This window comes from Vitis riparia, chromosome 2, assembly GCF_004353265.1.
Source record: "Vitis riparia cultivar Riparia Gloire de Montpellier isolate 1030 chromosome 2, EGFV_Vit.rip_1.0, whole genome shotgun sequence".
Lineage (NCBI taxonomy): Eukaryota > Viridiplantae > Streptophyta > Magnoliopsida > Vitales > Vitaceae > Vitis > Vitis riparia.
In genome coordinates this window covers 7,407,697-7,551,875 of record NC_048432.1, presented here as the reverse complement: position 1 = coordinate 7,551,875, position 144,179 = coordinate 7,407,697, and the positions used below count along the sequence as shown (strand labels likewise).

Sequence of the window (144,179 nt, the reverse complement as noted above, 5' to 3'; positions counted from 1 at the left end):
GTCACTCAGAAGTCCATTAGAGGGAGCATTGTCGCGGATCATCTAGCCTCTTTACCGGTTTCCGATGGTAGGGCCATTGATGATGACTTCCCAGACGAGGATGTTACTGCTGTGACTAGTCTGTCAGGTTGGCGCATGTACTTTGATGGTGCAGCCAACCATTCTGGATATGGGATAGGCGTCCTGTTGATATCCCCTCATGGTGATCACATTCCCAGATCTGTTCGTTTGGCATTCTCGGATAGACATCCTGCCACGAACAACATTGTTGAGTATGAGGCTTGTATCTTGGGATTAGAGACAGCCCTCGAGCTCGGGATTAGACAGATGGAGGTGTTTGGTGACTCCAATCTGGTATTGAGACAGATTCAGGGCGAGTGGAAGACTAGAGATGTGAAGCTTAGGCCTTATCACGCGTATTTGGAGCTACTGGTCGGGAGATTTGATGATTTGAGATATACCCATCTGCCTAGAGCGCAGAACCAGTTTGCTGATGCCTTAGCTACTCTAGCTTCCATGATTGCCGTACCTACTGATGCCACTGTTGGCCCATTGTTGATCGAGTCGAGATCTGCTCCTGCGTACTGTTGTTTGATTGATGATATGGAGATAGATGATGGTTTGCCTTGGTACCACGACATATATCACTTTTTGAGACTCGGCATATATCCTGAGGCCGCCACGGCCAAGGATAGGAGAGCATTGAGACAGTTGGCCACCCGATTCGTGATTTGTGGCGAGACGCTATATAGACGATCACCTGATGGGATGCTGCTATTATGTTTGGACCGGGCCTCTGCCGATAGAGTGATGCGAGAGGTTCATGCGGGAGTCTGCGGACCACATATGGGAGGACATATGTTGGCCCGTAAGATCATGAGGACTGGCTATTTCTGGTTGACTATGGAGACGGATTGCTGCCAGTTTGTTCAGAGGTGTCCTGAGTGTCAGATACACGGAGACCTCATTCACGTGCCACCTTCAGAGTTGCACGCACTTACTTCGCCATGGCCATTTTCTGTATGGGGTATTGACATCATCGGGAAGATTTCGCCGAAATCTTCCAGTGGTCATGAGTTCATCCTGGTCGCCATCGATTACTTCACCAAGTGGGTGGAGGCTGCTTCGTATGCGAGATTGACATCATCTGGGGTTGCCAGTTTCATCAGATCACATATTATTTGTCGTTATGGAGTCCCTCATGAGTTGATTTCGGACAGAGGGGTACATTTCAGGGCAGAGGTTGACACCTTGGTGCAGAGATATAGCATCCGACATCATAGGTCGTCTGCGTATAGGCCGCAGACGAACGGGGCAGTAGAGGCCGCGAATAAGAATATCAAGAGGATATTACGGAGGATGATTGAGACTTCTCGAGATTGGTCAGAGAAGCTCCCATTTGCATTGTGGGCTTATCGGACTTCTTTTCGCACCTCTACAGGCGCCACACCCTACTCATTGGTATATGGCATGGAGGCGGTGCTACCCGTTGAGATTGAAGTGGGTTCGTTGAGGGTAGCACTAGAGCAGCAGATTCCCGAGACAGATTGGGCTCAGGCTCGATTTGATCAGCTCAATCTCCTAGATGAGAGGAGATTGAGAGCAGCAGACCATGTTCGTGCATATCAGAGGAAGATGGCCCGCGCTTTCAAAAAGCGGGTCAAGCCCAGACCGTACATGTAGGTGACTTAGTCTTGAAAGTCATCAGGGGATTGATCAGAGATCCTAGAGGGAAGTTCAGACCCAACTGGAGCGGACCTTATTTCATCAGGGAGTTGACCCCAGAGGGCGCTGCATGGCTGATGGATTTAGACGGAAACCGATTCTCAGAGCCAACCAATGTGGATCAGCTAAAGAGGTACTATGTTTGAGACCATGGTCGCAGGATGGGTGGCCATCATTTCGGTTAGCCATTACCTTGTTATTCCTCTGTGATACATAGTCCGTTGCCAGCCCATTGAGCCTCACATGCGTATTATAGCCTTTCTTTCTTATCGCCTTGCTCACATTTTCACACCGGGACAGGGGCCCTTTAATGTATGCATGCATTGTTTGGGAGTTTCATGAGCCTTGGACCTAGGGCATGTTTTTTCTCATCATCTTTTCCTATCATTGCACCTGTGCATTTTCATCTCATCTTATTGGTTGTGTTATTCATCTCTTCTTTCCTATCCTATCTACTATTTGTTCGTCTCATATTCTCTCCACCCTGAGTGGTGAGCCTCTTCAGTTCATCACATGGAGGATAGTCACATCATTTCCACCATCTATCTCGCGGACACTGGTTTAGAGATCCTTAGTTTGAGAAGGTCATCTTGTCAGAGAGAGTTTGTTTGTTACCTTATCACTTGGGAGTGTGTCATTTGTTATTGATATTATCTTTGGGGTTCATTTGTTCATGTTCAGGGTATGTGTGTTGTATATATGCAAAAAAAAAAAAAAAAAAAAAAAAAAAAAAAAAGACGAAAAAAAAAAAAAAACGTAGGTGTATTATTTTTTATCATTGAGTATGTATGTTGATGTCTGGGGGTCATTTTTATCGAGTATGGTCGTTATTGGGAGTTCGTATGTGAGCTCTCTGATCCCATGTTATTTGTATTGCTTCGTCATATTTATTTGTGAGAGAGATGAGTGACCTTCCCCTAAGGACTCCGAGTCATTGTCCTTTCCATCATTACATTCATTGTTGATGTGACTTCACTTCATGTTTGATCTGAGTCGATCACCACCTTTCTTCACATATTCATTGTTTCGCTGTCGTTTTTATCGTTGCTTGTGATTCATCTCGTTCCCTTCACATCTTATTCCCTCCTTACAGTGACCCATCTTAGGTTCGATGCTCACTTCGCATCATCATTACACACATCACTATCAGTTCATTTTGCTTCATTTGTCTCCTTATCGATATCATATTTACGTTAGGCATCCTCAAGTCCATGGCTCATGGGGTTCACTATACATGTTGCATTTCATATATGAGGGCATGAGTTTTGATCATTGGGTATTTGAGCCTAGTTTCCTTTCATTTCTATCACCCTATCACCTTGGCCTACGTTACGTCCCGTGTCTTAAGACCACCCTGAGGCCATGGGATCAGATGTCGTCTTCGGCAGCCTCTACTTGGACAGGTGATTGAGATCTGGTTGATATTTAGATATCGTCATGCTTCTTCTTCTGGGAGTCACCTCTTTGATGTGCAGGTCTGATTCAGTTGTGTTCAGATTACCGGGATCGCGAGTTTGACGATGATTGATTTGGTGTCACCTGATTTTTGACCTATCATACCTCTGGTGCCACACTGGGGCATATCCCATTTCATTTGGAGGTTTATGGATCCTCACAGACTTGCACGATCATTATCACTTACTGGATGCTCACTGAGACGTGGACATGATCGTTACCTTACGGAGCCCCTGAGATCCACCAGCCAGGTCCGCACTTCTCGACACTTGGATGCCGTCATGCCTCTCCATCCGGGAGGTACATCTTGGATATGTGTGCATGATTCAGTTATGGATTCGGACGACCATTGTTACATGTTCGATGACAGATGATTTCGTGTCGCTCGATTTCTGACCCGTCGTGCATCCGATGCCCATACTGGGGCATATTTTCCGTTTCGGATGAGATTTACGGACTTTCATGGAGGTCACATGTGCGACGATGGATGATTTCATGACATTTGTTTTTCGGACCTGTCGCGCACCTGATGCCATACTGGGGCATATTGCCCTCATTTAGCCCTGGGGGCGATCGTTCTCTCACATATCCGTTACACTTTCCATCACTCGGTCGAGATATATTGTATTCGCCTCACTGACCATTATTTCTGGGCTTTTCAGCGATATGAGATCTCAGTAGAGCGTCGTTCGAGACTCGTAGAGTCCCGTTCAGCCATTCTCCATGGATTGAGATTTGCAGCAGCATGCCACACTGGGGCATACCCCTTTCCTTGAGTTCATCGGATCTTTTGCAGATTCTCTTACTGCTCGATCTACTTCTTGATCTTCATGAGTCGTCACACTGGGGCATACCCCCTTTAGCGCTTTTTCACTGGGTCATACACCTTTCTCTTTGGGTTTGCCGTGTCTCGTGTCGATTTCACGATTGTCATGCCCATTTACTGATCTTTATGAGTTATCACCTAGGGCATCCCCCTACTGTCATTTTGTTTAGGCTTCCAGAGCCATCACTATCATCTTGTTTAGGCTTCCAGAGCCATTACTGTCATCTTGTTTAGGCTTCCAGAGCCATTTCTGTCGTCTTGTTTAGGCTTTCAGAGCCATTTCTGTCATTTTGTTTAGGCTTCCAGAGCCATTTCCGTCATCTTGTTTAGGCTTCCAGAGCCATTTCCGTCATCTTGTTTAGGCTTCGAGAGCCATTTCTGTCGTCTTGTTTAGGCTTCCAGAGCCATTACTGCCATCTTGTTTAGGCTTTCAGAGCCATTACCGTCATTTGTCTAGGCTTCCAGAGCCATTTCCGTCATCTTGTTTAGGCTTCCAGAGCCGTTATTGTCGTCTTGTTTAGGCTTCCAGAGCCGTTACTGTCATCTGGTTTAGGCTTCCAGAGCCATTTCTGTCGCCTTGTTTAGGCTTCCAGGGCTGTTTCTGTCGTCTTGTTTAGGCTTCCAGAGCTGTCATTTCTTTTAGTTTAGTGTTTGAAGTTAGCTTTTTGATTTGGCTTCCAGAGCTATTATTTTCTCGGTTTCGGCGTTCGGAGCCATCATCACTTTTTAGTTTCAGCGTTCAGAGCCATCACTATTTTCAGTTTCGGCGTTCAGAGCCATCATTGCCTCTTAGTTTCGGCATTCAGAGCCATCGATATTTCCAGTCTTGACATTCGGAGCCATCATCACTCTTCAGTTTCGGCATTCAGAGCCATCACTATTCTCAGTTTTGGCATTCAGGGCCATCATCATTCCTCTTGTTGGAGTTCAAAGCCATCACTATTTTCAGTCTGGCGTTCAGAGCCATTGTTCATTTTCCATTTGGCGTTCAGATCCACAAGTTTCATTTCGGCTTTCAGAGCCATTGTTCATCTCATATTTGGCGTTCAGAGCCATGGGCCCATGATGGCATCCAGATCTATCCCCATTTCCCTCTATTTTGACGTTCGGAGCCGTTCTTCATACCCATTCCTGTACTTTGAGTCACCATCTTTCTGTGTTTTTGTCGTTCAGAGTCACTTCTCTTTAGCTGTACCATTCGAGGTCGTGTATTCACATTCACTGGCATTGCACATTCTGATCTTCATGGCTTTACACTTATCCTCATTTTCCTCACCTGGTTACCTTGTGCTTATCGCCTATTCGTCATTGTTCCTCCAGATTTTCCTCCTCATTGCTCATGATACGATCCTTTGAGTCCACAATACGTATTTCTGTCATGTTAGTGAGCACCCTACACTCGTCATTTTCATATAGTTCACTTAGGATAGTCTCCTTCTAGCGCATTCTTTCCCGTGCTTCAAAGTGGTTCGACCGTTACTCATTATTGATATGGTTTTTCGAGTCACTTTTGGAGATGTCTTGGAGGGAGACTGGGTCTTCGGTGTGGCTTCAGAGACACTTTTGAAACATTCGTTTTCTTTTAGGATTAAAGTCTCTGTGTTTGTCTCTTGGCTTGAGTGAGTTCATGTCTCACTGGTGTCCCTATGGGGGTCTCCTTGGTTCTTCGGTAGAGTTCACTTTATTCCACTCACTATTCACACTTTCTTTTCATTCCAGTATTCATGTTCCTTGCACTCGTGAACTCTATCGAAGAGGGGCATATTTGTAGACCCCCCCCGGAGGAGCAGAAGGCTTTTTGGGGATTTTCTTGGTGGCTTTCGGCAGGCTCTCGAGTGGGCTGCTCTCGGGCAGCTAGATGGGATGGGAAGGTAGCCGCCAGATGGGATGTGTGACAGATGGAGGGAGGCTTGCTGAGCAAGCGAAAAAAACAAAAAAAAGAAGGAAGAAAAAAGAGGAGAAAGAAAAAAGAGGAGAAGGAAAAAAGGGAAAATCTGGGGGACTGCACGGAGGGGAACGTGGAGGAGTTCTGGAAGAGGAGATCTTGGGGGAAAAAGGAAACCAGAGAGAAGGAGTTTCCTGGTGCGCGGTGAGTTCCCATTTTTGAATGCCTACTTCACCATTTTGATGATATATTTCATTGTTTGCTGTGGACTTCGAGGGCCACAGGTTTGGTTTTTGGGGTGAACCCGTTTGTATGTACACTATGCTCTGTTCCCGCTTTCCTTTCCTTCTTTGCGTTTCATGGATCCTTCACGTCCAAATACTCCCCCCCGCGCACCACTTCTCTCTCTACACCGCAGCCATGCCCATTCTCCCTCATTACTGCATGGCTGCCACCTTTCATACTCGTCTCCTCAGGCTCGCTCGTTTAGCTGGATCCATAGCGGCCGCACCTCCTGGACGTCGCCGAGCCGCCGCCGCTCGCTCCGGCCACGCGCGCCCGCACCAGCCGCCGCAGCAGCAGCGTCGAAGACGCCGCCGCAGCAGCAGCGTCGAAGACGCCGCCGCAGCAGCACCTCCTCGTCGCGTCGCCACGTCGCTGCCACCCGTGGCAGCACCTCCTCCTCGCGCCACCGAAGCCCGGGGGCTGTCCACTTGGCCTGGAGGATCCACAACCCCGAACACCGCCGTTGCTGCCGCCGCGTGGAGGTGACGGAGATGTTGCAGCCGCGGGGGGAGGGGGAATATGCAAGGAAGAAGATGAAGATGAGGACCTTGGGCTTGGATTGGGGCACTAGGCCCAAGTTTGGGGTGGTCTGGGCTTGGGATAAGGCAAGGCCCAATTTTATGTTGCTTGGTTTTTGGATTTGGGCTTGGGCTTAGGCTTGAGGGCTTGGGATCACTATTATTATTATTATTATTATTATTAAGTCTTATCCTATTGTTATTATTATTATTATTAACCATTATCCTATTATTACTATCACTATTATTATCATTATTATTGCTATTAATTCAACTTTCCAAATTTTGTTACCATTATTATTTCAAAACCTATTTAATTATTATTATTATTACTACTATTATTATTATTATTTCAAAGTATTATTATATTATTATTATTATTATTTCAAAATCTCACTATCATTATTTCTTGATTAATTCAACTTTCAAAATATTGTTATTATTATTATTATCGACTCAACTTTTAAAAATTTTACTATTATTATTGTTATCAATTTAACTTTTAAAATATTATGATTGTCATTATTATTATTTATTCAATTAAAATATTATTACTATTATTCTTATTGTTGTTATTAACCCGAACTCTCAAAATCTTATTATTGTTAAGATATTATTATTATTATTATTATTATTAACAGATATTATTATTATTATTATTATTATTAACAGATATTATTATTATTATTATTATTAACAGATATTATTATTATTATTATTATATTAACAGATATTATTATTATTATTATTATTAACAGATATTATTATTATTACTATTATTATTAGCGGACATCATCAATATTAATTATTATTATTGCTATTATTATTATCAATTAGTATTATTATTGCCATTATTATTATTATTATTATCATTGTTAATTCAACTTTTTCAGATTCCATTATTATTGTTATTACCATGGTCATTATTATTATTAATTCAATTTTTCGAAACTTATTATTGTTATTATTATTATTATTATTATTATCATTATTATTATTTCTATTATTATTGTTATTATCGTGATTGTCATTATTAGCATTATTATTATCATTATCATTTAAAATCTATATTCTCGTAGTTTAACCTCCTAAAGTTCATCTCTTATTATTATTATTTCAAACTCCCAAAATCTTATTATTATCATTAATTCAAATTTTCAAAATCTTATTATTATTAATTCAATCTTTCAAAATCTTATTATTGTTATCATTTTTATTAATTCAAACTTTCAAAGCCTTATCATTATTATTGTTATTAATCCAAACTTTCAAAATTCCATTATTATCAATTGTTATTATTATTACTATTATTATTGTTATTATCATTTTTATTATTTCAAACTCTCCAAATCTTATTATTATTATTATTATTAATTCACACCTTCAAAATATTATTGTTATTATTATTAATCCAACCTTTTAAAATCTCATCATTAATCTTATTATTATTTATTATTATTAATTCCCCTTTCGAAATCTTATTCTTATTTTTATCATTAATCCAACCTTTTAAAATCTCATCATTAATCTTAGTATTATTTATTATTATTAATTCCCCTTTCAAAATCTCATTCTTATTTTTATTAATCCAACATTTTAAAATCTTATCATCAATCTTAGTATTATTTATTATTATTAATTCCCCTTTCAAAATCTCATTCTTATTTTTATTAATCCAACCTTTAAAATCTTATCATTAATCTTATTATTATTATCATTATTATTATTAATTCCCCTTTAAAAATCTTATTCTTATTCTTATTAATCCAACCTTTTAAAATCTTATCATTAACATATTATTATTATTATTATTATTATTAATTCCACTTTCAAAATCTTATTATTATTATTATTATTATCGTTATTATTAATTCAAACCCTCAAAACCTTATTGTTATTATTATTAATTTAACTTTTAAAATCTCATTATTATTATTGTTATCATTAATTCGACTTTCAAAATCTTGTTATCATTATTATTATTATTATTATTTCAAAACCTTATTGTTATTGTAATTATCCTTATTATTATTATCGTCATTGTTATCACCTTAGCCCCTTATAATTCCAAAGCCTTCTTTAATCCCTTTCGTTTATCCATATTATTATTATCATTTATTATTATTATCATTATTATTATTATTATTATTATTAAAAATCTATATTCTCGCAGTTCAATTTCCCGAAGTTCATTCCTTGTTATTATTATTATTACAAATTCAATTCTCAAAATCCATACCCTCGTAGTTTAATTCCCTAAAGTTCATTTTTTTATTTTATTTTCTCTGGCAAATTTTATTTTAATTATCGAAGCTCTAATCTTTTAAATTTAATTCCCAAAAATCCAATTTTCCCATAAGCTCCAAAAATCCAATTTTCACTTGAATAGTTTTAATTCCATTTCGATTCCTAAATAATCTTCTGTTCTTCTTGATTTTACATAGGCAATAGTGAATTCTTCTTAATCCCAAAACATGGGATTTGTGAGACTGGCTCATGAATGAAAAATTGGGCTTTGGTGGGGCCCTAGGTTTGATCCTTGTTGATCGTAAATCGTCGTGCTTAATGTATTTTGCTCGAGTTCCGTTTGTACCCCGATATGCATGAGCTATATTTTGTATTCATTAATTTTGCACTAATCCCGTTTCTTGATAGCGCATTGTGGCTCGTGGCCCAGGTACGCATACACTCTCATTCTGATATTTCACTATACATGTTCCGATTCGCATATGTGCATGATCATTCAGGATATTCATTGATTTCCTCATCAATTGCCATGATCGCTTCATTTTATTAGTAGAGACCCGACTTTAGGGACTTAGAGGGGTGCTACGGTCTTTACCATACCTTCCCGATAAGTAACCTGACCCCCGAACCCGATCCGGTTTTTCACAGACCACCTTTTCCGAAACAAGGAGTCACACTTAGGGTTTTTCTTTCTTATTTTGTTTACCCTTTTAAAAATAAAACAAAAATAAGTGGCGACTCCAAGTCATTTTCAAATAATCAATAAAAATCAATTTTTCTAAAATAAAAAGCGAGTTTCGCTATCGAGTGGAAAACGCATTGAGCCGAAATGCGGGGTCCACAATAATATTTGTAATATTATTTATTCATTTTTATATAAATGTATTAATATTTTTAATTTATTAAACAAAATATATACATTATTTAAATATGAAAAGAAAATGGTAAAAATTGTATTTAAATATTAAACATATTAAAAATGAAAAAAAAATGTATTATGTAATTATATATATATATTTTATATTATTTTTTAAAAGAACCTATATAGTTGTTCCTTGTTAAATTTCAGTGTAACGGTGGTTGTAGAAGAGTCGATAATACCCTATTAGGAAACCTAGAGGTCTATGGTTCAAGCTCTACTACTAGTAATAAAAAAAAAAAGTTGAGTTTTTCCTTAAATTTCTTGATCCCACATCGGAACTGAGAGGAAGCATAAATAGGTTTATAAACCTCTTCCCATCCCTTGCAAGGAAATTGGTTGTTGGGTCGGCCCATAGGGCTTATTATATAATAGGCCATTTTGCCAAGAAGACTCCTCATAGGAGTGGACACTGGCCAAGGGAAATGTGGGCTTGCTAAAAGGAAAATGAGGTGGTGGAGTTGACTCGTTCGGTTCTTAAAGAACCGTCCAACTCGCCCGGGTCACCGATCCAACCGTCGGTTTAATCAGTTCGAGACCGATTCAATTGGTAGACAGTCAAAAAAAGGGTACCGAACCAGAAAGCCCTCTAGGCAGCGGTCTGACTGATCAGACCAGCCTGTCCGATATGATTTTAAAAACAATGCTCATAAGTGTTAAGGTTAGCGATTTTGCAAAATTTATTTCAATAGAAAATGCTCAAAGATGACACCTTTATAAGCACCATTGTTAATAAAGAGAAATGATGGCTCTTCTTCAAAGCATTGATCAAACATGGTCCTTTTTAAAAGTATTGTTGTTGATTGACACATACAATGACAGGTTAGAAGATGACGTTTTAAGAAAGCATTATCTTTTACCTTTCATGACACTTAAAAGGCGTCATTATTTCCCATTTTTCTTATAGTGTTAATGTTTCCGCTCGAGTACCTTGACAACATGATTTATGAAGGTTGGATTGACTCTAGGTTCACTTTTTATGTATAAGGGTGTTTTGGTAATTAAACAAAATTGCATAAGAGATAATTAATAAGGTCTCTGAATTGCACTAATTGATTAATTAAATGCCCTAGTTAATTAATCAATTAAAATCTATTTCGGGCTAGATTAAGTAATCCAAGCCTTTGGTGGGCTTAAATCACTTAAACCCAATTAGGGAACCTATAAATACCCCTTAAACCAAATAGTTATCTTCCACCTCTAAAGAAGAGAAAAAAGCCATGGTCTCTACCCTCCCATACCTCCTCACTGATTACGTGCCAAGATCAAGTTAGAGTCATTGGATGAATGATCTTTGGTTTACGAGGCTTCCTGTGACTATAGATCTTTTATCATAAAAAATGAATTGATTTGGGGACGCCCAAATTAGAGGTAAAGTTTTCTATCACATAAATCTAGTTCCTAGGATTGATAAAAATGTTTTTTTTTTTTTTTTTTTTTTGCTTCTATTGCATAAAATCTAGAGAACTAGGGTAGATTGCATGTACCTATATGATCCAGGTCTTGAAAACGGAGTAATCCAGGGTCCCATCAATTGGTATCGAAGCCCTAGGATAGGTTTTTGTTAGTTGGATCTACTCTAAGGTGTATTAACTTTGTTTTGTAGGGTTGTTTGTTTCATCACATGGCCTTAGGGATGAATGCTTGTGGTTTTTATTTTCAATATAATGGTTGTAACTATGATTTGTTTTTGCTTTCACTTAGATTAGGTTGTGGCTCTAGTAAGATGTTCGAGATTTTCTCTCCCTTGAATAACCAATTTGATCAATTAAGACCATTGTAGGCAATTTTTGCCATTCAACTTGTAGGTTGTAATTTGGAGAGAAGCGTTCTCTCCTCCCTTATAATATGACCAGATGTACAACTTTGATACCATGTAAACATAGGTTAGACAATAAATGAAATAGTTTTCTTAATTTATTGGAATAAACAACCGATATATTTATAGAGAAAAACATCACAACAAGATAAAATTTAAATTAAAGTGAATCTCGAGAAAATAGGGAAAAAAACTAGACAAAATATAGGCTAAACTAAATTCCTAGAAAATAGGAACCAAAATTCAAAAAGGTTAAAGGGCCTATTTAGGAACAATTTTTTAAAACAGTTTTTTATTTTTTAGAACAAAAAATATAAAAAACACTTTGAACAATAAAAAATTGTCTTCCATTAAAAAATAGAATGTTTTTAAAGAACATCTTTTAATTATTTTTTATTATTTTCACTTGTTTTCTAAAGATTGTTTTAAGAATTAATTATACAAACATTTAAAATGATTAAAAATAAAACACTAAATATAAAAATTATTTTTAAAATATATTTAAAAATATTAAAAGCGATTAAAAATATTTTAAGTTTTCAAACAGACTTTTGTCCTACAAAAATCAGACAACAATTTTCAAAAACTAATTTTCAGAATTGTTTTCGAAAACAATTACCAACACAACCCCTAAAGCTTCCTAATCACCTACAATACCTATATTTTGAATTTTAAAAACAAAATATTAATAAAACTAAAACATAACAAACTTAATCCTAAACAATATTCTTTACAATCATTAAGCAAATGGACATGAAATGATATTGAGTAATATTAGAAAATAATAGACTACAACTAGGTCAAAACGAGTCTATTGCTTCTCTTTTGCAAATAATTATATTTTTATGAATTTTTTCGCTGAGCAAACATATTCCAAATTAAGTAGAATTTGGGCTTTTCATTATGAATCTAGTAATCTTTAAAACAACTCAAAATCTAAAAACCGATTCAATTAATACCAAAAGTTCTTAAATTAAATCTCATTTAAAAGACTTTGACTTTGTCGATAAAAGGTAATAAATATGTGCATGTAATGAAAAAAAAATGACTTGTTTAATTTATTTATTTTTTTGAAAAAGTGAATGGTGTTCGTTTCTTAATTCATTTAAGTAAAATATTATTAATTATTACTATTTTTTATTTAGAAAATATAATTATGCATTTATTAAGATGTTAATATCCATATTTTACACTATCTACTAAAATAGTATTATTTTATTTTAACAAAAAAGATATAATTTATTATTTTGTTATATAACTAGTAATAATATTTTTATAAAAAATATTTACTTTTTAATTAAAAATTATTTTTCATTTTTTTATAAGACTTATGAAGTATTTGGTAAAATTTAATACTTATTACTTAATGACTTAAGTTAATTTTAAGTTAAATTATACTTAAGTTGTTGACTTAAAACTTATTACTTAATTCTTAAAGTATCAATGTTGTTTGATAAAATTAAATTGCAAATTCTTCTAAATCATCAAATTAACATATTTATCATCGTAAATTATCATTAGAGTAAAGAAGATTTAGTAACAATGAAGTCATCAAGTAGTAAAGAAGATTATGGAGGTAATTAGGGAAAATGAGGATAAAAATGTAAAATGAAAATATAGACTTAAAAAATAAGTTTATTATATTTACTTATTATTTAAAACTATTTTTAACTTTGCTTATTTTATTAAACATACTTAATTTACTTCAAGACTTAAATTAAGTTATTAAGTCATTTTAAGTTATTAAGTTGATTTATCAAACACTTAATTAGTTTTTATTTAATAATGGTATAAATTGATTTTTTTTACAAGATCAACATAAATAGAAAACTTATTTTTAAAAGTACTTTAAATTTATTCCAAATAATGTTTTCATTTTTTTGTTTCTTAAAAATTATTTTTAAGAATACCTTGCTAAATAGTCTTATTTTGACAAAATTTAAAAAAAAATTAATTCTTGAAGTTAGAAAATAAATTTTAAAAACAAGTTTCAGGTCTGGAATAAATCGCAAATATGTGAAAAATAAAATAAAATAAAATAAAATGAGATTAGCAGCTTGGAAACACCTGGTACTTACAGCTAGACACCATGCAAGTTCAAAGGAACTTTTGATTGGAAAGCGATGGCATGAGTGTAAATTGAGATGATCTGAATGGCAAAGATTAAAGATGGATAGAAGTGTGGGGCCCATATGTCGGTAATCTCTCCATGCAACCTGTCCACCCAAACTAACCTACCGACCCCTTCACTCTTTCAACCTTCAACAACCCATTGCCTTTTTAACTTTTTATTTTTCGAAAACTTTACCCATAGTTTTTATTTTATTTTAAATCATATCATTAAATTATTTTATCAAATATATTTAATAAATTAAATTAAATTATTAATTTATTTTAAATTATTAAATTGATTTACTAAACACTCACTTAAATAATTTAATTAAAAAAAAACATGTATAATATTTGGGCAAACAAATGAAATCCATCCATCCATCAAAGGCTGTAATTCACCCTTCTCTAGATTGTTTTATAACATATAAGATATTCAATTTTCCCTTTCAATCTTTTTAGTTAGTTTCACATTACAAGATATTCAATTTTCTGTTTGGATCTTACATTTTTTGAGAAGCAATTTGAAGACATTAAATTTTTTTTAAAATTATTAGATATTAAAGTTTAGTAAATTTATGAAAATATTATTAGAATCTGAATGACAACAAGCATCCCGGACTTCGATCCATCATGTTAAAAGATTTTCGAAAAATCACCTCATTTCTTATTTTATTCAAAAACCATCTTTAATTTTCAAATTTGCAATCATTCCATTAATAAAATAATTTGAAATTCTCAAGGAAAGAGAAAATGTTAAAAAAAAAAAAATTCTCATTTTCATCGGAAAATGTAGGAAAAGTTTGAGAAAAATATACCTTGGAATCATTTAATTTTCTTTCCCACATTTTTTCTTAAAAGTGAAAAAGTTTAACATGATTCACTAACACGACACGAACCCAACATGCTTTTTAAGAGTTTGGATTGAGTATAAATAGATTTGGATCAAATTCAAGTCAACCTACATGATGTGTTTAATAAATAGGTAATTTTTGGATCAACTTGAATAACATGAATTTGACCCGAATCGATTCATTTAATAATATCACTATTAACTTAATCATATCTTTAAATTATTTAACTCATATTTGACTCGTTTTAAATATGTTTTTTAAGTAAATATGTCAATTAAGTCATAAACATGTTTGATTAAAATGTTAATCATAGATACATACAAGACCTAATTTAATCTAATTATTAAATAAGATAATTTGATTATTAAATAATTTACACAATATGTTATTTAATAATTAAATAGTATTTGGGTTTTTGTTCTTGACATGATTATTATTCGTATTAGGTTTAGGTTGACCTATATAATATAATACCTAGGCTTTGACAAGAAACAAATACGAACCACCAACATAAATTATTTCCTCTACTTATTCTCGGGATAGAAAAATTTTATAATTTCCCTTTTAAACCTTTTTTTTCTTTTTATTTTCTTTCCTTCCAACTTTTTGAAAACCAATGATAACCTAAGGAAAATAAGGGGCAAAATGTTTAAAAAAAAACAATTCATTCCATTTTCATTTAAAGAGGGTCAGAAAAGTTTAGAAGTGCATTCCTCAAAAAGTTATTTCCTTTTCCCATCATTTTTCGGGTCCTAGAAAGATCTATGACAAGCAAAATAACAATAATAATATTTTTTCATATTTGGAATCTTTGGATAACATGGAAAAGGGTAAGAAAAAAATATGCTAAGGGAAAATGAATAAAAATACTAGAAGATTTTCTCCTTATTTTCTTAAGAAATGTCATTAATTGTTAGGGGAAAATGGCTTCTTATGGACAACCACAAAGGAAGACTTTATGACTCTTAAGTTATGTTTGGTTCTTGAAAAATTTGAGGGAAAATGCAAGAGAAAGAAAATATAAAGGAAAAATAAAAGAAAAGAAAAAGTGAAGAAAAATAAAAAATAGATTAAAAGTCGAAACTACACATGATCTTAAATTTTCTATAAAAAAAAATTAATACAAAAGCAGTTCTTTTATGATAAATGTTGTAACATAGAATTGTGACCAAACACTAAGAGTCAATATATAATTTCAGACCATTCTTACCATTTCACTTTGAGATTTTCACATCAATTCAGACTGTGAACAAAGACAATGACAAACAAAATATCAGAGCATGCAGAAATTAAAAAAAAAAAGTAAAAATAAAAATAAACCAGTTAATCTTCACAATATCATACATCCAAAGATCTATCAGATTTAGACAACAGCTACTTTGGAGATGCATATAACACTCGTATTTTAGTTAGCATGAACGACAAGGCAAGAAATCTAAGTTGGTGGCCAAAATCAATATCTCATATGCCTAAAGAGTGAGGGCTAGTTATTGTAATATATGTGGTTTGTTTATTCTAGTACATGCATGTTTTATCCAATGCAGTTTTTGGGTAATTACTATAATATTCAGTTTCCAAGTTGTACGGAATTTCACCTGGACACTCATCTCTGATGCAGTCATGTTGGGGCGGTTGGTAATAATGTTGAAAGCCAGTTTTTTTAGGCGCCAAACTTGATCCTTTCTAGGAGGCAAGTCAGTTGTGTGCTTTCCTCTTCTTCTGTTGTCTTCAAGTAACAGGAAATATATGCGTATTAGGTTTGAATTTTTCACCTGAAAGCTGCATTTGAACCTCTCCAGAACATATGAACTGGCAAGTAATGGCAGAAATGTTCATAGCAGTGTTAGTGGAGTACTGGGTTTATCTTCTGGAGAAATGGCTTCCTCGGCTTGAATTCTACAACAACACCTAGACATACACCTGCTTAAATTGAGTTAGAAAACTACAAGCCAACCAAATTAAATGTATTGAGAAAGAAAGCCTGAAGCAGAGGTAAATGGTGAGAGCTGGGTTTAGATTCTTTAGAACCATAATACTTCAATCTGGGATATTCCTGTTGGGAAAATTTTGTGATTTTCCTATTTTACCATCAATGAAATCAGCAGTATTATTTTGTAAATCAAATTTATAGAACAAAATGTATTTAATCAAATATATGTAAAGACAACATTTTAGGATCTGTGAACAAAGTAATTATAAATAAAGTGCACACAAAATTTAAGGATAATAGTAATTTCAAAATCTAAAATTGTATTAAAGTTGGAAGAGTTGACCCGGAATGGAGAGGCACATGATACATGTTATCCGAAAGCCGCTATCACCTCCCAACATGCGAGTTCTAATGGTTGATAGAAACTCCAAGATACAACCCATCAAGCTCGCAACTGCTTATTTCCACTGTGTACATCTACACAGGAGGACATCCAAACTAGTCCAAGATCTCGATGCCCAAAAACAATGTTATAGAAATAAGAAAAAGAATAGTAGAATCTATATAGTACTAGGAAAGAGAATGCAATCTCCCCCTTTTCTCCAAAAGGTGGGAAACTCTCTTATAGGATTGTTTTGCTCACTGTTATGTGCCTTCAGGGTCAAACCAAAATAAATCTCATAAAATTCAATTTACAAAGGTTCACAATGGTCAAATATAGTAAAATACAATAATCACTATGGCTTTAAATTCTTGAAGGTAATTTTGAATCTTTTGAAAAAAATTTCGAAGTTTCCAAATTGTTCACAACACAAATTTAAATCAGAGATCCAAAGCACAAGGTCAGGTCACAGACCAAAAGTAGGTATAATAAATCTCATACCTGGAAAAACTTAACTAATTAATTTATGGCCATGGCCTCTTACCATGATCAGATGCTTGGACAAAAGTTGTAGCTCTAAAGAAACTATCAAAAGCAGAAAGTGACTCATAATGTTGCAAAAGTATGTCATTCAACAGCAACTTTGATTTCCCAAGAAACAAACGAAATCATGCCAATAATGGAATTCAAGAAACTGCTAACTTGGATTCCAATATTGGTTTAACCAGTCATCCCATCCATGCTTATGCATGTGACTTTCATACTGACATCATAGCCATTGATTTCATCCTCAAATTTTAGTTTTGGATTTTAGAGTTAAATTTCCATTTAATTATCTGAAGGAGACTGCAACTATATTCGCACAACCATTTTTTTTCCCTTTTTTGGTTTCATAAATTTTATTAGGGATTAGAGTTTCCTAAACTTTTTCTAATAAGATTTTCACCTTCTTAGGTATTTTCCTCTTAATATTTTGATCAATGCTATGCACGTGCATAGCATTGATCAAAATATTTAGATTCAAAGATATTTGAATCTAACAAAAGCTTTATACATCCCAAGGTTTAGTGAGCATTTTATTTTGGTCAGAATCCTTTTCTAAAATTTAATATTCATTTCTCCATACCACAGAAAAGTTACATCCCATGTAATCCTCAAATTTGTAAAGATATATAATAAATAGCACGGAGGTTTTTACAGTAGTTTTCTTCTAAGAGTATCATAACATGAATTCCAAGCAGCTTCTCAATTATGAAAAATGTGCAATGAATAAATAAGTTGCTTCAGAAATATTTTACACAGACATGCTCAAAATTCAATTGACTGGTAATCAGTAACTTAGAATACCTCCTGCTTACAGCTCACTCAGTAGGAGAGAGAGGTCCCCAAAATCCTCGGTGATGTCCTGTGTAATCATGCTGAAACACCTGAGAGGTATGCCCAGTCTCTGTTTTTTCTTAATTATGCTCTCTACAAAGTTGCATTAAGAAAACACGCTAGTGTGTGTCAAGCACTCATTGTTCTTTAAATGGCTCATGATCTCATCAAGCAACTTGTAAATCTCTTTAATATTTGGGTGTGATTTATCCCCTTTCTGGAATTCATGAATCACACCATCAAGTTCAATTGAACTACACCCAGGAGTCTTCTCCAAATTTCTCTCTTTCATCACCTTTCTCAACTTCAATGCATCCCTCCATCTGTTTGCAGAGGAATATATGTTTGACATAAGTACATAAGCACCATCCTTTCTAGGTTCAATCGTCTCAATTTTTTTCATTACACTTTCCCCAAGCTCAACTTTTCCATGGATTTTACAAGCTCCGAGTAACGCCCCCAAAACAAAAGCATCTGGTTCAATTGGCATGTTTCTGATAAATTCCTCTGCCTCATTTATTAATCCAGCACGGCCCAAAAGGTCAACCATGCAACCATAGTGCTCCAATTGAGGTCTTAGGTTGTAGATTGTTGACATGTCTTCAAAATATTTTCGGCCTTCCTCCACAAGTCCTACATGACTACATGCGGTGAGGACACCAACAAAAGTCACCTCATCTGGCTCTATGCCCATTTTAGGCATCTCTGAGAAGAGATCCAATGCTTTCCCCCTTGCCCATGCATAGCTAACCCCACAATCATGGCAGTGTACGAATAAACATCTTTACAGTTCATGGCTTGAAATACCCAACAGGCTTGATCTATGCTTCCACACTTTGCATACATATCCACTAGAGCATTCCCGATAAACCCATCTGCTCTGATCTGATTTCTATCTAGATATGCATGGACCCACTTCCCCAACTCAAGTACTCCAAGATTGGCACAAGAGTTGAGAACAGCAACTAAAGTGACATCATCTGGCTTGACACCCAGCCTTTGCATTTTCCGAAACATGTATAAGGATTCCTTAAACTCCCCCTTCTGAGCTAGCCCTGATATCATAGAATTCCAAGAAACCACATTTTTTACCGGCATCTCTTGAAATACCTTACGAGCAAAATTAGCATCCCCACACTTCAAGTACATATCAACCAAAGCATTCCCAACGAAAACATCCAAATTCACATTACTATTACGAATAATATACCTATGTAACTTCCTCCCCAATCTCAAATCACCCAATCTAGCACAAGCGGAAAGTACAATCACCAGAGTCATTCCATCAGCCTGTAAATTCTCCCCACACATCTCAAAGAACAGCCCAACCCCTTCCCTCGCAAAACCCATTTTCACATACCCCTGAATCATCGTTGTCCAGGAAACCAAGTCCCGTTGAGGACTTGTATCGAACACCTTCCGGGCACTCCGAATAACATCACAAACTGCATACATCCTCATCAGTGTGTTACTCACATACACATCTGAAGCCAAACCCATCTTAATTGCCTGCCCGTGAACCTCCTCACCCTCTCTCACCGCCCGAGACTCCGCACACGCCTTGAGAACAAAAGGGATGGTGTAATTATCAGGAACAATGCCTTTACTAAGCATTTGTTTGTACACCACCAAACCTTCATTGAGCCATTATTGGAAGTAGCCAAACCCCTGATAATGGCATTGTAAAGAGGAAGATTTGGGGTGCGCAGTTGGGCCAAAAGTGAAAGTGCGTATCTGGGGTCTATAGGCAAAGACTGAGCGCATAAAGCAGAGAGTCTGGTGGAAATGGTGAGTTGGGCATCGGGAGAAGGCATTGTTTTGATGATAGAAGCATGGATTTGCTTGAGCCCTTGAATGGATTTGCAGGTTTGGAGTGTGGAAAGAAATGATAATTTTTGTGGGTTGAAGTCATGTGGGGGTGTGGAAGCAAGAGAAGATGATGAAGAAGATAGGGCCATTGGAACGAAAGATGGGCAGTTAGTCGTTAATACCTTAGGGAACATAGGGGTCTGTTTGTCAGTGCGATATAAGCAAAATCATATGTTTTTAAAAACAAAATTATTTTTAAAAATTATCACTTTTATTAAACTGTTTTTTTTTTTAAAAAAAAAAAAGAGTAAAAAAACTTGAATAATTGATAAGTTGTTGTCTGAAACTAACCGGGAAAATTATGCTTTAATGTTAAATGGGTTTGAAAATTAGCCCAACATCTTCCTATCACTCATAGTTGATGGGAAGGATAAGAAACAATAAAGGACAAAAATATCTATTTAAACCATCATATCATATATTATAAACTTTGTTGATTGTGCATATGTGACTATGATTTGGAGGCTCTAACAAAAATCAGAAAATTATGCCACAATCATTATAACAAATGTATTTAACTTTGAAATAAGTAATATAAAAAAAATAAAAGCACATTAATTTCCTATTTCTTCTTCACCACTTATTACAGTTTCTTTACTAAATTATTTTAGGTTGGGTGCAAAAAGAAGTCCAAAAAGGTAATTTAAACTAAGAATTTTTAAGAAATGATAGTTTTTAAATAATTTTTTGTCTTCTTTTCAATTGATTTTCCATGGAAAATATTTTTTTTTAATACTTTTAAATGTCAAACCATTGGAAAATAGTTCACATATCTATATGGACATAGTTTATGCATGTGCATAAATTTTGCATCATTATACAAGGCTGTTATGCTAATTGTATAAGGATAAAATACTAACTGTACAATGAGTGTACAAGGCTGCTTTTTGTGTTGGATTTCAATCGATTCTAAACCATTTTTTTATTACACTAACCCTACAAAAGCAAATGTACTAACTATACAAGGGTTGTGTAAGGTTACCCTTTGTGGAGGATTTTAATCGATCTTTTGAATGAATGTTTTTTTTCTTATCATCCAAAGATTGCACACTCTCATGCCACAAATTCCTCCATTACACACTCATCTTGTGTGCTTGATTTAACTTACATATGACAATTCAAATATTGACCCCACTAATGATGTTTAGGGAAAATTTTTGTTTTTACATTTTTCATCATTTTCTGAATTAGACCATTGAAAACATGATTCACACATCCTATATGGACATAAAATTTATGCATGTATATAAAATTTGTACCACTATATAAGAGTGTTATACTAACTTTATAAGGCAAATGTATTTATGTAGACCCCCATTTAGGTCATTTTTTTGCTGCAGCTGATTTTGTCACGTGGAAGAGCCTTGGCTAGCCACGTGTTGACTCCTGAGGGCCTGCTAGGGAATCATGGTAGTGACTTGAGAGAACCTATGAGGGTGCGACACCTATTAAGAAGGTTCTAGAAGGAGAATCTGCTGGCCGTTAGAGGAGAGAGGCTGCCAGCTGCATGGCGGTAGTGGAGGCTTGCAGCTGCAGGGAAGGTGGGTGTCGTCTGATCGTGGAGGATCCTTTTAGCTGGCAGCGTTTCTGTTAGGAAAAAAAAAAAAGGGGGGCGGCGTTTTTGGGTTACGGAGCAGAGGTTGAGAGAGAGCTAGAGAGGGAGGGCTTTTCATGCTGGCCGGGGAGAGATTTACAGAGGGATATTTTCTTTAGGGAGTGAGAGGTGATCCGGGAGGCTGCCGTTAGAGAGATTTGAGAGGAAAGTGAAGGAAGAGATTTTTCTAGGGAGGATTCCTGGAGCTTAGGCGGCGACTGAGGGAAAAACAGAGCATGTTCCTGGAGAGTGGGTGCTGATTTTGCAGTGAGCAGGCTGCTAGAGAAGAGATTCTCTGTCTTGGTAGGCATTTTTTGCTTGAAGGACTCAGGTATAAACTCTGCAATCTTTTCATTTCTCCCCATTCACTGTTTTTCCTCAGATTGCTATTATTTTCTTTGACATTATGCTGTTTGGGGGTGGATATTGGAGGCCATCGGTTTGTTTGTTAAGAGATAATCCTGCCTTTATGTTTGTCATTATTGATTTTAACTTGCTTTGCCTCCATTTGTGATGATGAGATGCTCAAGATTCATGCCTGTGTCTATATTTGATGTGGTTTACTCACCTGCTCGGAAGATCCATGGATGATTCATGAAGTGGATTTTCTGAGATTTTCTTTATTTTACTTGTTTCTTCTATGCTCTGTTTCTCCATCTTCCTCTGTTTTCTGGTACTCATCCTTGGCATGCACCTGGTTTCTCATCCCGGCCTGAAGAAGCTATGAGAGGGCTCTCAGTGAGTTTTCTTAGTTCATTCAGACTCAAGATGATCTGGTTGTTAAGAATCTCCAACTTCTGGTTCGTTTGATGGCATTTGAACAATCAGTAGGGTTGACGTGATCGTTGTGGTATGGAAGAGTAGTTTGATGATAAGAGATGTAAGTTCTGTGGAAGAGATATCACTCGTCTGAGACAGGGAAATATATACCAAGCAGGGAAGGTATCTAATGGATGCAACAAAGAGAGAGTAAACTGTGGGGATGTTTCTCTCAAAGCAGAGAGGTGATTTCAGTGAAGGTTATCCATAATAGGTAAACTGGCCAAGAACTTCCGACTGAATTGAGCCACTCTTGGTGCTGGTGCTTATATTCTCTTGGCGCTGGTGGAGAGCCAACAGCAGCGGCAGCAGCGGCGGCGACTCAGAATCAGAAAACTTTGTTGCAGAGGGTTGAAACTGGCATCGCTAATGTGGTTGATCACTTCACTTTCCTAGTTAACGTTGCTCGGATGAATGAACCGCCAGTCAGAAATTCATAGGAGGCTTTCATGATGGATACAACGTGCACCAGGAATGGCTCCAGTGGAAGATAGAACTGACAGGTTCATGGAAATTATTGATGAGATCAGGCATGACGTCCACAGGTTGCCCAACTCAATGATTTACATGCTGATTCCTGGTCTTTTCAGCAACCTGGACCAGCTATCTTTATTGCTCACTGCCTCTATGTCTTGCCTCTTTTTAGTTCATATCCTGAAGGCTTCAACCACTTGGTAATATCTGGTCTCCGACGTTTTCTAAAAACTGGATCATTCCAAGAAGACTTACCAGAAGCAAGAAACGTGGCTGCACAGATATTTCTTCCAAATGCAGTCTTTGCTGCTGCCGGTCTTGGTGCTTCTTATTCCTCCATGGCCGCGTTTACTGCGACACTTGCCGCGCTGGATTCGAGACCTCCACAACCACTTACACCGCCGGTACAAGAGTTAGAATCCCATGCAAGGCAGAAAATATATGTTTACAGTTAAGAATTCTGGGCCAAGATCATCATTTCCAGTTCCTAAGTCTTCTCGGGCAGATTCTGGTAGATTTCAGAGGAAACCTCGATGTATCCAGCGCACTGAATTTCGAGTACGTGAAAATCCTGATAGGAGGCAATCATCAGGCATGGTTTCATCTAACCACTCTGGCTTAGATGATAAGTCAAATATCCGTGGAAGGGATAGCAGGAAGTGCAGCGGGAGCAGTCGCCGGTGCTGCTGCAGTCGGAGCGGGCTTCCAAGAGGCTTGGTCGTAAGGTCCGTAGCCCGAGCATGTACCCGGTTGGGACCTAAAGTCAGTGGGTTTCCAGCTATGGATTCCAAATGGTCAACACGCCACCTCTCAGTGTGACTTGGATGAACCTGGAAAGCGGATTCAGTACCATACAGGAGACTTTGTTGCTGGTTGTCTTGATGCTAGACCATGCATTATTTAGGACGTCTAGTTACCTCGGTTTACGCGCAGATCATCCTTGCTTCCTTTAGATTGGAATCATCAGCGCCTTATTTTGTATCTGATCCACCTAATGCGCCTCCAATTGGTTCTCTATTCCTGTTTGACTGAAAAGCCTTTCGGTATTTTCTCAAGGATGGTCATCACTACAAGGTTTGAGGGTTAGAAGAGTGATGTTCTACATCGCAGCTAATGAGGGGAACATTAATGAGATTTTCCAGTGACAAGGTTATTGGACGCTTAACGAACAGCTAGTACCTATTGTTCTCGTGCATTACAAAAATGGCAAAAGAGACATGTGAAACCCAATTCTTTTGTTTGTCAAGTGTATATTCAGCATCACAGATTGGAACCATTCAAGGTAGTCTAGCTCCTTGCTTCCAATAAGAGCATGTTCCTACGGTTACAGGCCAGATATCATATGCATCAAGTCCAGGTGCTATTGCTTGGAGACGTACTGAAGTTTGTGTCTTTGATGAACCAGCTATGGGGAATGGCACCTACCCGAGTCCCACTTTTGCCCCATGCATGCCATATTTCTTTTTAACACCACGTGTCTTCATGCCCTTTCTTTTCATACCCACAAACCATCTCTCTACACTCATATCTAACCCATTTCCCGTCACCAGTTATACCCATTAAATCTTTCACGTCCCAACTCATATTTCCACCATGCCCATACTCATTAGATGCCCATCATAATCCTATTCACATTCACCCCTCTCACACATCCACTCGTCTTACCCATCTTCCTCCATCCAGTGTTATTCACTACATGCAGCAGTGTATATTTAATTATTTGAGATGTGATAAGGAGGATCACTACTTTCTTTTGACGGGAAGTCCACTCACTGCCCCGGAGAGCCGTGAATACACTGGTGAAATTATGTTTGAAACCTTCAATGTTCCTGGTCTTTATATTGCAGTGCAGCCACCATCACCTCCGGGTTCATCCCTCACAGAGCATCTTGATTATTCTTCTAATAATTTTACCTTGGAGCAGTTATGTTCATCTTCTTGGCAAGTTATGCATTGGCAGTATGGTTTGGTGTAAAGTTGACACTGGAAAAAGGATATACTGGGGGTACGGTTTCGAATGCCATTATTGCCGTATTGATTGGTTCCACGTCTCTAGGGTAGGCATCTCCTTACATGAGTGCATTTGCTATTGGTCAGGCCGCTGCATTCAAGATGTTTGAGACGATACATAGGAAGCTGGAGATGGATGTTTGTGGCATCAAAGGGAAGATATTGGAAGATATTCAAGAAAAGATATAGTTCAGATATGGATACATGGAGATTCAGTTCAAGGGTGGCACAGATAGTTTACGTCAAGTTTGGGAGAAACTACATCGCGGTCATCTCCAACCTCCAAGGCAAGCATAGCGTGGTGCTTATATAGACTTTTCTGGGCATTTTCAGCAAGTTCAAAGGCGCCGTTATAAAGAACGAACGCTGCCGACGACACAACCAGATTGGACACTTTCCATAGCGACAAAATTGGAGTTCTCATGCTGAATCATCCCACTGATTGATTGAAATCTTGTTGAGATTTTTTAGCCAAAGATGTGGACAAAGACAGCCATCTTGCTTACGGTCAGAATATCAAAGTTGGAAAATTGAAGCGCCCGTTGATATAGTCACCCTTAGCACGCTCGTTGATCCAAAAGATGATGAAACAGCTTCATAAAAGCATGATCAGATTCTGGCCAGCAGTTAAGGACACGTACAGGAAATTGATTTCTGATGGAGGGGTCATCTCAAGCATCTTGGTAATGTATTTGCTGCACCACATGTCCTGCTGAAAAGATGCTTCAGTCAAATGGTCAGAATTCCATCATAATTGCTGGGGATATCAATATGTCTCTTTAGGCTTGAGACTCTTTTTGATGAGGATGCACAGATTGTAAAGAATGCGGGGATTGCTAGCTTTGCTTCAATGAGGAATTTTTGCTCTCCTCAGCATTCGAGTAATAAAGATTTGAAGGACTCCACAGGGATCTCTTTTAGAAGATGTATGCAGCCTGTAGAGAAGTGTTCAAAGGATGTTCGGGAATTATTTCGATAAGTTGGTGGTGCAGTACATGGATGGCCAGCCCATATAGCAAGATCATGTGATTCATTTGAAGATGAGTTGTGGACAGAGCAAACATAGTGGCATTCCAGATTGCATTCTTACTTGGTTTTCCCTCATCACCTTTTCATTTGTATGTCAATGCATGGCTACCTTTGAGGAATGTGCTATCTCCTATTCCCCTCTTTGAATTTTTAAATAATTGCCCCAAATCCTATTTTGTAAATATTCTCTCAAATTCAGTTTTTCAAATAATCTCAACTCCTCTTATTTTATAATAAAATTTGGCAGCCTTTTTCTTTCTGGCAAGCCATTTTCAAATTTTCTTTGATTTTTAAAATGTTTTAAAATAAGCATGGATTTAATTCCGTAATTTCGAATAATGGAATTTATGGGATTAATTCACGCAAAATAAAACGGGCTTTGGTGGGGGCCCCACATAGGGGATTTTATAATTGATTGACTGATTGATTATCATACATGATTGATTTATCCTACTCTCTGACATGCATGCTATTATTCCTTAATTGTTTACTAACCCTATCTCTTGATAGCGCATGGTGGCTCGTTGGTCAGGTACGCACCTATTCTCACTCTGGTCACTTTATATACATGTATTAATTCCCATATGTGCATGATCAATTCGAGTATTCGTTGATTTCTTTATTAGATGCCAAGAGTGCTTCATTTTATTAGTAGAGACCCAACTTTAGGGACTTAGAGGGGTGCTACGGTCTTTACCGTACCTTCCCGATAAGTAACCTGACCCCCGAACCCGATCCGGTTTTTCGTAGATCACCTTTTCCAAATAAGGAGTCATATTTAGGGTTTTTCTTTCTTATTTTGTTTACCCTTTTAAAAATAAAACAAAAATAAGTGGCGACTCCAAGTCATTTTTCTTAATCAATAGAAAAACCATTTTTCAAATAAAATAAAAATCAAGCTCGTCATCGAGTGGGAAACGCATGAGCGGAAATGCGGGGTCCACAATTTACTTTATAGGGAGTATATGGAACTTTCCTTTATGGAGGATTTCAATCAATTTTGAACAACTCCCTTTTTTTTCCTTGTCATCCAAAAATTGCATACTCTTATGCCACACATTTCTCTATCACATACCCATCTCATGCACTTCATTAACTATCACATGACTATTAGAATACTTACCCCACAAATGACTTTTAGGGAAAAATTTTAAACCAAACCACTGGAAACATTGTTCACACACATATGTAGACACATAATTTATACATGTGTATAAAATTTGCAGCACTATATAAGGGTATTACACTAAATGTTCAAGGGAAATGTACTAATTGTACAAGAGGTGTATAAGACTGTTATTTTATAAAGGATTTTAATAAATTTTGAACCACTTTTTTTTTTCTTGTTACCCAAAGCTTGCACACTCTTATGTCACACACTCCTCTATCACACACCCATCTCATGTACTTTATTTCACTCACACATGACAATTCAAATATTTATCCTACTAATGATATTTGGGGGGAAATTTTGATTTTTAAGTCTTCCACCATTTTCTCAACCAAAGCATTGAAAACATGGTTTATACACCTATGTGGACATAATTTATGCATGAGTATGAAATTTGCCCCATTTTGTAAGGTTGGTACACTAACTATATAAGACAAATGTACTAATGTACAAGGGGAGTACAAGGTTACCCTTTGTGAAGGATTTGAAGTGATTAAGAAAAACTCCCTTACTTATTTCCCTTGGCTAAGGATGAGGGACATCCTCACACATATTTCTTGATCACACACACTCATCCCATGAACTTTATTACACTCACACATGACAATTTGAACACTTACCCTATTAATGATGGTTAAAGAAAACAATTGGATTCAATTTTTCACCTTTTCTAAACCAAAACAATGGAAACATAATTAACCCACCTATGAGCACACATTTAGTAGGAGGTGTATTGAATTTTTCCCATTATACAAGGATGTTACACTAACTGTACAAGGCAAATACATTAACTGTACAAGAAAAATGCACTAACTATACAAGAAGTGTACAAGGTTGTCCTTTGTGAAGGATTTCAAGTGAGTCTGAAAAATGCCCTTGCTTATTTCCCTTACTTAAAGACAAGGAACTTCCCTCACATAGATTGTTTCATCCCACACTCATCTTATGCACTTTATTACACTTGCACATGGTAATTTGAACACTTAACTCACCAATGATCATTATGGAACAAAATTTGTATTCAAATCTGTTGGTGCATTTTATTTGGGTAGTTTTAGCAATGTTTTTTGTTGACACATTTACATCCCATATGAAGGTGGATTAACCATAATATTTAGGTACCAACTTTTCTGGAAAATAAATTGATGGAAATCCATAGCATAATCGTAACACATTGAACATATATCTAATACAACTTTTGAATGACAAACTTGACCACGATTGTCATAACACATCCAAGTAGAAATTGATCAAGGAAATTTGTTGTATGGCCTCTAGTTGTCCTTATTACTTTTTCATCATCGGGTTGCCCAATAAATTGATTAACTACTTCATCTATAGATGATTGACTTGGTATTTCAAGTCTTTTCCACTAAGGCTCGTAGAAAACTCACGCCAATACAACCTCCTGATGGGTTTTGTATGATTTATAAACGTTGTCCTAGTAACCAACAACTTGAGCTTGACATTTAGGCTAAGATGGGTACACATTTGGCTTCCCCTTCCAACATAGAACTTGCCTTTATTTCCCATCTTCGGCTTCGCATAAGCACAACTGCAATTGTATTTGTTAATAATGATGAAAACAAAGCAATATTTGTACACGACTCTTTCTTCCATATTTGATAAAAACATTGACAGGTAAATTTAAATGAAAATATCAATTACCGACTTCTTTGCATAAAAATATCTAAACTAGAAGCTTGATCTACATTGCAAATTGAGTTTGTTTAGATGGTGCATAGAATGAGGCAATGGTGTGGAATGGTTATATCATATATAAGCTTTCAAGATTATCCCAAGGGCCTACTTGTAATGCAAAAAATTATAATGATGATTCCACTCTTTGAATGAAGATATGTGTGGCTCATAAAGGTGTAATCGCGAAGTCAAATTTCTAATATATAATCTTACTACATGAGTCGTTGCTTTCAGTCAATTATAAAATATGTTTTTATTTTTTTCATACCAAAGTCTATTTCAACTCATTTATGTCTTCTTATTGTACTCTCTTGCAAGATATTCAAAACGAATGTATTCAATTCCCCATCACATGCAATATGTGAATCTTATCAAAGTTGGTAATAAGATATAAAAAAAAATGTCACAACTACATATAACACTAATCAAATCTTGTTCATAAATTAGGGAGAAAAACAAAGTTTATTATTATTTCGAAGCCATTTGTTTAATTAATTGCCACATTAATCCCAAAATTTGGACTAAAATATTAGATAGGTAACCCTAAGGGTGAGTCTTAAGTGGTCATTCAAATGCATTTGAGATTGAAGAACTTATTTCATATTGCCATTGTTCAACATTATTGAGAACCTTGGATTACTTCGTTCCTAAGCCTTGATCTTGTAGGATGTATGATCCTATCCTTAGGGTTCTCTAGATCTAACACATCAGAAAATAATGATTTCAAAAACCATTTAAGAATAAAGATCTAGAGATTGACAAATTCATACCTGGATTTGGATGTTCCCAATCAAATCTGTGTGGTAAAAAAGAAGCCTATAGTCTAGAGGTCTCGTACACCCAAAGTTTTTCTCCCAATGACCCTAACCATGACCTTGGCACTCTAAAGAGTGGGCTTTAGAAGGGAGGAAGCTTTAACTCTTTCTCTCTCTAAAGGTGAAAGACAACTAACTAGAAACCCTAACCCCTAAGGGGGGTATTTAGAGGGTTCCCTTACTAGGCTTAAGTCATCTAAACCCATATGGGCTTGGGCCACTTAATCTAATCCAAAACAGGTCCTAATTAATTAATAAAACAATACAGGCCCATCAATTAATCAACTAACCCAATCTAGAGACCTTTCCAATCTAATAAATATTCTCATGGAAACTTCATAATAATTTATTTCATTAAATACTATAAAAAATATAACTTTTTAGTAATTCCTTAATGGATAAAATATTCTCTATAAAACACTTCCAAAAATGTTTATTTCTTTAAAAATAATTAAACACTCTATTTTGGAAAGTATTTTCAAAATATTTTATATTTCCATTAAATTACTAAAACTTCCAAGGCTATTTTGATAACCCTTCTTATCATAAATTCTCTATCATAAGATTTTTCAAATATGTTATTTACCTTTTAAATTAGGACTCCTATGCTGAAAGAATTGCTCTTACTCCTTCTCTTTGAGCCATCCATTTATGGAATATGGTCTTTTTCTTTTTCTTTTTCTAGGGCTCGGTTTTGAACTCTTATTTTCCACCCATAAAATTTTCTTAGCTGCCAAACAGAGAGAAGAGAGGAAAATTTTGTTATTCCTGTTTGGTATCATAATGAACTTTAATATGAGCGTATGACTAAGGTGGTGTTTGTTTTTTTTACTTAATTCTAAATAGAACTTTAATGTTTAATAGTGTTAAGTATTAGGTTGTTTGTTTTTGTAGTATTTTATTTCTAAAAAAAACTAATATGTTATTTTTTTTATCTAGAAAAAGCTATGTAGTTTTTTTTTTATTTAGTAAAAAGTTTATAATAAGTCATGAAAAAATAGAAAAACAAACAATTTAAATTCTAAAAACAAATTACTTTTAATAAAAAGCCAAAAAACAAACACCACCTAAATCTAAACACTTAAACTTAAGGTACAAAGGAATGAAATATTTCATTTATGTAGCCACATGGTCACTTTTGATTTGGTGTCACTTTTTGGTGCCTTAGAAAAAATGGCCAAGGCCACAATGGGCAATTGGGAACAGAGGAGAAGTGCTACCACTGTACAGGCAAATACTAGGGATTTTTATTCCTTGTGCTTTTTACCAATAAGTTTCTTTCCTGCCAAGCAAGAGTAGGCAAAAATGGTGAACAAGCATAAAATAGTTTACATTTATTTTAGTGGGTATATATATATATATATATATTCTCCTTTTGTTTTCCCACTCATGTTTGGTTGCTGAGAAACTAAAGTAGAGGAGAAAATTTTTCCATGAACTTTGCATTCCAAAAAACTAAAAATAGTTAGATTTATATCCATGGCTATTATTTTGGTCGTGGCTGTTTGTTATAATTTAGTGCCAGTCGTAGAAAGAATGAGCATCTCTAGTCTCTACCTTAACGCCCTGTTTGCTGTCTGAAATAAGTTTTATTTCAGGAAACTGTTTTCATCTTTTAGGATGAGTACCTTCATTTTGCATCATCCCTAATACATTTTTTTACATTAAGTCAAATAGTATCTTTTTAATTCCAAAGCCCAAAAGATCATTCAAATTTGTATAAGTACTTGAATGGGAACTCTTTCTTGTAGGATTTGGATGTTTCTTCCTTCCTATGTATTTTAACAAAAGAATTTTCTCACCTACCAAAGGGAGGAGAGAAAATTGGTCAAAGGTTTTGATATGGGCAATTGCCGAGGACATGCTAGGAAAAGAACAATAGTGCTCTCTCTTCACAAGCAAAACACCGGGGACACAATATTTTTTTTCTTTCTTTTTTATAATTCCTTGTGTGCTTTTAACAATAAAATTTTCTCACCTACCAAACAGAGGAAAGAAAAAATGGCAAAGCGGGGGCTGATATGGGCCACAGCGGAGGACCTAGCTAGGAACCGAGGAAAAATGTCATCACTGTACAACATTGCCAATCTAATCGATACTGCTCACTACTCTCTCTCCCTCTTGAGGAATGGCCAAATCCCCAAATACATCCAATGAATCAAGTGTAATGTTGTTGCTGCATTTGCAATAAAATCTTAATGTGATTGAATTTGGTCGAGAAAATCTTTGGGAATAGGTTGGGGAGTACGGAAAATGATCAACCAAAGAGCCATCCTCCTGCCCGATTCTGCAGATTTCAGCTTAACCTCGAGGGAGTATTTGCTTTCAACATAGTCAGTTTCAAAATTTTAGAATCGAAAAAAGGGAAAATGGAGGTGGGGTTTGATTCCAAATTCACACAAGTTGAAATAAATAACAAAACCCAAACCTAAACATCAGAGATATGGGTCTTGAGAGAAGCATATGCATAGGGTTCCTCTCTTATGATTTCTAAGCTTTCCGCTCAAAAAAATATTGACAAAGGTAATGATACAGTCGCAGGAAAAAATATGAAGGGAAGTAATGATCCGGGTCAGTTGCTCGAGGAAGGAGGTGGTGATGATTTGGATTCGAGATTTGGATCAATTGCAGACGACAATTCCACATGAGAAACACGGACAGCACTAAGGAGTCTTTCTGGCAACTCCTCTGCTGTATTTGCCTGCCGTATCAAGCAAAACGTTACAAAAATATCTGGAAAGTTTTAAAAAAGGAAAATACTTTTTCATCAACAAAATTCCTTTTCCCAACTCAAGTATGAAAAACACTTAAAAATACCTCAAATCTATTCTTTAAAAACCAATTTGTTTTCTAAATAAATTCTCGAAAAATTGTTTTCCAAGGTGCCATAAGTTGTGGGGGAATACATTTCCCCCTAACTTTCATCCTTACTTTTTTTTTTCTTTTTTCTTTTTTTTGAAAGGAAAATAGGGTGAAAATTCCCCTTCGTTTCCTTAACACTTCTGTTCTTCACCATTTTCATGGCATACTAATTTTCTTAACATTTTTTTCCTTATTACTTTTCAAGGACCAAACATAAGCTCATGGTTATACCTGTACAAGAAAGGCCATGTCAACTACTAGCGTAGTAATTACACCACAAACAAGGCCCAAGACTCCATTGGCGACAGTGGAAGAACCAATGTCAACATCAATCTGCAATAACAAGATCAGATCATGGTTGCTATGTTATAGATGAAACATCATAGAATCAAAACAACCCAGGAATGTTCATACTTCTAAGTACTTGGGACCACGGATATAAGTACAATCAACAGCCTTTCCCAGTAGACAAGGGGTGCTTCCAACGCTCTGGCGAACGATCCAAGAGCCCTGCGTGAGTTTTAGTTTGAGGGTCAGGACTGCAACACTGAAAATGTTAAGAACACATTGAGAAATACCAATGCTGCACAGATGAAATAATACTGGTTCAAAGTGAAGATGTTTTCCATGGATTCATATCATGTATATATCTCATTTCTACTTTTTGAAGTTTCCCATTCAGGGCTTCTTACTATTTGCATGCTTTGCAGCACAACCTCCGAAATTTTTGCAAATTATAACAATTTCACATTTCTATTTGACTTACACACCAACAAAATAAACCAAGTTTTGAACTCCAAGGAAAAATATTGAACTCCCTGCTTTTGCAGAGATGTGTGAATATAAGTTCAACATAGCAATGTTAGAACTGCTGATGGGCAGCTCAAAAAAGCAGTGCTTCAGGGTCCACATGTGAAGACTATTCATGATCATGCCTATTATTAGCCGCACTTTACACCAATTCTGGCTCCTGCAGATGAAGATCTCATGATGTTTCCCCTTTCTAAGTTTACTTGTCATGAAGTTACTAGATTTGGGTAACAACCATACCATCAATCGAATTATGCAGTTAAGGATGATGTTATAAAAATTCCTTTAATATCTTACAAATTTTCAAGAACTCGTACTGTTTCCATGGTTAAGCCATAGCATTGTGCATAAACATCTTCGGTTTCTATCAAACAAGTAGGCTTGCAGTGTTATTCCTTGTACAGACGGGCACTGATAAGGGACAAAGCTGTGTACCAGAGAACGTTAGCTTGTGTACAAATGAATATCCTAGGTGTTTCCAGGGACACGCAATTAAGAGCTTTGAAACTTCTGAAAGTAGCCCTGGAGGTGGGTGGAAGGGAAATATTTCTCTCCTTTCAACTTACAGATGTCCTTCCTTTTATTTTTCTTGGCTTGGTTGAGGGTGAGAAGACAGGCAGGGGCTTCCTTTCCTCTTTTCCATTTCAGTTGGCCTTGAGTGCACGAGGCCCGATTCATTTAAATGGGCCAAATTAAGGTTGATGTTGGAGCATAATATACATTGTGGGCTCAAGTCCCAACAGCTTAAGCTTTTAGGAAAGTTGGTAACTCAACATGGCATCAGAATGTTGGTTAACTAGAAATCTCAGGTTCAAGTCCTCCCCTCATCTATTTATCCATCTAAAGCTTATTCTTAAGCTTTTATGATTGATATCATCAATCCTTAACCTAACCTAAGCTTTCATGATCAACGCCATTAATCCTCAACCTAACCTAACCTCAAACAGCTACAGACCATTGCAAGCCTTGTTCTAACGTCCACTAACAAAGAAGACTATGACCTAATTAACCTTGAACTGATCTAATTGCTTGCAACCCTTGGTGTAAATCTGCACCGCCTTCACAGCATTAATCCAAGCAAGAACTAGACCATAGAAATAACTTCAATATGATTTTATCCACTGGTATCAGAAAGTGCAGACTTTGTTTCTTCCCCCCAAGACATCTAACAACCCTTGGATTTCCTGTAATGTTTTTTTCCATTTGTCAAACTTATCCTAATTCTTAAGATTAGCTTGTAACATGCCTGCATGCAGACACAAAAGGATAGGTAAATAGATAGATGGCACACACCCATGCACATGCATTATCAACAATCTATTTCTCATTTTCTGATGAACAGAGGCAAACATATGTACTTAGAGCCAAACATGCAAGCACATGGATACATGCATGTATATAAATACACATGGGTAACTTATATTAACCTCCCTTGACATTTGACCTAATTGCTTTAACATCTCTATTTTCTGAAATAACTAACTTCTGCTTTTAGGTTTTGTCCCACATCCTCATTAACAAAGACACATAAACAAAGTTTTCCTATTTTAGTGAGTGCAAATTCTTCCCCTTCTTCACTTTGCTTCTCCTTCTGCCCAAATCCCTAATCCAAATGAGTAAACCTTAACCTATCTTCTTGTTTACTAACAATGTCTTTTTTCCTAAAAATTAATGGACTTTCTCTCAAACAACAACAAAACAAAACAAAACAAAAACAAAAAAATAAAATAAATAAATAAATAAAAATGAAATCAAAATTAAAAGACAAAATAAAATAAAATTGCAACACCATGGTAGCCATGGCTTCTTACAAAGGAAAAAACTGTCCCATAACCATGCTCAAAGTTGCGTGGCCAGGAAAAAATAAAAATGAAAATTAAAAAAAAGAAAAGAACTTTATCTTTGTATTTCTTTCCCTAAATTATTCTTGGGATTCTTGTCAAAATTTGTGCCAACATTTTATTCCTGTCTTTTCAATGACTGGTCCCCAATCAATTCCCAAATTTTTTATATTTTTTTTTTGTGATTTGAATCATTCTCAAAGCTTGAATTTTCTGTAGATGCTTGCTTGCATACCTCAATCTGTGCAAGGAATGCAAGGATCATTTTGCACAGGCCTACCTGAATATGTTGTAGGCATCCATGGCTGTAAGCACCCGCACAGTCATACCTCCATGCCTGTGCCACACAGCCATGTATGAAAGCAGCACCAATTTTTATTTCATTATTTTTGAAAATTAAAAAAAAATGTACTAGAATCTTGGAATTTAGCTTAGTGAAGGGTATTGGGAATTTCAAGATAATTTTTTTAAATTAAAATTTGGATTAATTATGTTTTATTCTTATCAATTTGATCAATTCTTTATAATTAATCCAAGAAAAAGGAAAGCTAAAGAGGCAAAATATTTCTCCCAATGATGATGACCAAATCAACATACCTCGATAGGGAAGGAATTGAATGTCTTAAAAACAAGGTTAAGTCAGTACTATGACACAGAAATTTGAGCATTGCTCTCAGCATGTGGAAAAGGGGAGAGAGAGAGAGAGAGAGAGAGAGACACACACACACACACACACACACAATAGTTACACGAGAAGATTTGTCCAAACTAAAACTAGTTACTAAGAGAGACATATTCAAGGATGTATGGTGGGAAACATGGTCTAATGTCAGTAAACACATTCACAATAATAGCCAGTCTATGTATCATTTTGTGAGAATTCCCTTGGCACCTTCGTATTGATGATTAAAATATGTGCTACATCCACTAGGTGTCTAATCTTAGAAGGTTCAAAGCACACAAAAAAATATTAATAAGAGCTTCATATTAAGATGTGTCTATAATCAGAATTACCATTAGGTACACACATAAAACAAATCAGTTGCATGAAAGGAAAAAGTTTGTTCAAATTAAAACTAAATACTTGAACAAGAAAAACACATTCAGTTAGCCCAAAGTTTAGGTAATCCTAGATTTTAATGACAAGAAAAGAAGGGTTAAGAGTATTAATGTTTTTGACGTCTTAGCAGATAGGCTTAAAGTAGATCGTATCAGAGTTATATACAACTGTAGAAAAGAGATTGAAGAATAAAAGGTAGAAACTTCTTCTTAATTCTTATGTACAGAGACACGTACACACACACACACACACACATATATATATATACGAAAATCCTAGAACCCAAATTAGGGACTTTCCTAACTCAATTACAAAAAACCCCTTTGATTATGGGATTGCCTAATTCTCTATTCAAAATCACATATTTCCTAATTTCAATCTTTCACACTCCCCTCTCAAGCTTGGTTAATAGATGTTTTCCATTCCTAGCTTGGATATGCTTGCTTGAAACTTTATACTGCTTAAACCTTTTGTGAGTCTATCTGGAAGTTGGTGGTCAGTAGACACATAAGGGGTACAAATCAATCCACTGTCTAGTTTCTCTTTGATAAAATGCCTATCAATTTCTGTGTTTCGTTTGATCGTGTTGCACTTGATTATGTGCAATACTGATTGTAGATTTATTGTCGTGGTAAAGTTTCATTGGTCCATCCCATTTAATCTTCAAATCTTCCAAAATAATCTTCAACCATAGTAGTTCATAGACTCCTTGGGTCATTGCTAGGAATTTTGCTTCCGCACTTGACCTTGCTACCAAACTTTGTTTCTTGCTTCTCCATGTCACCAGATTCCCACCAAGAAAGGTGTAATACCCAATAGTTGATCTTCTATCAATCACAGATCCAACATAATCTGCATTTGTGTATGCTTCAAGTACTAGTCCTGAACTTTGTTTAAACATGATGTCCTTTCTTAGAGACCCCTTAAGGTACTATAGTACACGACTAGTAGCTTGCAGATGAACCTTTTTCAGATTGTGCATGAATTGGCTAATCACATTCACAACATATGCTATATCCAATCTTGTGTGAGAGAGATAAATGAGTCTTCCTACCAAACGTTGATATATCTCTATATCTACCACAGTATCTTCCTCAGCCTCTCCAAGCTTATGATTAGGATCTATTGGTGTGCTTACTTGTTTACACACCAACTTCCCTATTTCCATGAGAAGGTCTGTTACATATTTTTGTTGAGAAATAAACATTCCTTGCTTAGAATGTGCAACCTCAATTCCTAGGAAGTATTTCAACCTTCCTAATTCTTTGATTTTAAATTTCTTGGTTAAACATTGTCTCAAAGTCTACTTCTCTAGTTCATCATTTCCCGTCATAATGATGTTGTCTACATATACCAAAAGAGCTATAACTTCTCTTGAATCTGAATGCTTGATGAACAATGTATGATCTCCTTGACTTTGTTTGTACCTCATGTTTTTCATTACCTTTTCAAATCTTCCAAACCGCGCCTTGAGAGATTATTTTAGCTCGTATAGAGCTTTCTTTAGCTAGGTCATTGCCAAATCCAAGAGGAATTTCCATGAAAATTTCTTCTTCCAAGTCTCCATGCAGAAATGCATTTTTGACATTAAACTGTTGTAGATCCCAGTTGTAGTTAATTGCCAATGATAACAAAATTCTTATAGCATTCATCTTTGCAACTGGGGCAAAGGTTTCTAGATAATCCATACCATATGTCTGAGTGTATCCCTTGGGCACCAATCTTGCATTATACCTCTCTAATGATCCATCTATTTTATACTATAAACCCATTTGCATCCCATCGATCTTTTTCCTACAAGCTAGTCTACCAACTCCCAAGTTTTATTTTTCTCCAAGGCTTCCAATTATGCATTCATGGCTTATTTCCAATTTTCATAAGATAAAGCCTCGGATAGAGTGATAGGAATATAGATATTGTTCAAACTCGTAAGAAAACTCTTATAGGACTGAAACAACTTTTTGAATGACACAACATGGGAAAGTGGATACAAGGGACATTTAGTACATTCCCTCGTTCCCTTCCTGATGGCAATAGGAAGCTCAAGTTCTGATTCAGTTTGTAAGGGAGGATGAGAAGCAGTTACCGCATTTCTAGAAGCCGATTCAGATTCTTGGACTTGTATAAGTCTAGGGATTGGAACTTTCATCCTTGAGTATGCTTTGCCAGTCATTCAAATTTTAACAGGCTCAGTGGGTTACGACTCAAGTTCAAGGACATGAACAATGGGTGATGACTCAAGTTCAAAGACAGGTTTAAAGGCAAAGGGCACAAGTACTGGACCAGTGACTTTGGGAGGGTCAATGGGAAAGGGATCGATGAAATAGGAATCTTGATCCTTGTCTTCCTTGAAGGAATTCTCCCCTTAAAGATAAGGAGCGAGAAAATAAGACTCACTTTCATTGAAGGTAACATTTGCTGAGACAAAAAAAATTTTGGATGGTGGATGGTAATACTTGTATCCCTTTTGAGTTGAGGAATATCCTACAAAAATATATTTGACTACTCTTAGGTCCAATTTTCCCCTGTTTGGATTGTGAACATGCACAAAGGATACACACCCAAATATCTTAGGAATGAGATGGTTTGTGGTTCTCATATTAGGATAGAAGGATGGGAGTACTTCCATGATACTTTTGAAACCAAGGACTCTGGAAGGTAATGGATTTATAAGATGTGCGGCAGTGAGGACGACTTCCCCCCTAATAAGATTTAGGCACATGATTTTGTAACAAAAAGACTCGAGTTGTATCAAGTAGGTGACCATTTTTCCTCTCAGCAACTCCATTTTGTTGAGGGGTGTTGACACATGATGGATGATTCATGAATTATATCTTCATGTTGAAAGTATGGAGTTAAGACTTAATTGAAATCGTCTTTGGCATCATTAGACCAAAACCTCTTAATAGTGACACCAAATTGGTTTTTTACCATCTTACGAAAATTTGGACGAACAAAACTCATCAGATTTGTGTTTTAAGTAAGAAAATCCAAGAGACCCTCGTACAATCATTGATGAAAGGCACGGACCAACATGCATTAGATATATTAGGGATAGGGGAAAGGCTCTAAATATCACTATGAATTAAATGAAAAGGTTTTGAACTTCTTTTATTATTGATGGGAAAGGGTGAATGCTTGTGTTTAGCAAGTTCACATACATTGCAATGGAAGCCCTCAACATCTAATTTATTGAATAGGGAAGGGAACAAAAACTTAAGAGTTCGAAATGATGGATGCCCAAGCCTATGATGATGAAGCCAAATTTTTTCTTTATTTAAAAGATGGTGCTCTGAAAGGAAAGATACGGATGACTCACTTGGTGTCTCAAGGTAGTATAACCCATTCTGTTCTTTAGCAAGTCTAATCATCTTCCCTAAGTCTTGGTCCTGAAATACACAATAAGTAGGGAAAAAGGTCATGATGCAACCCAAATCTTATGAAAGCTTTTGTATAGAAACAAGATTGGTGGACAACTTTGGAAAATGGATCACATTTTTTAGTGTGAGTGTAGGACTAATTTGGACATCTCTTATGCTCGCTACAGTGGTTAAGGAACCATTTGCTATGGTTATTTTCCTACTACTTAGACAAGGGTTATAGTTTTTAAATTGGTGTGACGAATGGGTCATGTGATCTATGACGCCTGAATCTATAACCCATGTTTTGACAAAGGTTTCATCCTAGACTTTTAATCCAATGGAAATAGGAAACTTTGTTGAAAGCACTAGTGAGTAGGTACCTGAAGGTTTCTCAAGAGTTCCCAACAAAGCTCTTATTTTTTTAATCTCCTCTTGATTGAATCCACCCTGTTCCAGGGATTTTTCCCCATTTGGCTAAGCAGAGGACAAATTTGCTTGCCCATTATTCCTCTATTGACCTCCATTGTAACCCCACTCTTTGCCAGATGTAGTTAGCTTACCATGAAGTTTTTAGCATTTTTCCTATATATGTCTAGGTTTTTGACAGTGAGTGCACCATAAGTTATCCCTGTTATCACGGTTTGAAGCCTATAACTGATGAGTCCTTTTGTTATCAGCAGTGATAACCTTCTAATCATTGCCTTTGTTAGCAACCATAGTTGAGCCTTCCATATTTTGAGGTACAAGCATGACACTTGGATCGTGAAAGAGCAACATAGGACTTTTGTTCTTGCTATGTTGTTGAAAAAGGGAACTTCTTACCGTTGCGCCGCTAAGGTCGCACCGCTATCTCATGCTGCCATCCACTTTCCTCATCGTCGCCGTTACCATAAGATCTCATCGTTTCCATTGAGGAAAGTGGATGGCAGTGTGAGGTAGCAGTGTGACCTTAGTGGCGTGACAACAAGAAGTTCCCTTTTTCAACAACACAACAGGAACAAGGGTCACCTATTGCTCTTTCACGATCTAAGTTTGTTGCGTCAATGCGAAGTTGTGTTCGCAGCACAAAGAGGGACACCTTAGGGTCAACAATGAAGGTCGACTATGATCTTCAACTCGGCAATGAAGGCTGAAAAACTTCTCTTCCCAGATTTACGAGCCTAGATCTCTAATACCATGTAGAAGAGAGATCAAAGAATAAAGGATAGAAAATTCTTCTTCTTAATTCTTATGTACAGAGACACACACACACACACACACACACACATATATATATATATATACAAAAGGACCTTCATTTGAGCATTAAATTTGTATACCTACTCTTTGAGAGAGATATTTCTTCTCCTCCTCCTCATTGTAAACATGTTAGGATTATGAGATAGGTATGGGAATACACTGAAAAAGCTGTAAAGGTCAATTCAAGCCTAAGAAATTCAAGTGTAAAAAGGAACAAGAAAAGTCTTGGTTGAGGAGAGGACTCTTGTGTTCGTGGCAACACCTTAAAGCTTGTGAAGGAGCCAAAGGGTGTGCAAGTAGGCAGTTTGCCAGACCACGATAAAAGTTCCGTTGTTCACATTCTCTATTCCTTTGCTCTCTTTAATTTCAACATTTTAATTTCTATTACTAATATTCATATTGCTTCTATTGAATATCTGCTAAAATGGTTAAAAGAGATTATTAACTACTTCAAAACACCCCTCTCAACCCCCACCCCAATCTTTTAGGTGATCACCTAAGTTTTCTAGTCTTCACATATTGAAGAACATGAGGTAGATATGATTTGCTCTCAGTAAACAAAGTCAAGATAACACCAATCAATAGATCATTTTCCGAAAATTCCCTTGGCACCTTCATTCTAATCTTTAAAGTTCTTGCTAAATCAACCAGGTTATATTCTTGAAAGGTGAAACTTCATGTAAAATGTGTCATACACACATATGTGTATATGGTAGTTTAATGAAGGGGAGGATAGTAAACAATTCCTTAAATTTGAAACATTAAGAAAAAAACAATTTATTCTTAATCTAGAAGTTTGCATGATAAATTGCAGAGTAAAGATGCCCTTTTCTTTTTTTTGTTTTATTATGAACCATTTCCCATTATAAAGTGACTTGAATTTTCTTACCAACTTCAATTTCTCTCAAGTTGGTTTGATGTTTTGTCATGATATAGTTAAGAGTCGGTCAGATAATCATGAGTATTACAAGGTTCTGCATAAAAGGCATAGAATCACAGTTTTAGAGTGGGACCTTGCTGAATATAGAAGGTACAAAAACTAATCTTTGGGCAACAACCTAAACCGTAAAGAAGCATAACTATCCATGATATGAATGATAACGATCTGTCGGTGGATTTGGTGCAGCAAATTAGGCAAGATTCATGAACAGATTATAGGAGATTTTTGAAATTATCTCCTATAAATTTTATGTTTATTTTTAAATATTGCAGCTCCTATTTGTTAGGCTAATTCTTATGCTAAATTCCATGTGTACATGTGTATTCCTCTATAGTCAATGTTGTAAATAAATAGAATTGTAAACTCTAAAATTTTTGTGCATGAAAATACAAAGAAGATTTTTTCTCTTTAGCTTTGCACACATGGTATCAAAGCATTCCTTCCTGGGACAATTTTATTTTTATTTTTATTTTATTTGTTTGTTGGTTCTTTAAATCAACAATATTCGTTTGTTCTATATTATTCTCCTATTGTTCTTCAATTGATTTTCAGCAAATCAGTGGCATGTAATTGACATGTCTAGAATTTCTTATGAGGAGTTCTTGGGTGACTCGCCAAAGCAAACTTCTGCCAAGAATTCACAAATTGTATCATCAGGTATAGGAGACAATCTGACTTTCCAAATTACCACTCACATATTGAACAGACAAAACTTCTTAAGATGGTCTCAGTATGTGAAGTTCATTAGGAAAGGGAAATATCGACTATCTAACTGATGCAACAAAGGCTCTAAGAAGAGATGATCCAATATATGGAATGCAAACAACTTGATGATCATGTCCTGGCTTGTGAACTCTATGGAGCCAAAAATCGGTCAAATGTACATGTTTCTCACTACTACAGAAGAAATATGGGAGGCAGTAGGTGAGACATATTCCAATTTAGGAAATTCAGCATGGATTTATGAAATAATGACAAAGATTCATGAGACTAAGCAAGGTGATTGAAGTGTTACAAAGTATTATAACACTCTCAAAAGGATAAAGACTAAGATAAAAAAAAAAAATTATGATGATTTTTCTTTTTGAATAGTTGCACAAGTTTATAATACATCACATAGTTGACTTCTAAGACCTCAAAATGGAGAGACAACTACTACTTTAACTACACCAAATATATAGAGATTACACCAGATTTCTAGGAATTACACCAAACTTCTAGGAATTACACAAATAATTCTGGACATATATATTAATTTATACAGCTATACAATATATTTAGGAAGGAGAATTAAGTCACAATGTTGTCAAATATTCCAACACTCCCTCCCAAGCGGATACAAAGATATTTTGCATTTCAAGCTTTTCTAGGAACTGATGAAATGTAGAGCTTTGTAACCCTTTGGTGAATGCATCGGCCAACTGCTTTGTTGATGTAACATAGGGTGTACACACTTGTCCACTGTGAAACTTTTGCAACTTTTCTTTAATAAAGTGACGATCCATCTCCACATGCTTTGCTCTATCATAATAGACTAGATTGTGTGCTATGTTTATGGCTACTTTGTTGTCATAAACATAGCACACAATCTGAAGATTGTATAACTTAAAGATCTTTAATTACTATTTGAAGCTAAAGTAACTCACAAATCCCTTAGACCATAGCTCTGAATTCAGCCTTAGCACTTGATTGTGCTACCACTAGTTGCTTTTTTCTCCTCTAGGTGATGAGATTCCCTCCTAGTAGAGTACAATACCTAGTTGTTGATCTTCTATCAACTATAGAACCTACCCAATCTGCATTAGTGTAAGCTTCTAACCATAGGTCTCCATTGTTTTGAAACAAAACTCCCTTACCATGGGCTACCTTGAGATACTTGAGTATTTTGTAAACAACTTTCTAATGAGGCTTTAATGGCAAATGCATGAATTGACTCACTACACAAACCACATATGCAATGTCGAGTTTTGTGCATAATAGATAAATCAGTTTTCTTATGATTCTTTGATAAGTACCTCAGTCAACTGCAACCTGCAGGTTCTTCATTTTGCTCCTCTAGTTTGTGGTTTGCCTCAATAGGTGTCTCAACATGTTTGCAATCTAACAAGCCTACCTCTTTAAGCATGTCCAATACATACTTCCATTGAGAAATAAAAATACATTGTTTTGACCTGGCAACTTCGATTCCAAGGAAGTATATAAGACTTTCAAGATCCTTAATTTCAAACTTATTTGCTAGGTATGCTCTGAGCCTTCTGACTTCTTCTGAGTCATCTCTAGTGACCACTATGTCATCAACATAAACTATTAGAGTTGTCACCTTGCCTTGAGATGAGTGTTTGATAAATAAAGTATGAACCCCTTGACTCTGTTTATATCCATTTCTTATCATCGATTTTGTAAACTTCCCAAAGTAAACCCATGGAGATTGTTTTAGTCCATATAGGGATTTTTGATACTGCATATCTTGTTTGCCCACATTTTGTGGAGAAATTCCGAAGGAACATCCATATACACTTCCTCTTCTAAGTTGCCATGGAGGAAGTCATTTTTCACATCAATTTGTTGCAAAGGCCAATTTATGTTTGCTGCTAGAGATAATAGAATTCTAATGGTGTTCATCTTTCCTATTGATGCAAAAGTGTCCTTGTACCATATGTTTGTGTATACTCTTTCACTACAAGTCTTGCCTTGTACCTTTCTAGCAGTCCATCTGCTTTATACTTTTTGTGTAAATCTATTTGCACCCTACTGTTTTCTTCCCTTTTTAGTAGGTCTACAATCTCCCATGTGTTATTTTTTGTCTAATGCTTGCATTTCCTCTTTCATACCCTCCTTCCATGGTTCCATGCTCAATGCTTCATGGATTGATATAGGAATTTTATAGCTTGTTAACTGAGTGGCAAGGCACAATATCAAGGTGAGAGTTTCTGTAAGGACACAAAGGTCACATCTCTAGTAATGTATCTTACCGAGTAGGAGGATGATAATAACACACCTATCCTTTTTAAATGAATGCATACCCTACTAAGATACACCAAATGACCCTAGGATCAAGCTAGTAATGCAAGATATCTTTGAGCCAGCTTGAGGGGGAGTGTTGGCAAATTTGGTGCAGTAAATTAGGCAAGATTGGTGCAACAGATTAGGAGCAACAAATTAGAAGGGATTTTTGAAATTATCTCCTATAAATCTGGTGTTCATTTCTAAATACAGCAGTTCCTATTTCTTTAGGCTAATCCTTAGGCTAATTCCGTGTATCTATGTATTCCTCTATAGTCAGTGTAGTAAATAAGTAGGATTGTAAAGTTTGAAATTATTATGCACGGGAAATATGAGGAAGATTTTTCTCTTTAGCTCTGCATACAAGATCTATAAAGGAAACAACATATGATTGAATTGATGTAAGATAAAGCATTGCCGCCATTTGTTTTCTGAGTCCACTTCAGGGACTAATTAGTATATGACTCAGTGGGTGATCATCTACCTGGCCATCTACACAGTTATTTAAAATTGATTTATTTTCCAAACAAACATAGAGAATCCTTTTGAAAGAAAATGTTTGTTTGCTTCTCATGATTCAAATAATGAAGAAAAATAATGGACCAACTCTAACCTCCCCATCAACTCTCATGGAGCATCGGCGCTGATGCTATTTTAAATTTCCGTTTTCATGTGCACAGCATTTTGAGCTATTTTAGAAGCATGTTACACATTAAGCATGCTCTGGAAAATCTAGCATTATCTACAAAAAAATGCCCCTTAATTAACTAATGGAACAGAACAGTTTGTTGATCCCAGATAATTGAGATAAGGAACTGTATTGATGATAGCAATAATGGCACTCGAGTCAGTGCCTGCAAGATTTGGCCCAGGTGATATCCCAAAAGAAAACCACAACAGTTTCAATGCATATTAAATACCACATAAGAAAAAGAACTGCTTCAAACAATTTTTAAATCTTAACATCAGTTATTCGCCAATGTGAGAAGAATTGCAACATGAAAAGGCACCTTGGGAACTGAGGGAATGAGTTTCAGCCTACTATTGCGGAACTCATCATCGCCATCAACAAAACATTGCAAAAGTGATCCAGGTACTAGTTGCTTTGTTACAAGATAGAATACCATGCTGTAGTGTGTTGATCCAGGTACCTGTAATGTCACCATCATATCATCTTTTACTGCCTCAAGAAGCATGAATTGGCAATGTTCAAATAAATAAATAAATAAATAAATGAGCAACTTACTTGCAGATTTATAGCAAGAGAAAATAGCCCCTTTTCTGAGGCAACCTACAGGAGCAACACCAATCAAAAAAGTAATTCTTAGAACTCAAAGAGGTAACCTTTGTCAAGGAAAGTACTTTATTAATCTCATGACTTACAGTTTCTTAACTCTTGGCTTTTAAGTGCTACAATAATGGGTTTTTGCATAATCCATGTAATGAACTTACAAGGCAGATCATCCACGCACTATTGACCATGAACAGTCTGCTTTACTTATCAACAATTTTATGGAGTATCGAAATCTGAACTATCTATTAGAGAATTATAAATTAGATCTGGCCTCATTCATCTAGTTGGTTCACTTTGGGCTATAAGACAAATGAGAATGCAAGGAATCAAAGTGGTCAAACTTAGAAGGGAAAGGAGGATATGATAGCGGAGAAGAAGAAAAGAGCTGTCACAAATCATTTCCTTTTGAAGAATGCCCGTAGACATGATGTTGTGGATAATGACCAGAAAACAGTTAATAGTTAATAACATTGATTATGACACTTTTCAAGCTAATTCACACACCATTAATAAAAAATTATAGCAAATATGAAAAGTGACCTTTACCTCCAGGTGATAATATCTCTGTGTTGTCATCATACTTTATATTAGGAGTAACTATCTTCTTATTTATTCCATGTACAAGACAAAGTGAGGATATACCTCTGTATGTTTTGAATTCATGGAATATTTGGGTAATTTCCAAGTTAAACGTTTTTAAAACAGTGTCAAAGGAAAATCCACCTCAAAATAAATCTGCCCAAGAACTAAAAGGACCAGGTTGATGTTTTGCACATACTCTAGTCTAACCATGGAGGAGAAGATAGCATCTCCCGATACAATTTCTACCCATCAACGAACCTTCTAGAATACCCCAATCCTCTGTCCTAAGCACCAATTTGCTAAAAACATCAGCTGCAAATGTAAAGAAACGAGAAAGTGGAACACTTAGTTCTGAACCCCTAGACCCTTTACACAACCATTCACTAGCAAAATGAAATTAATTAAACGCAGGCATTCAACCATCTAGAAGAAAAACCTTTTTTAAAATAATCATGGTCCAAATATGCATTTTCCAAATCAATCATAAATATCATCCACTCCCCACCTGAATGTAGTTTCTCATCCACCAGTTCATTAGTAATCTGTCTCCCATGATAAAAACTCCCTAGTGAAGGTGAAGTAGCTTCTTGCTGTACAACCTAGAAACATTTGGATAACACCTTGGCAAGCCAAAAATGTTTTGCTGGAGTCTGAAGTAAGTTTGTAGACCAGTCAACAAACTTATATGCCTAAAATCTGAAGTATAGTTGGTGGGGTCTTCTCAGACCGAGGGCTACAAAGGTGGAATTGGTACTATCATTAACAACACCAAAGTTTTAATCTCTGAGAAGATTGCAAATATGTTCCTTGCAATAGCCCAACATTCATGGCAAAGTGCTAAATAAAGATCATCAGGATCTGGTGCTTCTACCTTATCCATTTGAAAACCGCTTTTCAGGTCTCTTTTTCATGCAAATGACACTCCAACTAACTCACCCTGTCCTCAAACCTGTGGTCAATTCAAATCAACAATCCCCCAGGGTTCTTCATTTGACCCGATGAAGTCACCCAAAAATACTTCAGGTCCCTTGAGAAAAACTATCCTGTCTATATATCACCCCATTCTCATCTGTGATGGATTTGATTAATTTTTTCTTCCTTCTCTCATTCATGGCCTTGTGAACAAATTTAGAACTGCTGTTCCCTCCTGGAACCCTGTTCCATCTCAAATTTTGCCTCTAGCACACTTTCTCCCTCGAAAGAATTTCTTTTCCTAAAAGCTCTAAGGGTTATAAGGTCATTTGAAAATTTGCATACCTCTTTGCTACAGTCCATTTAATTACCTCCAATAATTGATAATTTTCTTTCCCTAATATCCCCAAAGGTGACTATGTTCCAGATTTGTTTTGATACCGTAAATTCTTCATAAATTTGTAGCTCTTCCACCCTTCTACCTGAAACTTCCTACACCACTCACTCACTGAATCTAAAACCGGGATAAGGAAACCAGATATTTTTGAACCAAAACTGAACCCCAAGTTAATGAGTTAGTGACAAACATAATAGATAATGATCAGAAATAGGATGGATAAAATTCTTCTAATTGAGACATGAGGGGTTCTTAGTTGGGAATGTAAGTTAATATTTTTTTTTTCCTTGTTCTTCCATTTTTTGCTATATTTCTGCTGGTAGATGCTTGTACTTTCTCTCTACTTTCTATGTATTATTAAAATGATAGCTACTCTTTCAATGTTCCCAAATTTTTTCTATTTACATAATTCTTTTCTAATTTCCTTCCAAAAAATAAATAAATAATGAAAATGCATGTTTTGCACTTAGAAACTTGAAGTAGAAAAATTAAAATATGTTCTATTTTAGGAAAAGAAGAATCTCCAGAAAAGAAAAAAAAAAAGTCCAAGCATCAGCAGAAAAATTACAATTACATATTCTTGTCTGGACCAATTAATTGATGTAGCACAAGGAAAAAAGAAAAAGATTGGGGTTCTTGTATGAGAAACATATAAAGATATTTGGAAATGTATAACATGGATTTAAACATCAGATGGTCTATTTAAGAATCCCTAAAGGAAAATCCTCACTTAAGCGACACAATGGCAGCATAGGTAGGGCAAACGCTCTCTCTAATACCTTGAGAAAATGATATACATGGATAACTTAATACCAACCTGCACTGCACAGCCAGGACGCCTTGCAACATGATCAATCCGTTTAATATCCTTAAACCAATCAACAGCTACAAGTTCCATTGTATGTTTTCCAGCAGGAATCTGCATGTACATAATGCCAAAAAGATGAACCATTACATACTTCAAATGGTTTTAAAGCTAACCCAATGTCAAGATGGACAACATACAAGTGAAAGAAGGAAAACAACAAGGTCACCTTGGATTTGTCAGAAAAGAAATGCTTACTACGAACTCTGAAGTTGTTGCCATCAGATATTGTCCAACAGTCACGACCATCATCGTTGTCATTCCGTCGCAGATTGCCAGAAAAACAGGACAAATCAATTTGATCTGTTGGGTCCTCTTCCAAGGCTTCAATTCATTAACAACATTGTGATTAAATGTTCTTTGATGTTGAACACTAAGAAAAGGATGCCAGATGAATAACTTAGGCATCAACAATATGACCAACCTGTTTGTTCGACTTCATTATATGCCTGAAATAAAGAAAATCCAATTCAAGAAAATATGTAGTACTAAATCAGCAAATAAAATTTTACAGAAGAGAGTGGAATGTAAACCTCTTGTTCAGCCTCTGCTACTTGAAATTCTTCATCCTCATCAGAGAATTCGTCTAGCATCATGGAGTTTCTGCTGGCAGAATGTAATTCATCTAGTGAAGGGAAATCCTTGCCAGCAGGCTCCTGATTCTCTTGATTCTTTTGTGAAGACACAGAAGCTGAGGTCATATTGATCATGACTGGGATCCTTGGAGCCGTATGTCTTTCATCTGATTGAGAAAACCATTCACGCAGACCTGTTAAAATGGCAAAGCAACAGTCAGCATTAACTAGAGTAAAAAACATTACATATTCTAAAATTTTTCATTGGAAATGGATAAACTAGTAGATATTAAGCAAAATGTAATAGACAAAATTAACATTTTTAACAAAAATGAAAAATAGAAAAGGGGGAGTGTTAGTTAATTTGATCAATACATTGTTGGACCATTTCCAAAAGCTTAAGCTTTTGTAAGTCTATCAGAACTTTATCGCACATTTACAAAAACTTTGTAGGAAAGGAAATGGAAGGAAAGGGAATCGGAATGTAAAGGAAAGAGAATAAAAGAAATTAGAATCATAATTTCCATTGAAGAGTTAACAAAACTATTAGGAGAGGGAATGAGAATGAAACTGATTCCTTTGAAGCGTTCACTAGCAATAAAGGAAACAAAATGAAATATATAACTTTACTATAATGCCCTTATATAAAAAAATTTCACCTTTCTCATTGTAGAGGTAAAATTCATTTCTTAAACGTATTGCATTTTTCTTTTATAATGCTAATTTAATCAAATAGATTTGCATAAGAAAAGCTTTTCTTTTATTTTCTGATATATATAATTTTACTTTAATAATTGTATCTATTTTATTTTGTGTCTGTGATTGCTAAGCAAGAACATGTTAAACAATAGAGCATAGGAATGAAACTTATTTCTTAAATTTATTATAATTTTTGTTGATAGAAAAATATCCTTCAATTTATAAAATTGACATTTAATTAATTTATTCTCTCTTTTTATTAGCAAAAATTATTACTCACATAACAAATGGCTATAACATGGATAATCCACAGTATTATATTGGAGGTATAATAATTATTACAAATTAAAGGTACAAGGGAAATTAGGCAATCCATTTCCAAAATTTGATTCCTCAAATTTGAGGAATCCTATTCATGAAGGAGGGTGGGAAAATGGGATTCCTTGAATTTGGGGAATGGGTTTCCTCAAATTGTGGTGGGGTCCACACATTTTTCATTCAACATTCAAGTAAACAAAGCAATGGGCAGGAAAGGGAATCACTCCCTTTCTTTTGATTCCAATGGAATCGAGTAAACCGGTCGTTAGTTCCTAGGGGTTTTGCTAGAAACAAATGCTTCTGTGGAAGAATGTAATTAGAAAAGGTTACAGCTGTATTTTTGTAATTAAGGAGAGGATTAGGACAGTCCCATAATCAAGGGGATTTGATAGAATTAGGTTAGCAAAGTTTCTATTTTTTATGCTAAGAATATTTGTATAAATATGTGAGATGTATAAATTGAAATCAAGGAAGAAATTTATTCTATTTACCTTCCAATTCTTCATCTTTCACAGTTTCTAAATACATTTGTTGGTGCCACATGCAGAATGGGGTCCCAAATAGAGATGGCATTAGTGATATTGATTTATATTGTTCATCCACTCAAAACCTTAAGAAACAAGTTGAGAAATAAAATGAACTTACATGGATTATCATATTAAGCAAATATGGAAATAGTATCTAAGATGTTAAGCTAATTGTATCTAGCCTGAACCCAAACCAACAGTGGAACCTGACAAGAACCTTTTCATCAAAGATCAAATGGAACTTCTTTACAGAATGTTTGGGAAAACTCTAAACTTGTCCAACACTTTCAATTCTTCATCCTTCTTTGCTTAAACAAGTAACTTTTTCAGCTCTAAATGTTTCTTGTGACTCTAAACCTTGGTTGATTTAGGGGCTTCAAATCACATGACAAGTTACCAAACTTTTTTTCATTCTTATAAATCCAATTCTAACTCTGGAGAAGTTATTGTTGCTGGTGGGTCCTTCACACCTATTATTGGAAAATTTCAATGGCACCAAGGCTTACTCTTGATTCTATACTTCATGTTCCGAAATTATCTTATAATCTCCGCTCTATTAGTAATGTACAAAGTCTCTAAATTGACATGTGATTTTTTATCCTTCTCATTGCATTTTTAGGACCTAACTAAAAGGAAGAGGATTGGCAGTGCCGAAGAGAAGGAGGGACTGCATTATCTTGATTCCAAGGCTAAGGAGAATGCTCTAGGATATGTTTCTAAGGTGTCGGAAGAATATGAGGAGCAGACATGGTTGCTACACCACAGATTAGGTCACCCAAGTTTCTTATCTCTCAAAACTTTGTATCTGAATTTCTTTGTCAATGTGGATGTCTCGAAGTTTCAGTGTCAAGTCTATGAGTTAGCTAAAAGCCATCATGTATCTTTCTTGTTGAGCAATAAAAGGTCTGAAATTCCCTTTTCTGCTATCCACAATGATATTTAAGACCCTTTGAGAGTAAACACTTGTAATGGTTTCAAATGGTTCATTACTTTCATTGATGATTTTTGCTGAACAACCTGTATCTATCTCTTAAAAGGCAAATCCGAAGCTGCCCTAACCTTCAAAGCATTTTAGAAAATGATTCAAACCCAATTCCAGAGCCAAATTCAAATTCTTAGGACAGACATGCGAGAGACTATTTCAATTCTATCCTAAGTCCATACTTGGTGGAGAATGGGATTGTACACTTCTCTTCATGTGTAGACACCCCTGAACAAAATGAAGTAGCTGAGAGAAAAAACAGACACTTGTTGGAAGTAGGGAGAGCATTGATGTTTTCCAGGAATATTTCTAAGTTTTTATGGGGAGAGGTAGTTCTTACATCAAAATATCTCATAAACCGTACGCCATCTAAGCCACTTAACCTTAAAGTTCCCATTGACCTTGCAAAACAAGCCTTTCCTAGTGTCAACCTCTTTGGATCTCTATCTTCTCGGGTATTTGGGTGTGCAACATTTGTCCATGTTCATGGGAAATATCAGTCTAAGCTTGAGCTAAGAGCCCTTAAATGTGTCTTTGTTGGATATTCATCCACTAAAAAAGGATAAGAGTGTTTTCACCCCCTCCCCACTAAGAGAGCCTTTGTGACCATGGATGTAAAATTCTTTGAGAGTTTATCGTATTACTCTTGGACCAGTTTTCAAAGTGAGGAAAGGAGAGGAGAAAACCTGCCATATCTTAGCCAGAATAAACCTACAATCACTGTATTACCTAGTTTATTGGAATTCATACAAGCTAAGACTAACTTTGGAGGACAAATTGAGAATGAAAATCCAGGGTAGATGGAAAAATAACCAATCAGGGAGAGAAAGTATGCATGAACAACAGTTGGACACTACTCCAAGATCTAAAGAAGGTGACAAAGAAGTGGTAAAAACGTTTGTGATCTATACTAGAAGGAAAAGAGACAATCATCCTCCATTTATAGTCCCAAATTCTCCTTCATGCGGCCAATCTTCAACTTCGGAAAAAGATATGGAAAATATTTCTCCTTCTTTTTTTGCTTCTTCATCTTCAACTTCTCCTCTAAACTCTAAACAACCTTGCTCTTTATTGGACATCAATCTAGATATTCCCATTGCCATTAGGAAAGGTGTTAGAACCTACACCCAACATCCATCAGCCAACTTTCTCTCCTATCACCGGTTGAGATCAACTTATTAGGCCTTCACCACAAACCTGTCCCTAGAGTTTATCCTAAACACTATTAAAGAAACTTTATTAGATCCTAGGTGGAAGGGTTGTCTTTGAAGAAATGAGTTCCTTGCATAAAAATGACACATGGGAAGTGGTAGAATTGTCTAGTGGCAAGAAAACCATTGGATATAAATGGGTCTTTACCAATAAGTGTTGAGCAAATGGATCTATGGAGAGATATATGACTAGGATGGTCGCCAAGGGGTACATACAAACGTTTGGTATTAATTACCAAGAAACTTTTGCCCAGGTTGCAAAGATGAACTCCATAAGAGTTCTCTCTATTGCTCCAAATTGTGATTGAAATCTACATCAATTCGATGTAAAGAATGCTTTTTTACATGGGAATCTTGAAGAAAAGGTGTACATGGAATTGCCCCCAGGTTTTGAAGAGTTAAACAGTTCTAGGAATGTTTGTAAATTGAAGAAATCCTTGTATGGCCTCAAGCAATCACCTAGAGCTTGGTTCGAGAGGTTTACCAAGTCTCTAAAACTTTGTAGGTTTTATCAAAGTCAAAGAGATCACACGCTGTTTTACAAACAATCCTCACCAATGAAACTTATTGTTTTGATTGTTTATGTGGATGGCATAATTGTCACAAGTGATGATTAAGAAGAAATATACAGGTTGAAATCACTTCTTGCCAAGAAGTTCAAAATCAAAGATCCTGACAATCTTTAGTAGCTCTTGGGAATGGAGGTGGCAAGGTCTAAAGAGGGCATCTTGGTTACTCAAAGGAAGTATACACTCGATCTCTTGAAGGAAACAGACATGATAGGATGCAAACCAGCCAAGACTCTTATGGATCCACACCATAGGTTGGGAGCCAAGCTAGAAGGTGTTCCAGTTGACAAAGGAACGTATCAAAGATTGGTTGGAAGATTGATTTATCTCTCCCACACTCAACCTGATATTGCTTATGCTATTAGCATTGTAAGTCTATTCATGCACTCACCCTTAGAATGTCACATAGAAGTAGTACTATGGATATTGAGATACTTGAAGGCTACCCTAGGAAAAGGCCTAATCTTCAAGAAGCATGGTGAATTACATGTAGAGGCCTACACGGATGTGGATTGGGTTGGTTCAATTATGGATCGAAGATCAACCACAAGTTAATACACATTTATTGGGGGCCATCTAGTCACTTGGAGAAGAAAGAAGCAAGAAGCAAAATGTTGTGGCTAGATAAAGTGCAGAGGTAGAACACAAAACTATAGCCCTAGGCATTTGTGAAGTTTTATGGATCCGAGGGCTATTAAAAAAACTTGGATTAGAACTCAATAAACCAACAAAGATTCACTGTAACAACAAGGCTGCCATTAGCATTGCCCATAATCCAGTTCGACATGATAGAATAAAACATGTTGAAGTGGATCAACACTTCATCAAAGAAAAAATTGAAGTCGGGCAAATCACAACACCCTTTGTTCCTATAGGGCAACAACTTGCAGATGTTTTGCATAAAGGGGTTGTCAAGTACCGCATTTGATTTCATCGTGAGCAAGTTGGGAATGCACCAGAGCAAGTTGGCAGGATTAGAAAACGTGGACTTTTGGGAATAGTAAATCAGGGAATTTATTCCCTTCTGTAATGCATATATCAACTGTACAACTATAGAATATTATAGTTAGTGGTTTTCCTAACTAGGTGCAAAATTATAGGAGTTAATTTCTTTTTTTGATTGTATCTCCGATTTCCCTTTTTTGATTCTAGGAGGTAGTCTATAAATTGTACTTACTTTTCTTGTCAAATAATAAGAAATCCTGATTTCCAACTTTTAGTAATCTTTTTTTTCAAGGAAAATTGAATGAACGCCTTGTGCAGATCAAGAGAGAAATTTGGGATGGAGATCTCAAGATTGAAATTCTAGAATTTTGGGAGATTGTCAAGGTGAATGAGTGGCCGATCGGTTACAAAATGCAGATAAAGTAGATCTTAAGACATACCGCAAATAAGAATCATGTAGCAATTCAGCCAAGAGAAAGAACCTCAACTTAGTGGGACCAGCTTTGGTCTTGCTACAGAGAAAAACGGTAGCTTGAAATTTCAGATCAGGAGAAGCAGATAAGGAAGATTAGGGATGTTTTTCCTTCTTTACAATTACTCTCAATTGATGTACCATGAACTATCTAGAATGGTAGGCAAGAAACAAGATTGATAGATAGTTATTTGGAGGAATTCTTCAATCTCATTCTACAGAATAAACTACATGAAGTTGAAGAGCAGAAGGCTGTGCATTGGAGGATTGCAAGTTTGCAACAAAGCCTGCTGGGTGGTCTATATCAGCATGATCTTTGAAATACTTCCCAAGTATATATGGGAGCTAAATGTGCTGAAAAAAAAAACACAGAAGCAGCAATAATGAATCAATGATGATTTCAGGCAATCTAAGTCTGGAATATCTAGAAACCTGCAACAGCAGTAGGAAACAATGAAAGGACAACCCAACCATGCAAAGAAATCAGTGGAATAAAGGGACAAGATCACAATCCACTATGCTTGGATTAAAGTGCTTCAAGTGTGTAGAACTGGTTCCCAAATCCTCTGAAAGTAGAAAAGCACACAGCAGTGGAAGTAAGCAGCTTATGATTGAAGAACATGACAATGAAGGTATGCTTCCAGATGGAGAAGAGGCAGAATATGATGACTCAACAAAGAAAGCAATCTGCTTGTTTTTTTCTTTCTAAAGGATCTCTTATTCTTCCTTATAAATCCTTCATTACATTATTATTACAATTCTCTGTTTTCTTTAAAAGAAACTGTGAGTATGAAAACAAAAATATTGTGCAGAACTTAGTGAACAACAAGACATTTTAGGGATGACAGAAAATACTGTTTTAACTTGAAAACAAAGCAAATTGAAAAATCATATGCTGAGTGCATTAAAGATTCCTACACCTGTCCACATGATAATACAATACTGTAGAGTTCAATAACAATATAAGAAAATGCAACAATGTGGAAGTGTTATGCTGTGACCTGCACGATAAGTATTTTCTTTATATATGTTGTGGGCCCATTCCCTAATAGCTTAAGCTTTTGAGACAAGTAGTTTTTGTATTATGTCATCAGCTCAAAGTTAGAGGGTTGTAACAATTGAAGTATTTGCTTTGGAATTGAGGTTACTGTCTGGCAATAAAAATTACAACCACACTTCACAAATAAACATTTTGAAAGTGCTAGAACTTACCAGCAACACCATTTAACATTTGCAGTAAACAATGTTGCTTGAATGATGAAAGATAACCCACACCCCACCCTTTCAGATCAATTTGCATAAGGTGCTGCACTTTTGATCGAGGCCTTCCATGCCGAGGTTTCAAAGGGGAAATGTTAAATCCGCCACCTGAAAATGAATAACAGTCATATAGCCTAGTGATTTGGCTTAAGTTGACTATATTAAGATAACTAAAGATCCATATGTTCCTAATTTAAGTTTAGTCCCAAAATTATTAAAAGGAGAAATAAAGAACTATACTCTCAATATGGGCCCGCACAAATCCTGGCTGTGGACCACAGTGCTCATGCTCCCTAGAACGAAATAACACAACTGCATAATGACAAGAATGCAACATGGATATTTCCAATATTAAAAATAAGGAGGAAGTCAAAACCAAACAGGATTACTCAGAACATTTACCATAGCTTCCATCATCATTTCGGCGCCAATAACGCACATAGCAAAGATCACGAGGCCAGACGAACCTATCATATGAAGTAGGAAACATAAACTCCTGTATGAATTCTAAAGGAAAGAATCGATGCTATATTTTCTAAAAAAAAAAAAAAAAACATTTAGTTTACATCCTAAGGTCAGAAAAGTTTTTATATCATTACAAGAGCAAAGCCATAGGTTTAATCATATTTGACATAATTGAGTAGTGATAACACTTGCATTATGCAAAAGAGTAGGCCAGTTAACTGAGAGAATAACTACAAGCAACAAACATTTGAGACAGAATAATGGACTTTTAGTAGAAAAGAACGTCCACATTTAATTGGTCAGTATACATAGCTAATGATTTGATGCTTCTTGTGAGATCCCAACTCACATCAATAAGTCTTTTCACAAATAGCTGGTAGGACTCCTAAGCTGTTGATTGACTTGATGCTAGTAAACCATTTCAAATCCTTCGTTGCAAATTGAAAATAAAATGATGAGGTTACATATGCTGGGCCTGAGTCGCCTGACAGAGCCACACACAAAAAACAATGGCCTTTATGAACCAAGGCTGTATTATCGGGCTCACTAACTACAATTCCTAGTTGCACTGTATAGACTCTTAACCAGATTGCACATAAAAGCATGCAACATAAAATGAAGTCTAAATTTATAGTTGATGTAAAGCTACAAATATGACATAAGAATAGAAGATTCAGCTCAAGTTCAATCAGAACCTGGATTTGGATTTAACTGAGCAGAATCAGCTCCCAAAATTCTTTCTTTTCAAAGAGTAAGAACATAAAAATATGTTATATACTTATTAATGGTCTAACCATGGTAATGCTCTGAAATTTGTACTGTTACAATCAATAGTGTGCATCCTCTAGGATGTTGAGAGAGGCAGCTGCTGCATGCCAATCTAACCAGATGTATGTCTCCATTAAAAACCACAAATTCAGACAGATCACAACAATTTTATGATTGAATTCAGAAACTAGCATAAAAAAAATAAATAAATAGTAGCTATGTGAACTGTTTAAAGATCAGATCTGCAACACTAGGATATGACACTTGAAAGGATTACACTGCCAGCACCAAGTTTCCTAGATGGTACAGGTTACTGTGACACCAACAAACTATAACATTTGATGGTACATAGAGAAAAAGATTATGGACAGAAATCCAAGGGTCAGAGTTCTTTGTTGGCATTTCAGGGGTTTCAAGAGAAATCCTTCGGGAAGGCTACTAGGAAGGGGCCTATGCTAGTTTTGATGTGATTTGGAATGATGGGAACACTAAGATCTTTGACCATCCTTGAAGATCCATTGATTACATGTGGGAGAAAGCTCGCTATCTCACAATTTTCTTGGCATCTAACAAAAAGTTCTCTGCATTTCATAAACTTGATTATGTAGAGCAAGGTTCATTTTTACCACATGAAGATTGCTTAGACGAGGTCTGAGTGGGCAATCTTCCTGTTGAGAATCTTAAGCTCAATTTTTATACTTTTCTTCAAGCAGTCTGGCACAAATGCAGACCAGTGGTATGTTCAAGCACCATTAGTTCCTAAGCCAACCGGCTTTGGTTTCCACTGAGGTAAAGATCCCAGAATTATTGTAATAATTAATAGAAATCCTCAATGGACAATAGCAATCTTCAGGTGGAAGGGGATTCAGCTATTGCTCTCTAGGTGCCTTAGGATGGATAGGACCTTGGAGATACAACCCATGAATTTTCAGGATAGTCAACCCTTCCAGAGGTTTAGAATACTTGTTTTAGTAGAAGCCTAGGTATGGCAAGTAGGTAGGAGATAACTTGGCTAAGTGAGGAGCTGCTCCATCAAAGACTTTTGTTAGGAACTACCTCTCCCATTGAGCTTAATGGTTCTTCCAGGGAATACCTAAATGTGACTTGTCAGGTCATATACTACTTCCTTCTTCTCTACCTCTAGTCTTCCAAGACATCATAGCGAAGACTTCATCAGAGAAACAGAGCACAAAATGTTATTACAACAATTATTTTTTAATTGTATTAATAATAATAAAAAATTATTATCAACAGTTGTGTTACATGCAATTATTCTTCTCCAATTTAATAAGTTCAAGACTGCCACTTTCCATATCCAATTCATAATTGGATGGCTATCACTCACAATGCTGTAACCATTTCAAACACTGAATGAAGTCCTGAATTTAAATTTAATAAGATAAATCAAATCTTGCTTCTGGTGTCTGTTAAAATTTTCCAACCTCGAGGTTGATGTCAAACTAATTTACTTCTAAGTGATCACTAGTGAAAAGATATGATCAACCAACCAACACTAAACCTTATATGATAGTGGGATCTACCAAATAACACCACATGACAGATAGGCCAAAAAAGTAAAGCACCAAACCTAGGGTGAAGATCAAGAGAAAATACTTCCCAAAACATAATTCAATATCAAAACACTCTCCCTTATAGACCACAGATAAACCATATGCAATATCAAACATAATTAATACGTGAACACAAACCTTTTTATAAACCACAAATAAGCTACTTAAGATAGTAAAAGAAACTTAAATCTTAAAGATACAAAAAAGAAAACAAATAATTAGTAACAAATGAAAAAAATTTATGATCCACAATAGTATTTCTGAATCAATAAAAGAAAAAAATTTAAGATCACCTACTTTCTATTTTATCTTCTTTCTCCTTTGTTATACATCTTAACTTTTTGGCAAGGACACAATTTCATTTCAAATCTGGCACAATCAAAGTAGATAGGTCAAAGGTTCTTTGATGCAGTGCTAGTGTCTGTATAATCAAATTTGATACAAAAGATGATACATAAAAGAACCTTCAATATCTCTATAAAAAAATTTCATTTCCATGTAATGCTATGCACCAAAAATAGGAAGATTGAAGCTCTTCTTTCATAGAATGCCATTGTACCGAATTTGAGTGTGCCTTAATGTTCCACTACATGCATTGTTTATGAATTGAGGCTCATGGTTACGTTGCTAAATCGATTTTCATGGATACCAGTTTCCATGTCCTAATGTAAAATAATGCCCTTTGTACTTGTAACTTCAAGTGGAATCCATGTTTTTTTAGCCTCCAGTTGGATCACATATCAGTACCATCAAATCATGCTAGCTAAAATATCAAATTCAATAAAAAAGAAATCAATTGGGAACATGGGCACAGAACTGAAAGAGTCAGGATCAAATTTGACCTTATGCAAAACATAGAACTTTTATACCATTTAAAACTTCATGTGGGACTGATATTATTCTAACCCACATTGATATAGATACTCCTATTATACATATAATGCTAAAGTAACTTATTAGCCTATAAATAAGGCTAATATGAGTAAGATGGGATTGATGATGAATAATATGAATTTTTGTGCAGGACTTGCAATTTCCAATGTGAGGCTCTAAGATTTGTCTTCTAGATGAGACTTCTAGAAACCTTTGAGGCTCCAAGATTTTCTATCTTTTCTCACTTATCTATTTTCCCTTTCTATATCCTAATTTCTTTTCCTTGGTGCCATATAGTTAGTTCATTGTTCCTTTCCTTAAATCCTATTGAAACCCTAGCCTACCAAATTTGATTATGGACAACCATCCTAGGATTTTCCTACATCATAACTTGACATTGCTCCTACAATAATAGAAAAATTAAAGCAATAAAATTGCAACTTGGTCATATAGAAGGGATAGCTCCCAGACTGGTCAAAATTCTCATCAGTTTTTAATTTCCAGAACTGCCATATGTCTAATGGCTCACTTAAGGGAAAAAAACTATATACTAAATTGACAATGATGCAAGAGATATTGATCCCATATCAGTTATTTTGAAATTTCCACACACAAAAACATCGAAAACATAATTGGAAATTGTTGAAATTTGGCATTCAAAGTTAGGGTTTTAATTTAGGAAAGTATTTTAGGAATAAAAAATGAGAGATCATTTAGGATGATTCAGTTTCCTAATTTCAGGAGAGAATCAAGCTAGATTGATATTTTCTTATTCAGTCATTTGTGTATATATGTGTGTATGGTGTGTACCTAAAAATCAATAAAGGAATTAAGAAATTCTTCAGAAATGAAGAAATTTGAGGGAGAAAAAAAATACTTCTTTTTAGTTTTCTCACAACTATCAAACTGATTCTTGCATCAATATTTATACATGAATGGTCGAGATCATCTGCCTTAGAAAAAAAAAATCTAATCCTTGATTTTAGGAGAAAATCTTTCATAAATCAAGAAATAAAATTAGAATAGAAACAACTATATCATAGTTGTGTATACAGCTATCTATAACACAGCTATGACACAGCTGTAGCTGTAACACTGTTGTGTATACAATTGTACTTTCTGGATTTCCTCTAGATTTCCACACTCCTCCTCAAGTTGATTTGTAAATGTTGATCATTCCCAGCTTAGATCTCAAGTCTTCAAAGTTGGTTCTAGAAAGTGCCTTGGTAAGAATGTTTGTTGTTTGGAGAGTTGTTGGAATGTAAACCAATGAAATCGTCCCTTTTTCCATCTTCTCCTTAATAAAATGACAATCTATTTCCACATACTTCGTCCAATTATGATGAACCGAGTTCTTAGCAATACTTATGGCAGCTTGATTGTCACAAAACATCTTCATAGCTCGTTTAGGAGTCTCTTTAACCACGTTCTTTCACAAATTCTATGTGCCATAAATTCTACTTCTGCACTACTCCGAGCTATAATAGATTGTTTCTTGCTTCGCCAAGTAACCAAATTCCCCCGTACATAAGTGCAATATCTTGAGGTTAATCTTTGGTCAATTATGGAGCCATCCCAGTCTACATCTGTAAAAATTTCAACGTTTCTCTTCTGTGTTCTTTTGAACTAGAGTCCCTTTCTAGAGTCATTTTGAGATATCTTAGAATACGAAACACAACTTTCATATGTTCCTCGGTTGCATTGTTCATGAATTGGCTAACCACGCTAACTAAAAAAGCAACGTCTGGTTTCATGTGAGACAGATAAATGAGTTTCCCCACAAGTCTTTGATATCTCCTTTTATCCACTGGAGCACTTCCTTTGACTATTCATAGTTTAGTAGTGTAGTCCATTTGTATGCCTACAGGATTACACTCAAGCATCTCAGTCTCTGTTAGCAAGTCTAGGACATATTTACGCTGGGAAACCACAATACCCATATTTGATCTAGTAATTTCCATCCCAAAAAAATATTTAAGATTTCCCAAGTCTTTAATTTCGAACTCATGGGCAAAAATACTCTTGAGCTTGCCTATTTCTTCTTCATGATCTTTAGTCAAGATTATGTCACCCACATAAACAATGATAATGGCAGTTCTTCCCTTAACAGTGTGTTTCACAAATAAAGTGTGATCAGAATGACACCAGGAGTAACCAAACCTCTTTACAGCCTTGGTGAAACGATCAAACCCAAGCTCAAGGAGATTGTTTAAGACCATATAAGGAATTTTTTTAGTCTGCAAACTTTGTTAATGTTTGTCTTAGTCTCAAGACCTGAAGGAATTTTCATGTACACTTCTTCTAAGTCACCATTGAGGAATTTTCATGGACATTCTTAATGTCCAGTTGATGAAGAGGCCAATCTCACTTAACAACTAATGACAACAAAACACGAATTGTGTTCAACTTGGCAACTAGAGCGAAGGTTTCTTAGTAGTCAATTCCATAGGACTGCGTAAATCCCTTAGCAACTAGCCGAGCTTTGTACTTGTCAATACTCCCATTTGCTTTGTACTTGACTCTGAAGATCCACTTACTTTGGAGCGGATTCTTTCCATTTGGAAGTTCTGCAAGCTCCCATGTCCCATTCTTTTCAAGAGCTCAGATCTCTTCCTCAATGGTTGTCTTCCGTTCAAGCATTTGTAGGGCTTATTGGATATTGTTGGGAATCCGAATATCCATAAGACTGGTAACAAATGCCCAATAACCTAGTGACAAACTCTTATAGGAGATAAAGTTATAAATCACATGATTTATGCAAGATCTTATTCCTTTCCTTTTGGCAATTGGCAAATCAAGCTCATCATCTTCTAACTCATTAGGATTAGAATCAATATTACCTGAGTGTGTCTTTTTTGGGACTAAATTCGGTTGTACTAGCCCGAGATGTGTTCGCTGCTCTATATCTTCTTAAAACTTCTTCTTTTTCCTTGAGTAGACAATGAACTCACTGCTATTGACATTCTGAGATCGGTTTGGGCGAAGACGAGTACTTGGCTCGATGTGTATAGATTCAGTAGTTTGGAGTGGCAGACTTGGAGCAAGAGAGATAAGGTTAGAGTTGTGAACAATAACAGACTTAAGTGTGTGAGGTTTGGTCATGGTTTCTGTTTCCCAAAACTGGTATTCCTAAATTTTGTTCTCCCCTTGAATATCAATTTTGGAGTAATAGGATTGATTTTCAACGAATGTCACATCCATGGAAGTGTAAAACCTTTTTGTGACCCTCAGATCAAGCTTACTTCAATGATGTTAGGGAATGTGAACAAAGGTTAAGCAACCAAATACCTTTAGTGGAATGAAGGAAATGAGCCGAGTCTTAGGGTATGATTTGAGAAAGACTTTGCACAGTGTTTGGAAACTCAAGACACGGGAAGACATTCTATTGATGGGATAGGTTGTAGGCTGTAGTAAGAACGGTTTCTCTCCAAAAATTCTTTAGGACATAGGAGGAGAGCATAAGGGCCCTTGCAACTTCTAACAACTGTCTATTTTTTCTCTCGACTATCCCATTTTGTTGAGGAGTATCAATGTAAGAACTTTGATGAACTATACCTTCTTTTAATAAGAATTCTCCTATGATAGAATTAAAACAGTCTCTTGCACTATTAGTTTTCAACACTTGTATTTTGGCATTAAACTGGATCTGGATCATGTTATAATTTTTTTTGAAAATTTGACCCACCTCTGATTTTTCTCTCGTTAGGAACATCCAAGAAATTCTAGTATGATTATTTACAAAAGACACAAGCCATCTAATCCTTGTTATGTTCTTTAGCTTAGATGGCCCCAAACATCACTATGTATCATAGAAAAAGGATGAGATGGTTTATATGGTTGAATTGGATAAGGTTTGCGAACACGTTTGGATAATTAACAAATTTCACATTGAAAACCATTTGAACTTTTAGTGAATAATGATGGAAAAAGTTTTTTGAGATATAAGAAACTAGGATGTCCTAGATGATAGTGTCATAACCTAACATTACTATATTAGAACTAAAGACAGAAAGAGACCATTTTTCACCAACTGTTGGTTGAGGGTGTCTTTCAATATAACCAGTCACTTTGAAGATATAGAGTCCCGAACGCACCTCAGCATTGCCAGTCATCTTCCCCAAATTCAAATCCTAAAAAACACAATGATTTGGGAAAAATTTAGTTACATAGTTCTTTTTTTGAGTAAGTTTACTAATGGACAACAAATTGCAATCCAAGTTTGGAACCAAAAGAACAAAGTCCAGAGTTAAGTCCTTAAAGATGACAACAAAACCTGTACCAACCACCTTTGAGAGAGAACCATCATCTCTACGAATAGTATAATCCCCAAAACAAGGTGTATAATTTTGAAAATTTGTGGCATCTCTAGTCATGTGATCAGAAGCTTCTGAGTCAACAATCCAAGGACTCAAATTTTCTTTTTTTACTTTTGAGGCAGTAAGAAAATTACCTTTTTGAGCTAAGGATCCGAACCCAATGATAGAATTGGAGGAATTTGCCCCCTATTGGAACTGGTTGTACATTTTTTGCAACAGTTGCAATTGCTCTTTGCCAAACGGATTGGAATTAGGTGGTGTTGGGTTATCCTCAGTAGTGACATGGTGTCCTCGGCTTTCGCTATCATTTTAAGGACGTGACGGCTTCCAATCTGTTGGTTTCCCATGGATTTTCCGACACGTGTCCTTGGTATGACCTGGTTTTTAGCAATGATCACACCAAGGTCTCCTTTTTCTTGGTCGATTGTCATTAAAAAGATTGGGAGGACCTCGTGTAACAAGGGTTGAACCCACAGTGACATGTTGGTTGGTTTGTGATCCCAACATGACTTTCTTTCTATTTTCTTCTCGGCGCACTTTTGAGGCAACTTCTAGAATGTTGGCCAAAGATTTAGTTCCCAATATTCTGCATCAAACTTCATCCAAATTTTTGTCTAGTCTTAATAAAGATTTGTAGATCCATTTCTTCTCAGCAATCTTCTTGTATTTGATTGCATCTGTTGGGCAGTCCCATTTGGTGGTTTCAAACATGTTCAGTTGTTGTCAATAGCGAGTTAAAAGACCAAAATATAAAGTGATAGACAACTCACCTTAGCATAAATCATGGAGGATTCCTTCTATTTCAAATGCCTCTGTTGTGTTTTCTATATCGGAATGAGTCTCCCTTGTTGCTTCCTAGATTTCTTATGCCGTTTAATAGAGTATAAAATTTTCCCTTATGTCATTATTCATCAAATTAATAAACAAAGACAACCATATTATTCTCAGTTTTCCATCATTTGAATTTTAGATCTTCTTTCGTAGGTTGAGGCACTACACCAATAAGGTAGTCATCCTTCCCTCGACCACATATGAGCATCATGACTGCGTGGGACCATTGAAGATAGTTTTCCCCATTCAGTTTGTGTCCAGTAATGAGGAGAGCAACACCATCTGGTCCTCCATTGTTGCTTGGAATAGGAGCTTTTTGAGTGGAGGTGATTTCTAAGGTTGACGAGTCCTTGATGGTCATTCCATATTTGGTCGTGGACAAATTCAATGGTTCAAAATTAGCTCTAATACCATAAAGAAATTTGAGGGAGAAAAAAAATACTTTTTTTTTTTTAATTTTTCTCACAACCATCAAATTGATTCTTGCATCTATATTTATACATCAAATTGATTTTTGCATCAATATAATCCTTGATTTTAAGAGAAAATCTCTCATAAAATCAAGAAATAAAATTAGAATAGAAACAACCATACCACAGTTGTGCATACAGATGTGACATGACTCTAACACAGTTATGTATACAGCTATACTTTCCGGATTTCCTTTGGATTTCCATAGGAAAACCTTTACCACACTAGCGAATACATTGATTCCTATTCTAGCATTTGGTTAATGGTTAGAACACCTTTTGAGTAAGATCTTCTATTTTGCCATAAAAAATGTGAAGCATAGAATTTGATGATTACACATGAACCAACACAATAATGTTACAAGGAAAAAATCCAATGAATCTCAAATTTATCAAAGCAACAACCAAATTGGATGAAGAACTAATCGTAAGTTTCTAATACACCAAAATAAGATTATCCTAAGAAATGAGAAGTTAATACATGTGAAACTTGATAGGAAAGCTAATCACATTCTTCTTTGATATTAGAAGTTGTAGCAGAGTTTAGAAAAAAGAAATAAGTCTCTCCTCTTGAAATTTAGAAGGTGGAGTCTTTCAAGGAATGGAGTGACTATATATAGATTGAATCCTTCTTTTTAATTTAGTGACTCTATGGAAATGAATATATGGCTCACACAATTTAGAATTCATTTCTTAACCATGCTGATAAGGTTCCTATCAAAACCTAAGAATTTTTATTTTTTTTCATATCAAGACTTAAGATCAATTTAGACAACAATACGCTCACCAGTATCAACATAAGTTAGGATCTGACCACAAGATTAAATTTTATGCTTGAATGCAAAGCCTTTGATTGGCCCTCAGCCTACCTAGGTCTCTTATTAGGGGAGAACCTAAAGTCTTGTGCTTTTTAGGATCCAGTGATTAATAGAATTTAAGAGATATTAGATGGATGGGAAAAGGCTTTTTGCTCATTAGGAAAAAGATTAACTCTAATACAATTCTACTTATCTCACATTCCTAGTTATTTCCTCTCTTTTCAAGATTTTACCATCAATGGCGCCGAGGATTGAAAAATGGTAAAAGGTATTTCTATGGTTAAGGGTTAGGGATAGTAAGAGAGATCATCTCATTGGTTAGGATCTAATAAGAAAGCCTAAAGGGGAAAGGGTTAAGTGTTTGGGAAAATTGTTCCAAGGAATTGAGCCCTCTAAGAGACATGACTTTTAAGGTTTACAAGTGGTCACATCGTTACTAATAGAAGGCCATTGCACAAGTTTTTTAGGATTTCTCTAGACCTACTTATTTCATGGTGGGTGATGGGACAAGAATTCATTTTTGGGAAGAATTATTGTGAGGGGATCAAAAACTGTCTTCTCAATTTCCAGGTTTTTTCAGAGTTGTCACGGTTAGCAATCTACCTATCTCATTTATCCTTGGTATCTTTTCCCTTTTTTCTTAGAATTTAAACTTTTGTTGTAACCTCACTAATTTGAAGATAGAGGATCTTGAAAGACTCATATCCTTTTTACACGTGTGTTACTTATCATCATCCATTCGAGATGTAAGAGCTTAATCATTATCTTCTTTAGGCTCATTTACATTAAAATCTTTCTTCTTAGACTTGTTTAATCCATTAGATCTAGTTTCTTTCTCTCCTATAGTTTTAAAAGGTGAAAGGTGCACCTAAAGCAAAGTCTAACCTAAGGCAAAGTCTCCTACAGCTTAGGCGCAAGGCGCATACCTACATGAAGTAAAATGCAACTTGGGCATATCAATTATATAAAATATGATTCAAAATTTAATCCAATCAATAAAATTTTTAGATTACAAATATTTACAAGAAGCATTCAATAAAAAAAGTAAGGGTATAATACACTTCACCTCCTCAACCTATCGTATGTTTTGCACATTGTCCCCTCAGGTTTAAAATCAAACAAATTGCCCTCCAAGCTTCATAAATACCAACACTATGCCTTTTTTGTTGGACAGTGTTAGTTTAAATGGACGGAATTGTGTTGTGCATGTGACTTAATAAGTAAGGGTAGAATTGTAAATTGAATCACCAAAACAGAGCTCTCCCTCCTTATTCTTCATTGTTTTTCCTCTGAAACCCTAAATCCTCAAACACCCATAAATCCTTTGAAACCCTAAATCATTAATAACAGATATTGATTATGAAAAAAAATTGTCCTTTTTCTATGTGGATTAAGGGGTGAATTTCATGGATAAAGGTTTGCACTATTTCATTGTAAATTTGAGAATTTCGTTGTGAATTGAAATTGAGCATATTAGGGTTTAAGGGTGAGAAAAAGAAGAAAAACAATTATCCATCCAGCAAGCAGAGAGGGAGGTTTATGAGAAGAGGAAATGGAAGAGGGGAAACAAGGAGTAATGGTGGTTGCTCAGAACCCAATTGCCTAGCTATAGGCATGGTTCAAGGATTTGGAGAATGGGTTCAGGGCGTGGTTGGCTAAGTTGTCTTTGCCTGTTGAAGCCGTCATCGTCACCATCACCAACACCACTCAAGGTGCCACCATTAGTGCTTTCATGGGCACTCTCACCAACAATGCTACTTCCGCTATTCCCAGTCCTCCCCCTTAAGCTAATCTCAGTCCCCAAGCCATGACTTCTTTCAAGCAAGCCCAAGTTCCTTTTTCTTTTCATTTCTTTCAATGGAATTCCCATTAATTTATTTTTTACTCGTTGTTGGGGAACCCTTTTTCTTGCTCGTCAATTAGGTTTTGTTTCCACGCAAAGGGAGTTTTCATTTTTTTTGCCCTTGTGCTCCATTTGGTTGCTGAGAAATTGAAGAAAAAGAGAAAGGATAAATGAAACCTTGTTATTTGTCTTTTTCATCGTTTCTTTGGGTATTCTCAGTTAGGCATGTGACCAATTGTAAATCTTTATAGTGAAACACCATTGGGTTCATTGTTTTCTGGTTTATCTAGAATCATATGAGACGAAGTTGTTCAAAAATCTAGTTGGCATTAAAGAATAAAGAAAATCAATCAGAGTAGAGGAATTGTCCAACTGATGGAGATATTCATTGATATGTGACAATCGCTTCCATTGCCTATAGGCTCTTGCTAGGGGTCCATTGGTATAAGCTCGTAATTTTGTTGTTAGGACTAGGGTTAATGCTAGCATATCATATGTGATGAAGACAATAAGAGGGAAGGAGGATGTTCAGTCTAGGTAAAATTTCTTTGGTCCTATGATTCGTTATTTATTGTTGTAGTTAATGTTCTTGAACTTTTAGTTTTCTTTTAATTGTTTTGCAAATATTGTAGGTGTTTGAGGATTTAGGGTTTTAGGAGAAGAACGAAGAAGAAGAAAGAGGGAGAGCTCTATTTTGGTAATTCAATTTACAAATCTACCCTTATTTATTAAGTCACATGCATAATACATGACATTTCCGCCTATTCAAACTAACATTGTCCAACAAAAAAGGCACAGTGTTGATATTTAAGAAGCTTGGAGGGCAATTTGTTTGATTTTAAACCTAAAGGAGCAATGTGCAAAACACCTGATAGGTTAAGGGGATAAAGTCTATTAAACCCAAAAAGTAATGAAATTATATAAATTTTAATATACAATTAGAAATTCTTAGAATAAAAGTGTTTAATAAGGAAGAGTAAAGTCGACAAGACACGCCTCTTCAATATAGCGCATGTCTTGGCAAGTGAGGCACTATGACTAAGGAGTGGTTGTGCCTTGACCCTAGGCATGCTTAAAGTGTGCCTTCTAAAACTATGTTCTCTCCTACTAAATTTATTTGGAAATCTGAAGTCCTATCTAAGGTTAAGGCCTTTGCTTAAGTTCTATCAACACTAATGACATGCTACATATGAAAAGACCATATAAAGCCCTTGATCTTGATTGTTTTATATTTTAAATGGGAATAGAGAGTCAATTGATCATTTGTAAAATTGTCTGTTGAGTCCAAGTTATGGCTTAGGTTATTCGGAGTAGTAATCTTGGATTGGGTACGTACTAGGAGTATATGTGATATGACTATCTCCTTTAGAGCTTAGTGTCACAAGATACTTCAAATGACCCTCCCCATGGGCTTAAATAAGAGGTGGGAAACTTCTAGAGACCCCTAGAGACATCTACACTTAGCTAGAAAGTGGAAGAGTATAGAAGCTTCTAGAAAGGGCTAGAGATGTCCACACATCTCTAGACTTGGCTAAGAGAGCATTGGAATAGTGTGGGGTGTTCTAGAATCTTCCAAAGTCATCATGTGCATACCCTTGTACATAGACTAGTGTAGGAGTTTCTAGATTACTCTTAAGTTGTAAGGAACCCTCCAAGGTTCCAGAGAGTTCCATTGGTGCCTATAAATAGGCGAGGCCCTCATTTGGCCAAGGCACCACCCAAGAACCTAACCAACCAACCAAGTGAGTTCCAAAGCACTTGTAAAAGCTTCCTTTGAGCAATAAAGCTTCCATTCTTTAAGTGTTGCCTACTATGCTCTCTAAAGCTTCTAAGTCGGGTGCATTTTAGCAAGATCAAGAGTTTGGCTTGTCTAAGTGCCATACGAGCTTAGGAAAAGACTAAGTCTGTGACATTTGGGAGCACTACCAAGGCAAAGTTCAATGGTAAATTGCCTTTCTCATGGTGATTTGGATTGTCTGATGGGAAAGAAATGTCAGGATTTTTTTAGGACAGGCAAAAGACTTTAGAGACACTATTAGATCTAATTCATTTATATTCCTCTTTCTGGGCCTCTTGTACCACAACCTTTAAGAGACCTCCTCTCAATATCGTTAAACTTGATTAGCATGTGATGTGTAGATAAAAAGGGGTTAGATAGCAAGGAAAGGAGTATTGATTCAATTTCTTTTTAAAGGAGATATATTAACCCTCATGGGGTGATGAGATGCTTTATTTTGCATATCTTCATGTGAGACTACTATGATGTACAAATCTTCTTTGCGTATTGGAGGAGGTTTAATCATTTACTTTTTTATCATTTTTTATTTTTATTTTTTGTGAGCTTGGGAATGATTCCCCATCCTTCACATGCATCTTTATCCATATCAATGCATATTTTGTTTATGATAAAAAAATAATAATAATAACTGGGTATTGGAGCTTATTGAGAGGGAAGTAAGAGCTTTTTCAGTTTCTTGTTGGTTCAAAAACTATGAGGGTAACTTTGTTTGGATGTTCATAAGGGTCTATAGTCCATTTTTGAATCAAGAGAGGGAGAATTTCTGGAATAAATTGACTGATATTAGAAGTCTTTGGAATGATTCTCGATGTGTAGAAGGGGACTTCAATGTCATGAGATTCCCTAGGGAAAGGAGGAATTGCCACAGAAGTTCAACTTCTATGAAGCACTTTTCAGAGGTTGTTAAGGATCTGGAGCTAAAAGATCTCCTTTATCCGGTGGATCTTTTACTTAGTGTGGAGGGTTAAATAATAGGTTAGCTTCTAGTTTGGACCATTTTCTTATTTTTAAAGATTTGGAAGAATCAATTCAGCAACTTGTTCCAAAGCATTCTTCGAAAACCAGTCTCAAATCATGCCCTTATCCTGCTTGATAGTGAAGGGATAAGGAAAGCAAAAACCTTTTAGATTTGAAAACATGTGGTTGAAAAGGAAAGGATTCAAAGAGCTTATCAGGAACTAAAGAGGGTGCTATAGTGTACAAGGTTCGTTTAGTCACATTTTGGTGGTTTAGCTTAAAGCTTTGAAGCAAGATCTTAAATTCTGGAAAAAGGAGGTCTTTGGTAATGTCTCTACTAAGAAGCTAGCTGCCTTGTCACAATTAGATTATGGGATGAAAAGGAAAGGGAAAGGTCTCTCACTGTAGAGGAAAAGGAGGTTAAAAGGGGGTAGTGGAGGATTTTAAAAAATGGGCAGTGATAGAGGAAATCTCTTGAGAGACAAAAACCAAGAGAACTTTAGCAAAAAAGGGAGATAAGAACTAATTTTTTCACAAAATGGTCAATGCACGACGAAGAAGAAAGTGTGAATGGTGAAATGTTAATCGAGTAAGTTGACATTAAAAAAGTTGTGGCAAATGCTTTTTGCATGATTCTATTTGAGTCGAGCGAGTGGAGGCCGAGCATTAGTGGCTTAGCTTTTGATTCCTTGGCTAGTGTTGATTCAAAAGCTTTAAAGATCCCCTTCTCCGAAAAGGAGGTCCTTACTACTTGATCTAGCTTAAGTGGGGATAAAGCCTCTGGTTCAGATGGCTTTTTTATAGCCTTCTGATAATTTTGTTAGGATTTTGTGAAAAGGGGGATGATGTGGTTTTTTGGAATTCCATGATTTAGGGTCCTTTTAAAGGAGTTCAAATCCAACGTTTATAGCATTGGTTCCAAAGAAAAGGGGTGTAAAAGACCTAAAGGACTTTAGACCAATTAGCTTGGTAGGAAGTTTATAAAAGCTTCTAACAAAGGTCTTGGCCAATAGACTTAGAAAAGTAGTGAATGAATTAATCTCAGATTTGCAACATGCCTTTGTGAAGGAGAGACAAATTTTAGATGCTATTTTGATAGCAAATGAGGCCATTGATTCTAGACTTAAAGGCAACTCAAGATGAATTATTTATAAGCTTGATATTGAATACGACCATATAAATTGGAGTTTTGTTTTTGCGGTATTGGATAAACTGGGTTTTGGCTCCAAGTGGATTAGTTGGATCAGATGGTGCATCTCTATAGTACGTTTCTCTATCTTGATCAATGGATCCCCATCAAGTTTCTTTCAAAACTCTAAGGGTTTGAGACAAGGAGATCCTTTGTCCCCTTATCAATTCATCATGGCAAGAGAGGCTTTTTCCCACATCCTTATAAAGGCAAAGGAGAAAGGGAGGGAGGGAGGGAGAGAAGGTTTACTAAAGGCATTTTAGTTAGGGGAAGAGTTAAGAGTAGGGGTGGAGGTCTTCCATTTGTTATTTGCAAATGATACCCTCATTCTTTGTGATGCTAATAAGGAAAACATAAAGTACCTAAGTTGGGTTTTTATGTGGTTTGAGGCTATATCAAGGCTAAAGATCAACTTAGAGAAAAGTGAGGTGATCTCTAATGGGGATGTCTCAAATATGGAGGATCTTGTTAAGGTTTTAGGTTGAAAGGTGGATGTTATCCCAACCAACTGTTTAAACCTTCCGTTAGGAGCCCCTTTCTATTTGGGAAAAGATGAAAGAAAGATTCCAGAAAATGCTTGCAATGTGGAAGAGAGAGTATATTTCAAAAGGTGGAAGGCAAACTCATGAAGAGTACTTTGTCCAACTTGTCAATTTATTTCATATCCCTTTTTGTCATCCTTAAGGGGGTAGTTGTTAGATTGAAAAAGATTCAAAGGCACTTTAGGGGGGTGGGGCTTTGGAACAAAAGTCACATCTAGTGAATTGGTTTATTGTTGGCATGGAAAAATAAAAAGAGGGCTTGGGTATAAAAAATTTATCCATCTTTACTAAAGCTCTTCTAAGAAAATGGTCTTGGAGATTTGTGAGTGAAAGGAATCCTCTTAGGAAATGGGTAATTGTAGGCAATTATGGGCAAGAAGCAAGGGGGTGGTGCACTAAAGAGGTTAGAGAGGGGCATGAAGTGGGGGTATGAAAGGCAATTAGAAGTAGTTGAGAGGCTTTCAAGGATAAAACAAGTTTTAATGTTGATTCTGAAAACAAGGTGAAGTTTCGAAAGGATAAGTGGTGTAAGGACATGCCTTTGAAGGAGTCCTTCCTGAAACTCTATTCTATAGCCTCTTCAAAAAATGCTTAGGTGGTTGATGTTTGGACGGTAGTAGCTAGAATCCTAGGTTATAAGGGAGTTTCATGGCTGCGAAATAGAAGTCTTTCTTAGGATGTTGTATGAACACTCCATTAGTTTGGACACTACTAAAGATATTATGGTGTGGTTAGTTACAAAGAATAGTAACTTTTTAGTTAAATCCTTCTATTCCTCTTTAGCAAATAGGAAAGCAGGGTCGTTCTCTTATGGCACAATATGGAATTCCTAGTTGCCATCAAGAATTAGCTTCTTTGTTTAGGAAGCAACTTATGGCAAGATTTTGACTTTGGATCAACTCAAAGGGAGAGATTAGAGGATTCCTAATTAATGACATATGTGCAAAGCAGAAGCAGAAATGGGTAACCATATTCTCCTTCATTACTCAAAAGCACGTATTTTGTGGCAATTGATTTATGATCTTTTTGGTGTAGAGTGGGTGATGCACGTTTTAGTTAAGGTGTTCTCTTGAGCTAGCACAAGTCCTTTGTTGAAAAAACAGAAAAAAAAGCTTGGAAGGTTTCTCCGTTGTGCTTGTTTTGGACCATTTGGAGGGAGAGAAATAAGAGAGCTTTTGATAATTGTGAAATCATGGACTGAACAATTAAAAATTCTTCCTTTTATCTTTTTTGGAATTGGGTCAGCATGTATATTAGGAATGTTTCTTTTTTATTGGTAGACTTTGTGCATTGGTTAGGCTCTATGTAGGGCATAGTTGCTGATTTTTAGGTCTTCACGCCATTTTTTAGTCTTTTGGTTGCACTGTATACATTGTGTAAATCTTCTAGTTTTTCCATTTTATACAATCTTTACTTATCTATCAAAATAATAATAATAAAATAAAATAAATAGAAAACCTATGTGTTTTTACTCGTGGACCATGGATATCCCACCCTCACCATGGGACTTATCCCATAAACAAGAGATAAACATGGGCATAGATAACTCATCCTTCTTATCCAGTCTAAAAGTGAAACAAACGTAGGAATAGGATTTAGATATCCTGTCTTTGTCCTTATCCTACAAACCAAATATGGCCATTAGGTACAGTGGACTGATAATTGAGCCAGCATCTCAACCAACAGAATCCACCAAAACTTGTTCAATCAAGGAAAGACTTCTTCCATAATAGAAGCCAATACAAAATAATGTTTGCAGAAGAGATTTTCAATGGGAAGGCCAAAATAATGCAAATTATAGAAATGACACCTCAAACAAAATTTCTCCAATAAAGAAAAAAGTTACAATGGATTTAAAACAACATAGAGTAACAAGTCCACATAAAAACTTCAAAAGATGAAGAAACAACCATGTATCCAGAATAATTTTAAATTGCTCAAATCAGATGAGTATTACAGTCATAAACTTAAATGGTTTATTGCATGGGCTTATGACCATATATGAAAAATAAAATCCAATTAACCTATGAAGTGCCTTTTTGAAACAAAACCAGCCTTTATATAATGTACACATGCACACATCTAAAATAATCCAAATCATTATTTGAATTTTTTATGTTTTGGGTCACCAGCAGTCACTCAGATACCCCTCCCCTACACATATGCATGCCAAATATCATCTGGATTGGATATAAGTGCATTCCAAGACTGGGGCAGCTCTCAATTCCCAATCAACTTGGTATTTGGCATACATGACACATAGAAGATGTGTATGCAAAATCCAACAGATGCACTTCAACATGGAACCCTGACTGGGTGTAATTTGACGTGTATAATTTCACTTAGAAGGAAAATAGACACATTTGAAAACCTACTCAAGAATCAAGTATGATGAAGAAAGTCACTGAAGAATATGAAAAACAAAGTCACTACAAGAGAGAAAACATTACGTTGGGTACCAGTATAGCTGCAGTCTATGATAAAGTACTGCAGTATGCCCATCAACCTCCTCTACTAAGCTACCATACTGGAAACTGCAATCCCACCTACACAAGATGGAATTAGAGATCAAATTTAACATGAGAAATCTAGTAACTGTAATACTCATTAAAAAGAAATAGAGTATCATAAATATAAGGGTGATTATAAGGAGCAGTTCAGTTGCAATGATGAGTATAATCAAGAGGAAGGGTCTTGTTGTTCTGTGGTGCATGGTATATTAGGTGGCACTTATTTGGAGTTTGCTTGATATAGGGTTTTAGTCCTGTTGTATTTTTCCTTTATTGCAAGACCTTTCATCTTCTTTGTAAACCTTTTCTTTACCCATAAAATGTATGCTTCCTATGTAAAAAAAAAAATAAAAATAAAAAAAAAAAATCCTAGAGGGCCTATCAACGCTTCCAGAGTTTGAAAAATGATTAGGAATATCCGCAAAGTGTACTTCAACTATTACTTTGCTCACTTTGCAGGGAAATTAATTTCCAATACTTTGTTGGTAGATGTGAAAACAGTGGCATTCACAGAAGTAAAGGAGTCCCTAGGAAGTCTTAGACCAACAGAGATAACACAGGTAACACAATTCATGGAATCCAGAGCCAGGAATGTCTTAATTGCAAAGACTTAATCATTTGGTCAAATTGTACAGTGCTGTTAATGGACATGGCACACAGAAGTTTGAAGATTTAGTCTACCAAGTTATGGAATGGATGAAGGATGCAGGAACCTGAAGCTAAAACATTGATGATAACATGACGTTCAGCTACGTACATGAAGCAGGAAATTTTTACCCCTTTCAGAGTTGTTTTACTATGTATACTGGTATCAACTCTACTTAAGGATCTCTCGTCCTCATACTTTCTTTTATTTAATTAACAATATCTTCACTTTCATTATCCTCCCCAGAAAAAAGTTAAAATAAACAAGAGCCAAGAGAAAATTAAAGCTACAGAGATGATGGTAAAAGGCACAGACAACTGCTGAGTCATAAAATGTCAGATGACCAGACAAAAAAACACTCAAATAAAAGATTTATGGGGGAGTGATTTTAACGGTTTCACATATTCTTCCTCATATGTTTCATTGCTCAACTAGGAGAAGCATAATATGTGTGTGTGTGTGGTCAATGGGGAGATATGGATTGAGAATGCAGCTGAAGCATAGATATCTTGACTGCAAAAAGGCCATCCCTGTCTCAACTGCCTTCTGCCACAGACAGCTTGAATTCTGATGTCACCAACTCATAGGAAACTTTGTTTGCTAAAAGATGATCATGTTATTACAGAGGATTAGGCAGCTGCAAACAGTTGCACCTGCCAGTATCTAGTTTACCAATCAACTGCCAGAAACAAAAATACTACCAGAAAAAGAAGGGTCACCCTCTCAGTGTACTACCTCCCTAGTGGAGTCACCAAAAATGTTTATATCAGGATCATATCTATAAGATGTCAATCACATAGAACGTCAAGAGTTTGAAAGGAAAATATAGAGGCCAGGGGGGATTGGAGAGAATGACAATTGGATCAAGGAGAGAACTCTAGGAGAGCAAGAATCTCATTTTTGTTTTCTTTAGCAGGAAATAAAGTCTTTTTATGGTACACCAAAATACAAACTCTCACATTAATTAATCATGGATGAAGTAGAAGCTTCTAGAGGTGACATATGTAACAAAGAGACAATGATCCTCCCTCCCTCTCATTTTGATCGAGATTCGATGATATCAATCCCACTTCAACAAGCCTTGGACTCTAAAATTAAACCAAGACTCTCAAACCAGTCCCAGAGTGGTTGGTGGTCGGAAAGTCAACTCCACCAGTGAGATGAACCAAGTTCATTTTGAAACACCTAGAAAGCTGCTTATGACTCAAATAGGCATGTTAGTATCAGGGCGCTTTGTCAAAGTTGGCATCTTGCCACCTTTGAGAGGGGTCTAAGAGATCATCTAGCTATAAGCAAGGATGAAAACATCCACAATGTTTCTAATATTTCCAACAAAATTTTCAAAATTTAGGGGTACCAAAATCAAAAGAACGGTACTAGTATATCATTGATATTTTTACTATCCTTGTAAGGACCAGGTATTTTTAGGCCACGTTGGAATTTCAAGTTTGAAACTTCTTTTTGGTGATGGTTGAAAAGTCAAAACAGGCAAATTGAAGACACAAGTCAAATTTGGATTGACGAAGTTCAAAGGATTTTTGTGGTCAACCAATTGAGTTGAATTTTTGTGTCACATCAGTTTTTTAGTAGGAAATTCCTTAGGATTGTAGAAATCGAAATTTTCTGGAAAAAAAAAATCAGAAACGAAAATAAATTAAACTAATTAAAAATTAAATTAGATTAACTTAATTAATAATAAATTATCGAAAAAAATAAAATATTTGTATTGGTGTTTGACAATTTATTAGTGAAGTGTAGAAAAAAAAATTGAATGAAAAATGAATTAAGAAAAGAAAAGGAAAAACAAAGTAAATTAATAATATATATATATATATATATATATATATTTATGATATGTTTGGGTTGGGTTGGCTGCCACATTTAGTAGCTCACTTAAATAGGAAAGAAAAAGGGTGAAGAAAGAGAAAAGAATTAGAAAGTGGGACAAGAAAGGAAAAAAAAGTGATAGAAACGGGGGGGAGGGGGGGGGGGGGGGGGGGGCGACTGGAAGTGGACAACGCAGTTACTTTTCGATTGGCCATTTCAACGGCCAAGTTACGTCCGTTTCACGTGAGATTTTAGGGGAACATTCTACTCAACACGAGGAACATTCTTACAGTGTTGGATTTCGTTTTCAATTGTTAGATCTGTGGTAGGGTGTTTTAACCCAAAAACTTTTATTTAATGCCCTTTTCTTGAAGAAAATTATAGATCTTGTTGTTGGGAGTTAAATAGGAATATTTGTGATTGGAGAAATTTTATTGGGTGATTTAGGAATTTTCTTTGAAATTTTTTTTATGATGAGATTATTTAACTGTGGAAAAATGATAGTGTTTGGTTACTAAACTTAATGGGATTGTTGAGAATGAATAAAATTATGGTATAAATTATGTTTTATTAATATTTAGATTATTGAGAATTTATTGGGATGTTGTTGGTAATTTAACTGTGGAAAATGATAGTGTTTGGTTATTAAAATTAATGGGATTGTTGAGGATGAGTAAAATTATGGTATAAATTATATTTTATTGATATTTGGATTATTGAGAATTTATTGGGATCTTGTTGGTAATTTAATTGTGGAAAATGATAGTGTTTGGTTATTAAAATTAATGAGATTGTTAAGGATAAGTTAAATTATGGTATAAATTATGAATTATTGATATTTGGATTAGTGGGAATTTTCTTTGATATTTGTGGATGATGATATGTAATTTCATTGCATTCCATATGCATCATAATTGTGTGAAGGAAAATAAAAAATGTTGAAAGGTTGCATGAAATGGAAAAAATAAATAAATAAATAATAAAATGATGATGAAAAATAAAGGCCTATGAGAGGCAAATTAAGAAGGGAGTTAGATCCCTGGGGTGAAAGACTAAAAAATTTACCCCGGGAAGACTCCAAATGGAGAGTGTATTTGGGTACAGATACGTATCCTTTGATGAAAGCCCGAGAACAACAGTGCATTGTATAATTACGTGTCACATCCCCATATGCATTTTACTTAATTGTTGAAGCGTTATAATTAGAGTAAATGAAATGTTTGAGTTGTTGACTTTATGGTTGAATATTTATTTGGTATATCTTTGAACCTTAGTAATGTAAATTAACCTCCTTAGGTGCAAGGTACCCTACTGAGCAATGTGAAAATGTTCACCCCTTCTTTCTTAAAACTTTTAGATGCAGATATAGCTCCTGAGAATCAATAGATAGAGCAGGGAGGACCTCATAATGCCCTAGGAGATTTTGGAGTTGCTTAGGGGATTGTAGTATAGTGGTTATGTTGGTTTATTTTGGAACTTGTATTAGCAAACTTTGAAACTATATATTTGTAATGAGACTTTATTTTGATTAACTTGCTCAACTATGAACTCTTATTTTAGACTTTAATGATAATTACTATCTCTTGTTGCTCTTGAGTATTGGTTTGTATATTGAGGAGTTGGAACTTTAGTTGGAGGAATTTTTGTGGTGAATTATTCCTAGAAAAAAAAAATTCAGGGTGTTTTGGTTTACTATCAGCTTGGACTAGGAGAAAACCTTAAGGTCAAACCTTTGACTTGGGGTCATAGGTCAAGTTTTGGGTTGCCCGGAATTTGGGTTGTGACAACATGGTATTAGAGCCAAGGTGGCAATAATACCTTGGGATCAATGTTTATTTGTGTTTGTGTGTATTGTTATGCTTATGATTTGTTGTATGTAATTAGTTAATGAGCTGATTATTAATTTATTTATTTAATTGCTTATTCTTGGTGTTTGAAAAATTTTGCTATGGTGCTTGTTGATGATAGTAAGAAGTGTATGGTGTTAATTATGTTGAATTATGTTTTATGATTGTATGAAAATGAAAGTTTTTAATAGTTATTGATGTTGCTAAATTGTTATATGTGAATTTATTTTGCTCACTTTGGAAGTGTGGTTGGATTAGGGCTTGTTGGGATTTGAAATGGCAGGAAGGTCAAGAAGAGGAAGGACTGAAAGAAATGAGGAGCTAGAGTAAGTAAGGGAGGAGCTATGGGAAGTTAGAAGGGAACTGCGGGAGACCACTCAATTAATGAGAGGCTAGGGTTCCAGGGGGTCGAGGGGTACCCAAGGCCAGGACAATTCTGACCACTCCCAAAGAAGGAGCCGCTCTGCTAGGCCAGTAATGAGCTAGATGGAGGCAATGAAGAGGTTTATGGTGATGCAACCTCCCTCTTTTAATGGAGAACCAAATACTGAAGCAACAAAACACTAGATGAGGTGTATGAAGAGAATTTCGGTTGGGTTGGACATACTCGAGGAGAGGAGAGTTAGCCTGGCAGCATACATGCTAGTGGACAAATCAGATATTTGGTGGGAATCAATGAAGAGGGTGTATGACACCGATGTCATGACTTTGGAGAAATTTGAAAAGCTCTTTTTGGATAAATAATTTGGAGAGGTGGCCAAGCATGCCAAGAGAGTGGAATTTAAGCACCTCATCCAAGGGACTATGACAGTGTTGGAATATGAATCCCGTTTTTCTGAGTTATTTAGATTTGCTATGGGGATGATTAGTGAAGAAGGAGAGAAGGTAAGAAAATTCCATAAGGGTTGAGGCCTGCTATCAGAACTAAAGTGGTCCCACTAACTTTAAGAGACTACTCTAAGTTGGTTAAAAGAGCCTTGTTGGTAAAGCAAGACATAGAGGACACAAATCAAATTTGGGAACAAAGAGGAGATAGAAAAGGGAAACAAAAAGTAGGTGGAAGTTCCCAAAGGAGACCTCAAAATCAGCAACAGAGGCAGCGAGCCCAACAGTATGAGTGGCATTCTTCTTTCTATGTTGGAAGTGAGCAGGGTGCTCAGAGGGCAACCACTACCAGAGTATGTTATGGTTACGGAGAAGGAGATCATTTGTGGAGGGCTTGCCCATTAAGGGGCGCACCACAAGGAGGCCCTCAACAGCAACCAACTTTACCATTTTAGCCTCCTCAGTTTCATTTGTCTTACTATCAGACACCCCAATTACCCCAGCAATGCAGGGAGCCCGGACAGCTACTATGAGTAGTCAAACTCGATCCTTTGAGGGGTCGAGTGCAAGAGGCAGGCAGCAACTAGGGGTTTTCGCCCTAACCCTAACAGAACCAAGGGATGATGCCCTTTTGGTAGAAGGTATGATTTTGGTCTATAGTACTTGGGTGCATGTTTTGTTTAATACTGGTGCAACTCATTCTTTTTTTATCTCTACATCTTGTGCTAATGCGTTGGGGTTGAAAACGGAAAGGGTAAAAAATCTATTACTTATCAAATCCCCTATGGGTACAAATTCTAAAGTTGATAGAATATGCAAGGGGTGCGCTATTACCTTGATGGATATGGCACTTAAGGTGGACTTGAGGATTTTGGATATGACTAGATATGATGTTTTCTTAGGAATGGATTGGTTAGCAGTGTATAGAGCACTTATTGATTGTCATCGTCGTGGGATAATATTTTGTTTTCCGGATGGATTTGAAATTTGTTTTGTTGGAGGGAAGTATGTTAGTTTGCCTTTTTCGCAGTCCGATCCGTGCTATCAGTATGCATTGAAGAAGGGATCAATAAATTTCCTAGCTTGCCTTCATGGCAAGGAAAAAGCCCAGAAGGACGTCACAAAAATTCTAGTAGTGAGGAAGTTTCAAGATGTATTTCCAGATGAGTTACCAAGTTTACCACCACATAGAGAATTTGATTTCTCTATTGAAGTATATCCAGGAATGGATCATATTTCAATAGCCCCCTATAGGATGGCCCCACTTGAGTTGAAGGAGTTGAAAACTTAGTTGGAGGAATTGTTGAGTAAGGGTTTTATTTGTCCAAGTACATCGTCATGGGGAGCCCCAGTGTTGCTTGTGAATAAAAAGGATGACACATTGAGGTTGCGTATTGACTATAGGAAGTTGAATAGGGTTACTATGAAGAATAAGTATCATCTTCCAAGGATAGATGATTTATTTGATCAATTGAAGGGTGCAAAGTATTTTAGTGAGATTGACTTAAGAATTGGGTATCATCAACTGAGGGTTAGAGAAGAAGATGTCCCCAAGACCGCTTTTAGAACGAGATATGGGCATTATGAATTTTTAGTCATGCCTTTTGGGTTAACTAATGCCCTTGTTGCTTTTATGGATTTGATGAACAAAATATTTCATGCTTACTTAGATCAGTTTGTGATTGTCTTTGTGGATGATATCTTGAATTACTCAAGGAGTTTGGAGGAGCATAAGCAGCATTTGGTGACCACCCTTAGAATCTTAAGAAGACACCAGTTGTATGAGAAGTTGGACAAAAGAGAGCTTTATGTCACAAGATGCTTCAAATGACCCTCCTCATGGGGCTTATATAGGAGGAGGGAAGCTTCTGGAGACTCCTGGAACTATCTACACTAAGCCATTGGTGGGAAGAGTGTGGAAGGTTCTAGAGATGCCTAGAGATGTCCACACATCTCTACACTATAGTGGAAGGCATGAGAAGAGTCCAAGGCTTTCTAGAGAATTCTAGAGATCTCTTGTACATAGGGTTGTACATAGAATTGTGTAGGGTATTCTAAAATCTTCTTGATTTGAAAGGAACCCTCTAAGGTTCCAGAGAGTTTCATTGGTGCCTATAAATAGGTGAGGGTCTCATTTGGCCAAGGCACCACCCAAATCACTTCCTAACCAAGCAAGTGAGCTTCCAAGCATTGTATAACTTCCTTTGAAAGCAATAAAGCTTCCATTCTTTAAGAGTCGCCTACTACGCCTTCTAAACCTCCCAAGTCGCGAGCGTCTTAGCGGAACAAGCTAAGCATTGGAAGTAAGGCTGACTTAGCAAGATCAAGTGTCTTGACTTGTCTAAGTGCCGCACGAGCTTAGGAAAAGACTAAGTCCGTGACATTTAGCTTACTAAAGTGAATTTCTTAGGCCATGTGGTTTCTGAAACAAGAATAGCAGTGGATCATTCCAAGATGGAAGTTGTGCAGGAGTGACAAAGGCCTATTAATGTATTTGAGGTTAGGAGTTTCTTGGGTTTGGTTGGATACTATAGGACGTTTGTGGAAGACTTCTCTAGAATTGCAACACCAATGACTCGATTGACTAGAAAAGGGGTGAAATTCGAATGGAATGAGGAGTGTGAGAATGCTTTTTAGGAGTTGAAGCGGAAATTGACCGTTGCACCAATGTTAATTACTCCTATTAGTGGAGAGTTGTTTACAATTTATTGTGATGCTTCTACAGTGAGGTTAGGGTGCATGCTAATGCAGCAAGGCAAGGTGTTAGCTTATGCCTCAAGGCAATTAAAGTCACATGAACAGAACTATCCAGCACATGATTTGGAGCTTGCAACAATGGTGTTTGCCCTTAAGACTTGGAGATACTATTTGTATGGAGAGAAGTTTGAAGTGTACTATGACCATAAGAGTTTGAAATACATTTTCACTCAAAAGGATTTGAATTCTAAGCAGAGGAGATGGATGGAGACATTGAAAGATTATGATTTTGCTCTTCACTACCATCCTAGGAAGGCAAATGTTGTAGCAGATGCCCTGAGTAGGAAGCATTATGGTCGGTTGTCTAGCTTATGGTTGAGAAAGTTTGAGATGCATGCAATTATTAAGGATTTTGAGCTATGTCTTGGTTGGGAAGGACAAGGTCCATGCTTGTACAGTGTATCAGCTAAACCAATGATTATCCAAAGAATAGTGGAGGTCAAAGTTCATGATGAGTTTTTAGAAAAGGTTAAAGTCCAGTTGGTAGAAGGTGAAATAGATGAAAATTGGTCTATGCAGGTAGATGGGAGCGGGATATTTAAAGGAAGATTGTGTGTTCCAAGGGATGTGGAGTTGAGTAATGAACTTCTAGCAGATGCTCATAGAGCAAAGTATACCATTCACCCTGGGAATACCAAAATGTTTCAAGACTTAAAGAGACAATTTTGGTGGAGTGGGATAAAGAGAGAAATTGCTCAGTATGTAGCCAATTGTCAATTTTGTCAACAAGTTAAAGCTGGGCACCAGAGGCCTACAGGGTTGTTGCAACCTTTACCCATACCTGAGTGGAAGTGGGATCATGTTACTATGGACTTCGTGATAAGGTTGCCAAGAACTAGAAGCAAGAAAAATGGAGTTTGGGTGATTGTGGACCGTCTTACTAAGTCAGCTCATTTTCTAGCCATGAAGACTACTAACTCCATGAACTCTCTGGCTAAATTGTATGTACAGGAGATTGTGAGGCTACATGGAATACTATTGTCTATAGTGTCTGATAGGGATCTTAAGTTTACTTCCTAGTTTTGGCAGAGTTTACAAAAGGTCATGGGCACCCAGTTGAATTTTAGCACTGCATTTCACCCTCAAATGGATTGTCAGTCAAAGAGAGTAATCCAGATTTTAGAAGACATGTTGAGGGCTTGTGTCTTGGACTTTGGAGGGAATTGGACACATTTTTTACCTTTGGCAGGGTTTGCTTATAACAATAGTTACCAATCTAGCATTGACATGGTGCCTTATGAAGCACTCTATGGGAGACCTTGTAGATCGCCCTTGTGTTGGACAAAGTTGGGTGAGAGTCATTTTTTAGGACCTGAGATTGTCCAAGTAACTACAAAAAAGATACAACTCATCAAGAAAAAACTTAAGACTGCTCAAGATAGACAGAAAAGTTATGCAGACCAAAGGAGAAGGTCCTTGGAGTTTGAGGAAGAGAATTGGGTTTTTGTAAAGGTGTCTCCTCGAAGAGGCATATTTTGGTTTAGGAAAAAGGGGATGTTAGCCCATAGATTAGTGGGACCATTCCAGATCGATAAGAAAGTTGGCCTAGTAGCATACAAGTTAATATTGCCTCAGCAGCTATCCCAAGTCCATGATGTCTTCCATGAATCGATGCTAAGGAAGTGTACTCCAAATCCAACTTGGGTAGTTGACTTGCAAGATGTTCAGATTCATAAAGATACGTCTTATTTGGAGGAACCTTTGCAAATTCTGAAAGTTGGGGAGCATAGTTTCAAGAACAAGGTGATCCTCGCAATCAAAGTGTGGTGGCAACACCATGGGATAGAAAAAACCACTTGGGAACTTGAGGAAGAAATAAGACGACACTATTCACAACTTTTCTATATTTTTTTAGGTAAGTTCGTTTAAATTTCGGTACAAAATTTCTTTTAGGGGGTAGGATGTAATGACCGAGTATTTTTAAGCTACATCAGAATTTCAAATTTGAAAATTCTTCTTTTTGGTGATGGTTGAAAAGTCAAAAAAGGGAAATTGGAGAACACATGTCAAATTTGGATTCACGAAATTCAAAGGATTTTTTTAGTCAACCAACTAAGTTGAATTTTCGTGTCACATCAGCATTTTAGTAGGAAATTCCTTAGGATTCTAGAAATGAAATTTTTTGAAAAACAGAAGAAAAAAAAAAAAAAACAAAAAAAAAACAAAAAAAAAAACAAAAATGGAAATGAAAATAAATTAAACTAATTAAAAATTAAATTAGATTAAATTAATTAATAATAAATTATAGAAAAAAATAAAATATTTATATTGGTGTTTGACAATTTATTAGTGAAGTGTAGAAAAAAATTGAATGAAAAATGAATTAAGAAAAGGAAAAACTAAGTAAATTAATAATATATATATATATATATGATATATTTGGATTGGGTTGGCCGCCACATTTGGTGACTCACTTAAATAGGAAAGAAAAAGGGTGAAGAAAGAGAAAAGAATTAGAAAGTGGGAAAAGGAAGGAAAAAAAAGTGACAAAAAGAGAGGGGTGTTCTCGGTGACTAGAAGTAGATAGCGCCGCTGTTTTTCGGCCGGCCATTTTGACAATCAAGCGACGTCCGTTTCGTGTGAGATTTTAGGGGAACATTCTATTGAACACAAGGAACATTCGTACAGTGTCGGATTTCGTTTTCAACGGTTGGATAGTTAGATCTATGGTAAGGTGTTTTAACCCAAAAACTTTGATTTAATGCCCTTTTCTTGAAGAAAATTATAAATCTTGTTGTTAGGAGTTAAATAGGAATATTTGTGATTGGAGAAATTTTATTAGATGATTTAGGAATTTTCCTTGAAATTTTTTTTATGATGAGATTATTTAATTGTGGAAAAATGATAGTATTTGGTTATTAAAATTAATGGGATTGTTGAGGATAAGTAAAATTATGGTATAAATTATGTTTTCTTGATATTTAGATTATTTAGAATTTATTAGGATGTTATTGGTAATTTAATTGTGGAAAATGATAGCGTTTGGTTATTAAAATTAATGGGATTGCTGAGGATAAGTAAAATTATGGTATAAATTATGTTTTATTGATATTCGGATTATTGAGAATTTATTGGGATGTTGTTGGTAGTTTAATTGTGGAAAATGATACTGTTTGGTTATTAAATTTAATGGGATTGTTGAGAATAAGTTAAATTATGGTATAAATTATGTTATATTGATATTTAGATTAGTGGGAATTTTCTTTGATATTTGTGGATGATGATATGTAATTTCATTGCATTTCATATACATCATGGTTGTGTAAAGGAAAATAAAAATTGTTGAAAGGTTGCATAAAATGGAAAAAAATAATAATAATAAAATGATGATAAAAAGTAAAGGCCCGTGAGAGGCGAATTAAGAAGGGAGTGAGATTCCTAGGGTGAAAGACCCAAAAATTTATCCCGGGAAGACTCCGAATGGGGAGTGTATTTGCGTACGATCACGTATCCTTCGGTGAAAGCCCGAGAACGACAGTGCATTGTATAACTACATGTCACATCCCCACATGCATTTTATTTAATTGTTGAAGCATTATACTTAAGAGTAAATGAAACGTTTGAGTTATTAACTTTATGGTTGAATATTTATTTGGTATATCTTTGAACCTTAGTAATATAAATTAACCCGCTTGGGTGCAAAACACCCTATTAAGCAAAGTGGAAATGCTCACCCTTTCTTTCTTAAAACTTTTAGATGCAGATATAACTCTTGAGGATCAACAGATAGAGCAGGAAGCACCTCAAAATGCCCCAAGAGATTTTGGAGCTACTTAGGGGATTGTAGTATAGTGGTTATGTTGGTTTATTTTGGAACTTGTATTAGCAAACTTTGAAACTATATATTTGTAATAAGGCTTTATTTTGGTTAACTTGTTCAACTGTGAACTCTTATTTTAAACTTTAATGATAATTACTATCTCTTATTACTCTTGAGTATCGGTTTGTATATTGAGGGGTTGGAACTTTAGTTGGAGGAATTTTTGTGGTGGCTTATTCCTAGATAAAAAAAAAAAAAAAAAAAAAAAAAAAAAAAAAAAAAAAATTCAGGATGTTTTGGTTAACTGCCAGCTTGGACTAGGAGAAACCCTTAGGGTCAAACCTTTGACCTCAGGTCATAGGCCAAGTTATGGGTTGCCTGGAATTTGGGTTGTGACAATCCTCGTTAACAAATATATACAATTTCAAATATAGCACAAAGAGAAATCCAAAAAGTTTCCTCTTCATAATAAGCTATGGAAAGAAACCAAAATATTCATGTATGGTCATACAAACTTCATTTCATGATATTGTGATCAGTGTACATGGTTTTATTGTTTAATATTACAATACCATATTTATATTAGTTTCTCTAAGAAACTAATTTAATATATGTATTATTAATGTTTTATTATTTATTAAAGTTTCTTACAAAATTGTCACAATTTTTTTTCCTTCCCATCAAATTTTTTCTCCAAATGTTTTGTTTGATATATCTGATATTTGTGTAAAATTCAACCACCAATATTCCATGAATTTTTATATTTTCATCCTTGGCTTTAAGTATTTTGATGAAAGTGCACTTTTTCCTATGAGAAAAGTGAAGCAGTCACCCTCTAAAGTTCACATGATGTCACATTCACCAAAAAGTAGAGTAGGAGAGACTCCCTTAGCATCCTCTAAAAACAAGCATTCATGTTCCATAGACATCTGAGCAACCCAAGAATATATTTGGAGATAAGCATCCATGTTCAAATAATGCAAAACTATGGCATAGCAGCTATGCAGGGAGAACATGAACCGGTCTATGCATTGGAGCTCAAGACAAATGTGCACCAAGTGCCATGTTAGTGGAGAGTGATCTTGAATATGAACTACTAAGTTTCAAGATACATGGTGCTTTGTAATTAGTGTTACAATGATGGAACTTACATGTCATAGTGATCCACAAGGACATGGTTTGCCATGATTAGTCTATGTGGACTTTACAAAATAAGATATCAATATTTAGGGATCCTAACATGGGTAGGAGTTTTCTTGGTATTGGTAGGGTTTTTTGCTAAGAGCTTGCAAGAGTTATTCACTAAATCTTACTTGTGGCCTTTCCAGGATTTTCTTCTTGCAATTCACTTAAATAATATCAAATTAAATGAGGTTAGGAATTTAAGCTCTTTATTTGGTTAGTGTTTTATAAAAAGATCAACACCAATATCTTGTTACAAGTTAGAAAGTCGTTTAAAGACCTAAGCCTTGAGCCCTTTCCTTTAGGCAATGTCAAGATAGTGGCTTATCTTTTCCTTCACTATCCATTTGCTTTTGAATTGATGTACAACTCATTCCAACTTCATATAGTCTTACAAGGATGCTTAGGGAGAAAGTTCTTAAGTAGTGTCTAATTTGGATCAAGAGGATGTAAAGATCTTCAATTATGCAAGGAGGCCTTTATACTTCATGTGGGACACTTTGCATTACCTCACTTCTTTTAGGGGTTGATTACAAAAAATTCTCAAGCATTCCTTCCAGCAAGATTATGTTTGATTAGAAGCATCCCTTCCCCTTCACCCTCCCCCTTCTCTCCCTTGGTGGCAATTAAGGTGTCTTCTCATGATTTCCTCCAGGGTAATCTAGGGCAAATGGGATTGGTGACATCTTTAGATATTACTGCGGCCATAACTCGTGGGATCTGGGCGGTCCGGGGGGGACCACCACGGCTCCTCTCTTCTCAAGAATCCATGTTAAAGTTTTTTTTTCCCAAGCTAGTCGATTTTGGTTTGACCACTGATGGAAACTTTCTGGAGAAAATATTCTTAGGGATAGGGAGTCCTAGAAATTGAATGATTGAATTTGCAAAATTGTTGATGTTTTAGATGAATCAGCTTTCTCTTTCACTTAGATGCCTAACTTCCAATCAGTGGATCAGCAAGGTAACCAAGGAGCCTCATTGATAGAGAGGGTTCTGTTGGAAATTCCCTCTTTCCTTGAGTTCAAAACTTACAATTTCCCATGCAAAGTCACCATGATTTTGGTTTCTGGCTGTTCTCTTTGCTCACATGCTTGTATTTCTTTTCTTATTTATAGGTTTGGCATAAAGGATAGCTCATTCATCTTTCTAACTTATCTTATGTTTCCCTCTCAATAAATAGATTGCTTTTTATCAAAAAAAAAAAAAAATGAAAAATGAAAAACCATTTCCATAATTAGGGGGTAAAATCATGAGCTTCCTAGCTTAGGTATTTTCTTCTACTATTTTTGGCATGTTTTGACAAAGACTTTCAAAACATGTAAAAAGTAATAAATAAGCCACAATGTAGCAGGAAAACTTTCTAGTTGAGAACCATCAATTCTTAAGAAGGCACTATTTAATGAAGTATGTCCTGTAAAAATTTTCCATCAAGAACAATGAAAAACAATGAACTTTTAGTTGAACAAGAAAATTAGCTACTCAAATGTTAACAAGGAAAATACTCACTCAAACCGTGTGCTATCCATGTTCATCACAAGCTCAAATATCTCTTCACAGGAAGCCTCCACAACACCAATAGCCCCCATTGCTCTACTGCAGCTCCTTCGCTGCATGTAACATAACGGAATCAAAATAACTAAACGATCTTAATTAACTGATAAGTAAGGGACTACAAAGTAAATCCAGAAGGACACTACATACAAGGTAATCAGCTTCAAGAAGTTCCTCAAAAATGCGAAGTCCTGCAATAATTTGTCTAAACTATTATTAGTGATTCATGATGCCATTGCACTGTAGCTCAGGTATGAATAATCCAATCCCCATCTATGATATATCATCTTGATCATCACACAATTGAGAGAGAACTTAATAATAGACAACAAGCAACTTGCCATTCTGGCATTGAAGAAGGCGCCAATGCTTTCTGGAAACAACTTGATTGCTGTTATTCATATTCAATAAATCTTCATCAAACCTTCCTGTCCAATCAAGTACTGACTCAGGGGGACCTGCCAATTATATAGTTATTCATCAAAATGTCTCCAAAACATAATACAGAATAAGAAAACTAACAAAACAAAGAAAATTCAGAGACACCATTTCCAAACGTTGTTCTCCTTAGTAATCGAGGACCATGATCATCTTCATCCTCCAGTGCACTATACCTGTAAAAACATTTAGAAAGGAAAATTTTATGAGCACATTTTTGTAAATGCAAACAATAGTTAAGTTAGAACTATGAAAAGATGCTTACAAATCAGAAAGTATTATGGTACTCAGAATGTTTCCTATAAAAAGGATAAATAAAATAGAACTGAGACAAAAATATATGTGATGCCAATGTGTAACTAGGAGTTGAACAACTAAACAATGAAGCAGGCAAGGGAAATGCAAGTGCAAACACTTACTGAACAAGATCACAATTAATAAGATTGTATTAATAAAACAATATTGCAATATAATAATTGATGAATCCCAATACTCTGAACTAATCAGTCTTTTTGCACCAAAGAAGAAGAAGAAGAAGAAACCCTAAAAAGGCCCATAGAGAGTAAAACATTATATAATGTTGTAACACCCAAGGGTTAAGTTAACCCAAAAATATAATTTGGGCCCTTGGGCATAAATTTTGAGTCCTATGGATTTAAAGCCATATGAGATTAAATTTTGTGTATGTATGTTAAGAATAATAATAATATAAAAACCTTAAAACACTTTCAAAATATTTATTAAAACTCTTTAAGATGCAGGTAGAGAACGAAGGGCAGAGATAAGTTAGGATTTTGAGATATAAGGTGAAGAGAAAGGGTATTATTCTCCTTTCAGAGAAAACTTCAAGGTAAGATTTTTTTCTTCAAAAAATATTTTCCTTCTCTCTAGAATACAATTAATATTTTAGTTTTAAAAAAAGAAATAATTAATAGAAAAATATGGTACAAAGGCTTGATCTACAAAGCTGAGTAGTAAATAAATAAATTGGGATTTAAGTGAACCTAGAATTCAAAGATTTTAAACCTAGAGTTCTTTTGATGAAGATTTGAGAAGCACTTAACACTACAATGGAAGTTTGGATATAGTAGAAATATCATATGGATCTGCACATTTTATTTTCAAAGAGTATAAAAAAAATAAAAAATAAAAAACTAAAAAAATAAATGAGTTGTTGTGGTGAGATCAAATCTCACACCCATGAATGTTTTGTTAGTGTGGGTGAATCCATAGGGTGCTACATATGGACATTATATGATTATTATTGTGAAATGATGAGAATAGTGCAATATAATTGAGAATTTCTTTAGTGTGTTTTAGGGTTGAAAAATAATGAGATGTTGTTTGGAAGTAGTATGTATTTTTAAAGGCTAATACATTGTTAAAGTGGTTTTGGTGTAGTATTAAGTATAGGAGAATTTGGCATGGGCACCATGCAATTTTCATGCATGATAGATTTTCTTATGTGGAGACCACACCTTTGTTGTGTAGAAGATTTAATCTTAATGGAAGGTTGAATAAATGTTGGAAGGTAGGATATCAGAAAACATTAGGCTAGAATTTCTTTGGAAAGAAATTTGAGTAATTCTATAGGAAAAAAAAAACGTTAAGTCAACCTAAATAATGGAGATTGGATTTTTTCTCTAAATGAATTAATTCACCTAATTTTGGTATAGGGTTAACTAATAAATAAATAAATAAATATATATATATATATATATATATATATATGCTCTAAAACTTCAATCTGAAGGATTCCTTTAAATCTCTTGGGTGATTTATGAGAAAATTTTGTAACTCTATTCCTTTAGGATTATTGAACTCAAGTAAGAGGATTTTGTGAAAATATGGTTTTTTGTTATAAATGATCAAATACATATATATATTTTTTTTTTGTAAATTTTGAAAAATATTTAGATAAGTTTGAAGTATTGAAATTGGGAATTTTTTTAATTGACCCTATTTTGCCCCACATGTGCATTCTAGTTATCTGTTCCTAGTCAACAAGGGAAAAGATGTTGACCTTTATTACCCTTGATGGGGGTAACAATAATCTAAAAACTTAGCCAATAGGGTAGTTATTGACCTATGGTATACCATTAGATTGGTTCTAGTTTTGCCGATCAAAATGTAATGATTTCGCCACTTTTGTAAGTCCCACTATGATGGACATTTTTATTTTATCGAAAAATTTGATTTGAGACGGTTTTGAAAATAACACATGTAATACAAGTTTATTTTATATGATTGGGCTCATGTGACAAACATTCTCTATTTCACCTTTGAAAAATAAATGTACTAGATCTCTACCCCTTGTTGGGCTTTCAAGCTCACTCCTTTTATTAAATGTTTTCAAGTACACTTGATTCTAGGAAGGAATGACATGGGTAGGAAGGGTTTGAGAAGTTCCTTTATTTCTTTAGCTATGAGACTAGTTTAATTGAATATTTTTAGTATTAGTGGTTTATTTTACTACTACTTTTTTGGGAGAATTATCATAATTAGAGTTATGGATTTTTGTATGGAAAGGCAATTTCTCATTAAGACTTTTTATTAGTTTAATTACTACTTCACCCAGGTTTTGTGATTAAGATATTGCTAAATACTCTGACTTTACGCTTTAACCTTTAGGCTTCACATGTGAAATGATCATGGTATCCTGGCCTCCGAGTTTAGGTCATTACAAAGTGGTATCAGAGCTATAGGATATGATCCTATAGACTTCTCAACATAGTTGAGGTTGGGTTAGATTATGTGTGAAGAGAATCTGTATTTTTTTCCTTTTTGAAATTTTAGTTTCCTTTGTGATTCAATTATTATTTAGGATTATGTGTGAAGAGAATTCGTTGATCTTAGCAAGGTGGAGGTTACGGTTACTTGGAAAAGGCCTACCACTGTAACTGAGGTTAGAAGCTTTTTAGGATTTAATGGGTATTACAAACATTTCCCCAAGATCACTCTACCTTTGACTAAACATACGTAGAAGAAAATTAACTTTATATGGTCTGGTGAATGTGAGTATAGTTTTGAAGAGTTGAAAAATAGATTAGTGACAACTCCAATGTTGACTATTCCTTCGGGCTCAAGTGGATAGGTTATCTTTAGTGATGCATCAAACCAGGGACTTGATTGTGTATTAATGCAACATGGGAAGGTTAGTGCTTATGCTTTTAAACAATTGAAACCTTATGAGCTCAACTATCCTACTCATGAGCTAGAGTTGGTAACTATGGTTTTACCCTTAACATTTAGAGACATTATTTTCATAACTACACATGAAATTTTCACAAACCACAAAGCTTAAAATATTTATTTTCTCATAAAGAATTAAATATACGACAATTGAAGTGAATTAAGCTTCTTAAGGACTATGATTGCACCATTCTGTATCATCTTGGCAAGGCAAATGTAGTTGCTAATGCTTTGAGTAGAAACTCTAGTAGTTCTTTGAAGCCCTACGAGGAAGATCACCTCATTTGTTGTGTGATTTGGAGAGATTGGGGGCTCACTTCACAATTCTGGATTCTGAAGTACTATTAGCTAGTCTTAGTGTTCAGTCAAATCTAGTTGAGAGGATTATGTCATCACGTGGGGAAGACTCATAGCTAATGCAAATCATGAATTGTGTTAGAAAGGTACTAAACCCGAGTTTACACTTTTAGATAATGGGATTTTGAAGTTTAGGATTAGACAATGTGTGCCTCAAATTAGATTTTTGAGAAAAGAGATTCTACAAGAGGCTCATAGCTCTAAATTTTCAAATCATCTTAGTGGGACCAAGATGTATAGAGATATGAGACAACTTTATTTGTAGCTTGGTTTAAAGTGAGATATTGCTTATTTTGTTGCAAGGTGCTTAACTTGTCAACAAGTAAAAGCTAAGCACCAATACCCAGTAAGGCCATTGCAACCACTTCCCATTCCTAAGTGGAAATAGGAGCATATTACAATAGACTTTGTTTCTAGATTACCGAAGTCTATGGGAGGTAACATATGGTTTGGGTAATTGTTGATAGATTAACAAAATCAGCCCACTTTTTGCCTTATTCGGACCACATTTCCCCTAGATAGATTGATCTTCTTATATGTCTAGGAAATTGTAAGATTATACGAGGTTCTAGTGTCTATTATTTCATACAAAGATTTTCGTTTAACTACTAGATCTTAGAAGTGCTTACAAAAAGCTTTGGGGACTCAATTGAGATATAGCATTGCCTTTTATCCTCAGATAGATGGTCAATCAAAGTTTGGAGGATATTTTGAGAGCATGTATCCTGGATTTAGAAGGTCGTTGGGAAGGCCATATGCCTTTGGTAGAATTTGATTATAACAATAGCTATCAAGCTAGTATTGGTATTGCACCATATAAGGCTTTGTATGGTAGAAGGTGTAGGTCCCTAATTTGTTGGGATGAAATTAGTGAGAGGAAAATCTTAGGTCCAAAGCTAGTTCAAGTGACCACAAACAAAGTTGCATTGATGAAAGAAAGACTGAAAATTGCTAAGAGTCAACAAAAAGGCTATGCAGATAATCAAAGGCGCAACTTAGAGTTTAAGGTTGGAGATCATATGTTTCTCAAGGTTTCACCTATGAAAACAATGATGAGATTTGGAATAAAAGGAAAGTTGAGTCCTAGATATGTTAAACCTTTTGAGATTCTGAAGAAGATTGACACTTTGGCCTATCGAGTTACCCTGCCCTTAGGATTATAGAGGATTCATAATATTTTTAATGTATCAAATTTGAGGAAGTGTGTCCATGATCCTTTTCATACAGTGGAACTTGAGCCTTTACAACTGGTAGAAAATTTCACTTATGAGGAGTTCCCCGTTTAAATTGTTGATAAGATGGATAAGGTTCTTTGAGGTGTCGTGGTCAAAAGTTCAATGGAGTAATCATTCAGAAAAGTAGGCTACTTGAGAACTAGAAAAGGAGTTTAAAGAAAAATATCTATGCCTTTTTTCATATTCCACACACACCTAGTTTATAGCACTGAAATTTTTTGGAGGGGAGGATGTAACAGCTAAGGGTTTAGTTAGCCCAAAAATATAATTTTGGACCCATAAGCTTAAATTTTAGGCCTCATAGCCCATGGGCTTAAACTTTGGGTTGTAAGCTAAAAGAAAAAATAAAGTAATAAATAATAATAATAAGAATAATAATAAGAATAATAATATAAAACCCTAAAAAAATTGTTCTAAATAGTTATTAAAAATCTTTCGAACATTATGATGAACAAAGCACAGACACAAGTTAGGATTTCAAATCCAAGGTGAATAAAATGGATATTTTTCTCTTTTCAGAAAAACTTTAGGATAAGAGTTTTAGTTCAAAAATATTTTCCTTCTCCTTAGAATAGAATTGTTATTTTAGTTAAATAATAATAATAATAATAATTAATAGAAAATATGTAAATAAATAAATTGGTGTTTAAACGAATCTCAAATTCATAAATTTTAAACCTAGAGTTATTTTGATAAATATTTGAGAAGAAATCAATGCTAGAATGAAAGTTTGCATATGATGGAAATATCTTGTGGATTTGTACATTTTATTTTCAAAGAATACAAAAATAAAGGTTAAAGTGGTGAGGTCAAATCTCATGCTCATGGATGTTTTGTTGTTGTGAGTGAATCCATAGGGCACCACATATGAAGACTATATGACTATTATGGGGAAACATTGAGAACAATAGAATGTGGTTATGAGAATTTTGGTAACATGTTTTGGGGTTGGAAAATAATAAGCTATTGTTTAGAAGTAGTAGGCATTTTTAAAAGCTTTTTTAGGTTGCAAAGGTGTTTTTGGTGTGGTATTAAGCATATGGGAATTTTGCATGGGCGTCCATGCAACTTTCATCCATAATAGATTTTCTTTCATAGAGACTACACCTTTTTTGTGTAAAAGATTTAATCTTAATGGAAAGTTAAATAGATGTTAGATGGTTGGATGCTAGAATTTCTTAGGAAAGAAATTTGTGTAATTTTTTAGGAAAACAAAGTTAAGTCAACCTACATAATGAAAATTAGATATTTTCCCTAAAATGAATTAATTCACCTAATGTTGATATAGGGTTACAATATAAATAAATATATACTTCCGAGGAAAATATTTATTAGAACTTTAGTCTGAAGGATTCTTTCAAATCTCTCGGATGATTCATAGGAAAATTATGTAACTTTGTTTCTTTAGGATTATCCAACTCAAGGGGATTCTATGAAAATATATTTATTTTTTTGTTATAAGTTATCAAGCATATATTTTATTAAAATTTTGAAAAATATTTAGATAAGTTTGATGTACTAAAATTGGGAATTTTTTTTAATTGACTATATTTTGCCTTGCATGTACATTCTGGTTATCTGACTCTAGTCAATAAAGGAAAAGATGTTGACCTTTATTACCCTTGGCAGGGGTGATGATGATCTAAAAACCTAATTAATGGGGTAGTTACTAACATACTGTATACCATTGAATTGGTTCTAATTCCACAATGTAAGGAACATCTAAAGCTAGCAACTTCTATAAGTCCCACTATAATGGACATTTTTGTTAACAAATAGAAAATATATGCACATTTATTAAAAAAAATTGTTTGAGACTGTTATGAAAATAGCACATGTAACACAAGTTTGTTACACATGTATACCGTTTGTATAACCTTCCTTGGTTAATGGAGGTTTACTTAGTTCTTTTGATCAAGCTTGTACTTCATGGGGAGGATTCCTCATCCTTCTCATGTTTCTTTTCTCATTTAATACATATCTTTTGTTTTTGATAAAAAAAAAAATACAAGTTTATTTCATATGATTAGACTCATGTAATAATCACTTCCTATTTCATTATTGAAAAATAAATATACTTGATCTTTACCTTTATTAGGCTTTTAAGCTTACTCCTTTTATTAAGGTTATATTTGTTTCCCGAAAAGTACGAAGGAAAGAAAAAAAGTTAAAGAAGATAATTTCTCATGTTTCATTGTTCTATGAAAATTTTTAAAGAAAATCAAAATATAATTAAAATTAGTTAGAAATTTATGCATTTTTAAATAATTTAATCTTTATATAAAAGGGTTAAAATAAGTGAAATGAATTCAAAATATTATATAAAAATAATTTATTGACTTTAAATTTATTTTTTATTTTCCTTCACTTTTTCTTTGCTTTCACTTTTCCACTATATTTTATTTCCCTTATATTTTCCCTCACATTTTCCAAGAACCAAACATAACCTAAATATTTTCAAGTACACGTGATTTTGGTAAGAAGAGAATTCCTTTATTTCTTTAGCTATGAGATTAGTTTAATTGGATTTTTTTTATTAGAAACGAAATATATATATTGATAATAGTAAAGTCCAAGAGAAGGATGAAAGGTCTTTCCCACCAAATACAAAACCTAATCAAAGTAAGACTATACTCTTCCATTATACGAGGATAAATACAGATAAAGACATGTATAAAATATCACAAAAGATCAAAATCAAACTCTCTCAAATGTTATCCACCCTTTTCAAACTATAAACCGAAAGTTAGCTAAGTTGAATAACATTAAGTTGGATTCCTCTAAAAGTGACAGTACAAGAGGCTCAAAAGGAGGAGCAAAAGTAAAGAAGATCCCACAACATTTCTTTTGTTCTACACTTATCTTGAAAGAATGCTAAGATTTTGCTCTTGCCACACAATCCACAATACAATGAGGCAAGTGATCTGCCAAAGAGTCTTGCTCCTAATTGAATTCCCCAACCCTCTAAATGAAATAACCATCATATCTTCAATACTCCCAAGAGGAACCCAATCCATATTAGCTATAGTGAAAAGCTTATTGCAAAGCCCCAATGTTATTAGGCAATATAGGAACAGATGGTTCATAGATTCTCCACTCCCTTTGCAAAGAATACACCAATGAGGACTTAAAGATTTTTAAGGTCTTCTTACCTGTAGCATGTCATTGGCATTCATCTTCTTGTGCACCACTAACCAAGAAAAAGTCTATACCTTTGAAGGGGCTTTTGATTTCCAAACAAAATTAGCTAGAAGGAATGGGATTGGATTTAAGGACTTGGACAAGACTGTGAAAAAAGATTTTACTGAGAATAAACCAAAGAAAGATAAGGACCAAACTCTTGAATCTGCAGTAAAACCAGACTAGTGCATTGAAGCAAGTGAAGACATGAGTCCTTTTAAAAGTTCAGTTTCTAAATCAATGAGATTGCATTGGAAGTTAAAAGTTTCAAGAAGGAGGATAGGAATTACCAAGGACAAGTAAGATGGTGATAGTTCTCACTGAGACAGCTCTATAAAGACCTAAAAATTGTGAACATAATGATTGATTTCCCCACCATAAATCTTCCCAAATTTCGATTTTCTCCCAATTCCCCACCACAAAGCAGGTTTATGGGTAAAAGTCCTGAAAACCTTGTGCAATAGCCTTCCAAGGACATCTGTTTGACCATCTAATTGGATATTTTTTATATTAATGGCTTATTTTACTACTACTTTTTAGGAGAATTGTTATAATTTGAGTTATGGATTTTTGTATGGAAAGACAATTTCTCGTTAAGACTTTTTGTTAGTTTAATTACTACTTCACAAAGATTCTGTGATTAGCATATTGCTAATTACTCCAGGCTTCACATGTAAAATGACTATAGTGTCCTGACCTTTGGGTTCAAGTCACTACAAATATTGATGAACGACACTTCATACTAATCAGTGTTTTCACACCAAAGAAGAAACAATATTGATGAATCCTAACAATAGCACTAATCAATGTGTTCAAACCAAAGAAGTAAGAGATCTCAAAAGAAATATTACATCACGTTAACTAGTTTTTTGCACAACTAAAATAATGCATCACAAAATCTTCAAAAGAAATATTATTAACTAGTTTTTTGCACCACTAACATAATGTTGCATCACAAAATACCCATTGAAATAATGCATCACAAAATCTTCAAAAGAAATACTATTATTAACTAGTTTTTCGCACCATTGACAAATAATACATAATGTTGCATCACAAAATACCCATTGAAATAATGCATCACAAAATCTTCAAAAGAAATACTATTATTAACTAGTTTTTCGCACCATTGACATATAATTTTAGCATAACTTTGTTGTGTTGAATCCTATATTCTTAAAGGGATGAGGTAAGGTTTTTAATGTTTAGGGTTAAAACGTCAAGAATAGTTATTAGTATTACTCTTGAAAGATGAGGTATGTTCCATAAATTAGCACCATATTTTGGGCTAAGCTAATGGAAATTTTTTTTTTTAATTATTATTATTATTATTATGATTATGATTATGATTATGATTATGATATCATTATCATAGTATTATTCCTAAAGGATGAGGTATGTTGTATAACTTAGTACCATATTTTGAGCTAATAGATTCATATCAAAACCAAAGGTTTTAATGTTTAGGGTTAAAACATAAAATGTCCAAAGTGGTTAAAACGTAAAACGTGAAGCATCCAGAATGGTTAAAACGTAAAACGTGTTAACTTTGGGATTTTTTTAGAATTTCTCTCTCGTATTATTTCAATAGAATTACATCAAATATATACAAATTATAAGAGGTCAAAAATGGAAAGAAAAAAGAAAAAGAAAAAAGGAAGGAGCTTATTTCAACAAAAAGATCAGCCAACTAAACTAATAAGGAAAAACTAGATTCAAAAATATTTCCTAGCTGGAAAGTCTTCCTACAGGCTGTCCATATTCTCTAACACTCCCCTTCAAGTTGGTGATTAAATGTTCTTCATCCCTATCTTATTTATGATGTTAGAGAATAAATATGCTATAAATCCCTTAGTTAATATATCAACCAATTGGTTTTTTTTGGAAATGTAAGGGATGCAAACTAGCCCACTATACAATTCTTCTTTAATGAAATGTCGATTCACCTCTACATGTTTAGTACGGTCATGCTGAACAAATTGTGAGCTATGCTAATAGCTGACTTGTTATCATAATAAGGTCTCATTGCCCCCTCCCACCTAACCCTAAAGTCAATGAGTAAGATTTTTTTCCAAAGAAATTCACATATTCCATGTGCCATGAATCGAAATTCTGCTTCTACACTTGATCTTGCTACCACTAATTGTTTTTTACTCCTCCAAGTTACCTCCTAAGAAAGTGCAATAACCAGAGGTTGATCTTCGATCTGTAATTTATCCAGCCCAATCGGCATTTGTATATGCTTCAACTCTGATTCCTTCTGCCTTTTGAAATTGAATGCCTTTGCTTGGTGTTGCTTTTAAATAACAAAGAATTCTAAATACTGCTTCTATATGTATCTCCTTGGGATTATGCATGAACAAACTCGCTACACTCACCGCATAAGCTTTGTCCGGTCTAGTATGTGATAAGTAGATCAACTTCCCTACTAGCCATTGATATCTCTCTCCATCCATTGACACATCTTCTTCATCTCCATCAAGTTTGTGATTTAGCTTAATCGGGGTGTTTGTTGGTCTACATCCAACATTCCTGTTTCTTTGAGAAGGTCAAGTGTATACTTCTACTATGAAAGAACTATTCCTACCTTTGAATGTGCAACCTCGATTCCTAGAAAATATTTTAACCTTCCAAGATCCTTAATTTCAAACTCATTTGCAAGTTTCGTCTTTAGTTTCTCCATTTCCTCCAAATCATCTCTTGTTACCACAATGTCATCAACATATACTATGAGAATTGTTATCTTTCCCTTCTCTGAATGTCTAATGAAGAGAGTTTGATCCTCTTTGCTTTGACAATAACCCATGTTTTTCATTACTTTAGCAAATCTCCCAAACCAAGCCCTAAGTGATTGTTTGAGACCATAAAGGGCCTTGTTTAGTCTGCAAACTTTATTTCTCATGGAGTCTTCCATAAATCTTGGTGGTAGTTCCATATAGATCTCTTCCTCCAAATCTCCATGCAAGAAAGCATTCTTTACATTGAATTGCTAGAAGGGCCAATCAAAATTAGTAGCTACAGATAACAAAATACGAATAGTATTCATCTTTGCCATTGGAGCAAAAGTTTCCTGTATAACCCTTAGCTACCAATCTCGCCTTATATCTCTCTAATGTCCTATTTGCTCTATGCTTGGTAGTGAAAGCACATTTACACCCCACCTTTCTCTTGCCTTGGGAAGATTAACAAGTTCCCAAGTATTATTTTTCTTCAATGCACTCATTTCTTCCAAAATGGCTTTCATCCAATTCTCATCCCTATGTGCCTCTTGAACAGTTTCAGGTATTTTTATAAAGCTAAGTTTGGAAACAAGTGCTTGATATGAGAATGACAAGTTGTCAAAAGAAACAAAGTTGCTTAGTGGATGTTGGGTGCATTGTCTTTTTTCTTTTCTAGGGGCAATAGGCAAATCAAGGTTACTAATGTCATTAGGGGTAGAGATAGTTTGATTTTCAGTACCTTTATCAGGGTGAATGGTTGGAGCATGTAGAGATTCTAGAGCTGGTTGCATCCTCCTTGAATAGACTTCAAGCGGCGTTGAACGATTCTCCCCCTCTTTCCTTTGAATGATAGACTTAGGCTTCTCTATGGACTCAGGAGGAACAAATTCTAGAGTATTGTGGGGTAAAAATTCAAGTGAAGAATTGGTTTTAGAAAGTGGAAGGGTAAGATCAGGAAAAAGTTCCCTATCTTCTATGAATGGCTCCCCTTGAAGATAAGATTGGGAGAAGAAAGGTTGTTGTTCATTAAAGGTGACATCCATAGTTACAAAAAACTTATGGGACTTAGGATGATAACACTTGTATCCCTTTTTTGTTGGAGAATAACTAATGAATATACATTTTAAGAGTTTGGGGATCCAGTTTAGTTCTATGATGTGCTTGAATGTGAACAAACACCACATACCCGAATATTTTTTGGGCTATTCGACTAAAACCATCAAAGTGTGGATAGAATTGTGTGAGAAGATTTATGGGTTCTTTCAAATCAAGAACCTTGGAAGGCAATCTATTGATAAGATGAGCAGCAGTTAAAACAGCCTCCCCCCAATACGTCTTTGGAACATTCATTGGAAAAATCAAGGCTCTAGTTACCTCTAACAAATGTCTATTTTTCCGTTCAGCCACCCCATTTTGTTGTGGTGTATCGGTACAAAAGGATTGATAAACAATTCCTTCTTTTTCAAAATATGATGATAGGCATTGGTTGAAGTACTCTCTTCCATTATCGAATCTCATTGTTTGGATTTTGGCATCAAATTGGGTTTTTACCATTTTATGAAAAACTAGAAAAATAGTGCTAACATCAGATTTGTGTTTCATAAGAAATACCCATGTAACCCTCTTGCAATCATCTATAAAAGACACAAACCATTTTGCCTTAGAAATACTTTGAATTCGAGTAAGCCCCCAAACATCAGTGTAGATTAGGCTAAATGGAATAGAACATTTATTATTCCTTCAAAGGAATGACACACGATGGTGTTTAGCGAATTCACACACATCACAATGAAAACTTTGAATATCTAGTTTTCCAAACATAGTAGGGAACATCCTTTCAACCAAACTTGAGTCTTATTGGTAGTGTGTTCTTCCGACATGTAGGATGGATAGAATCATATTCGCCACTTTTAGCTTCAAGAAAGTACAACCCTTATTTCGCACTAGCATGCCCAATCAAACCACCCCCCCCCCTATACTGACTAAAGTTCCATCAGCAATCTTTATTTTTTGGTTTCCAGGATAAGGACAATAAGTGGAGAAGGACTTGGAGGAACTGGTCATACGGTTTGAAGCCCCTGAATCTATGATCCAAGTGCTTGTGTATTGATTTCTAGAGGCACTTAGGGCTTGGGAATACTTACCTGTTTGGGCAAAATGACTAGAACCCTCTGGTTTTTCAAGCTGTGAAATAAACTGCTGCAGTTTATCAATCTCCTCCTCGTTGAAAATTTCTCTAGTAACAGTATTTTCCAGCTGTTTCACTTCTATATCAGCAACATAACATTAAGGCTTGTAACCTGAATTTCCTCCCCTACTGCCATTATTTTTTCCAAAGAAATTTGAAGGCTTGCCATGTAGCTTCCAGCAATTTTCCCTGGTGTGACGATTCTTGCGGCAGTAGCTACACCAAAGTGAGTCCTTTTCACTTGGTTTTCGTCCCTCCATCCTTCTTGAATTTGCAGCATTAGCAGCAGCAATAGTGGTAGTCATGACTCCGTCATTAACACTTGACTTAGAGATAGATAGTGTAGAACCATCCACAGAATCAAAAGTTTTTAGCATTACATTTCTCCGTCCCTCTTCTCCTCTTACAATAGCAAATGCTTCATTCAATGAAGGCAATGGATCTCTCCCAAGAATTTGCACCCTAACTTGATCAAATTCACCATTCAAACCAGCCAAAAAATCAAAGAGTCTCTCTTTCTCAAGAAACTCTTGGTATATTGTTGCATCTTTACTACATTCCATCTTAAAACTTTGATAATGATCCAACTCAAGCCATAATCCCTTTATAACACTGTAATACTTAGTTATGGATAAGGTACCTTGTTTGGCATTATGGATTTTTGTCTTCAGTTCATAAATCTGAGCAGCATCCCGCACCTTGGAGTAGGTTTGATGAATTGCATCCTAAATTTCCTTCGCCATAGAGAGGAACATGCAAGTATGACTTTTTTCCGGCTTCATGGAGTTCCATAACCAAGACATAATCTGAGAATCTTCTTCATCCCAAGAGACAAAATTTGGATCATCCTTGTTGATTGTAGGACCAAAAAGATGACTTAGCTTCCCATTTCCTTTAAAATAGGTTTTCACCAATTGAGACCACTGCAGATAATTTCCACCATTAAGTTTGAAGGTTAGTATAGACATTTTGATGGTCACCGAGAGTTGTGCTCTGGGTTGTGAATTGGGTGGTTGTATTAGTACTAATTTCAAACATGTGTGAAGAAGAAAAGCAGTTTGTCTGGAAGCCTATTAGTATGAAAGAAAGTTGAGTTACCAGCAATTAAGGCTGGTCTAGAGAAATAACAAATAATAGTAAAAAAGTTGGTCTGGAATTAAAGGGGTTTCTGCTCAATAATGAAGACTGAGCAGGCTTATGGCTAAGGAATGAAGGTCAAATAGTGGGAAGATGGATCTTGGCAGAGAGAGTTTTCTTGCTCTGATACCATGTGGACTTTGGGATCTTTTGAGAATTTCTCTCGTATTATTTCAATAGAATTAAATCAAATACATACAAATTGTAAGAGGTCAAAAATGGAAAAAGGGAAGGAATCTTATTTCAAGCCTAGGATATTTCTATTTACAAAAAAGAATTAGTCAACTAAACTAATAAAGAAAAACTAGATTCAAAAATATTTCCTAGCTGGAAAGTCTTCATACAGGCTGTTCATATTCTCCAACAGTCCAAAATAGTTATGATTATTCCAGAATGGTTATAACGTAAAACAACCATAACGTAAAACGTAAAACATCCAGTAGAATAGTTAAAACATTCAACGTCCAGCGTAGTTATTATTATTATTATTAGAAGAAGAAGTTACCTTGAAGGCTTAAGTTGTTAGAAAAAGGATCCAACAATACACATCTAGCTAACATCCTCATTCACTTGAAGCCCAACTTAGACATGGACTAACAAAGGCTTAAGTTGTTAGAAAAAGATCCAATAATATATATCTAGCTAACATCCTCATTCACTTGGAGCCCAACTCAGACATGGACTAACAAATGATGAATCACATACACATAAATTAAGGAGCAAATGAATAGAGAGGTCCAAATCCTAGACTTTAATAAACCAGAGATCAAATAACATGCTCAATAACCTGTGATCCCAAAAGTAAGTAACTGGGGAATGAGCTAACAATTTAAGGAAAAACCTGCTAAAAATATACCTATTGAATTACCAATTGATCCAAAAGGTTTAAGTTGTTGGCGAAAAACCAACAATGTTCATCTAGCTAGCATCCTCCATCACATGCAATCCCAAACACACTTGGAGTATAGATAACAAACAGCATACAAATAAAAGAAAGAGAAAAATGGAGAAAGAGGTTTAAACACAAGACCTAAAAACCAGAGATCTAGTACTAGGTTTAACAACTAGTTACATTAGAACTCTTAAGCTATTAAGGAATAGGCCAACAATGTATCTCAGGCAAACAATGCCTATGCAAACACTAATTGTTGATATATAATGATTGAATTGAAATTTATACCAAAATACCATACCATTAGGTTTATGAATGTTTTCATAACTGCTAATTGACATGGTATGATGAAGCTTGTCATGAAAAATGGACATTTATTTTATTTGTGTGATGGACCAGGGATCTTCTCTAGGGGAATATCTTTCACTGCCAAAGATGACAAATTTTCATTTGTATAAGTAAAATCAACACAACAGAGAAAATAAAAGACAGACACTTACTGACTTTCTTGGTCCGAGTGAAATCCAATCTTCATACTATCCACTGCCAAATTGTTATCATATGAAGAGTATCCATTACCATCAGGAATAGAAGATCCTTGATGCTGTGAACAATGATTATGCAGTCAATCTCTTAAACTACATGTAATGGTTAATATATCTTCATAATAAACATAACTTAAACAACCAAAAAAGTTGGGAGGGCAAATCAGTTATTTTCCCTGTCTGCAATAAAAATGATTTTGGTCAATACTTGGACCTTCACAAATAATAAATAAATAAAGGTTGGCTGCAAAGTTGATTGTTCATACCAAATGATAAGGACAATATTTTTTGAAGGATCAAATCATGAAGAGAAAGTTACTCTTTACTGTAAACATATAGCAATAAAAAAATAAAATGTACAAAAATGTATAAGCTCAAGAGAAGAAACCTGATCAATAACAAGCTCAATTTTTTCCTTCCACATTAAGGCCTCTTGGATGTTGAATGCAGCCATCTATAACAAGAACAAAGCCTATACACTGTCAATGAAAATTCAGTACTATAAGATTTTAAGAAGATGCAGATGGTAGAGTTTCTCAAACCATTTTATTCTTTTTCTTAGACTGCCCATATCACCAGAAGGAAATTTTATTCTTTTTGTATTGAGCAAGAATTATGTTTAACACCCAAATAGCTCAACAAAATTTTTGGTTTAAACTATTGGCAAGCATGTATCAACCAATATTATCAGCATTAGTAGGTTCTAATCTGGATCATATTCCAGTACACAGATTAAATAAGAAAAAATTGAAATATCTTGAAACAGTAGTTGCAGACAAGACACCATGGCCAAGACTAATTGTTGAAAATTATTACAGCTATTGAATATTATTACAGTTGTAATATGCAGTTGTAGAAGATATATAGCTATAATTACAGCTGTGTAAGTTGTACAGCTATGAGAGTACATATGTGTATATATATATATATAGTTGGGTGTATATTTATGTATATAATCCTTAATTTCTAGGGATTCTTCCTTTTCTTCCTTATTATTTCTTTTCCACTGTAGTATATCTATTTCATTGGTTGTATACTTTCAAGATATGAATAAGAAATACAATTTAATCCTACCACTAGGAAAATTCATGTTATTACGGATGTTAACTTTATTGAAAATATTCCTTTTTATAACAAAACTACTCTTCAGGGGGAGAGCTCTAATGAAGATCAGTTTTGGCAACAAGAACAACCAAAACCTAGCATTTTTCTTCCTGAAATAAATCAAAAAATAGATGTTTTAATTAGTGAAAAGGGGGGAAATACCGATTTATCTATGCTAAATAAAATTGCATCACAAACAGGGGGAGAAATTCTACAACCTATGTCCACTGAGCTCCGTGTTTATACTAGGTGTAGGTTTAATTCTAATACTAAGAATAATCAAGTTAATCTTGAGCACGGTCAATCATCAGCTCCTAGTTCTCAAAATCTAGGTAATCTTCCTATGGACTCCACTCCTTTACCTCTTTCCAATCTTGATATCCCTATTGGAATCTGAAAAGGAGTTGGGAATTGTACCAAATATCCCATTGCCAAATACATGTCTTATCAAAGACTCTCATAAAAATATAGAGCTTTCACTTCATATATCTCACTTATTCATTCCTAGAATTATACAAGAAGCACTAGGACACTCAGAGTGGAGGTCAACAGTTCAAGAAGAAATGAATGCCCTTTTGAACAATAGAATATGGGAGATTGTTGATTTACTTAAGGAGAAGAAGGCAGTGGAATGCAAGTGGGTTTTCATAGTCAAGTGTAAACCCGATGGTAGCATTGAAAGATACAAAGCAAGGTTAGTAACCCAAGGTTTCACACAAATCTATGGAATTGACTACCAAGAGACCTTTGCACCTATTACAAAGATCAATTCCATTCGGATTTTAATTTCTCTAGCAATACATTTTAATTGGCCTTTACACCAATTAGATGTGAAGAACGCTTTCTTAAATGGTGATTTGGAGGAAGAAATGTTTATGGATTTACCACTGGGTTTCAAAAAAAGTTAGGAAAAGAAAAGGTTTGCAGATTAAAAAAGTCCTTGTATGGTCTTAAGCAGTCTCCTAGGGCTTGGTTTGAGAGATTTGGAAAGGTAATCAAGCTTCAAGGATATATTCAAAGTCAAGCTGACCATACAATGTTTTATAAATACTCAAGAGAAGGAAAGATTGTTGTGTTGATAGTTTATGTGGATGTCATTATTCTAACTGGTGATGACAGTTTAGAACTTGAGAGATTAAAGAAAGCTTTAACTCGTGAATTTGAGATAAAAGATTTGGGTCCCCTGAAATACTTTCTTGGTATGGAGTTTGCTAGATCTAAGAAAGGTATTTTCATTTCTCAAAGAAAATATATACTTGACTTATTAATTGAAACAGGTTTACTTGGATGTAAGGCTACAAAAACTCCTATAGAACCGAATTTGAAACTCCAACTAGCAAGTCTAGTAGAGGTGATTGACAAAGAGAAATATCAATGCCTAGTTGGGAGACTTATTCATCTCTCTCATACTCGTCCCGATATTGCATTTGCGGTAAGCATGGTAAGTCAATTCATGCACTCGCCAAATCAGGGACACTTTGATGTTGTGTACAGAATTTTAAGGTACTTAAAGGGGACTCCAAGAAAAGGACTTCTATATGAGAACCGAGGACATCTCCAAGGAGATCAACATCGGGCTATTATACTTTTGTTGGAGGCAATCTTGTGACTCGACGGAATAAAAAGCAAAATGTTGTGGTTAAAAGTAGTGTTGAAACTAAGTTTAGAGCAATAGCCCATGACATTTGTGAAGTTTTGTGGATTAAACAATTGCTCGAAGAACTTAAGGGTGTTAGCCCTTTACCTATGAAGGTCTTTTGTGATAATAAAGTTGTCATTGCCATTGCACATAATCCAGTACTCCATGATAGAACTAAACATGTCAAGGTTGATAAACGTTTTATCAAGGAGAAACTGGAAAATGGATTGATTGTTATACCTTATATACTTACGGTTGAACAAGTTGTAGATATACTCACTAAGGGATTGCCAAAGAAGCAGTTTGATGATTCAATAAGCAAGCTGGCCATGAATGACATCTTCAAGCCAGCTTGAGGGGGAGTATTGAGAATCTCAATCAAATCAGAGAAATTCTGATATGGTTGTTACCTATTTTTTAGGGATAATTTGTTGTTGTTTTTTAGGGATAAGTTGTTATTTTTTAGGGATAAATTGTTGTTGTTTTTTAGGGATAAGTTGTATATTTTAAATTTATTTTGTTTCTAGAAATCTAGGTACAGCTGTAGATTTAGTTTGATGTGTTGTAGCTTATCTATAAAAGGAAGCATGTTTCCCTTCCTTTTTCAATTAATATATGACATTTTTTTATCCTATTCTAGAATTTCCAATACCAAGGCTGGATGACATGCTAGATATGTTGGCAGGGTCTCAAATTTTCTCAAAAATGGACTTAAAAAGTGGCTACCATCAAATAAGGATTCAGGCGATGAGTGGAAAACAACTTTTAAGACCAAGGATGCACTCTATGAATGGTGGGCCATGCCATTAGGTCTTTCAAATGCCCTAAGCACTTTTATAAGATTTATGAACCAGGTGCTTAAACCATGCATTGGAAAGTTTGTTTTAGTTTATTTTGATGACATCCTTATTCACAACAAAGATTCTAACACAACTGATATTTGAGGTTTGTGTTGCAACTTCTTAGGGAAAATCAGTTTTATGCCAACATAAAAAATTGCGTCTTTCTGCTAGACAAATTGGGGTTTCTGGGATTTACAGTTTCAACAAAGGGTGTAAAAGTTGCTCCAGCTAAGGTTGAAGCCATTACAAGTTGGCCCACCCTAAAAGCTTTAAGTGAAATTAGAAGTTTTCATGGTCTAGTTACATTTTATAGGAGATTTATTAAGAATTTCAGCATTATAAAGGCACCAATTATAGAGTACCTTAAGTGGGGCCAATACAGATGAGATTCTCAAGCTAAGCAAAGTTTCCAAGAGATTAAGAGAAGGATGACACAAGCACTAGTTCTAGCTTTACCAGATTTTGGTAATATCTTTGAAGTAGATTGTGATGTATCCAAAGTAGGAATCAAGGGTGTCCTAAATCAAGAGGGGCAGCCAATTGCATACTTCAGTGAAAAACTTAATAGGACTCAGAAGAATTATTCAACTTATGGTGTTGAATTTTATTCTATTGTTCAAGCTATGAAGTCTTGGCATCATTACTTAATTCAAAGGGAGTTCATTCTACATTTAGACCATGAGGCAACTTGCAACAAAATCTGAACTGTAAACATGCAAAATGGGTGGCAAACTTGCAAGAATAAACATTCTCACTTAGACGCAAGGCTGGTTCACAAGACAGAGTGGCCGATGCATTAAGTAGAAGGGTTTATTTATTGCAATCACTAACAGTGTGGTTGGGCTGGAGGTTTTCAAGGAGCAGTACATGAAAGACTCATTTTTCCAGGAAATGCTTGAGATATATGATGCCAAAGATAGCAGGGTACTTGCTGAATTTGTTTTTGATGATGGTTATTTGTTCAAGGGAGTTACATTGTGCACACCTGAAGGTTATTTGAGGGAGCTATTGGTTGGAGAATTGCATGGTGGTGGTTTAGGGGGACATTTTGGTAGAAATAAGATGCTGAATTTAGTTTCTGAAAGGTACTTTTAGCCGACATTGTGATGAGATGTGTATGCCATGTAGACAGATGTTGTGTATGCCAAGTTTCCAAGGGCCAGCAACAAAATACTGGCTTATTCAGCACTCTACCAGTACCTACAGTCCCTTGGATAGAAGTTAGTGTGGATTTTATATTGGGGTTGCCTCAAACAGCAAGAGTTGCACATTTGGTGTTTTTTGTGGTTGACCGGTTTTCTAAAATGGCACATTTTATAGCATGTAGAAAGGTCTTGATGCAACCCGTGTTGCAAATCTTTTCTTTCAGGAAGTGGTTCAAATAACACGGGGTGCCAAAAACAATCACATCTGGCAGATATGTAAAGTTCCTTAGCCATTTCTGGAAAAATTTGTGGAGGTTATTGGCTACAAAACTACAGTTTAGTAATGCATTTCATCCACAAACAGATGGCCAAATGGAAGTAGTAAATTGTAGGGGTATTTATTGAGATGTCTTGCAAAGGACAACATTAGGCAATGAGACTTAACATTAGCACAAGCTGAATTTATTGAAATTGTGTATGGACGGATTCCAAATCAAATCACTGACCTATTAGATGTGTGAACCCACCCACGAATTAGTGATGATACTATTGCCTTTGCAGAGAATTTAAAGGAGATTGAGGAAAGTGTTCATCAAAATCTATTACAGATGAGTAAGTTAAGGAGCAATTCAAAGAACTGCAAAGAAGCTGCAAACCAGCATAGGCAATTCAAAGAATACCAGGTTGGAGATTGGGTCATGGTGTTCTTATGGAAAGAAAGGTTCTTTGCTGGAACTTATCATAAGTTAAGGAGCAAGAAGTTGTGTCCTTGCAAAATATGGTGCAAGTTTGGAGAAAATGCTTATGAGGATGAGGTGGCACTTCCACAAGGTTTAAACATATCTCCCATATTCAACGTATTGAATCATTTTACTTTTCATGGAGATTTGCCAAAAGAATCATATGATGCGGGAGAAGAAGCAAAGGGTTGAACCCCATGTAAAGAAGTAGATGTTGTTGAAAGGGTAATCCAAGTGCGAGAAGTTAAAACAAGAGCAGGTTCATACTTCAGGTTTCTTGTCCAATGGGTAGGGAAGCCGGATGGCGAAAATTGTTGGTTGAATGAAGATGAGTTTATTGAGATAGATGCCGATAAGCGTCAAGCTGCAAAAATGGAAAATCATTCGAAGATGAGCTCTCTTTGACCGGGGGAGAATGATGGAAGCATATATGTCTTTTGAAGTCTTTTTGTTTTGTTTGAACTATGTAGTATTAACTAGGAAGTCAGAGAGTCAATCTTGGTTATGTAAAAACATTAAATCATTTCTAGGGAGTATAAGGAATATTATATAAGTTCTAGAAAACATAACTAGGTAGTTGAAAGCTGAAAATAAGAAGGTCTCAAAGAGGAAAGCTAATCGAGTTTTGGATTCTAAAAAAAAAAGGAAAAGAAAAAGGAAATTTGCCAGATTTCTCTTGACAAGAAAGACCGTTTCAAGCATTGGAAGATTAGGTTTGAGGAGTCAACCTTGTGGCATCTTCCAGTCCCTCTACCCATGCATATTGCATGAGAGGTCAGCGATCGACCACCAACTTGTTACAGCACCTGGTTTACATCAATAAGTTCTTTGGCAAGGTAGTTCTGATCATCTCTTTCTTAGAGACCTAGATCATCCAATAAGATGGTTGTTGGGTTGGCTAAGAGCATGATATCTCAATGTTTTTGTAGGGTGACTTTGGCCATCCAACAGATTTTTGATGGATTGCCATGATTTTGTTTGTTGCGTTTGATTGCATAATAATTTTGTCTTCCTTTATATTTTAAAAAAATTGTCAACAAGCAGTTCATTTATAACAATAGGGAAACAAGAATGAGTTATCCTTCAAACATAGATGCAGCAACACAAATAATACAAAGAAAAAGAAAGAAAAACACAAAATAAAAAAGGGTCAGGTTTTATTTTTATTTTTGCTCAGCTATATATATATATATATTTTAAGTCATAGTTGGGCAATATTTTGATTATCTATCCAACATCTATGGTAGTGTCACACCCCAGACCAGATCCAAATCTCCTTCACCAAATAACCACAACACCAAAAGCCAAGAACTGAAATCTTACTCTTCCTCAACGACACAACCTATGATATCCCAATCTTTGGTTTCTGTAAGGCCATCCAAAAGCATATTAATCTCTGCCCAGATGGCAATGCCATCTTTTAAAACTTTCCACCCTCTAGATGTGCATACAACACCTACTACATTTTCAAGTTTCATGACCAAATTTGTTGAGAACCAAAGGTTAAGCAATTCAACTTAGGCTTCAACCCACCTACCCTCCCCATTCAAATAATACCCACCCAAACTCCCAAACAAACACCATCCCTAGAAACCAAAAAAAAATGGCCCTTGAAGCCAAGCTCAGGTGGCAAGTGACTGGGATAGAAATTGTCAGAGGTTCCAGTTTCAAATCCCACAAATAAAAATGAAAAATAAATAAATAAAAAAAGGTTACATATCAAGGGAAAAAAAAAAGACAACAAAAAGATATGAAGGTGATAATCCACCAATAAGCAATCATACCTCAAGAAGTTCATTAACAATGCATTCATATCCATTATAACAACTTCCTTTTCCACATGAAGGATTGATATGAAATTGACTATCCAGATCCATAAGATTCAGATCAACAGAACTAATATTGAATATGGTAAAGGATTGATGAGATAGTGCAGAGAACCAAATAAACCAGTTTCAGTTCTATAAGTTTAAACAAGATCAAGAAAAGATACAAACTGAATTAAGATTTATAGAAAAATGAAGAAAAAGAATGAACCATGATTTGACGGGACTTGTCTTTCTTGTTGTAAACACACAACACATAGACCATCTGTTGGGAATGTAGAGTGGTTGAGGCAGCGCAAGAGTCACATTATCACCAAACATGAAACAGAAAGGAAAAATCATGATTATTAATCATGTTCGGGAAAGAAGTAAAGAATAGTTGTCATGAAACAAAGAGTACAAAAGTAACCATTTCTTGTGACTTCAAAATTGAAGGAAAGGTTACACCACCAAATATAAGAAAAGAGTTCAAACCACTAATGCTAATAAAAAAGGTATAAAATGGGCTATGAATTTATATCAAACCAAATCACCCATCATTTGCGGCCTCATAAGAATAATAATGATAATCAATGGAGAATATTGTATTCATTTAGCTAAGGTTTGTAGATTCTACGTCTTTAGTAGAATCACATTTAACCTTTCTTATTTTGAAGGATCTTAGATGAGGCTACAGACTTGAACACAAGATGTGTCCTTTTCTTACGAGCCACCATTAAATCTTGATCTATCACTAGACTAACTCTCATATCAATCCTCCCATTTATTCAAGTTATGTTGGAAAACATCACAAATGAGGGTTCTCATTTATTGAATCCAGCCCAAACACTGTCCTTGTCCACAATGAGGAACCACAAAATAATGAATCTCTTTAATAGTGCCCTTTCATGGTACACCAGCCATAGGTTGAACTCTCAAAAGAACAGAAATGTGGCTATATGTTGATGAAAGAAAGGAAAATGCATCAAAAAGCATCTAATGTTGTGAGATTGGCTAAATATATGCCAACCTCAATCAGTTATCCTCCAGTTATCCAAGGTGCAATCCCCTCAATTATTTTACATCTTCCATTCAATTGAATAACTTGGCTTTCTGATCACTATGACTTCAAAAATCATGGAATACTTTGATAGCAGAATTTTTTGTCAACTGCGAAGGTTATTTGGCACCTAATGGTGGATGTGGTTGGCATATCATAACAGAAATTGTGAATCCTGAAAAGCTGGGATAGTTATTCATGATGAACATAATGATAACAGAAAAATAAAAATAAAAATAAAAACATCTCGGTGGGCCAACTTTATCACAACATTTCAAAACAGAATACCCAGTTATTTCCAACTTGAGGATTCATTTTAGATACTAACTACAAGCAATCACTGACAACTGTAACATGAACTCCATAGCATCGTTTTTTTTTTTTTTCTGATAGGTATGAAATCCATGGCATCTTCTCATTTTCTATTAATCAACTTTTATTCTTAGTAATTTACCTATTAAAAATTGGTATTAACAAATTCTTAATAAACTAGATCATACCAACTAAATCAACTCCATGGCCACTGAGAATTGCAATGGTAACTGCATAGCATTTTCTTATTTGTTTATTTAGTCAACTTCCACTCTTAGTACTTTACCTGTTAAAAAATAGTGTCAACAAGTTCCTAATAAACTAGGTCATAAAAACTAAATCTCCAAAGCTCAGAAAGTGGCAAGCCAAGCAACAACAGTCAAAGAAGAAATACATTGTCTAGATCAAAAGATATGATTTGTCTCTATAATTGTTTTCACATACTCTAGTCATTTCATGAAAAGGAAAACAAGTAAAAATAAAATAAAAATAGAATATAATAAAAAACCATAACGCACATTCCCATGCTGTGCCTTCATGCCTCGGTCCTCCACCCTACAATTTCCATCAATAGCAAGGGCTTTGATTGGGACCTGAATAAAAGAATAGAAGCTGATTACAGCAAATATGAGTGAATTCAAAATTATAACAATAAATTCAATTTGGTCAATTGCTTTGTGTAATTACACACTATAAGTCACTGTTGCAATTATAAGAAGCCTAATTATTATAGTAGTTTTCAATGAGCAATAATGCAAAGTGCAAAAGGTTTAAACAAAACATATAAAGAAATAAAATGACAAATAAAATCCTGGTTGAGACTTGAAATATGTACCTGGTTTGTCTGTGGCTTCTTCTTATAATATGCAAGTAATCGCGGTTCAAGAACAAAATACCGCATATGAATGAAGGCCCGACCAATCTTTCGCCGCCCACATCGCACCATCCACCCTTCATACACCACCTTACTAGACTTGGTTTCCATTTTACTAGACTTGGTTTCTATCTTACTAGACTTGGTTTCCATCTTACTAGACATGGTTTCCATCTTACTAGACATGGTTTCCATCCTACTCCTATCTCTCTCTCTCTCTATAAAAATGCTCACAAACAATGCCAACCAATAATTTTCAGCTCAAAACCACTATTTTTTTCTCCAATTTGAATCAAATTTAATTCCCAAAAAAAATTTAAAAAATAAAAGAATCAAAAAATGGTCAAAATTCCTTGGACATATGAGTCACTTCCGCAACAACGTACCATAATTCTGCAAAATGAATTCAAAATTTACATTACAAAAAAAACTTGTCAATTTTTATTGGTTACATGGATCACTTGTATAATAACAAACACAATTCAACAAAGTGGATAAAAGACAAAGAAAAAATCAAATATTTAGTATATGGATCACTTCCAAAAACATCACACATTAATTCTGCAAAATGTTCAAAAAATCATTAAAAAATTATCAAATTTTACTGGGTCTAATGTCACTCCAGAACAACAAACCCATAATTCAGGAAAATAAATAAGAAAATTATAAAGAAAGCAACTTTTTGTTTTGTTTTTGGTTTTGGTTTTTTCTTTTTCTTTTTCTGTATATATAGACAACTTCCATAATATACCCTTAATTCTACAAAATGAATGCAAAAATGATCAAATTTTTCTGGGTATATGGGTGCCCCATGTAACAAAAACCCCATAATTCAGAAAAAATTAAAAAAAACAAATCTGGGTATATAGGAAACTTCCACAACAAGATACTTTAATTCTGTAAAATGCATAAAAACAATTAAAATAGAATGACGAATTTTTTCTGAGAGTATAGGTCACTTCGAAGACAGCAAACCCATGATTCAGCAAAATAAACAGAACATTTCGAAAAACTGATCAAAGTCTTATGGGTATGAGTCCTTTCGACAAAGAAAAAAAAAACAGAAAAACAAACTCACAATTCTTCAAAAAAAAAAAATTTGAATCTATGATCATTATAGCAATTAAATGAAAAATCAATGAATTATCATTTTTTTTGTCATATATTAGTTAAATTAAAATCGTTTGACGATTTTAAAAATTAAAAAGATTCCCCAGAAATAAAGTGAAATCAAACCTTGGGTTGTGGCTATGGAGTTGGAGAGATCATCAGAGAGCCCGAGAGATCTTAGCCGTCCGATCAGGAAAAAAAAGGGGGGGAAATGTAAGAAACTTTGAAGAAGAAGAACAGAGGTTGGGTTGGTTTATTATTATTGTTATTAATTAATTAATTATTAATAGAAATATAAATAAAATAAAAATATATGGCCTTTATTTATAGCGCCGGCGGGAACTGAGGGTCGTTTTGTACCGTTCAGCCCCTACGGTTAGTTAGAGACAGATCAAAAAATATATATTTTTTTCAATATAAAAAATTTAAAAATATATATATGCAATTTGAATTTTTCAAATTGGAAAAATAAAATATTGGCATATTAAATTTGAAAAAATATATATTTATATTTTATTGTTCAATTTATATTTTTTATTTTAATTTTTTTGTCATTTAATTTGTTAAATTAGTAGCATAAATTTTTTAAAAAATCCACTTGATAATGGAGAAAAAGAATTAATTCTAGTGATAAAATATTGTCCTATTAAGTTTGAAAAAAAATATTATTTATATTTTATTGTCCAATTTATACTTTTTGATTTTAATTTTTTGTCATTTAATATGTTAAATTAGTAGCATAATTTTTTTTAAAATTCACTTGATTATGGAGGAAAAAAATTAATTCTAGTGATAGTGTTTTTAGATGATTATCTTTTTTGTAATCAATAATTTTCATAATCAATTGAATTTCCAAAATCAATTGAATTTTATTTATCATTTACTTAAAAAAAAAAAAGTAAAAATTTGAAAATCAATCAAATTACTTACAAGACTTGGTGGGAGTAACAAATAAATATTATAGGCATAAGAGGAATATAAATCTAAATATGGAAAAAATCATAGATTAATTCCAACCATATTAGAATTTTTTACAATACCAATTTTAAAATAAAAATGGAATGAGCAAATAAAATAAAATGTAATGATTAATAAATATAATTTTATTATTTTCATAATTTTTTTGTGTGAGTAGAAAATCGATAGCAAACAAGATTTTATCACTTCTATTTTTCTTTCACTTTTCTCCATTAAGAAATAAAAAATATATTTTAAAATTTTTTTTGAAAAAATCCAAATAGAATGCTACAAGTAATAAAGATGATTTATGAATAATCATAATGAGGTTTTTAGACAAATAAAGATATTCACTCTCTCCATATAAAAATGGAGTTGATATCAACAAGACATTTAGTGTATGCTTTGATTTACTTTCTTCTTTTTTTTTTTAAATGTAGTAATTCCTATAGAAAATATAATAACTTTTGTATAAAAAAATTTGGAATTATCTTATATTTTTAAAAGTTACTTTTAAAATTTGAGATAAAAAAAAATAATACTTTATCTTTTTTGAAATAGTTTTTAAAAATTATGTCCTTTTAAGTCGCTATCATTTTCTATTTTTAAAAATGGAAAATAAAAAGTATATCCAAACAATAGCTTGGTAACATGTTTTTAAATACATTTTTGAAAACAAATGTTAGAAACATGAAATATCTAGTTGGTGTTTCAAAAGTGGCATCAATTTAATAGTTGAAATTTGATATAACTTGAAAATTAATGAAAAACTCACAAAGCGGGACAAGGAAAACAATCTTGATCATAGGTGATGTTGAAGTTCCGAAAAAAAACTTTGATATAAAATAACAACCAATATTACTAAGTCCTCCAATTCATTGTTAAGAGAAGAGTGTCACCAAATTATTTATACATTAGTGCTCATGCACATAGATAAACTAGTTGTCATGTAAGAGAATCATATGATTGAGATTTAGAAGTGAAAAATATTGGTTTTATAAAAAATAAAGAAGTTATTGGGTAGCAGTATGAGGTCCAAACCAATGGGTGTGCATCATGTTTGGGAGAAACATTTAAGGCATTCAATGGAGATGTATTTCTTGACAGATGTCTAGATTGCCATGCGCACACTTTTGTCTAGTTCTTCGCATGATGAGGCAAAATGTGTACAAGTATGTCAAACCATGTTACAAGTTGTCCACTTAAACCTTGATTTATCTAAGTTCATTTAGTAATTTTCCCACACACAACATATCTAAAGTTAATAATAATGGCAAAGTTCGTGATGAAGGTCGTTCATATCCTTCTCTTGAATCCCCTAAAGCAAAACATCCACTTTGAAAACCTTGGCAGTGATGTATATAACCATAAGAAACCTTTTCTATGTTCTTGGTGCTATGGAATAAGACATAATATGTCTACATGCACTAATCCTTTGGTTTGAATTAGCCTTTTGGTTTTGGAATGTATTCATGCTTGTTTCCAACAGGAACATGTACAAATTGCTAGTCTTTATAATGTTGTGTAACCTAATAAATGTTCCATAGTTGTTATGAGCATACATGTTATATGTTGGATGGACTATTTTAATTGTGTATGTCTTTTGTTATGGTACAAGTTATGACTCTATGAATCATTCATTATATAGGTTGTCATTTAAATATTGTTTGTCATAAATGAAAATGTATGAATGGCATATATGTCTTTGTGTGTTTGTGTGCAACATTATCCTATATTTTGAGTTTTTATTTAATATAGTGTTATGGATGGTATTCAATGGTAATTATGTTTTTTGAAATTTGTCATTGACAAACAATAATATGGTTAAAGTGTTTTTGTAATCCATTGAAATTAACTATTGAATTAAATTTGTAGAATTGAAAGACATACTCGAGCATTGTTTAGGCATAAGCCTTCCATGATATACCTCTTGCATCCTTATGTTAATATTCCTTGTGATACTCACATTCCTTGATGACCTATTTGATTAATGATTCATTCTTTGTTGCCATTGAACATCAATTTTAGTTTGAAGTATCATGCCATATACTAAGATCTATTCCTATTAATGACTACTTTTAAGGATCTAGTAAACATTGTGGAATAATATGGCAAAGATATCCAACTTCTTCATGTCTTTCAAGAAGTTCAAGTACAGGAAAATAATAAATGCTTCAAAGCTTGAGATAAAGTTAAAGTTGTTGATTATGATGTACAACTCATTTTAATAGAAAAAATATGAAGAATGTATGACTATTTAAAACTAGTAACTCAAATGAATATGACATTACCATACAAACGAAGTAACACAAGACCTATAGATGAGAACACAAAATTATGGTTTTATAGACGAACTTTGCATCAACACCTTTCTACATGTATTTTGATCATTTTCCATTTTAGTGAAATTAGATTGATAAGATTGTCTTTTGTACAAATGAAAAGAAAAATATTGAATGGGCTAAAATGTAAAAACAATCTCTTATCTTGTAGTTGACACTTTGGTAGTTTTGTTTGGTTATAAATTGTTCATATTAGACTAGAGGCTTCATGGGAATTTTCCCTTTTTTATTATCTATCATGATTCTTAGTATGATGATTATTAAATGTCTTCATTACTTGGGTTGCATGAAAAATCTATTATCATACATTCTTACCTTTCACAAGGTTTTGAACCTTAAAAAACATTTTTCCTTTTGCCCTCATTTTGATATAGTACCGAATGCCATCTACTATTTAGATGTTTGCACGCCATATGAAAGGTCTAAAACTTAATTCTTTTATTCTAAAACTTGTGCTCTCGGCGTAGTCTCTCTTTACCTTTGGCAAGACAAACTAAGAGAATGAAAACCAATGAAGGGTGGATTGTGTCAAGGAAAATTAGTAGAATGAAAACATTCATCATAAATTAAGAAAAATATGACATAAGGTAGTTTTCTCTCATTGGTTTTGAAAAAGATGATGTCTAAAGGATTTATAAGTTATGACAAATGTCCCAATCTATGTTATGAGATCCTTAAGAAATTGTTCTCAACCCACAAAGCTATTTAAGGAAATACAAACTCATGACAAAGTCTTAGTAGCTACCAAAGATGGAATGGTAGAAGAATATTTCATAATTAAGCCACTCTCTATCTTTCAATAATTATAAAAACTATTGACACAATTAGGTAAGGAACTACATTCCAAAGGATACAAAGGTATCCTTCTAACGATTTTTAGACAGGTGATTGGTTTATTCTCGTCCCCAATGGCACCAATTTTTAGAAAAGGCTAGCTAAACTTCGTCAACAATGGCGCCAATTTTTGGTTCGTTCCTCAGCAATGATGTTAATTTTATTCAATTGAAATCTTGACATGTTGATTGTATTGATCGATTCTCTTGCCTATCTTAGCATGTTGCTTCTTCTTTTTGCATGCTTATTATGTCTTTCCTAGCATGATGCTTGATCTTATTGAATGTTTATCTATTTTATCTTATCTTTACTCATCTTGTGTGTAGATATGGATGATTTATACCTATTTTCCATGATCGATTGTTGCATGGCTACCCTTCTCCTGCATCACTGCATGTTTCTTGTCTATGTGGGACACACATTTTTCCTCTTATCTCCAATTCCCTAGTCTCAGTTGACCTTGTCTCTCTTGATCTCATATTTGATATGAGACTTGTTGCTTTTTTTATGCTCCAATCCAACTAGTGATTTGGAGTAGGGTCTAGTGATACATTATATGTATGTATGGGAGCATTCTGGAGGAGGTTGTCATGTTGATGTTGATTAGAGTTTGATCTTTGAAGACTTGTACAAACCAAAGCAAGATTTTAGGATACTTATGTGACCAATGTGTTCTTTTTGTTGATTTACATTGATAGGTTTTTTCAAATGCACCTATATCATTCACTATGCACTTTAGACTGCCATTGAGTGTCGAGTGATGTGAGAACCTATGCCATTAGTAATATGATCCACACCACGAAATTGAGAAACTTGTGGATCAAGAATGGCTCCAAGATCGTCTAAAAACAAATTTGTATGAAACCGCGACCCGTTGCTTATATGGAAGTAAGAACCTTGGTATAATGAAGACACCACAATCAATTATGGAATGATTGATTGATAAGTCGAAGGAGAACACCACAAAAATCTTTCTGATAAGTTCAAAGAGTTCTAAAAGAACCAAAAAGAATTTTCTCTCACAAAATTATGAATGAAATCTGTATTATTTTTCAATAAGTTGATGGCTATTTAAATACAAAGAGGTCCACGAATTTGGCAATTAGAAAGTCCCTAAATATTCTGCCTAGGATTCGCAAATAGCTAGAAAAGGGAAACTAAAATATCCTGAGTTGGATTCTTAAAATTGAATCCATTATTTCCCCAAAGTAAAAAAGAAACAAGGGAATTTCTAATTTATTACTTCCCTATAAAATTCAAAAATTAAAATATAATAATAAGAAAATAATTTAGCAATCTTAAAATATTGCTTTAGATTGCGTCAACCAATCTCCTTGATGAGTCAAAAATTGGGTAATCACCAATTTAGGAAACTTCATTTAATCCATGCAATTTGTGAGTTGTTCTCTTTGAAGGATTCTTCTAGATTATTCCAAAGCTTAAATCATGGAAATCCAACCCTGTGGAACATGTAGAGCATCTTCTTTGAACCTCCACGAATTTACCTTAACCCAAATGTTTTGAATTAGTCTATTAAGAGTTTCCTTGAGCTTTTTAGTTCAAACCCTTGTAACCGGACCAACTAGAACTTGAATAGGATCTGTATTCCATTTGTTAGTTGTGCCCTCATCATTCCCCTCATCTTGAAAAGGATTTGTCCTCAAATCATCACCTACATCAAAAGGACTTAAATCAGTAACATTGAAAGTGGCATTAACATTGTACTCACCTAGCAAATCCAACTTATATGCATTGTCATTGATGCACTCAAGGACTTGAAAAGGTTCATTTCCTCTCGGAAGCAACTTAGATTGCCTTTGTGCCGGAAATCTTTCTTTCCGCATATGTAACCAAACCCAATCTTCGGGTTCAAAAATCAGCCGTTGATGCCCTTTATTAGCTTGTTTTATGTAGTGCTCCATCCTCCTCTCAATGTTGAGTCTTGCTTTCTCATGTATTTGCTTAACAAATTCAAAAATTTTCTTTCCATATAAGGTAGCACATTCAGAAAAAGGTAATAACATTAAATCCAATGGAGTTAAAGGATTAAAATCATAAACAATTTCAAATGGTGAAAACTTAGTGGCAGAATGAATGGTACAATTATAAACAAACTCAATGTGTTGTAAACACTCTTCCTAAGTTTTTATGTTCTTTTTAATAATTGTCCTCAACAAAGTAGACAAAGTCTTATTCACTACTTCAGTTCGACCATCAGTTTATAGGTGACAAATAGTAGAAAATAACAACTTAATTCCTAATTTACACCACAAAGTCTTCCATAAGTAACTCAAGAATTTAGCATCTTTATCCAAAACTATTATCATAGGTATACCATGTAATCTTACAATTTCTCTAAAGAAAAATCAGCAACATGTGAAACATCATCGGTTTTGTGACATGGAATGAAATGTGCCATTTTAGAAAATCTATCCACAACCACAAAAATTGAATCCCTACCACATTTAGACCTAGGCAAACCTAACACAAAATCCATTAAAATATCAATCCAAGGCTCACTAGGAATAGGCAGCGGTGTGTATAAACCATGGGGTTGCACTCTAGATTTTTCTTGCCTACATGTGGCACATCTACCACAAATTCTCTCAACATCTCTTTTCATGTGTGGCTTACAGAAGTGTTCTTGCAAAACGGCTAAGGTCATAGCAACTCCAAAGTGTCTCATTAACCCTCTACCATGGGATTCCCTTATTAACAATTCACATAAAGAGCAAATCGACACACAAAATTTATTTTCCCAAAACAAGAAACCCTCACGCCTAAAGAACTTACCCACTGCTTTTTTCTCACAAACCCAAAACTCCTAAAAAAAATCGTCGTCTAAAGAATACAATTCTTTAATGTGCTCAAAACCAAGTAATTTTGCATCAATAGTATAAATTAATATGTACCTTCGAGAAAGTGCATTGACAATGATGTTTTCCTTATAATGCTTGTATCGGATGACATATGAAAAAGTCCCAATGCATTCCACCCATCATACATGTCTCCTATTCAATTTGTGTTGTCCTTTTAAATGCTTCAAGGACTCATGATCGGTGTGAATCACGAACTCCTTAGGCGAAAGATAGTGTTTCCATGTTTCCAATGTTTGAACCAATGCATACAATTCTTTATCATAAGTAGGGTAGTTTAAGGCTGCCCCACTTAACTTCTCATTGAAATATGCAATCGGTCTTCCTCTTTGCATAAGAACTGCACCTATACTCATACCCGAAGCATCACATTCAATTTCAAACGTTTTAGTAAAATCAAGCAAAGCAAGTAAAGGAGCATGAGTTAATTTTTCCTTGATCAATTGGAACGTCTTCTCTTGTTTGTCTCCCCATTTGATTCCAATGTTCTTCTTGATGACTTTGGTAAGCGGTGCGGTGATGCTACTAAGGTCTTTCATGAACCTCCTGTAAAAACTAGTGAGTCCATGAAAACTACAAACATGACCTACACTCGTGGGACTCGACCAGTCTTGAATCGTGTAGATCTTCTCTTCATCAACCTGTATTCTTTGTGCACTCACAACAAAACCAAGAAACATAAGCTTATCGGTGCAAAATGTGCACTTCTTAAAGTTAGAAAATAACTTCTCTTTTCTAAGTACATCCAGAACGCACAACATGATCATCCAAGTTTTTGCTATAAATGAGAATATCATCAAAATAAACAACAACAAATCTACCTATGAAAGCACGCAAGACATGGTTCATTAATCACATGAAAGTACTCGGTGCATTAGTTAATCCAAATGGCATAACTAACCACTCATATGAACCATATTTCATTTTAAAAGCAGTTTTCCATTCATCACCCTTTTTCATTTCTATTTGATGATACCCACTCTTTAGATCAAATTTTAGAAAATACATAAGCACCATGTAATTCATATAACATATCATCTAAGCGAGGAATAGGATGACAATACTTTACCATTATGTTGTTGTCTACTCGATAATCAATGCACATTCTCCACGTCCCATCTTTTTTAGGAACCAAAATCATCAGCATAATGCACAGACTCATATTTTCCCTTACATACCCTTTTCCATCAATTCACTAACCTATCTTTGTAGCTCAATTGTCTCATCAAGATTGCTTTGATAGGCTGGTCAATTTGGAATAGAAGCACCCGACACAAAATCGATTTGATGTTCAATTCCTCAAATAAGAGGTAAACCATGTGGAACCTCCTCAAGAAAGACATAATCAAACTCATACAAAAGAGAAACAACTAAACTAGGCAAAGATGCGTCAAGTTTTTTAGTGTTTAAATAGGCATCTTTGTACAAAAGTACAATCACTAGATGATTTAAAAAACATCGTTCTTTTTAATTTCACTCGCTTTTACATAGAAATTTGTTTTTCTCTCAATGGCTGAATCTGTCTTCTTATTTTCTCTTTCATTTTTCTCAGTCTTTTTTTTTTCTTTCTGATTTTCACTTATTTTCTTTATCTCGCTCTTTTTCTTTAGATCACTCTCTTTTTGTAACCTCACTTGATCTTCATAAACCTGCTTTGATGACAAATGGACTAGAGTGGTTGTCCTTTGATTAAGCACAAACGAGTATTTGTTGGTTGTCCTTTGATGAAGTTTTGTGTGATGTAGTTCTGATGCAAGATGGACACTTGTTCCTATTCCATCTCCACTCTCAACACTTTTCTCATCTCACCCATTAAAGTTTTTGTTAGAAACTTCATATCAACCTCTTCTGATGCATTCCTAAAAGTATTTTTTATCCTTGTTGTATGACATGTTTGTTGCAAAACAAAGTTAGAAAAAAAACTAAAAAAATAAAAACCTCTCACACTCCCTCACGTGTCTCACTCAAATAATGATTCACTCAACTTTCACTCATGTTTTCACACAAAATCAGATTGGCTTTTAACCTCTTATTTGCTCACCACTCTTGTCTTTTTTCACTCATAGTAATCCTCTATAGGTTCTTATCAAACTAATCAAACAAATATAAAAATTTCCAACAATAATTCACCAAGGACTCACCAAGAGAAATTCATATTTAAGGGTTTGGCAAAGCAAGGTTGTGTCACGGATTTAAGGGTTTCAAAATTTGCACAAAAGAATCAATTCTTTTAAGCTTATGTATTTAAGGTTTTTTTGGAGCAAGAAATTCGAATTTGTGGAATCAGAAAGGAACACAAAGATGTAAAATTGAAACAAGAATTACAATAGTTGAATCATAATATCACTTTTTTTTTTTCAATTTCATTTGTTTTTTCAATTTTGTTTTTCTATTTCAAAAAAAAAAAAGGCAAACCTACAACTAGTGCCAAGCTCTGATACCAACTAATACGATCCACACCACGAAATTGAGAAGCTTGTGGATCAAGAATGACTCCAAGATTGTCTAAAAAACATATTTGTATGAAAATGTGGCCCATTGCTTATATGGAAGCAAGAGCCTTGGTATAATGAAGACACCATAATCAATTATGGAAAGATTGATTGATAAGTCGAAGAAGAACACCACGAAAATATTTTCGATAAGTTCAAAGAGTTCTAAAAGAACTAAAAAGAATTTTCTCTCACAAAATTATGAATGAAATCTGTATTATTTTTCAATAAGTTGATGGCTATTTAAATACAAAGAGTTACATGAATTTCGTAATTAGAAAATCCCTAAATATTTTGCCTAGGATTCGCAAATAGCTAGAAAAGGGAAACTAGAATATCCTGAGTTGGATTCTTGAAATTGAATCCATTATTTCCTAAAATCATGCCTACCCCAAAGTAAAAAGGAAACAAGGGAATTTTTAATTTTTTACTTCCCCATAAAATTCAAGAATTAAAATATAATAATAAATAAGAAAGGTAATTTAGCAATCTTAAAATATTGCTTTATATTGCGCCAACCAATCTCCTTGATGAGTTAAAAATTGGGTAATCACCAATTTATGAAATTTCATTTAATCCACGCTAGATTATTCCAAATCTTGAATCATGGAAATCCAACCTTGTGGAACATGTAGAGCATCTTCCTTGGACCTCCACGAATTTACCTCAACCCAAATGTTTTGAATTAGTCCATTGAGAGTTTCCTTGGATTTTTTAGCTCGAGCCCTTGTAACCAGACCAATTGGAACTTGAATAGGATTTGCATTCCATTAGTTAGTTGTGCCTTCATCAATTAAGAAACCTCATTGGACCATCCTCTTTTTAGAACCAGCTTGAACTTGTAAGCTAAGCTTAGATCCTTCTATTAGGAATTCCATTTCTACACAGGTGCATCTAAGAGCCTTCACTGTCACTTTTGTCACAGTTTGGATCCAGTATTCCCTCCTTTTTGGTCTCCTATTGAGTGTGCTTAGAGTTTAGTGTAAGTTTGAGTATCAGTTAAATCACTCTTTATGCATTATGTAATCTTCTTTTTTATCCTTTAAGTCTAATGTACCCTCTCCATGAGACTTTTGTTAGCTTACCCTTGTCCATGTATTTGTCTTATGATGCATTGTCATCTTTAGTGCCTTCTCTTATGTCTGTCATCGTCCTATTGTATCATTTACATTATGAGGAGTCAACCTATGTATAAGTCAATCAAGTCTAGAGTCACAGTCTTGGAGAGGGTGTGTTCGTCATTAGAGGCATCATGGTTGTTTTTTTTTTACATCAATCCTAGTATAGTGATACAATCTACAGTCCATATTGAGAGTCCTTTATAGTCTTTTACTTTCCGTATAGGATGTACTCATTGGCTCAATGAGTGATATGGTGTTTTTCTTATAAATGTGTTCTTCCTTTTTCTTATGAGTGTGTTTTTAAATCTCTTGCTAATATATGTCAGACTTTTCATATGAGGCATTTTATCACTTGTATATCATGAGCACTGCATGACCTATCATAGAGGATGTTGAACCCATAGACTTAGGATTGGGGATTGACATAGGGAGTTTAGGATTGTGACACAATTTTTCCTTACGATCAAAGCAGTATCTTTTACATATCCATATCCATACCTTAACCTTTTAGACATGATGACCTACTCATTATGAGTCTTGCAAAGCATGACCCTTGACACCACTATATGACTTTACCATCCTTGTATGTCTTAGCTTAGTTTAGTAACACTGCCTACTCTTTCCATTCCTTTGTTGATATGACTAGGTAGAGATTAAGATGATTAGTCCTGAGGTGAGTTTTACATTAATGATGAAGAAGGGTTTGTGATGAGGGAGTGGCTAGTTGTTTGATGAGATTGTTGACTATTCTATGGTTGAGATGGGTAGAGAGGTTACATGGAGTATTTGAAGTGAGCTTTCATACAATTCTAGAGAGTTGATATGGCTACATTGGATGGATGCTAGTCTTTAGTGTTGACCATGTGAGAGTTTGAGAGCACGATGTTCAAGGTCATGGTCAAAGTATGGGTGGCCATCATCCCTTACATGTAAAATTATTTGTTGCTAGCTCTTTGATCCTCACAAGAGCATTATGGCCTTTTCTTTCATTACCTCATTTACCTATTACACCAAGTTAAGGACCATTTAGTGCTTGCATGCTTTGATTAGGGGCCTTATGAGCTTTAGACCTGACAAACATATTAGGTCTTATCCCTTACTCTTCATTATGATATTCCCACTTTGACATCATCATCACCACTTTTTATTACATCACATGTCACCATTTATGATGTTAATTTGCTCTTTCTTTCCTTCATCGTTGCCTACTTGGCACTATCTTTGCTTCATCCTGAGTGGTGGTTTTCCACACATCACTATATGGACGATGATCAAATCCTTCCCCTTATTTCACACTATGGGTAGTGCTAGGAACCTTGGATTTCTCCATTCTCTTACCTTGGATCGTGTAAGTGCATGCAAAACTGCCTTAGGCCTCTAGATCCTATGCAATGGAAGCAAAAATCAAATTTTTAACATTCTAGGATCAAGAAGAAAGTCATTAAAGAACTTTACCTTAGATTTAGATGTTCCTAAATCAATTCCTCTTAGTGAAGATGAAGAAAAATGACTTTAGAAGTCTCATACACCCAAGACGTTCTGCTCAATGACTCAAACCATGATCATGGCACTCCAAAGTGTAGGCTTAGTGTGGGTTTTAGAAGGAATGATCTTTTAGCTCTCACTTTCTCTAAAGGTGGAAGACAAAGTCATGGAAACCCTAGCCCCAAAAGGGTTATTTATATGGTTCTTCAATTGGGCTTAAGTGACTTAAGCCCATGAAGACTTAGGTTACTTAATCTAGCCCAAAACGGATCCTAATTGATTACATAGGGCCATTGAATTAATCAATTAACCTAATCCATAGAACTTTTTTACTATCCCCTATGTAACTTTACACAATTACCAAAAGACCTTTATGCACAAGAGTAAACCAAGATCTAATCCAATCCTCATAAACGGGATCATCATTGTATATGTGCTCAAAGCGGCGACCATTGGGACCTTAAAAAGTACTAGCTCGTCAGAATCTAATCCTAAAGTTGGTTCAACATTTCATTAATTAGAGCCAACATATGTGTTCTAATAGCATATATTTGATATGATTTATGCACCAAGATTTTAACTTGTATTTTGGAGATTTACCTCAGGCTCAAGGGAAGAAAAGGGTATAAGTTCAATCACTTTAGAATTTGAAAATTCAAGAAAGGGTTAAATGAGGAAATGAGCAAGTCAAGAATAATGGACTATAAGGAAAGGCAAGACAAGGATATCATTAGTTTGGGAGATGAGAAATGACCATTATGGAGTAAGAAAGAAGGCAAGAGAACATGGATAATCAAGCATGAAACAAATTCATCAAGTTGCATGGAAGTTTGGAACTCAAAATCTGGTGGCAACATGTACTCTAATTTTGAGGAAAATTTTGGAGCACTTTCCAAAGTTCATTTTATGCATCCTATATATTTTTTTGAAGCTTTATAATTCAAGAATCCAAAGCTTCAAATGGTGTGTAAATCATATATGAAATGAAAAAGTTATGACCGTTTGAAGACAACTGCACAAAGTTGAAAAACCATTTCGAAATGATTTCGAAATTCAATTTATGAATTCAAAATCCATTTAGAAATGACCCTAATTTCGAAATCACACACTACCACATTAATATTTCACCTTCTCTACTTCGATAATTGCATCTTAGGCATGCCATCCGCCCTAAATGGGCCCTACACAACTAGAAATCATGATTTTATTATTTTTTAAAATCATTTTTAGGTAATTATTTGTAAAATAAGTGGCCAATATGAACATGCCACATGTTAGGTTTTTTGGTGGAAACTATAAAAACTCAATATTTAGGTTTTCTGGGGACTTGATTTTTTATAGGAGTAAAGATGGCTTGACAATTCTTGGGGGTGGGGAGAAGAAGACCTTGAAGGTTTTTCTTGGTTTTTTTTTTCTTTTCTTTTTTTATTATGAAATAATTTCTTTTTAAATTTTTTTTTAAAATCAAGAATGGTTCTTTCTTATTCTTTTATGACCTATGTATGTGAAGACATATTCATAAAAGGCTAAAAAACCATCTTGGGGTGAAACATGAAAACCTAGGGCTAGATCCAAAGGGAAACAATAGGTGAAATTGGATTAATAATGGAATCAATGAAAGGTTAGGGCACTAGTATTGAGATCATAATACCCTCTAAAGTTAGTTTGACTTAGGAGATGATACAATCGCATATTCCTTGATGCTAAGGATTCTTGGTAATTCTTGATCCCAAGTTATCAAAGGTTTTTTCATTGTTATCTACCCTAAGCCAAATCTACACAAAGTGGCAAAAGCCTAAAAACCTTATACTAAACCTAGATTTCATGTCCATTCATCTATTAGGTAATTCAATAGAATACAATATAAAAAGTTTAGATACGAATCAACTCTAAGGTATGGAACTCAGGTTGATCTCGTTAGACTATGCATTTTGATTACCCTGAGACTATTAAATGATATACCCTTGTTTCGCCTAAAGGTTTATATTCGAAGTTGGATTATGGACTCCCAATCTTGATTAATCGAATTAAAAATCAATAATTATTCTATAATTTAAATAGGTTTATTTTTTAAAAAAATTATCCATATTTTATTCTTATTTATTTGAATTAGGGATTTTTTTACCTTTATCAAATACTCAACCCTTTGAATTTAAAAACAAATAAACATACTAGAGTTGATCTCAAAAGACAACAACTTGAAATACTACAAAGTTGTGGTAACTCTATCTCTGGTTTTTCTTGACTAGAGTTATCATGTATTTAGGCTTCAGTATTTTATTTATAGCAGAGATTGGCGATCATTCATTAAAGAGAATCAATTACACTCCAATATCCCATGTAAATAACAACGAGATGAAATTCGGGTCCGTGATCTACTATTCACTACATGCAGACTCCCCATGAAATGGTGTCCATAACTTAACGAGTTAGTGCTATCAACTATCAAGATTACCTCTCAAATCCTTGAGTTACAAATCCCAGTTATTATGTGATCAATTGACATACTCTAACTCCAAGGAGCATATGTCAAATTTCCACTAAAGGAAATGTTATGACCATAGTCTTCTAGATCACATATCCGTTGGATTACCCAAGGAGACACATTACTTCAATGCATGAGATATCATGGTGCGTCTATTGAGAATATTTGTTTCCACCAACCTCTATCAACATTAACCGAACCTATAGGGATATATGACAACTTAAGGGTTTTACCTATAGGTCAAAGCCTCCTAATGACTTTGGCATAGACACAATATCTTCTCAAGCTTAAGAGTCCATGCGGTATAGCAACTTGGTGAATCATGACAATTGATAAATTTACATGATGATTCACTGTAGGTCCTGCCTAACGTGCATCACATGCACTATTGCACTCACCATGGGAAAACCATCCTAATGGTCAAAATAAGTCATCTCTTCAATTATGAGGTAGTGGACTACAGTTTCAGATGGATTGTCTCAATCTATAAACCAACTGTGAACAACTCATTACTCTACAACGACCCCATAACTTGGATCTTCTGTGCAACGCCTAATGCACCCCAGTCATGTACAATACAAGTGATGTGGGGAATACATACTCAAATAACCAATTGGTACAATGAGATAATTAAGGGAAACCAAGAAACATAAATAAATAAATTTACAAATAAATCTTAATCTGTTACATCATGTCATGCTTTCCAAGGCTCAATCCCAATAAACTCTTACTAGCCCTAATGCATGTTGAGAACACATCTAAAACCTAAGTTATCCCTATGATGATGAAAAGGGTAACAATCCATCGTAGTGATACACCAACATATAATCCCTTGTTCTTCGAATATGCTTGAGTGTATGCTTGACCATTGTCCAATGCTCCATGTATGGATTGGACTAATATCTACTCATCATCCCTACAACAAAGCAAATATCTGGTCTAATACATAGCATGACATACATAAGGCTACCCACCATAGAAGCATAGGGTATTGCCTTCATGTGATCTTTCTCCTCAGTCTTCTTAGGACATTGATCTTGAGAAATAGACACTTCAGTCCTGAAAGGTAGCATACCCTTCTTAGAGTCCTACATCACATACTTGACCAAAAGCTTATCAATGTAGGTGGCCTGAGATACCACAATCTTCGTATTCTTGCGATCCTGAAAAACCTTAATCCCAAGAATATATTTCACCTCACCTAAATCTTTATTCTCAAATTGAGTAGATAACCAGATCTTAACTAATGACAATAACCCTACACCATTCCTAATGAGTAGAATGTCATGAACATACATGAGCAAAAGGACCACCATGCTTCCCTATATCTTCTTGTACACACAAAACTCATCCTCATTTTGATCAAAATCAAGAGTCTTGATTGTCTTATCAAAACACCTATTCCATGAGTAAGGTGCTTGCTTTAATCCATAAATGGATTTATGCAACTTACACATAAGGTGTTCTTGGCCCTATGCTATAAATACATCTGGTTGCATGCATCATATAGATGTTCTCTTCAAGATCACCTTTCAAGAATGTTGTCTTGAAATCTATTTTCCATATCTCATAATAAGATGCATCACAATGGACAATAGTATTCTAATGGACTTGAGCATGGCTACTAGTGCGAAGGTCTCCTCATAGTCGAAACCATATTTCTTACTATAACCCTTTGCTACCATCCTAGCCTTATACGTCAGAAACTTTCCATCTACCCCTCTTTTTCTCTTGTAGACCAACTTACAACATCCTATGGGTTTTATCATTTCAGGTGCTTCTACAAGATCCCAAACTTCGCTTGAATATTCAGATTCTGACTCTACGTCCATAGCTCCTTGGCAAAGAATAATATCATCACTGCTTATTCCTTCATCATAATATATGGGATCAGTCTAATGTTCCTCTGGAATTGCCTTGAAGAACTCTTCCAAATACATGAACCAATCTAGCTGCATAATAATCCTCCTACTACGACGAGGCACTAGTGTACTAGAATTGACTGGAGTGGTAGGCGTAGGAAACTCTAGACCCATAGTCCCCCATGTTAATGTTGGAGTGTCTTCAAGTGCTTTCCAATCTATATCACGTATTGCCATATTACTCATCATATAGTCATTTTCCATAAATTTGGCTTTTGTACTAGAAAAATGGGTATTGCTTAAATATCACTTGAATAATAGTTAAAAGTCCAATAGGGAACACCTAGAGAGGGGTGAATAGGTGATTTTAAAATTTAAAACAATATTTGTTAATTATATCCGACTTTTATTACTCTAAGAGTTATCAAGAATGTCCTAAAGAAATAAATGGTTATACCTAGAATCTTTAGGTATAAATAAAAAATATAATTTTTACCTTTTAGGGATACCTTGCAATTGGTTAGGGATAAAATAATATAATTATTAATATCCAAACTATTTCCTAAGAGATGTTAGACAAAACAATAGTAACTACTAGAATAACCAACCTAACAAACTTAAAAACCATTCCAACAAATCAATCAAAGATATCTTGAGAGAAATTCAGGATAACAATAATTGATTATAATTATAATAACCATAACCACCAATATAACCAACCCAACAATCTCAAAAGCAAACTATCCAATCAATCCAAGATAATTAATATCATCAACCAAAATATAAGTAGTAATAAAAGCATATGCAATGAGGCACAAGATTTTTACGTGGAAAACCCCCACAATTGTGGAGATAAAAAACCACGAGGTCTAAGACCTACTAATCTAAATCCACTATTCGAAATCAAGTCACATAGATTTATGTGGTCACTTTACCCTAAAGACTTACTCTTCAGTGCCTACAACTTGATCCACGTCTGCGACGCAGCAACTACTTGTTGCTCCCTAGTAGATCATTCGATCCCTCCAAAGGGAATAAGGTATTGAACTAGCAGTTAAAAAATCTAAATCTTTGAACGAAAAAATTGAGAATGTTGTGTCAAATTAGTCTTTGCCCTCAAAGACTACCTTTAAAGGATAAGAGGTCTTCCAACAAATTCTAAGATCTCTATGATCTTTCTAATCTTTGATCTCTAACCCTTAAAGGATTATAAGGGAGGTATTTATAGGCAAAAGCCATAAATATTTTGATATCTCAAGTTTCCAAATTAGAGTTTGAGTGATTCATCTAAAATACGTTTCTAAATTTGGTAGGACTGATATAATCACTTAAGTGGACTTAGGTCGTTTGTGCACTCCGCTTAAGCGGTTCCTACCGCTTGACGGTTTCTACCACTTAAGCGGGCTGACCCCTTGAGCAAGACGAACCACTTAAGTGACCCCTATTTCTTTTGAAAAAATATTTTAAAACATTTTAAGTCCAAAAATGATACCAAACTTTTTATACCTCAAATAAGCCTTATATGCCACAAGCCAAATATTTTTAGACATACTTGTGACTTCCAGGTTGGATAAACAATAAGCCTTAATTTTTATTGGAGAGAAAATCACTATCTCAAAAGACTTCTATGACCAAACATAAATTGGAATAAAATTGCCAACATACAAACAATACTCAATGTCCTAACAATACTAACAAATACCTTCTAGTTAACCTGATTATAAAAGTGATGTTCTCTCATTCCTTTTATATAGCCTACAAATTGACATACCTCATACCTTGCTTCCAACTTGTCTACCTTTGGTTTCAACACATGTGTAGGACACCTCTAAATGTGAATCTATTTCAAACTGGTTTGTGACCTTTCCACATCTCTCTAAGAGTTAAAGGTACTGACTTGGAAGGCACTAGGTTTAGAATGTAAGTCATAGTTTCCAAGGCATATCCTAAAATGGATACAAGAAGTGATGAGAAACTCGTCATAGCACTCACCATGTCAATCAACGTTAGATTTCTTCTTTTTGCTACTCCATTTTCTTATAGAGCTCCAGGTGCACTCAACTAGGATATAATTTTGTGCTCCGTGAGAAAAGAATCGAACTAAGTAGACATGTACTCTTCACTTCTATCATATTAAAGTGCCTTAATACGTTTACCCAATTGGTTTTCTAATTTCACCTTAAATTCAATGAATTTTTCCAAGGCATCAGACTTCCTATGCATCATGTACATATATCCAAACCTAGAGTAATCATTCCTAAATGTGATGAAGTACTTATAACCTGCATGTGCATCAACATTAAAAGGCCCACACACTTGAGTATGCATTAACTTTAAACACTCTTTGGCTTTATAACCTTAGTAGTAAAATGCCTCTTGGTCATTCTACCTTTTATACAGGATTCACATGTTGGAAAATCCTCTAGAATCAAAGGAGATAAAATTCCAGACTTAACCAGTCTTTGGTCATTTTTACATTAATATGACCTAGGTGCAAGTGCCAAAGTTGTGTTTGATTAGTATGAGGTTCTTTCCTTTTGTGTGAGATAAGATAATTCTCATTACTTGGCAAAACAGATAATGAAGAAACATGATACAAACTATCTATCAATGATCTTGAGTATATAAACGAATTATTCAACTTAATAAAAATTTGTTTACTCTTAAAAAGAAATAAATAATTCAGTTTACATAGGCTATAAACTAAAAAAAAAAAAAAAAAATCTTCCTAAACTCAGGAACATAAAGACAATCTTTTAAAACTAGAAGACTATTATAAAAAAAGATAAGGGTAACATCTCTCACTGCCAACACAACAACTCTTGCTTTAAAAGCTAACGTGAAGTACATATCTTCATCATTCAACCTTCTCCTTAGTTGAAACCCTTGTAATGAATTACAAACATGGTCAATGACTCCAAAATCTATCCACCAAGAATTAGTGGAATCCAGCACTAAACATGATTAAACTAGAAGAAAATGATGCATACCTAACTATCTCTTCAAGAATTTAGGGCATTCCTTCTTCTAGTAGCCTTTTTACCACAAAAAAACACTTGTCCTCACCTTTGCTCTTATTTTTCTTTCCATTACTCTTAAACTTTCATTTATGCTTAGTGGACTTTATAATATTTTTCTTCTTCTAACTAAAAGAACCTAAAGAACCCTTCATTGTCATATGAATACCCTTTTGATCCTTGAGAATCTTCTCAGCCATTTAGAGTTCCCTCATCAATTTAGGTAAGCTCATCACCATCTTATTCATATTATAGTCGAGCTTAAACTAATGGAAAGAATCCGGTAAGGTCTCTAGAACCATGTTAACCTAGGTTTCCCCATCAATCTCAGCTCTAAGGATCTTCATTTTGTTAAAAAGTCCAATCATACAAATCAGATGATCTCTAACGAGAGTTCCTTATGACATCTTAACATCCATAATAGCTTTAAGAGTAGCTTGCCTATCTTATCTACCCTAACCACCAAACATCTCATGGAGATTGATAAGAATATCATAAGTTGTTGGCATAAACACATGTTGATATTACAACACATTATCCAAAAACCTAAGTAGGATACACTTGGTCTTTTGATCCGCCCTATGCCAACTATGCTAATTGTCCTTCTCCTCCTGAGTTCAATGTTCATTAAGGGTAGAAAAAGTAATTTCCTAAGCAACCCACTTTAGTTCTTCCTAAGTTTAATTTTGAAAATGAAGTATGTTCCTGATGGGAAAAAACTCGAATTTCTATACTTCCCAAGCTTGGATCAGGTTAAGAACATGCATAACCATCCTAGGCTTATTCTAAATCCTATGCACAACAAAAAAAAAATAGCATTTTTAAACGTTAAAGAGATTGAGAAAGTGCTAATAAAAACCATACCTCAAATTCGAATGTTCTTAAATCAAATCCACCTAGTGAATATGAATAACGAAATCGCAAAAGTCTCATAAACCTAAAGTCTTCCATTTGATGACCTGAACCTTGATCTTAACACACTTTCGATGGGAATGGAAGGGAGGGTGGAGGCTATGACTCTCTTTCTCTCTCAGATGGAAAACACTCTCTAGATAAAGCTATGGGAACTCTAACCCCTGGGGGTATTTATAGGGTTTCCTACTAGACTTAAGTGACTTGAGCCTACTTAAGTCTTGGGTCACTTAATCTAGCTTAAAACGATTCCTAATTAATTAATTAACCCAACATGGCCTACTACTTAATCAATTAGCTCAATCTAGAGACCTTGTTCACTTATCCTTGTGCAATCTTGCGTAATTATTAAAACACCCTTATGCACAAAAGTGAATCTAGAGCCAATTCGACCCTCATAACGTGTGCCAACAAGGTATATGAGCTCAAACCGGGGACCACTAAGACCCATAGGAATATTGGTTCCCTCAAATTTCAATTCTAAAGTTGATTCAACATTTCACTAAAGAGAATCAACTAGACTCCAATATCATATGTAAATAACAATGAGATACCAAGTGCTCAGGTCCGTGACATGCTATCCATTGTGTTCAGTCTCCCCATGAACTGGTGTGCGTAGTCTAATAAGGTGAAAACTATCAGCCTTTTAAGACTATCTCTACCATCCTTGAGTTACAAATCCTCTTATTGTGTGTTCAATTGACATATCTTAGCTCTCAAGAGCTTATGTCAAGTTTCACTTAAGGAATTACTATGACCATAGTTTCTATGAACACATCTCCTTAGGATTATCCAAGGGGACACACTGTCTCAATCCAAAGAGATATCATGTTGTCTCTATTGAGAATACCTATTGCTATCAACTTCCATCAATAGTGACCCAATTCATAGGGAATATATGATCAGTTTAAAATCTCACCCATAGGTTAAAGACACTGCTAACTTCAGCACAAATTCAATATTCTCTCAAGGTTGAGAGACAACACAATAAAGCAACTTAGTGAAGTCATGACTAATAGATAACCTTAAGTCATAACTCACCATAGATTCTATTCAATGTGCAACCATATACACTAGTGCACTCACCATGGGAAACCCATCCCTATAACCAAGACTAGTCATCCCCCAAATTAGGAGGTGGTGTACAACAGCCTATAATGGGTTGCCTAGACCCATGACTTGATTGTCAACAAGTCATTCATTTGCAAGGAACCAATGACTTGGATCTTCCATGCAACTCCTAATAGACCCAAGTCATGTACAATGCAAAAGATGCATACCAGGATGCTTACAAGATATAATGCATGGAAAAATGATAGATAAAGTGAACTAAAACATTATTAAATAAATAATAAAAACCAAGAATTTATTATATCATGTCATGCTCTTAAGGGCTCTATCCTAACAGTTCCTTATTTCTTTTTAAGTTGTCTTGTCTTAAAATAAAAAAATTTACTAATACTTAGCACATTTCAATTTAATAAATTATCTTAAATAAGGAAAAACATATAAAAATTCATTTACTTAAGAATACCAAAATATATTCTATGCCAAAAATAATAAAAAAATAAAAAACATAAAAGACATAAAAATAAATTAAATAAATAATTCCTATGACCCAAGACTATCAATTATCATGATTCACCAAACCACTATACTGCATGGAATCTCAACCTTGAGAGGATATTGAGTTTGTGTCAAAATCAATAGGAGACTTTAACCTATGGGCAAGACCCTAAAGTGGTCCTATATCCTTATAAATTGGGTCACTGTTGTTGGAGATATGTGACAATAGGTATTCTCAATAGAGGCACCATGATATCTCATGAGATTCAAATAATGTGTCCCCTTGGGTGATCCAAAGGACATATGATCATGAAATCTATGCCCACAATAATTCCTTTAGTGGAAATTGACATGAGCTCCTTGGAGATAAGAGTATGTCACTTGATCACACAATAAGTGGGATTTGTAACTCAAGGCTTTTAAAGGTAATCTTCATAGGTGATAACACTATCTTGTTAAATTACAAACACCAGCTCATAGGGAGTCTGCATACAATGGATAGTAGGTCACAGACTCATGCACTTGGTGTCTCACTGTAATATACATAGAGTACTGGAGTGCAATTGACTTTCCATAGTGGGATGTTGAGTCAATTTCAAAATTTGATTATGAGGGAGTCAATACTCTTATGGGTCCCAATGGTCCTTATTTTGAGCTCATATTCCTTTATGACACGCTTTATGAGGATTAGATGGGTTTTTAGTTCACTTTTGTGCATAAGGGCGTTTTGGTAATTATGGAAGGTTGCACAAGAATAAGTGAGTGGTATCTCTGGATTTGGCTAATTGATTAATTAGGGCCTTGTAGGGTTAATTAATCAATTAACGACCTTTTTTGGGCTAGATTAAGTGACCTAAGCCCATGGTGGTCTTAAGTCACTTAATTCTAGTAAGAAGCCTATAAATACCCATTTAGGGGTCAGGGTTTCTATGTCTTGCCATTTTCTCCCTACAATCCCGAGGGAGAACCCTAGCCTCCACCCTTGAGATCTTCACCATATCAGTGCGTAGATTCAAGGAAGAGTCATCGAATGAAATATCATAGTGTTTACTAGATCCATTACAACTTTAAAGTTATCTACATCGATTGGAATCAATTCGAGAACATCTGGATCAAAGGTATGTGACTTTGTTCTCTAGATCTATGATTTCAGTGGTATCCATATTACCTTTCAATACCTTTTTATCTATTGTGATAAGATTTAAAGGGCCTAGGATAGATGGATAAAAGGTATTTGACATAGATTAGAATCAATCCGAGAACATCTGGATCAAAGGTATGTGACTTTGTTCTCTAGATCTATGATTCCAGTGGTATCCATATTACCTTTCAATACTTTTTTATCTATTGTGATACATTTAGAGGGCCTAGGATAGATTGACATGCACCCTACGCGATGGGCATGGAAATGAAATTATCCGGGGTTTCCAACACTTAGCACTCAAAAGTGTGGGCTTTGGAAGGGAGGATCTCTTGGTTCTCACTTTATCTCTCTTTCTCTAGAGGTAGAAAGTCATGGAAGCCATAGCCCAAAAAGGGTTATTTATAGGGTTCCCCAATTGGGCTTAAGTGACTTGAGCTAACAAAGGCTTGGGTCACTTAATCTAACCTAAAATGGATCCTAATTGATTAATTAACTACATAGGGTCATCTAATTAATCAATTAACCCAATTTAGAGAACTTGTTGATTATCCCTTTTGCAACCTTGTGTAATTACCAAAACATCCTTATGCACAAAAGTGAACCAAGAGCCAATCCAATCCTTATAAACCATGTCATCATAATATATGAGGTCAGAGCGAGGACTATTAGGACCCTAGGAGTACTAGCTTCCTCAAAATCCAATTATGAAGTTGATTCAACATTTCACTAAAGAGAATCAATTACACTTCAATATCATATGTAAATAACAATGAGATGAAGCTCAGTCTGTGACCTATTATCAACTACATGTAGACTCCCTATGAACTGGTATCCATAACCTAATAAGGTAGTGTTATCACTTATCAAGATAACCTCTCCAATCCTTGAGTTACAGATCCCACTTATTCTATGATCAATTGACATACTATAGTTCCAATGAGCATGTGTCAAATTTCCACTAAAGGAAAAGTTATGGTCATAGTCTTAAGATCACATGTCCTTTGGATCAACCAAAGGGACATATTGCCTCAATGCATGAGATATCACAGTGCCTCTATTGAGAAAACCTGTTGCCACCATCCTCTATCAACAGTGACCCAATTCATAGGGATATATGACCATTTAAGGGTCTCACCCATAAGTCAAAGCCTCCTATTAACTTTTGCTTAAGCTCAATATCCTCTCAAGGTTAAGATTCCGTGCAATATGTGTGTCACATACACTAGTGCATTCACCATGGGAAAACCATCCTAATAGCCAAGACAAGTCATGCCTCTAAGTAGGAGGTAGTACACTACAATCTCATTTGGATTGCCCAAATCCATGAATTGACCGTGGACAGTTCATCACTCTGCAAGGAACCCATAACTTGGATCTTCTGTGCAACTCCTAATGCATCTAAATCATGTACAATACAAGTGATGTGGGGCGTATATGTTTAAATAACTAATTAATACAAATGAAATAATTAAGGGAAACCAAGAAACAAAAATAAATATATTTATAAATGAATCTCATATTGATAATGTTAGGATATTTTCATTTTGAGCATTAGGAGTTGAGTTTGATATTGATATGTTGATGTACACTATAGCATGACCCTCTCAATATTTTTTAATTTCGATATACTACCTTATACTAGGACATAGCCATGATGGAGAGCATTTTTCATTGAAGCATAGTCACTCTATTGGATTCTTTACACTAAGGCATATCCGTTTTTTAGAGGATGATCAGATTTGTTCTCTACATTAGAGCATCTAACGTGTGATATGAGAATTATTGAACTATTTCATGTTATCATTCCTTCATACTGGGGTATAGCCATGTTAGAGGACATCATTTTCTACTAAGGCATAGCCACTTTGACGGTTTCTTTAACATAGAGATGTGATCACTTAATTGGGATTCTGATAGATTACGAAGTTGATGTCACTTTGGGTTTAGCGTTCTTAACATATTTGGTTTGATTTTTCATACACGCTTACCTTTTCATTCCATACCCAAACATTCCACCCTTGATACCTTCACACCCTTATCTATTCTACTAGACTTTGACTTATATTTCTTTTCAACATACACATTTCATCATGACTTATGACATTATACCATTCTCTTGGTTAGATGAGGATGTAAACCAGTCCATGAGTTTCCTAGTTGAGATATCATCTGCCTTTTGGACTTTGGGTTCAACATCTTCCATCATGGCAGGGCCTAATAGATTACCAACCTTTTTGTGATGATGTTTTTGTTTTGATAGTTAACATATAGTGTTTTGACTTGCTTGTATTTTTCACTCCGAGTATTGGTCAGATTTATTTTTGGTTATTAGTTAGTTTTATTTTGTCAACATGGCATCATAATGCATGGTTCTATTAGTCATTTCCTAAGGTTAGATGTTCTAATTACATGGTTGATGAACATATTCTAAAGTATTAGCAGCTATCGTGGCATTCTGTGTCTTAGGTTATTCATCATTGCATATTAGGGCATATCCCCTCTTTGAGATTATCATATCTTCAGTAGACTCTTTTGTCTTTCGTTCTGGTTGTTGATCCTTATGAGTTGTCACACTAGGGCATACCCCTCATGTCAAGTTTGTTTGCATCACTTCTCAGTTATCCTTCAACATAGATTGCACCTTCATGATTGGTCACATTTAGTTTGTTTTCATCATAGACCACACCTATATAATCGGTCATGATAATCCTTTCTTGTTTTCATCATAGACCACACCTATTCGATCAATCATGATAGTCCAATCTTATTTTCATCATAGACCACACCTATATTAATTGGTCGTTTTCGTGTCAATTATATTTGAGTTAAGGACCACATGTATATCAATTTCTCTTTTTCATATTAGTTTGAGTTTGAGTTTGGGATCGCCCCTATATTGATCAATCATTTTCGTATTAGTATAAGTTGAGTTTTGGGATGGCACCAATATCACTCGATCATTTTTACATTTGTTTGAGTTTGAGTTTAGGACCACTTATATCAATCAATAATTTTTGTGTTAGTTGAATTCAGTTTTGAGACGCATTTATATCAATCAGCCATTTTTGTGTCAATTGAGTTTATTTTAGGACTGCACCTATATCAATTGGTCATTTTCGTATCAATTTGAGTTTAAGTTTAGGGTTAAACCCACATCGATCGATTATTTTTGCATAAGTTGAATTTAGTTTTGGGACAACACTTCTATTGATTGGTCATTTTCATATTAGTTTGAGTTGAGTTTGGGACCACACTTATATTTATCGATAAGTTTCATGTCAATTGATTTCAGTTTTGGGATCACACGTATATCAATTAGTTATTTTCATGTTAATTGAGTTTAGTTTTTAAAATCTCACCTATATCGATCGATCATTTTCATATCAATTGAATTCAATTTTGGACCGTACTTATATTGATCAATCATTTTTGTATCAATTTGAGTTAAGCTTAAGACCACACCTATATCAGTCAGTCATTTTTGTGTCAATTGAGTTCAGTTTTGAGACGACACCTATATCAATTGGTTACTTATGTGTCAGTTAAGTTAAATTTTAGGATCACACCTATATGAATCAATCATTTTCATGTCAGTTGAGTTCAATTTTGGGACCACACCTATATTGAATGGTCATTTTCATGTCAGTTAAGTTTGAGTTTGGGATCGCACCTTCATGATAGGTCACATTTAGTCTTGTTTTTAGTGTAGGCCACTCCTCCAAAATCGATCACGTTTAGTTTGTCTTCATTATTTGGTGGTATGTGACCTTTAGGCATTCAAAGCCATTTGTTTTCATAGATTTAGCGTTCAAAGCCCTTTTCTTAGTTTCGGCATTTGAAACCATTCTTCTTCCCATTTTAGATGTTCAGATTAATAGTTTCCTAGTGTTCAAAGATGATAGTTTTCCCTTCTTTGTTGTCATCGTTTCATCATATTTGTTACTTCTATCTTTTCATCTCATGGGCTTTCCTATATTCCATTTATCTAGAGTATTTCATCCTTTTCATTTGGTCTATCTTAAAGCTTATTGCATCATGTGCTAAGAAAAAATTTATGGTCCTTCTTAGTTCTTCAATATAGTTCACTTTGTTCTACTCATTATTCGTGTTTGCACTCATATTCCTTACTCTCATGATCTTTACCCAAAAGGGGCATATGTGTAAACCTTCCATTTTGTCCTAGCAACACATTTTACTTTAACACATGTTACTTTATGTATTCTCTTTCACTTCTTGTTGCCTTATAGTTGAGCGATTGTGGTCCATTGTCACTCAATAGGTACTATTTTTGAACCACCTTTGGAGCTTTATTGCTAAGGAATTTTTATATATCTCAATTGTAAACCTAGTTGCACCTTAGTTTAGTTCACTTAGTTGTATTTCTAGTTTTAGGTCATTTAGATGCATATTTTTAGGTTTTTGTCACTTAGATACTCATTTAGGTTTTAGGTCACTTATTCACTTTAGGTTAACTCACTTAATTGTACTTTAGTTTAGCTCACTTCAATTCACTTTAGGTTAGGTCACTTAGGTGCACTTTAGTTTATCTCACTAAGATGTACTTTAGATTCACCTCACTTAGTTGTTCACTTAGCGACACCTTAGGTTTATCTCACTTAGTCACACTTTAGGTTAGTTCACTTATGGCACTTTAATTTAGCTCACCTAGTTACATTTTAGGTTCGTT

The 144,179-nt window shown here is 34.9% G+C and overlaps 1 protein-coding gene and 1 pseudogene across 2 annotated transcripts; both read right to left on the bottom strand.

The window, feature by feature from the left end:
- Window positions 1-18,102: 18,102 nt before the first annotated feature.
- On the bottom strand, window positions 18,103-20,274 carry LOC117929040 (annotated as a pseudogene).
- An 11,902-nt stretch (window positions 20,275-32,176) lies between these two features.
- On the bottom strand, window positions 32,177-116,635 carry LOC117927459 (protein ENHANCED DISEASE RESISTANCE 2-like). Of its 2 annotated transcripts, XM_034846946.1 has the most exons (23): window positions 116,526-116,635; window positions 115,251-115,682; window positions 114,934-115,008; window positions 113,276-113,329; window positions 106,157-106,222; window positions 105,724-105,827; window positions 90,431-90,498; window positions 90,226-90,342; window positions 90,035-90,075; window positions 89,840-89,940; window positions 75,430-75,525; window positions 56,941-57,005; window positions 56,779-56,850; window positions 56,491-56,646; window positions 49,514-49,749; window positions 49,405-49,429; window positions 49,150-49,304; window positions 48,933-49,034; window positions 46,177-46,221; window positions 45,941-46,081; window positions 33,090-33,185; window positions 32,907-33,008; window positions 32,177-32,514 (listed from the first exon to the last, which is right to left on the bottom strand). In XM_034846946.1, the coding sequence occupies exons 2-23, from the start codon at window positions 115,482-115,484 to the stop codon at window positions 32,386-32,388; spliced, it is 2,280 nt and encodes a 759-aa protein (XP_034702837.1). In that variant the 5' UTR covers window positions 115,485-115,682; window positions 116,526-116,635; the 3' UTR covers window positions 32,177-32,385. The 2 variants fall into 2 exon arrangements, with proteins under 2 accessions (XP_034702837.1, XP_034702839.1); XM_034846948.1 differs by lacking the exons at window positions 114,934-115,008; window positions 115,251-115,682; window positions 116,526-116,635 and having other exon boundaries at window positions 106,157-106,247; window positions 113,276-113,314.
- Between the last annotated feature and the right edge of the window lie 27,544 nt (window positions 116,636-144,179).

Bases quoted from the DNA above. Each gene is read 5' to 3' on its own strand.
- LOC117927459 (XM_034846946.1), bottom strand. From the start codon at position 115,484: ATGGAAACCATGTCTAGTAAGATGGAAACCATGTCTAGTAAGATGGAA. The intron at 105,828-106,156 runs GTTTCTTCTCTT...CATTGTTCACAG, and splicing joins TTGAGCTTGTTATTGATCAG to CATCAAGGATCTTCTATTCC. The intron at 49,305-49,404 runs GTTGGTCATATT...AATGAATTGAAG, and splicing joins TAATGAAGTCGAACAAACAG to CCTTGGAAGAGGACCCAACA.